At 44.2% G+C, this 130,140-nt stretch overlaps 2 protein-coding genes across 2 annotated transcripts; both read left to right on the top strand.

Annotated features, from left to right (window-relative positions):
* Nucleotides 1-14,621: 14,621 nt before the first annotated feature.
* On the top strand, nucleotides 14,622-51,878 carry LOC146347972 (calcium-activated chloride channel regulator 2-like). The gene is made up of 14 exons (XM_084848218.1): nucleotides 14,622-14,828; nucleotides 21,990-22,127; nucleotides 30,523-30,673; nucleotides 32,501-32,609; nucleotides 32,798-32,966; nucleotides 35,023-35,250; nucleotides 35,587-35,814; nucleotides 38,963-39,140; nucleotides 41,875-41,981; nucleotides 44,660-44,881; nucleotides 45,359-45,632; nucleotides 47,823-47,993; nucleotides 49,856-50,092; nucleotides 51,318-51,878. Exons 1-14 carry the CDS (start codon nucleotides 14,625-14,627, stop codon nucleotides 51,713-51,715), a joined length of 2,814 nt encoding a protein of 937 aa, XP_084704344.1. The 5' UTR covers nucleotides 14,622-14,624; the 3' UTR covers nucleotides 51,716-51,878.
* A 25,229-nt stretch (nucleotides 51,879-77,107) lies between these two features.
* Nucleotides 77,108-125,956, top strand: LOC146347971 (calcium-activated chloride channel regulator 1-like). The gene is made up of 14 exons (XM_084848217.1): nucleotides 77,108-77,309; nucleotides 83,675-83,815; nucleotides 90,608-90,758; nucleotides 91,715-91,823; nucleotides 92,153-92,321; nucleotides 96,823-97,044; nucleotides 103,029-103,253; nucleotides 105,707-105,884; nucleotides 108,370-108,476; nucleotides 109,154-109,384; nucleotides 109,626-109,896; nucleotides 116,042-116,206; nucleotides 121,134-121,370; nucleotides 124,654-125,956. The coding sequence occupies exons 1-14, from the start codon at nucleotides 77,154-77,156 to the stop codon at nucleotides 125,124-125,126; spliced, it is 2,835 nt and encodes a 944-aa protein (XP_084704343.1). The 5' UTR covers nucleotides 77,108-77,153; the 3' UTR covers nucleotides 125,127-125,956.
* Nucleotides 125,957-130,140: the final 4,184 nt, after the last annotated feature.

Below are 130,140 nucleotides of genomic sequence, written 5' to 3'. Positions count from 1 at the left end.
CAACTTGTGTGCCCCTTGGCGGCAGGCCTGCTCCGTGGGTTGTTAAATGCATGTCCCTTGCCCTTCCCATGGTGGTCAAAAGGAAACCACCAAAAGAAGGACCACCCAGGGTCGTGGCCACGGCACCGGAGGACCTACTGCTTCCTCCTCCCTACGGGACAGCCGTCGCAGGGCGCTCGTTGCAACCACCACCCTCTCCTGAGGGGCCCGCCCAGCGGTTAGATGCCCCCGAGAAGGACCCCTCTCATGAAATAGTACCGGAGGACCCCACCCCTCTAGTTGAATGCCAGGACACTCTCCAAGATCGTCTATATTCCCTAGAGGAAAAATTGGAGGTCCTACAGAGAGAGGCAAAAGGGGGACCTAACTACAACCTGCGAAAGGACCCTCAACCACCGGTGAAGTTCACCTTCCCCATCAGAGAAGTCCCCGACCCTACCGCCCAACATCCTCAAGGGACGATGTTTGTTTATGTCCCATTCACAACATCTGATTTGTATAATTGGAAACAATTTAACCCCTCCTTTGAAGAGGATCCCGGGCCACTCCTGTCTCTGATGGAGAATGTGAGGCTTACTCACAACCCCACATGGGACGATACACAAATGCTATTGAACACCTGTTTTCTCAGCCAAAAGCCAACCATCCTTGCGGGGGCACGAGCCAAGTATAGGGAGGAAAATCCCCAAGCAACTGAGGAGGAGACGGTGGAGGTTCTGCCCACAGGGCGACCCAATTGGGGGGTGGCCACAGCGGCACATAGACGCTTACATGCTGACTATTTTCGACTCATTTTAGCAGGCATGAAGCAAGCCGCGAGAAGGGCCCCCAATTTGCAAAAAGTCCTGACTCTAAAGCAAGACAAAAACGAACCTCCTGCTGTGTTCCTCCAAAGGCTGAGGGAAGCCTTCGCTAAATATACTGACATTGACTTGAATGATCCAAATAATTTAAGGATCCTCACGACTCAGTTCGTGGGAAATAGCTGCCAGGACATCAGAAAGAAGTTGCAAAAAGTTGAAGGAGGGTTGGCAGCTGACTTAGGAGTTTTAGTTGAAGTAGCTCAAAAGGTTTATGAGAGGCAAGAAGAAGAAGAAGGAAAAGAAAAAGACAAGAGGCAGGCCAAGCTCCTTGCTGTGGTTCTTAAACCTGACAAGGAGGGAGCTAGGAAGGGGAGGAAAGGGGGAAGGAAAGGATCTCCCCTGGGGAAAGATCAATGTGCCTTTTGTAAGAAAATGGGGCACTGGAAGCGTGACTGTGAGGCTTTGAAGCAGAAAGAGAGAGGGGAAAATACGGGAGAAGCGCAGAGAGTTCTGTATGAACAGGAAAGAGATTAGGACAGACCGGGGCCCGGCCCCCTCTTAGCCGTCTCTGAGGCAAGACGGGACCCCATGGTCAAAATAAAGGTTGGGGGACACTCCTACAAAGCCCTTGTGGACACAGGGGCCGCCCTGTCCGTCCTCCCCCTCAGTGAGCCCCCAACGGGAGGTGGGGGGTTCACCACCATAATGGGGGTCGAGGGAAGGGCAACTCAAGTGCCCCTCTCTCGTCCCCTGTTCACCAAGGTTGGGAAAACACACCTAGAACATGCATTTGTCTGTACCCCCTCCTGTCCGGTGGCATTGCTAGGGAGGGACTTATTGACTAAACTCCAAATTGAGATTGCTTTTACTCCTGACGGAAGGATGGAGATACGGCTCCCTAAACAGCAGAGTAGTAACTACCAAATGGCCCTTTTGAAGGTTGCAGAAGAATCCATCCCAGAGGCCACCGAGGACTGGAGCTTAATAGAAAACAGAGTCAACCCTCTAGCTTGGGCCGGGATTGGAGGGGCCTCTCGTGCCAAGTCGGCAGCACCATACAAAATTCCCCTCAAGGAGGGAGCAAGGCCTGTTCATGTGAAACAGTATCCCCTTTCCCGCCAAGGAAAGGAGGGCCTACAACCAGTAATAACAAAGCTCCGAGAAGAAGGCCGGCTCATTGAGATAATGTCTCCCTATAACACGCCCATCATCGCTGTGCCAAAAATGGGAGGGGGGGCAAGGGCTACCGCTTAGTGCAAGACCTCCGGCTCATTAATCAGCAGATCGAGGCCCCCCATCCTGTGGTCCCCAACCCACACACCCTCCTTGTAGGAATTCCGGAAGAGCACGCCTGGTTCACTGTCATAGACCTAAAAGACGCCTTTTTCAGCATCCCCCTCCACCCTGATTCAAGGCCTTTGTTCGCCTTTGAATGGGAAAGCCCGGGGGGGGGGGTCAAAAGTTCAATTAGCATGGACAGTCATCCCTCAGGGGCTGAATCTCTCACCGGTGGTCTTTGGCCAGCAGCTCCAAAAGGATCTCGAACCCTGGGTCCAGCAGCACTCAGAGGTGCATCTCCTCCAGTACTGTGACGACCTCCTGATTTCAGCCAAGGCCAAGAATGTGTGCCTGAGTGGGACGGTTTCCCTCCTCAACTATCTAGCAGGGGGGGGGGGGTATAAAGTGTCAAAAGAAAAAGTACAGTTGGCCCAACCAACTGTAAAATTCCTAGGCTACCACATAACTAAGGGGACTCGGAGCCTAGGGCAAGAAAGAGTTGAAGTCATCCGTGACACTCCTGTCCCTAAGTCCCCCCGCGAATTGAGGGCCTACCTGGGGTTGACCGGATTCTGCCGACTATGGATAGCAAACTATGGGGAGACAGCGCGGCCGCTGTATGAGGCGCTGCAGAAAGATAGACTGGATAAATGGAAATGGACTAAGGAAATGAATAAGTCTTTTCTCAGTCTTAAAGCTGCTCTTGTGTCACCACCTGCTCTAGCCATACCAAATCCCAGCCGGCCATTTAGACTTTATGTGCATGAAAATAAGGGCATAGCTTCGGGAGTGCTTTGCCAGCGAAAAGGGCCCTCTTGGAGACCAGTGGGATATTACTCCAAGGTCCTAGATGTCGTAGCGCGAGGATGGCCAAGTTGCCTGAGGGCAGTAGCGGCAACGGCTCTGGTTTGCGCTGAAGCGGAGAAATTGACAATGGGAGGACCCATTGAAATTTGGGTGCCGCATGGAGTGCCACAAATTTTGGGATCAGGAGGAGGAAGCAAATTTCTCAACCCAGCCCGGCATTCCCGATATGAAATAGGTTTACTAACAAACGAAAACCTCACTTTTAAGGCTTGCTCCAGCTTTAATATCGCCACACTGCTGCCAACATTACTGGGCACAAACGGATCAGGACTCCCAGATCATGACTGCCTGGAAGTATTAGACCTGGACACCAAAGGCCGACCGGACCTTGAGGATGAACCAATAGAGGGAGCCAGAGATCTGTTTGTAGATGGATCTAGCTATATGCTGGATGGAAGGCGCTACACAGGCGCGGCTGTCGTTACTCTAGAGGAGAGTGTGCATGAGGAAAGGCTGCCTCCTCATTTCTCCGCCCAATCCGCTGAACTGGTAGCCCTGACAAGAGCCCTGCAAGCCAGCAAGGGAAAGCGAGTAAATATTTATACCGATAGCAAAAATGCCTTCGCCGTTGTGCATGCTCATGGGCAACTGTGGAAAGAGAGGGGATTCCTTACAGCAAACGGATCTCCAGTGGCTAATGGCGGCCTAATAGTGGATCTTCTGGATGCCCTCCAGCTACCCTCACAAGTAGCTGTTGTCCACGTCCGAGCCCATGGGAAAGAAAAAGAGGAAAAATGGAGACAGGGAAACCAGAAGGCAGATGAGGCCGCAAAAAGAGCAGCCAGAGAGGGAATCCAAGGAACATTCCTCATTCTACCCAAAAGAAAAGAGCGCCCCACATACTCCCCTGCTGAGTTACGAATGGCACAAGAACACGGAATAAGTCCCTGTGATGACGGATGGATCCAGATGACAGATGGAAGACTGCTTCTTCCACAGACCCTGCAGAGGGTTGTTCTAGAGCAAGTTCACCATTCTCTTGGACACCCTGGAGCATCAGCCATGATCGACTATTGCAAGAGGCTGTTTGTCTCCCCTGGCTTAACTGTATGCGCCCACCGACTAGCCGCAACCTGTGAAGTTTGCCAGAAAACCAACCTTCCCAGGGCACCCCCTCCTCCAAAAGGAGGGCGACCATGGGCCTACTATCCTTTCCAGAGGGCGCAGATTGATTTTGCTGAGATGCCACCATGTAGGGGTTACAGGTATTTGCTTGTAATAGTATGTCAAATGACAGGGTGGGTAGAGGCGTTTCCATGTAGGAACTGCCAAGCTAAAACTGTTGTTGCTAAATTGTTACAGGAGGTGGTGCCCCGGTTCTCCCTGCCCGAAGTTATAGAGTCCGATCAGGGCTCACATTTCACCTCAGTTATTACACGGGGGCTGGCACAAGCTCTGGGAATAGAGTGGCATTTACATTGCCCCTGGAGGCCCCAGGCAAGTGGACAGGTTGAAAGAATCAATCGGAGCCTCAAGGAGACTTTAACCAAACTCCAACGAGGGGTGAAGCTCACTTGGGTTGAGGCTCTGCCAATAGCTTTAACGAAGCTTCGAAGGATGCCAAGAAAGGACATAAAATTGTCCCCCTTTGAACTGATGTTTGGGTTCCCGCCTCGGGTACACTGCGGAAGGAGGGAGGAAGTCAAGTGGGAGGTGGGTGATCAGATGCTAAGGGATCAGTTGACTTCTCTACAGTCTGTTCTTTCACAGCTACGAGCTTATTCCGTTCCGTTTCAGAGACTGCCGTTAGATGCACCTATCCATCTCTTCCAGACGGGAGACGAGGTGTTGCTGAAAAAGTGGAATAAAGAAGCTTTAAAGGAAGGGTGGGAGGGGCCTTATTTGGTGGGACCAACCAGCCACTCGTGTGTAAAGCTTGTGGGTTCTAGTAAATGGACACATTGCAGCCGGATAAAGCCATTTAAGCGACCCTCGCTTCCTTCTGTCACTTGGAAAGAACAGGAGGACACAGGCAACGGTCCTTTGCTCCCTGGCACCCCTCTGGAAGCTGCCAAGGACACAGGCGAAGAAGCCATCCAGGAGCCACAATCGCCTGTAATATACAAGTCACAACATCTGGGAAAAGCTCGGGTTCGAATTACAAAAAAACTTGTAATATGAAGCAAGTATTGTGCGTGGTGTTGGTAATGTTGGTTAAAGAAATATTAACGTGGATGGTGATACCTCAAGGACTTGGGCTTGACAGCTTTAAGATAAAACCCCGAAATGTCACACCAACACCCCTCAGACCACTTCTGGTACAGATCCCTGAGAAAGAGAGGCGTCCCTGGAGAACCAGGTTAGGGATCCCAATAACAGAGGAAACTGATAATGTGTGGTTAGAGTGGATAAAGTATACAGCCAAGTCTTTAAATAAGTCTGACTGTTTTGTTTGTGCCACAGGGAGATCTGTGGCAAAGGTGCTGCCCTTTCCACTGGGATGGGACACTCCTTCCCTCCTCACCTGCGTGATCCGTTTGTTCCAACACCCTGATGCATGGGGAGAGGAGGAATGCCAAACCCTCAATAAATTATACCCCCCACTCAAATCAAAGGATCGTGTCAGACCTTCCACAGTCTTCCTGCAAAGAAGAAACCATACCGGATGCATACACCGAAACCTTGCAGACACAGAGGGGCGTATAGGGAACCTGACGAGTAAAGTAAGATGTGTTAATTCTACCCGCTTTAGGAATAATTCCCTTTCAATCCCACGAGCTGATCTCTGGTGGTATTGTGGTGGCCTAGAGTTGTATGAGGTATTGCCCTCCAATTGGTCCGGAGCTTGTGGGTTAGTTCAGTTGGCAGTCCCCTTTTCAATTGCATACCATCCAGCAGAGAAGACTGGCCAACCCTGGCAGAAACGATCAGTAACCCCTTTTGATGATCAAATATATATTGACTCCATAGGAGTACCAAGGGGAGTGCCAGATGAGTTCAAAGGAAGAAATCAAATTTCTGCAGGATTTGAATCTACCCTGTTTTGGTGGGTGACCATTAACAAAAATGTAGATTGGATCAATTACGTTTATTATAATCAGCAGAGGTTTATAAACTATACTCGAGATGCTGTAAAAGGATTGGCTGAGCAGCTAGATGCCACCAGCCAAATGGCTTGGGAAAATCGGCGTGTTCTTGATATGATGTTAGCAGAAAAAGGAGGGGTTTGTGTCATGCTAGGTGGACGGTGTTGCACCTTCATCCCTAACAACACTGCCCCAGATGGCACGGTAACAAGGGCTTTGCAGGGTCTCACCGCCTTGTCTGAAGAATTAGCCGAGAATTCAGGGATTAACAACCCCGTGACTGACTGGTTGGAGAGATGGTTTGGAAAATGGAAACACCTAGCAGCCTCAATCCTTATTTCGCTTGTAGTGATGATAGGAGTTTTAGTGTTATTTGGTTGTTGCATTATCCCCTGCGCTAGAGGCTTATCCCAGCGGTTAATTGAAACCGCTCTGTCAAAACAGATGCTCTTGCTTTATTGTGCTGATAAAGAAACTCCGTTTTAAATGCTTTAAGACGTGAATAAAGACTTAAAGGAGGGAATTGTTAGAAAAAAGGAGACTCCATAACCGTTGGCGTCTCAAGTTACGTAAGAGCCCGAGTGGCGGGAAAATATAGGCGGAGCAAAAAGGGAATCATACTGACGCACTCATGACTAACGGCTTGGTAAGCTGATAGTGACTGTTTATTGGATATTAACTTAGTGAGCCGATGTACTAACTGTTTCATTGGTTACTGGTGAGAACAATAGAAGCGATATGATATAAAAGGCTTTTGCACACGTGTCTCGGGGTCCAGACTGCTCTGCACCCGTTTTGCAAAACGTTCAATAAAATAGTGTTGGATCCACTGCTGCCTGCCTGGCATTCTTTTCTTCTAAACCGAAAGCAAGGACTTTTTATCTAACAGAGGGAATCGCGACGATAAGATTAACTTGTTGCTGTGACCTCTTTTGCTCTAAAGAGCAGCTGAGCCCTGCTAGGTGTCTAGATCGGACTCCCCCAAGACATACACAAAACTATATATATATATATATATATATATATATACACGTGTGTGTGTGTTTGCTGTGGTGAACATACAGATCAAAAGCTCACAGTATTTTATTCAACCAGATGGTACATTAGAAGAGCCATAGCTCAGCGGTAGAGCTCATGCTTTGCATGGAACAGGTCCCAGGTTCACTTCCTGACATCTCCAGATAGGGCAGGAGATTCTTGTCTGAAATAGAAGTCCTGCGCAGGTTCTTCCTCCCTTATAACAGGGATAGTGATTGCTTTCACATTATGCACACATCAGCACACACTGCCATTCCTCGGGTCTGGGAAAACTATAGCGCAAAAGAATAGTACAGGGTGCTATTCTTCTACATGGGCCCTTCATGGATCTCATTAACCTGCATTCGTTACTCCAATTTTGTTCTTTAAGACTTGGGACACCATTCATGATAATTAATTCAGTTCACAATGCAAGTTTGGGTCCTCAAAAGGTGTGGCTTGGGGACTAAAAATAGTCCCTAGCGAGAACAAGAGATGCAGAAAATGACAACCAAAATGATCAAGGGGTCAGAGCAACTTCCCTATGAGGAAAGGTTATAACCTCTGGGACTGTTTAGCTTAGAAAAAAGAGGAGTGAGGGGAGACATGATAGAGGTTTACAAAATTAAGCGTGGTTTGGAGTTAGGTTATTCAATTTTTAAATGAGTTACTGAAGTTAGTCAATTTTTAAATGAGTTACTATATTCAGTTGTAAACCTCCTACACAGGTTATTTCCCCCTGATGAAATAGGGATATATTGATAAGAAAAGGTAGAAGTGCAAAGCTCTTAGTTTATATGGCATTTCATAGCATTTAATGATCTGCGAGCAATTACAAATTAAAAACACACATTCGTATTTGCTTTTGATATATTTATCAAGGCAGATGTGCTTGAGGAAAAAGAGCATAGCTTTCCAACATAGATTTAATACTGAATAAAAGTAAAAGTATTTGGGCTTTGAATTGCTATCGGGCAGAACAATCCTAAGTGTAGTATGGGTGGGGGAGTGAAGGGTTTATTCATTTTATTAATTTATTTATAGCATTTTTACCCCGCTCTTCAGCCAAAAAACGGCTCCCAAAGCTGCTTACAAAGATGAATAATAAGTCCCTGCCCTGAGGCTTACAATCTCAAAGACACAATACAGTCTAAAAGACTTGTTGTTGTTGTTGTTGTTTTTAATGTTTCTTCCTGTTCCTTCCAAAAGGAGGAAAAATACCTATGGCGGCCTGAGGCTGGCATAGGCACAGAGCCCAAACCTGAAGTTCCACAGGGGAACAGAGGTGTCTTGCATGGAACAGATTCAAGGCTGCCACTGCCCCACCCCTAATTAGACAACTTTCTTACTATACAAATTGCTTGCATGGAATCTTTATTTAAAAAAATTATAATTCCTCCCTTCTGGTCAAATTAAGGCGGTGAGTAAGCCCCACTGCATATAGTAGTTCATACTTCTGAGCAAACATGCATAGGATTGCACACTAAGGTTACAATCCTATACACACTTAGACACATAGAGTTGAAAGTGACCACAAAGGTTACCTAGTCCAGCCCCCTGAGGATAAAGGGAATCTTCTTGTACAGCATCCCTGATAGGTGGCCATCCAGCCTCTGCCTGAAAACTTCTAATGAAGGAGAATTCATCACCTTCCGAGACAATCTATTCCCACTGTTACCTGGAAGTAAGTTTCATTGAACTCAATATGACTTACTTCTGGATAGGCATGCATAGCATTGCAGTACATATTCTCTACACTGCAACACACACACCCCGGCTTAAAGAAAGAGCTTCCTGGAAACATAAGTGGCAGATTGGTTTACCCATAACTGTATTTTATTTACTTACTAATTAAAATATCTAAGGGCGCAATCCTATGCAGATAGGTGGCTGCCTCTGAACTCAGAGGCAACCACCTATCCAATGCAGGGCAGGAGAAGCACGGAGGGGATCGTTCCCTCCGCACTTGTCCTGCCCTGCATTTTTGGCTAGACAGCCAATTGTGGCTGTCTAGCCGTGGGAGGACAGAGTGGGGGAAGAGGCTGCTGTACGACACATTGGATGTACAGGCATTTCCGCCTGCCCCAGAACGCTCCCCGGGAACGCCCCATTTCAGCTGCTCCACACTCTTCTTGTGAGCATGGAGGACAGGGCTGTTCCACGCTGCCTCGGAGGCAACGCGGGCTCCGAGGTCAGTTCCCGGAATACCAGATATCCTTTGGCTGTGTAGCTGCTGATTGGCAGCCAGAGGGTTGCTCCCTCTAACAGTTTACAACAAACTGTTGTAAAATAAACATAAAATCAGCATAAAATCATAATAAAGCACAAAGACAGAATACAAAAGTAACAACAAATGAGGCAAAGCAGCAGATAAAAATTCACATAAGCAGCTTAAAACACAAGATTAAAAAAAAAATCACAGCTTTAAAAATGGTAAAGCTGCCTGAATACTACAATTCCAAAATAAAATGTTAAAGAATCAGAGAAGCTTCCTATATCCCAGGGATGAGGAATCTGTGGCCCACGAGCCAATTTGGCTTGCCAGGATGGCCCATCTGGCCCTCCAAGCCTCAGGTGAAGCCCCTCCCCTGAAGTCCCACCCCTCAAGAAAGAGAGAGGGGCTGGGAGAACAACTGAGCACTCAGTCACTTTGCATCAACCGTTGCTTTGGCATCTCATAGCCAGGGTGCCACTGGCTCCTGGAAATGCTTCACTTGCTCCTCTCCTTCCTGGGCGGAAGGCAAAGGACAAACAAAGCCAACTGCATGGGGAAGGTGAAGCAAAGCCAGATCCCCAGCCAAAGTGCCAGCTAGAAGCGCTCCAGCCCACACTTTGGCCAGGGACCCAATGATGTTAAGGGGAGGAGGCCTGACCCCCACCCCCTGATGTCATCTGGCCCAATCGGGAACAGGCCAATTTGATCCCCAGACACAATATGGTTCTCTACCCTTGCTATTGCCCAAATGCTTAAAAAAAGTTGTATTGTGCTAGAAGCAGTCCACCAAAGTGTTAGAAAGGTGGGTTCAGTCATGGAGCAGGCAGGATTATAGGGCAGAAAGAGGTCCTTCAGATATTATGGCCTAACCCATATAGGGCCATGTAGGAAATATTTCTGAATATTTCCTGTTGTGGTTGTACACTTATTATCAGTGACCAAAAGCACAGCAGCTATAGCAAGTCTGATTCTCGGCTTATGTAAATGCACAAACTTTCACTGACTGAAATAATCACGGGGGCATGATGAGCAACCAGCTCATCAGTATCCATTTGAATATTCAGGACAAGTTCTGGGTGTTTCCTTGCTTTTAATGGGAGATCTTGCAATGATTTTATCCTCTTTGATGATCAGTGACTAGGTACAGAGTACCTGGATCCTGGAACGAAAACAGTACTCAGTGAAATCTCTCTCTCAAATAAAAATGCCTATTTTAAAAACAGATAGGGGGATATAATATAGCATATTATTGCAGTTATAAAAAGTTTTAAGACCATTGGGTTGGATCCAGAATAACCTTCCCATGAATGGAAGGGCTCTGTAGATCTAAGGAAGACTTCCGATCCAGTGGGGGAATCCTGCTAACAGAAGAGGTGAGGTGATCTTTATTGATTTGCCCTTTCCCAGCAGTCCCCTCTGCCCCATGAAAATCTGCTCTGGAGGACTGAGGTTTCTCCAAAACAGTGGGGGAGGTGGCGGTGAGGTTTGTAGAGGGAGGGGGGAAATGGTGAAGATCGCCCTCACCCCTTCCACTCCTCAGGAGCTGCTTCTTCCACAGGCAGAACAGAAGTTGGATTCAACCTATTATTCTAATGATAAATAATAAATGTTTTCCTTCCAGCTGCTGAGATATTATTCATTGTTCTCTCGTCAGCGTCTGGTTCAAGCCTAGGCTTGCTGGATGCCAGGGTTTACCCTGACACTTCAGGTTTTTACTCCATGTTAATGCGTTAACACGATTAGTGTCTGTCAAGGTATAGGGTTGGGAAATGTCCCTAGCTAATCTAGATTTGAAGCTCAAACAGAATACTATTCATATACCTGAGGAGTAACAATAAGCCTGAAGATGCTTGACTAGAGGATTCATCGTGCGATCTCCATTTCCACTGGTCCAACATAGGGATGTTAGAGAATTCTGCCACGGATCCCAGGGAGGCCGAATTCCAGTGAATTCAGCCCCCTGGAATCCGTGGCGGAACGGAGCAACCGCCCCACCACCCCACAAAAGCCCCATGAAACGGAGCCTACCTGGTGGCAGCTCCGGTGGCTCTGGCCGCTGTCAGGCTGTGGCCGCTACAGTGGCCGCCATTTGCATCCCTGGCAAGCCGTGATAGGCTACGTAAGTATCTACGTAGCCTATCATGGCTCAGGGCAGGGACAGAAATGGCGTAGCTGCCGCCATTTGCATCCGTGTCTTTAGCCATGATAGGCTATGTAAATATATACATAGCCTATCACGGCAATAGGAAGGAACGCTAATGGCGTAGCGGCCACCATTTGTGCCCGTCTTTAGCCGCGATAGGCTACGTAAATATATACATAGCCTATCACAGGAATAGGAAGGAATGCAAATGGTGTAGCGGCCACCATTTGCGCCCGTCTTTTGCCGTGATAGGCTACGTGAATATATACGTAGCCTATCAGGGCAATAGGAAGGAACGCAAATGGCGGCTGCTGTAGCCGCCATTTGCATCCGTGTCTTTAGCTGTGATAGGCTACGTATATATTTACGTAGCCTACCATGGCTAAAGACATGGATGCAAATGGCAGTGGCTACGGCGGCCGCCATTTGCGTCCCTGTGCAGCCCAGCGGCCGGATGTCCGGCTGCCGGCGGCCCCGACTGGGAGAATTTCGGGGGAGGAACAGAGCGCCTCCCCCACACTGCGAATGACCCCACGTGGAATGAGGTAGGGGATTTGTACATCCCTAGTCCCACAGAAGCGTTGGGTGGATATTGCAAAATAGAGTAGTCACTTCAAATTAATTTGGAATACACACTAGGTTGGAAGTTAACGTACATTCAATTCTATGGTATTACCTTACAGTCACAGTATGGTGGTGTTCAGTCTTCTTGAAAAACCCAGATGGAGAATTCTATATGTGCACCCTGATCCTATCTGTGTTTACTGTGGTGTAAGTTCTACTAAGTTCAGTAGGGCTTAGTCCCAAATAGGTGTGCACAGGATTGCAGCCATGCAGTGCAATCCTAGACATGTTAACTCAGAGGTAAGTCCCAATGAGTTCACTGAGCTTTACTCCCAGGTAAGCATGCATAGGATTGCAGCGCAACTGTCCAAGGGACTTCTCCAACAGAAAGAAGGCCAGATGGGAATGTCAGAGGCTTTCAACAACTGTGAGGGATGGGACTTGAAGAACACAGCCAACCCTCCAAACACTAGGAAACGCCACTACCATTATCTACTCTTTAACAATCTGCTCCCTTGACTGCTACAACCTTCTCTTGTTTGGCCCTCCCTCTGAGCTCAGCTGCAATCCTCACACTAGCTGGTGATAAAATGGATTCTCCCAGCAAGAACATACTATTGTGAGCCATCACTGTCATAATGCAAAGTAAACTGAGGTGGCATGGTCTTGATGGGCAATTAAAAGCCAATAGATTTATAAAGGACCTGTTCCTGATACAGAGGGAAACAGCTAAAATGGGTTTGTTGATATGGATCAACACAGCTGCCTGCATTTTTAGACTGTCCTTGGGGGTGTGGCAACAAGGACTGTCATGATGAATGCCTGCACTTCAACATGTACCGCTATACCACTGCTCTTTTCCTTCAAATCTCTCCTGGAAAAACCCAGCTGTTTGTTAAAACCTTTGACAGGACCTCTTAAGTCTTCATCCCTTACTGAAATTAAACCTAAATGCATGGAACGGGACTTAGAGAGATCCCCCCTCCCATCTACCCTCACCCTCTTCTTTCTCCCTTCCAGACAGCTGAAGGTTCTCTCCAACCTGCCCTTAGAGGTGCTTCCAGACGAGGCTTTTATTGCGCCATTGTCCTGCCTCATTCATGGAATTCTATGGGGGGGGGGCAGATGGCATCCCCTTCAACGCGCAACCCTCCCATGTTTTTGCACCGCTTCTTCCGCTTTTTTTTTTTTTCCTTACCACAGAAAATCCAGGTGCTTCCAGATGAGGCTTTTCTAGCACCATCGCCTTGCCTCATTCATGGAAGATAGAATATCTGCATAACGCCTCCTGTTAGCACTATGACCCCTTCACCATGAAGCATCTTAGGACTATCATTCTAGAAGTGTCTCCTCTCATCTCTATTGAACCCTAAGATTAGTGGTGGCACTTTAGTTGTGGAATGCCTTTCCCAGGCTCACCTGATGTCTCTTTTGTGCTCTTTTCAGTGCCAGGTGAAGAACTTTTTATTTTCCCCAGCTTTTTAGTCCTTCAGTTTTAAAATTGTGCATTTTTAGAACTTTGCATTGCTGCTGGCATTTACTCTGAGTTGTTGTTTTTTTCCTTTGGTTTTATTGTTTTAAACTTACGGTTTTTATATTGTATTATATTATTGTATGTTATGAAATTAAATTTTGTTCCGCAAACCCCCCAGACAGCTTGGCTATTGGGCAGTAAAGGTAAAGGTGTCCCCAACCAGTCGTGTCCGATTCTAGGGGGTGGTGCTCATCTCCATTCGTAAGCCGAAGAGCCAGCGCTGTCCGAAGATGCTTCCGTGGTCATGTGGCCGGCATGACTGAACACCGAGGTGCACGGAACGCTGTTACCTTTCCCGCCGAGGCGGTACCTATTTATCTACTTGCAATTTCTTGCTTTCGAACTGCTAGGTTGGCAGAAGCTGGGACTGAAGAGGGGAGCTCACTCTGTCGCGCCGCACTCGGGTCTCAAACTCCTGTCCTGCTGACCTTCCGGTCTGCAGTTCAGCGTCTTAACCACTAAGCCACAGCGGCCACATTGGGCAGTATAAAAATGCAATTAAATAAAAACAAACGTGTGCTCTAGACAGCAATCTTGTATACATTTACCTGCGGAAAAGTTGCATTAAATTTTATGGGGCTCACTTCTGAGTATACACCAACAAACATGCTCTCTCGTCGATTACCTGTGCAGAGTTGGTTTCCTCTATTTTATGCCTTTGCAAGAATTTTCCCAAGGAAGTGCAAAGGATGAGCCAGGGGCCGCCTGGCTCCCACTGATATTTTAGGAAAGGATGAGCGCTGGGAGTTAAAAACATAAATAAGGGTGCAATCTTATGCATGTTTAGACAGACAGAAAGTCTTACAACTCCCAGCATTCTCCAGCCAGGCATGAGAGCTGTAGGACTTCTTTTTTCTGCCTAAACATGCATAGGATTGCTCCCTAAGAAAGTGTTTCTCTCCTCCGAAAACATCCTGGCCCGGGAGACAATAGCAAAGAGAGAGAGAGGGAGGATGATAGTTCCAATCTGCCAAGAGAAACAGGCGTTAAGAACGCTTTAAAAACATTTCTTAATACGACCCGCCTCGTTTTGCAATTAAAAACATCAGCAACCGCCGCCTGCTCTTCCTCCCGCGTGTTGCATGTACCCGAACAAAACCTGTTGGACACTGGCGGGCGGCGGCTGCAAGGTGAAAGCGAGCGCTCAGCAGTCCTCCGAGGCGGCGGCATGGGCGACATGAGCAGAAAGAGAAAAGCCGCCGAGGCTGTTGCCTCAGCCGCCCCCGCCCGCAGGCGGTTGCCCTTGAGTCTGGGCCTCGCGTTCCTCCAGCTGCTCGTAGGGGGCGCCGCCGTGACGCTCCAGGGCAATGCTTACCACGGGCTGCTGGTGGCCATTAACCCCTCCGTTCCTGCCAATCAGAAAATCATCTCCAGCATTACGGTAAGAAGAGACACGACAGCCAGCGGGAGAACGGCTTTCCTTTTTCTGCCAGCAAAACGTTCCTTTTCCTAAAAGAGGCTTATAGAATCATAGGGTTGGAAGGGGCTTACAAGGCCATTGGAGTCCAACGCCCTGCTCCATGCAGGAAGCCCGATTCCCAAGCAGTCTCCCATCCAAGTCCTAACCAGAGCTGACCCCACTTACCTTCTGAGATCAGCTGAGATCCGGCACATCCAGCCCTGCTCTGTTGCGAATGCAAGCATCTCTTGTTACATTATATAGAATCCTAGAATAGTAGGGTTGGAAGGGGCCTACAAGACCATCGAGTCCAACCCCCTGCTCAACGCAGGAATCCAAGCCAGAGCATCCCTGACAGATGGCTGTCCAGTGTGGATTGTATTCCTCCGCCCTACGTTTTAGAATAATTTCAACATTTCTTCTCTGTTTTATAGTGACTTGTGATCTTATCACGGTGGTGTATTGATTGCATTTTGTTTTATTGTAATATTTTTGTTTGTTTCAAGCCGCCTGGGGAATTTTAGCTGTAGGGTGGCCTCTAAATTGTATACATGCGTGTATGTTATATGCATATGCATAAATGATACGGTCGTACACAGGGCTTATCCCAGTAATAGTTCATTCCCACTGTTTTCCCAGTGTCAAATTTTAGAGCAGGGACCTGTTCCCTTGTACTCCCTAAAGCAGGGGGGATTCTCAAACTTTCTACCTTCAAGGTCTCCTTGATAGAGCAGAAAATGATGGAGGCCCACAAGTTGCAAAATGGTAGTGCAGGGGTGGAGCCAGTCACAAAATGGCAAGTGATGGGGGTGGAGTTTGGCTTTCTCAGCTGGCAATTACAATTATAATTCCTGGAGGAGAAGGCTTTCAGTGGCTACTAGTCCTGATGGCTCTGTGCTGTCTCCAGTAACAGAGGCAGTATGTCTATGTAGCGCAGTTGCTGGGGAACATGGGTGGGAGGGTGCTGTTGCACTCATGCCCTGCTTGTGGCTTTCCCATGGGCAGCTGGTTGGCGACTGTGTGAACAGAATACTGGACTAGATGGACCCTTGGTCTGATCCAGCAGGGCTCTTTTTACATTCTTATGTTCGTATATTGGAAATTGCTAAGTTCTTTGCCACAGTGATTTCCTTGTGGCAGAGTTCCATAATTCAGCTCAGGTTAAGTAGAGTCATTGGGTCTGGTGGCATCATGACTCTGCCTCCCCATTTCAGGCAGAATATGCTGATGCAGTGTTTTTAAGTAGAGAGTACTTTAAAAAAAAATTATATTGTTTTCCTCCCCATCCCACATGCCTCTCAAAGTATTCTTACTCATTTCCTGTCATTTCTTCTACCTAACATGTAACCTATACCCCACACTGCCAGTTCCTTTCACCCTTCCCTTCTGCTGGAGGTAATGGGTGGGTCGACTGAGCCCTGCCTGAAAAATGCATGGAGACCCACGGTTTGAGAAACAGTGCTCTAAGCGCTATGCATATTGACAGCGCTATATAATAAGTAATAACTACATGCTTGGGTCAAGCCACGTTAGCTTTAGTAAGGCTGCAGAATCTGAGATTTCCCAGACCTCTTACTGGAGAAACCAATGTTAACATTTCTTACTGTTTTTGCTGAAAAGTCCCCCCCCCCATTTCAACAGCAACAATAAAACATTTGTTGTCATGTAGCCTCATCTTTTTCAACACCAAATTAACTAACAGTTTTAAATATTTTAAATATGTTTATATTTCATAAAATATATCTAGATATATTTTAATAAAAGCTGTCAGGGATGCTTTACTGCAAACTCTACTTTTACCTCAGCCCATCTTGCCAAATAATACACAGTAAACAAATGTGGTTTGGCTTAGCCAGGCACCCACATAGGGTGGATTCTGGAATTCAGGCAGGATTGCCAGCTTCTTATCCTGGCAAAGGGCTCCTGTGACTTCTGTCTTCTTGGCTGGCAAATATTCAACAAGAAATGCTGCTTGCTGCGCACTGGTGAACTTCTGCTTGCCAAAATAGCTGCCAAAACTGAGTGGCAACCCTAAATCTGGAAATTAGAAATCTAATTTATTTTTCAATTGTAAATCTGATCCTGATGCCATTCCCTCCCCCATGGTTGTGGATTGAAATCTGAAAGTACGTTTGTATTCTTTGTTGTAGACCTGGATCTTGCCTCTGCTTCTAGTGGTCAGGTAGTAGCAGAACTCGTGTGACCTTTATAGTTTTCAGTTCTACCCCATTTCTCCTAGCCCATTACACACTTCACTGCAGTGGTTCCAAAACATTATGAAATTTCACCTCTTTCTGAATTTACCAGATCTTCTGGATCTAGGCTAGAAATCCCATGTGGTAAATCTACTCAACAGCTCTACATCCCACATGTTGTCTCCTGTCACATATTCAACCAGGTGCCACAATTTTCTGTGCCACTTCCTCCTCCTGGCTCCTACATCCCATCTCTTTGTACTTCTTTTTCTCCTCTGCCCTTAAGTAAGTGGCTGGATCCCAGACAGGCAGGGACTTGTAACCCTGTTCTTCCTTTTCAGTGAAGACATGGGGAAACTTATCCTTGGTTGCTGATATGGCTATTGCCAAGAGAAGTTCAGAGCTACCGTCCACATATCCCATGTTGCAGCCTCCCCCAACTTGGTTCCCTCCAGATGTGCTGGACTGTCATTGCCATTGTTCCCAGCCCCCTTGGCCAGTGAATCGGGTCAGCCCCAGATCTATTCGAGAGAGCCCTGAATGTCCATTGGTGGCAATGGAGGGTATTTTTCTCAGCTTGATTGCCATGCAGGAGACAGGTTTCAAGGGGGATTGCAGCTAGACAGGGAAGGGTTAACCCTCCGCTTCCAACATGCTGCAACACTCCACTCCCCCAAATCTTCCCCCTGTGTGTCAATTAAGCTTAGAAAAAAACTTGTCCATTGGTTTGGAATGATCTGAGTCATGGTGCAAAATAATTGAAGAATTTATTTTATTTGAGATGATTTGGATGAGAAATGAATTGGCTGGCTTTGGCTCTCGTGAAATTTAAATAATAAAATAGTAATTATTTTGAAAATTGCATATATAGATATTAATTAGCATATGCAGATTTGTGTCCCATGGGCCTGAGCCCCAAATCTTTTAAGTGGCTATCAATGCCCCTGCCAATGGCCATGCTAACTGGGAATGATGGGAGTTGCAGCCCAATACATCTGGAGGCTATCAAGGTGAGGAAGGCTGCGGTATGGGAACCCCATCTCCAAGCTGAGAAGCACTGTTTTGATGGGGATCTCCTCTGTCATTGCTGTCTGTCAGGGCATGCTAACTATCCAAGTAAATGTGGCAAGGACTATGTGTGTATGCCTGTGTGTGAGGGGGATTAATGCTACAATCCTCTGCGTACTTACCTGGAAATAGTCCCCCTGAACAGAGTGTGACTTACTTTTGAATAAACATGCATATAACTGTATTGCATAGCTGCAACCCTAAACACACATATTAAGTAATTCAATCATCAAAAAACCTGCCGGTTTGAAAGACCAGATGATAAGGCTATCTCACGTTGGTCCAAACTCCACAAAGCCAGGAAATTGGAAGCTAAGGCTGATGCTTTATCTGATGTGCCCTGTGATCAGTCATGATATTGTGCAATGTCACAAATTGTGCTTGCTTAGAACTTACCCTCACCCACACTTTTCCTAGGTCTTTCAGTCCCAAATCCAGATTGGGAGGATGGAGTGCCTGGGACCAGCAAGGATGCTCCATGTTGTCCTGGTCCTGTATTGCCTTATGAAGCATCTGAGCCTTACTGTATTGCTTTGGAACAAAGATGTATAGGATTGCACTGTACCTCAGTTTCTAGAATTTATTGTCTTTATTGTGGGAACAGAATTTGTGTTTCCTGGCTGCAAGAGTAGACACAATCCTGACAGTAAGCCCGTCCCCCTTGATGAAATAATAATTAGGAATTAATACAAATAATACACAATAAGGACCTGCTTGGTTTGAAAATCCCTGTGGGTTTTATAGCAGAATAGATGCACTATATTGGTACTGTGGTGCTTGAACATTGATATTAAGATGTTTAAGGAGTGGCCTAGAAATTCCTAGGTTTAAATGTATACATGTTGAACCTGCAGGAACAAGAAGCCAATTGTGGCTACTTAAGCCCATGTCTGCTGTTGTGAAACTTATGAAAGCAATTGTAATTGCCCAGGCAAGCTTTGTGCAGTTTATGTATTGAATCAGACTTTGCTAAGACTGCCTGTGCAGTGTGCAAAAGTTCTCCTCTTGAAAGTGGTAATATGAAACTGGTAGGATAGTCCTTATCCTGTTGCACTCAGTGGCAAAATGTGTACACAGTTTGGAGGAGGAAGACAGCACCTTTTGTCTCTCTTTAGTTACCATACATCATGATGAGCAATGGTTTCATAAGCATGAAAGGGTTTCAGGAATGTGTTACACCTGAGCCATTCTGGGCAAAACTTTATTCGCATTTCTCTTGCTTTCACCAGGCCTGCAGCTGTTTATTATCGTTTCTTTTGTTCTCTCCCTCCCTCCCTCTTAGGTTATATCCACCCTACAAATTTATAACAGTTTTATACCACTTTGTCACAACTTGTCCCAAAGAATCCTTATTGGTCTTCCCTTGTCTCACAACTTCTTTGTCTTCCCTTCTCAGAACTATAATTTTCCAGGGTTTAAATGAGTTCTGTAGGATGGAAATGCCCTTAAGGTTCTTACACCACTGGCTCCCACTGCTGGGCTTAGAAAGGTAGAGGCACCTGCAGGCATGTACAATCATGACATGTGACATCCTTTGCTTTGGGCTATAAGATTTTGGCTATCTGAAGCGGCCCTCAGTTCAAATGCTTCCAGCATGACTTTCAGCCCAATCTTATGTATGTTTACTCCAAAGAACATCCCATGGCATTCAACGGGGCTTACTCCCAAATGAGTGTACATAGAATTGCAGCTATGTAATGCAAGCCCAAGCATATTTACTAAGAAGAAAGCCCCTCTGAGTTCAGTGTGACTTAGGATGCGTCCACACAGAGTACCCTCTGTGTGGACGCATCCTAAGTCACACTGAACTCAGAGGGGCTTTCTTCTTAGTAAATATGCTTGGGCTTGCATTACATAGCTGCAATTCTATGTACACTCATAGTGCTATCTTAGTGCCTCTTAGTGCTATCAGTTAAAATGTGCCGTTCTGTACACAATACCTTTTAAGCCCTTCTTAATGGATTTTTTGTGGAAAGAAAAAAGCCGGAAGAAACCATGAGAAAACATGGGAGGGTTACCAATGGAAGATGTTATAAGGTGTTATAATCACTGCACCATCTAGTGGCTGTAAAATGAAACATAAAGAACTTCTGGAGAAAGGAAGTCCTCAGTTCGAAGCACTTGTCTGCCCATGTAAAGGAGCCAGGCTTAATCCGGCAAGGAATCCAGAAGCAGAAAGCCCTGGTAAGGATGTAGGATTTCAGCCTCATATGATGAACCCCTTACTCTCTGGCAAGCATGCTTAGGGTTGTAGCCATAGATTTTGATCCTAAGTACTCTTACTTAGAAGTAAGCCTTATTGGATGGACGCAGATAGTCAGGCCTGGGGGCCAGGGGTCTCAGTCTGGCCCTCTGGCCATTTCTCCTGACCTCACCTTCTTTCCCCAGCCATCCATCATTTGGTGGATTCCCAGCTTTTGTGCAGTTTTCCCCATTCTAAAGGGTCGAAATGCCTCATCTAAGCTGTAGTTGCTGGCAGTAAGAGTTTTAAGATACAGTAAGCTGGGATTTGGGGGGGGTTGACCCCACTCACCACTAGAATGCAGCCCCCAGAGTTTGATCCAAAATGGAATCCAGCCCTCAGTCTGAAAGAAGTTCTGCACTCCTGCCCTATTGCAATCAATTAGATTTACTTCCAAGTAGCCATGGTTTGTATCTAATCACTTCACTGGGTTTCCACTTCAGATTTCAGTGTAGCAAGGGGTCAGTGCTCAGCCGCTTGATGTATAGAACTAATGTATATGACAGAGATAGGCACTCCTGAAGAATGATCACATGTGATCTGAAACACAGGAAGTTGGTGGTGCTGGCACCTTACCTTTGAAATTCCCTCCTCATGATGGTTTACCTGTCACCCTCCTTGATTTCCTTACTGCTCCAAGTGAAAATCTTGCTATTTACCCAAGTCTTTTAGGTGTTTTACGGCAGTATTGTTCCTACGTTGGTATTTTATGCTGTGCTGCTGTGACCTTTTATTGTGTATTATGTTATGCTTGTGTTTTAATTGCTTGATTCTGTAAGGTACTCTGAAAACTTTGACTGAAGAGTGGCTAATAAACATTTTAGCCAAAATAAATAAAGTCTGATTTGCGGCTGGGAACAAAGTGCCTTACAATCTACTTACATCCTACTTTGGGGTTTCTTTCCTGAGAGAAATTTCCTAGAAACAGATACATCTCAATTAACTTCTGAGCAACATTTCCAGAACATAATTTTTCTGTCTATTTATGACCTCTGGTCCAAGCGTGGAGATGTGAAGGGTGGCAAATGGATAGGCCGGGCATGTAAGGATCTCCTCCACCGTTGCTGAAATATTGCGGGTGGTCATCTTCCTGCCTCACAAAACTCTACAAAATGCTGCTGGGGCTTGAATTTAAGGTGGTGGATGCACTCCTTTTCAGCCCAGGAAAACAACCATAAACCAGGGTTTTGAACAAACCCTGGCTTATGATTCCACCTTGTTAGGAGAGCAACAAGCCAGGGATGTTTGGACATAATGCTAAACAAACATTATGGGGATTTGCTGGTTTGTTTGGGCGTTCCCAGTGGCAGGAGAAGTGAAGCAGGAGCGATTGGGCAGCCTGTACCAGCATACTTGTTTGTTTCTGATAAGCCAGAATTCTGAATAAATCTGTCTTATTGCATACGAACCAGCCCTATAGTAGCTTACCCAAGGCTACCCACCTCCTGAGTTCATGGGGATGAAATTTGAAAGAGGGATTTCTAGATTCACTAGATCTGAGATCTTTTTCTTTTTCCTCTGAGACATCATTCCAGTCTGACTGGCTGGTTATGGAATAATTTATAATCTCACACTCATATTTGCATGAGCTAGTGATCCTTGTTAAGACACTTTCCTGTTATTACATTCTCTTATTAGGAAATGATGACTGAGGCTTCCTTTTATTTATTCAATGCTACACAAGGAAGAGTCTATTTTGGGAGTATCAAAATCTTAATACCTGCAACATGGAAAGCAAACACTTATGCGAGGCCAAAGCAAGAGCAGTACACAAAGGTAAAGCCAATTTGTGCAATAATATATATCTCAGTTTTCCAATTGTTTGGTTAAAAAGCTTTACTTTATTTGGTACTTGTAAATGGAGATCTTCTTGAACTCAGTTTCAGGAAACAATGACCCTGGAAGCAGACTCTAGTCAGAGAATTACAGTTGAAGCAAGATACAATATTCATATAGCAAAGAGGTGGGGGAAGACAGTGAAAGCAGTTACACTTTATACTTTGTAGCATAGTTGGCTCTTTCTTTGCTTAACTATGAGGGGTATCTGCCCTGACACATCCAGTTGTTAGAGTGGAGTGGGCATGGATGTTGCGTGTTTGTTGTGTGAAGCCCCAAGGCGAGGTACCGCTGTGTTGTCTGGGGATGATGGGAACTCTGTATACTGTATTTTAAATGTTTTAAATCTTTGTAAACCTCCCAGAGCGCTTTGGCTATGGGGCCATATAGACATGTAATAAATAAATAAAAAAAAATGAATGAATAAACTATAGTCCAACTTGCCTGTAGGGTACCAGGTTGAAGAAAGGTGCCGTAAGGATTCCAGGAAAAGTGTTAGTAATGAGCTCAGGTTCTCATGTGTGTTCTGGAGAAAGGCTGTTTTGTGCGAAGTGCCCTTTCCCTATAGTATTTCCGTTGTGAGCTCTTGAGTATGTGCCCTGAGGCTATAGAGCTGTGCCCCATGCCACACATCCCATCACCACCACCATCATTTAATTTTATGCCGCTTTTCCCGCGCAAAACTATGCTCAAAGTGGCTTACAGCACCATTGAGAAAAATGCATAAAATAGACCAACATGTTCAGATAACTAACAATTACAAATCATAACATTTAAATAATCATACAAATAGGCTAAAGTTCTCACAGTAAGTATACACCAAAATTAAACAATCTACTACTAACAAAAGTGAAATACAAAACAATTCCAATGGGAATAAAAGTAATTAATCTCAGCTAAAGCTTACCCCAGCCACCAAGCCTAAACAAGGCCCTGCCCTGATGTTCTGTAGGCATCTTCGGCAGCAGGAACAGCCTTTGTAACTGGAGTCAGTTGGGGTCCCGTGCCCCCAGGCCAGGTGGAACAGAGCCAGGCAGAGCAACCGGGGCCTGGTCTTGCAGGACTAGAAGTGTAAAATTTCCAGAAATTTTGAGGCCATGGGGAAAAAAATATTTTTTTCTGGGGGGTTTCGGAAAAATTGGAAATTTTGGAAAAACTGAAAAATAAGCAATGCTTTTTCTTCTTTTTTTTAGCACACTTTACAGATCTAAAGTCACTATGTTTCTTTAAGACAGCCTTCCCCAACCTGATACCCTCCAGATATTTTGGATTCTGCTCCCATCAGCCTCAAGCAGCATGGCCCATGGTTAGGAATGCTGGGCACTGTAGTCCAAAACATCCAGAGGGCATCAGGTTGGGGAGGGCTGCTTTAGGAGCATAAAGCTGCCTTTCTGTTCCTAAAGTTATTTTATGTATGTGTCACCCCTGCAGTGGGCGTTGAACTCTTAGGTTAGAGGTGCCGAGATAGTGATAGATCAGGTTCAAAGGTTTACTTACAAGGAGACTTTATTGGGTAACTTACAGCACACAGGCGTACCCAATGGTTGGATCAGACAGCTTCTCTGAATCCCAAGCCATTGGGTCAAATGGGTTTTATAGAACACATGCCAGCAGTGAGGCAGCACGACATTAGCAAGCACCCCTAGTGTTCATTCCCAGCATAGGCTAGAAGTGTTTGGTTCTCAAGCACAGCCACCTGTAAACAAACTTCACTTCCCAGGCAGAGTGCTTGATAAGGCTTTCTACTCATTAGTAAGGAATGCACTGAGAAGGCTGTTAATTGGCCTTTTGACTCATTTGCACATGCTCAGAGGCTTACCAGCATGGGAATTGCACCAATAATGAACTTAAGTAAGCATTATGGATCTCTAGGCCCCTCTAACACTATAAATGACTTGGCTGCACTCCTGGGACCAATACAGTGTATGACTTGCTCATAAAAAAAATCATTTTATTTTAAAACTTTTAAAAGTAAGCTCAGTTATTAAATTTGTAATTATTGTCTGAACTGATTAGAATTACATGAAATGACTGCTACAGCGTCAGAAACAGGATTCTATAGAACAAAACCCTGTCAAGAATGCACATTTACTGTCAAGAGTGCATAATGGTGACTCTACTCAGATGTTGGGAAACTGAGCATAAATGTCTATCAGTAAAATATACTTTAGATAAATAATTTTAATAAGGAATGAAAAAACTAACTATGCTGGGAATCTTACAGAGGGGATTAAAACATATTTTCCCCATGCCTTCATTATTTCCAGACATTATAAATTTCTTTCTATAAAAGTGTTCTTCTTAAATAGTTTTTAGAAATCATTTTGAAGGGAGTAAAGGCTGGGTAATAATATATAAATGCTTTGTCTTAAATTTGAAAAGAAAATATTTCATAAGCCAAAGCTGTTCAATTTTTCAAATGGCAGGGAGGCAGGGGACAAAAACGGTCCTTGGGGGAAAACCCCATTTCCCCCCCTGAATTTTCTGTTTTTTTCCTGGGCCTTCTCATCTCTCTGCAGGACTCACAGTTGGATGGTCTCTATCATCTAAGTTCCCATTCATGGATCACTGCCTTGTTGTGGCGAAGGGGCTTGCGTAACTCAGTGAAGCCATAAGCTATGCCGTGCAGGGCCACCCAAGATGGACAGGTCATGGCAAAGAGTTCTGACAAAATGTGGTCCACTGGAGAAGGAAATGGCAACCCACTCCAGTATTCTTGCCAAGAAAACCCCATGGAACGTATCACAAGGCTAAAAGATATGACGCCGGAAGGTGAGCCCCTCAGGTCGGAAGGTGTCCAATATACTACTGGGGAAGAGCAGAGGGTATTTCCAAGTAGCACCAGAGTGAAGCGGCTGGGCCGAAGCCGAAAGGACACTCAGCTGTGGATGTGTCTGGTGGCGAAAAGAAAATCCGATGCTGTAAAGAACAATATTGTTTAGGAACCTGGAATGTCAGATCAATGAATCAAGGTAAGCTGGAGGTGGTCAAACATGAGATGGCAAGATTGAACATCGACATCTTGGGAATCAGCGAACTAAAATGGACAGGCATGGGCAAATTTAATTCAGGTGACCATCGTGTCTACTCCTGTGGGCAAGAATCCCTTAGAAGAAATGGAGTAGCACTCATAGTCAACAAAAGGGTGGGAAAAGCAGTACTGGGGTTCAATCTTAAAAACGATAGAACGATCTCAGTACGAATCCAAGGCAATCCATTCAACATCACAGTAATTCAAGTCTATGCCCCAACCACTGATGCCGAAGAAGCTGAGGTTGATGGGTTCTATGAAGACCTACAACACCTTCTAGAACTAACACCAAAAAAAGATGTCCTCTTCATCATAGGGGATTGGAATGCTAAAGTAGGAAATCAAGAAATCACCAGGATAACAGGCAAGCATGGCCTTGGTGTACAAAATGAAGCAGGACAAAAGCTAATAGAGTTTTGCCAAGAGAACACGCTGATCATAGCAAACACTCTTTTCCAACAGCACAAGAGGCGACTCTACACATGGACATCACCAGATGGTCAATATCGAAATCAGATTGATTATGTCCTTTGCAGCCAAAGATGGAGAAGCTCTATACAGTCAGTAAAAACAAGACCTGGAGCTGACTGTGGCTCAGATCATGAGCTTCTTGTTGCAAAATTTCAGCTTAAATTGAAGAACGTAGGGAAAACCACTAAACCATTCAGGTATGACCTAAATCATATCCCTGATGAATATACAGTGGAGGTGATGAATAGATTTCAGGGATTAGACCTGATAGACAGAGTGCCTGAGGAACTATGGACGGAGGTCCGTAACATTGTTCAGGAGGCAGCAACTCAATCCATCCTAAAGAAAAAGAAATGCAAGAAAGCAAAGTGGCTGTCTGATGAGGCTTTACAAATAGCTGAGGAAAGAAGGGAAGCGAAAAGCAAGGGAGAAAGGGGAAGATATATCCAACTGAATGCAGAGTTGCAGAGAATAGCAAGGAGAGACAAGAAGGCCTTCTTAAATGAACAATGTAAGGAAATCGAGGAAAACAACAGAATGGGAAAGACTAGAGATCTCTTCAAGAAAATTGGAAATCCAAAGGGAACGTTTTGTGCAAAGACGGGCATGATAAAGGACAAAGAAGGCAGGGACCTAACAGAAGCAGATGAGATTAAGAAGAGGTGGCAAGAATACACAGAAGAACTATACAGGAAAGATCTGAATGTCCCTGATAGCCATGATAGTGCGGTCACTGAACTTGTGCCGGACATCCTCGAGAGTGAAGTCAAGTGGGCCTTAGGAAGCATTAGTAACAACAAAGCTAGCGGAGATGACAGCATTCCAGCTGAGCTATTTAAAATCCTAAAAGATGATGCTGTTAAAGTGCTGCACTCAATATGCCAACAAATCTGGAACACTCAACAGTGGCCACAAGACTGGAAAAGGTCAGTTTACATTCCAATTCCAAAGAAGGGCAACGCCAAAGAGTGTTCAAACTACCGCACAATTGCGCTCATTTCACATGCCAGCAAGGTGATGCTCAAAATCCTACAAGCTAGGCTTCAGCAGTATGCGAACCGAGAACTACCGGAAGTACAAGCGGGGTTTCGAAGAGGCAGAGGAACTAGAGATCAAATCGCCAACGTTCGCTGGATCATGGAGAAAGCAAGAGAATTCCAGAAAAACGTCTATTTCTGCTTCATTGACTACGCTAAATCCTTTGATTGTGTGGATCACAACAAACTGTGGCAAATTCTTAAAGTGATGGGAGTACCAGACCACCTTACCTGTCTCCTGAGAAACCTGTACGAGGGTCAAGAAGCAACAGTAAGAACCAGACATGGAACAACAGATTGGTTCAAAATTGGGAAAGGAGTACGACAAGGCTGCATATTGTCACCCTGCTTATTTAACTTATATGCAGAGTACATCATGAGAAACGCCGGGTTGGATGAATCACAGGTCGGAATTAAGATTGCTGGGAGAATTATCAACAACCTCCGATATGCAGACGATACCACCCTAATGGCAGAAAGCGAAGAGGATCTAAAGAGCCTCTTGTTGAGGGTGAAAGAGGAGAGTGCAAAAGCTGGTTTGAAACTCAACATTAAAAAAACGAAGATCATGGCATCTGGCCCCATCACTTCCTGGCATATAGAAGGGGAAGAAATGGAAGCAGTGACAGATTTTACTTTCTTGGGCTCCAAGATCACCGCAGATGGTGACTGTAGCCATGAAATTAAAAGACGCTTGCTCCTTGGGAGGAAAGCTATGGCAAACCTAGACAGCATAGTCAGAAGCAGAGACATCACCTTGCCGACAAAGGTCCGTCTAATCAAAGTTATGGTTTTCCCAGTAGTAATGTATGGCTGTGAGAGCTGGACTCTAAGGAAGGCTGAGCGCCGAAGAATTGATGCTTTCGAACTGTGGTGCTGGAGAAGACTCTTCCGAGTCCCCTGTACTGCAAGGAGGTCCAATCAGTCCATCCTAAAGGAAATCAACCCAGAGTGCTCATTGGAAGGACAGATACTGAAGCTGAAGCTCCAATATTTTGGCCACCTAATGCGAAGAGAAAACTCCCTGGAAAAGACCCTGATGCTGGGAAAGACTGAAGGCAAAAGGAGAAGGGGACAGCAGAGGATGAGATGGCTAGATAGCATCACCGATGCAATGAAGATGAACTTGAGCACACTCCGGGAGAGAGTGGAGGACAGGAAGGCCTGGCGTGCTATGGTCCATGGGGTCACGAAGAGTCGGACACGACTGAACAACAACAATCTTCTGAGTTGTAGACTTCTTATGAGGCATTTAAATACTCATGGTGGTGTACTATGACGGAGTGCTGAGGTACAGCATGTTGTATGCTCTGTCATTGCTACATGGGGCTGATCTAATGTTGTGCTGTCAGTGGGGGTATGGCTGAGTCCAGAGGAGTATAGGAAAGGTGTAACTGTGCTGCACGTGACTCCACCCTGTTGGGCTATCCCATATAAGAAATACAGGATTGTTCTCTATAAGTAATCTTCAGACTGTCACCCTTAAAACCTTTCTTTTATAAAGCTTATTAAAATAACTGGGCGGGGGGAGGAATACAAAATAAATCTTCTATAATAATTTTAAAAATTAAGTTGGGAGTCCTTGTACCCTTGCAGCAAATGACCAACAGTAATGGGCAAAAGTAACTTTAAAATCATCAATAATTTTCCTCTCCTAAACAAATGAACCTGCATAGAAAAACAACAATCTCAGAATCCTAATTCAGCAAAATTAAGATTAAATTGGGAGTTACCCTAGGCAATGCATACAAAAGCCATGGCTCTTAAAAGTGTGGGAAGTTTATATCATGCAAAAATTGGCATTTCATTGAAGAACTCGTTCTTGGCAATGTAGAGCCTATTAATAACTAATCTGGTGAACACTTTAAGAGCTTATTTAACGCCTCTGAATTATGTGCATATATCTGTGCTGATTTTATAATGAGTAAATGATTACAGTGCGATATGATGTGTAACAATTTAATGTTTGTTTTCCCTTTTAACTTGGGGTTATGTGATGCTGGTGTTGTCTGGGTTATATTGCAGCATTTCATTGTACAATAAAAAGTAAGAATAAAGTAGAGAAGTTGACTGAATGTAGGGATAAGGCAGGATAGGGACACATGTAAATGGGTGGGGGATTCATAGGCTACTATGGCCAGGAGACTTGTTGGCCCAGGGTGGGGATGGGAAAGAAACTTTGCTTTCTGTCCCCCTGCCCCCTCTTCCTTCCATCTACCTCCAATAAAGTAGTTTGCTGACCATGGTATTAAGTGCTGATATCCTTCAGTGCACTGTTAGTAGGATTTGGGCCATGTTCAGATGACCACAGCGGGGTAAGAAGCCATCATGGCTGCTTTCCCCTGCCCTTACGCGCGACCGCCATTTGCGTTATGGCATGTCATCCAAACCCGGCATGCAGTGTGTGTGTGGGGGGGAGTGTTGTACCCACCCTAAACCTCTACTGCACATTGTGGGTTGTAGGATGGGTACGCCACTCTCCTGTACCACACACTGGGTTTGGACAACCAACCCGTGCTGTAGCGTGGGGAGTAATACAAATGGCAGTTGTACGCGTGACACGCATGGGGGCAGGCCTCTATGGCTTCTTCGCTGGCTGTGAACATCTGAACCCAGTCTTGGGCTGAATGCTGTTTAATTTTTTTAAGTAGATGAACCCCAATTTAACAAGATTATTCCAGTCCTCTTGAAACACTGGAGTCACATCTCTGCAATGCAGTGTAATGTCCCAGTTTGTGACAGCCGCAGACATCAATACACCCCAACCTGTGTATTCATTTGCTAGCATAGCAAGCAAGTCTTAGATCCACTTCATCCATTACTTATCACACTACCTAAAGATCTTCCTCGGGCCAATCTACATGTGACATTGTTCACGTGGTTTGCCCTTGAGTGCAGAGCTTTTCTTTCAGAAAGCCAGCGGGGGGGGGGGGGGGGCTCTGAGCCTGATTGGGACTATTGTGTGAGAGGAATGGGGCTGCAGACACTGTCTAGGTCAGGCCTGCTGGGCCTGCTGTTTTCTTGGGGAAAAAGCTCCCAGTGGAATGAATGGGAGCTTTCCCCATGCAAGTAGCAGGGGTGGCACCCCAATCTGGTTCAGAGCTGCAGAGGGGGCAAAGGATTAAATCCCCTATCCCACCTCCACCCCATGGTTCCCCCCTCCCCATGTTCTGGCCATGTAAAAGAAAAATCTTGCACTCATGGGCAAACCATGTTAATAATGTCATGTGTAGTTTGGCCCTTAGTACATATTAGCACACATGTGCGCGCACACACAAGTATGGAGAGTAGTTTACTTTTTTTGTTGTGGGTCCATAAAATCCATAATGCAGCAACTAAAGATACTAGTTGCATTATACCCATACCCATGGTGCACATATGAGCCACTTCATACATTACAGCTTCAGTTGTTCTGTTTTGCTGCTATTCTTACGAATTAATAAGCAAGAAGTATCTGTTAAGGCTACAATCCTATGCGCACTTACCTGGCAGTAAGCCCCATTGAACTCAGTGGGAATTCCTTCTGAGTAGATACGCATTGGATTGCACTGTCTGAGTATTTTCCTTTTCCTTTAGATATAGGGTGAATAAAGAAGGTTCAGATTGGTACTATTGCATTAAAAATGTACTTACTGTAATTACCAACAGCCCCGTTTATCAAGCCTGGTGGAATAAAATATTATTATGAAATCTGTATATTACACAGTAGTCATGGTAGGACTGCAATGTCCTTTTTTCATTATTTAATAAATGTACTGATTTACAACTAGTTCACAAGATTTTTCTTTGCTTTTAGGCAGATGTCATTGTTGCTCCTCCTTACTGGAAACATGGACATGATCCATATACATTACAGTATAGAGGGTGTGGAGAAAAGGGGAAATATATCCATTTCACCCCTGACTTCCTAGTAAATGACAGTTCAGTTGGAATCTATGGATCACGTGGTAATTCTGAATGTTTATCTTCTTTTTGTCATTTGTTTTTTGTAAAAGTACATTTTATTTCATACCTGTTTTCATCAGAATCAACAAAGAGTACAGTTAGTAACAGAAGCGTATAGGTATGTGTATGCCTCTTTTACTGTTTCATTAAAAGTTCACCACAGTATAAAGTTCTATATCTTTTATATTACATCCTATATATGCCAGTAAGCTTAATCTATCTTTAGATAACATTTAGTATCTAAACAAGGGGAACAATTCTTCTAATTTTTTTTTAAAAATAGAAATAAAATACAGGTTGTTGACTTTGTCACCCAATAGCCTCAACTTTGAATTGATATTTAGTCTTCTTGTTCAATTGCATAAGAGATTTTATCATTTTTCTTGCTAATACCCAATATAACTACTTGCGACATTCAGTCCTGTGTGAACTGAAATTTTGTTTGACCTTTCTACACTGTAGGTGGGGAAACACAATTTATAGCACCATACTGCCATTAGTCTCAGATTATCCCTAAATATTCATGAGGCTGCAGCAAAGGGAGAAGAGATACGAAGGAGGGCAATGCCACCAGCTCTGCTGAAAGACCAGCTCTATCAGGCTTCTTTTCTCCCTGAACTGCTTCCAGCTGGGTGTTACAACTACTACTATTCAGTTTTAAGAACTGGTTCCTGGGTTTGCTTTTTCTTCTTCCCTCCCCATCCCTTTTTCTTTTGTGTCATGTATGTTGGACATGAAAACCTGTGGGCAGGGACTGACTTGTTTTTACCGATTGTATGTAAGCCACTCTTTTGACTGAAGAGCAAGATAAACATTCTGTAAATAATAATAATATTACCTTGTCCTCACACAATGAACCAGGAGAGGTGTAGCTAGCCATGTTCCAGAGCCACCAACTGCAGGTCTTTCTGTTGGTTTGTTTTCTTTTTTTGGTTAGTTTTCTTTTAGTGATACTTCTAAGTAAACAAGCTTAGTATTGCAACTGTAACTGTAACTATAACAACTGTTTATTCTCTTTCACACACCACCCCCCAAGATATGCAGTCATTGTTTCTGTTTTACAGGTGAGGAACTATGGGTTGTATCCAATGGTGTTGTTCTACTGACAGAAGCAACTCTGTCAGCAGTACTGGGAAGGGGGTAATTTTCCCGCCCCTTATGCACCCTCAAAATCTGTTCGTGAGGGCTAGAAAACCCTCTGGAACAGATTTTGGGGCAGTGTGGAAGGCTGCAAGGGGAAGAAAGAGGGAAAGTCCTGTCATACTAGCAGATGCCTGTTAGCGTGATATTGGATTTAACCCTAAGGTTGCAATCCTACAGACACTTACTTGCTCGCAGTAAGTCCTGATGAACTCAGTGGGATTTACTTATGAATAATCATGCAAAGGATATAATCAAGGCCATGTATTGTGCTTACAGTGTTGGGTGCCAACATAGAGCCTTGTACTCATGCCTTTTAGGTCCAAATCACACACAGTTAATTATCCTAATACTCTAGGCACCAAAACAGAAGAGAAGATATTCTCAGGTGCCTGAAATAACTTTTTATTATGCCCAATGTATTTTGGAAAGGACTTTCCTTCCTCAGGGGCTGTTTATCTTTCTCTAAGTACATCACAGAAAATCTTTCCAGTGCGTCCTCTGTTTTAAAATGCTCAGGCTCCTGAGAATATCTTCTCTTCTGTTTTGTGATACATAAGTGCCTTCCCCTCTTGCTGTTTCCTTAATACACTAAGCAGACCCTTAGTAACATTAACTGATCTCCTTTGGACTAAGTTAAAGAGCTACACCCAAATGTGAATTTAATGTCATTTTTGTGCTTTATACAGGTAGACTTTTTGTCCATGAGTGGGCCCATCTTCAGTGGGGAGTATTTGATGAGTATGATAGTGAAAAGCCTTTTTACTTATCAGGACAAAATCAGGTTAAAGCCACAAGGTAACATTTGAGTACAATTTTTGTGTGTGTACGACAGATAAGCTTTTCCCCAGAATAAGTATTGTCTGTTTGGAGTATCTATACATGTTTTAAACATTCATTTCCCCCCCACACACACACTAATAATCTTGCAGATTCTTTGCTAGCCTGATCTGTTCAAGTTGTGATTGCCCTATGTACATTTCTAGGTGTTCGTCTGAACTTACTGGAATGTATGTCTGTGAAAAAGAATCCTGCACCCAGGGCAACTGTGTCATCGACCAAGGGACAGGGCTTTTAAAGGAGGGATGTGTTTTTATGCATGACAAGAATCAAAATGCATCATCTTCCATAATGTACATGCAAAGCTTATCTTCTGTAAGTAGAATTAAAGAGATTGTTTACAACTTTCCCATAATTGCGGCTTCTTTTTGAATTATGAAATGCATAAACTTTTGTTTCAGTATATGAAGTTGGGAAGTGGAGCAAATTTGACACCCATGAAGGGAGCAGCCTAGTCCTTCTAACTGCCAACCCAGCTGTTTGATACTATCCAGGGAGCATGATAATATTGATTTAAGGGGCAGAGGTAGCTGTCGTTTTGATCCATCAATCCATACTCCCTCCTTAAAGAGATTCTTTGTCAGCACTAGTTGGTGATCACAGAATACAAATCAATCCCCAAAAGGTGCTGTTTGGTTTTTTAAAAATGCTAATTATTTTCCTGTTTTGTCTACTGAAATTCATTGTATGTTTGTGTTTATAGCCTGCTTTTCAGTCACCTTTCAAAATGGCTCACAGCATGATAAACCATCAGATTGTAATGATCAGATGTCATAAAACAAAATAGAAACAGCCCCAAAGGATAAAATGACAGATAAAAGCAGCCCATTCAGCAACAGATAAAAACAATTTTAAATGGAACAGAACGAAGCAGGAAACCAGCGGCAGATTAAACAGCAGGAGCAAAATAAAACAAATCTAGTATGAATCGGTAGGCTCAGGCAAAATATAAGGTCTTCACTTGGTGCATAATACGTAACCTTGGAGAGGGTATTTGGTAAATGGGATGCTACCTCTGAGAAGTCTCCCTCTCCAGCAAGCACTCATCTCCTCCCTGAAGGCTGGAGGTACCTGGAGAGAGACATCAGAGGAAGACCTTAAACATCCAGGCTGTTTCATATGGCCAGGTTTATTACTAGGCATGCACCTTATCAGCAAGATTACTTTTCTGGGATTACTTTATTCAGAACAAAAGGCTGACTAAACGCCAAACTACATGCGCAATGTTGCATGCATCTTTGCACTTAACGCACAGGCTTGACCCCCCCCACCCCCCCACAAATTGTACCAGCTCAGGGAGCTGATAATTAACAGAATCACAGCAGACAAGAAGATTTCCCTCCTCTGAAGCTGGTATTTGCATTGGGAGAATTTCCCCCCACCAAACAGACATGAGCTTCAGAAAATACAGTTTGTATTTATTATTGTGTCCCAGTCATAATCTTTTTTCATTCTCATGCATTTGGGCAATAAGAAGTGATGAGTGTTGCCAAAAGGGATGCCTTTAATTAACGTCAGTGACTTACTGAACAAAGGGCATATGTAGGAAAGAGGGCTTATGTCTCCCTGGTGGTATCTTGAACATAATCTATTCACAGTGTTTAATTTCTAGAAAAAAATGACCCGGGTTCAAGTCTCTCTGCAAACACCACCATCTGATCTGGAGATCTTTCCTTCTAATCCCCAATGTATGTGGGATCTCCATAGGGCTGAAACATGCTACATTCATGTGTAGCATGCAGATGATTTTAACTTCCTATTTTACCTTCAAGTAAGTTCACAGGGCCCCGATCTGGATCAAGACCAGCACACATGGATGTTGGAGGTTTAAACTTCCCACCCAGCCACTTTCTCCTCTTAAATTCATCCTGCCTGTGCAGAGGCTAAAAGCGGGGTGGGGTGGGGAGCTCCATTGACACCAATGGAGAGCTTTCCCCTTCTTTTTTAGCCCCCACACAGGGGAGCAGGCAGCAAATTTCCAAGAAAAATCATCTGTTCCTATTCCTCATCTTCCATGGCTGAGCCCCAGTACAAATGAAACCCTGATTCCAAGTCATGACTAACTTAAGTCTCATTGATTTCAGTGGGACTGCTCTTAGCATGACTAAGCCTGGATCCATCCCAGTGTGTGTATTGCTAAAGGGAAGGGCTGTTTATCAGCTCAGGGTACTCCAGATTCACAGCCACTATAGCTTACAGTGGTATAGCCTACAATGATGTCTGGAGGAGTGGACGATATGTGTGTGCATGATTGTTCGGCCCTGAGCTATGGAACCTCTTGATAAGAAGTGATCAAGCGCACATTCTGGGAATAATCATTACAGTGCTGCAGTGTGTTGCAACATCCCTTTTCATTGTCTCCTGCTTTTAGGTCTTTGAATTCTGTGATGCAAGCAACCATAATACTGAAGCTCCCAGTCCCCAGAACAGAATATGTAGCTATAAGAGCACATGGGATGTAATCAGGAGCTCTGATGACTTTAAATTCAGTACCCCTCTGAACAGCAGCAACTCCCCTTTGCCTCCCACCTTTTCGCTGTTACAAACGACAGACAGAGTGATCTGTTTAGTCTTGGATTTTTCCAGTAGCATGAATGAGGTAAAGTCTTACTTTTTGGTGCGAAAATGGATATCTGTTGTAAAAGTTTAATGGCGTTCACTTTCCGATTAAACCATGCTTTAAAAAACAACAGATTATATAGTTTATTATAGATAATTGACGCCATATAAATGTCAGAGAATAATAAACATAACAATAGGTGTGGTATCGTTTCCCCCTCAGTCTTCCCTTTTGGATTATCATATGCAGACTTCCATGTTCTACAGAACTCTTGACCAAGTAGGGTATTCTGCCTAACATTACTCTACAGAAGCATGTGAAATTATCATATTACTCTTAATTGCGAAATGAACAAATGATATTTATCTTATATAGAACAATCGGCTCAACCGGATGCGTCAGGCAGCAGAAGCATATCTACTGCAAATTGTGGAAGAGAATTCCTATGTTGGGATTGTCACTTTCAGTAATGTAGGGGAAGTCAGATCTCGGATCCGTCAAATAATCAATGCCGATGTACGGAAGCAGCTTGTTTCAGACTTGCCAGTTGCTTCATCTGGTAAAGATGCAGATGTGTGCACTGGATTACAGCTGGCCTTGGAGGTGAGGGCTGTTTATTCTTGCTTCTTTTGCCATATCTCAGCTTGTTGTAGGAACATATTGGGTGTGCCATATGACTTAACTGGTCAAGAAATTGCTCAGTTGTGTGTTTGTGCTTACGTGAGTGAAAGCAGAGGGCAGAATGTGGCATTCGGAAGAGAGATATGGACAAAGACCCCCCAGTTGTATCATCCAGTGCAGATGTTCGTGAGAGATGCTGCATTCTAAAAATGAGAAAAATGATGCATGACTCCTGGTAAGACAGATAGCAGTAGGGGAGTGCCACAGGCAATAGGGAGGAAGAGAGTACTATACCTACAACAATCAGATGACTCTTATGCAATCCCTTCTGTGTGATCTCTGACACTGCATATGTGGGAATCTAGTACCTAATGAATCGCGCGTGTGTGTGTGTATGAGAAGGGAGGAAGGGGGTTGCCTTAACTCCAGCAGTGTAGGCAGGGACAAAAGGTTGCTCGGATGGTTGAACACCATCCCAGCAAGGTAGGCTGCCACCACCCCTTACATCCACCTCAGTCTGAGCCAGGGGATCCCAGACCTTACAGGACACCCCGAAGGCTTAGGAAATAGGGGTGCCAAACTGGCACCTCTATTTCTAAGGCTTAGGCCTGAAATCCTAAACAGTAGCATTAACCAAGAGGAAGACTCTGGGTTTAGCACTGAGGCAATTTAGAATGAAGTACACAGACAACCAACTGTGAGAGATAGTAAGTTTGTTGGGAAAGGGAAATAAAAGGCACACAAAAATCAGAGTGTGTTTGGAAACAAATCTTCAAGGAAAAAATAACAAAGCTACCTAAAGCTGTCTATACATACTTAGGCATGGGTCTTCAAATAGGACAGGGCCCAGACAGAAATACTTGGGAATCCAAAGCAAAGCCAAATAGAAGACAAAAATAATGGGCAACCAATACCCCCTTGGTTAAAGCCTTAAACGGTTTGGGACCAAGTTACTTGAAGGACTGCCTACACCCATATCAGCCTGTCTGCACTTTAAGATCAGAAAGAGAGGCCCTCCTCATTTGCCCACCTGTGAGAGCAGTCAGGTGGGTGAACACACATGAGAGGGCTTTCTCTGCAGTGGCCCCACACCTTTGGAACAAGCTTCCATCAGAGGTCCGCCATGCTCCGTCATTGCAGACTTTTAAGAAGGCCTTGAAAACGTATTATTTTACCTTGGCCTTCTATTGATATGACTGCTATTGTTGCTGCTGTTAACATAATTGTTGGTTTTATTGTTGGTTGTAATTGTTGTTTTTATCGTTGGCTTTTATTGTTTTTATGTTTTTAGCATTTTTAATATTTTAACTGTTTTTATGTATTTTATTGTTGTAAGCTGCCTTGGGAGGGCTTCTGCCCTGAAAGGCGGCCAAGAAATATTTTAAATAAATAAATAAGCGCAAGTTCCTGGCAGCTCTAAGGTGATCCCATCGTTTTCTCAGGCACATAAAGGGAGGTGAGGGTTGTCACAGGGGCATAGCTAAGATCATTCAGTCCAATTAACCGGGCCTTGCTCTGACCTTGGGGCTAGAGACATCACAAGATAACACACACGTAGGTAGCTTACCACTACGTGCAGCTTCAGCTTTGCGAAATGGAAACTTACAGACAGCTAAGACGCAAAAAGAAAATGGAGTTCTTGACTAGAGAGAGGGAGAATATTTCACTGTAGTGACGCACATGGGCAACAGCACATAATTAAGGCAATCCTGCAGACACCACTTATTTGTTCACTTGTTTGAGTATTTTATTGTACTGTCACATGCACCTTTGATCCCCAAGCAAATGGATACTTTGAGGATGGTGTGTGTGTGTGTGTGTGTGTGTGTGTGTGAGAGAGAGAGAGAGAGAGTCAGGGCCTCTTTTGAATACGCAATAATGTGACAATGACTGTACCCTTTGGTATGCTTCCATGTATTCACTATGCAAAACTTTCGGGAAGAACTGACCTGAAGGTGTCCTTGTTGACGGTTGTACAACATCTCTGGCTTTGTGAGGAGAGCTTGCACATCACCATATTGGGATAAAATATACTTGATTCGTATGTTTTGGTGGTGGGGCAATGGGGACCACAAAAAAGGCCACTGGGGCCATATGTGGCTCATGGGCTGTGTGTTGCCCACCTCTGTGTTAGCGGATTGAAGTAGCCAAAGAAATGTATTTGTATTTATGTATTTATTTTTAGATTTGCTTCCCTAAAAATAAACAAACATGCCCAAAGCAGCTCACAACATTTGTGAGATACAGTAATTCCATAAAACCCTTACAATTTAAAAAATAAGTCCAGAAAAGAGGTAATGCTTTTCATTTACGATATTTATTTATTTAAATATTTATGAATCGCTTTTCTGCCCCAAAGGGCCCCCAAGGGAATATACAACTTCAAAGACAATCAAATTAGAAACAAATTAAAGGGCAATGCATCTTTAATAAATCCAGAGAGTAGGATAAAACAATTTTAAACCCATCAAAAACAAACCTAAACAAAACAGTCTTTATGGCCCAGCTAAAGCTAGGCAAAGCTGGGGGCTTCCTTAGGGAGGGAATTCCATAATGAGGATGCTGCCACAGAAAAGGCCCTGTCCTGTGCCCCCACTAACCTAACCTCACTGGGTGGTGGGACACGTAATAGGGTCTTTAAAGAAGATTATGAATTACAGGCAGGTTCGTATGAGAGGAGGTGGTCTTTCAGATATCCTGGCCCCCAACTTTTTTAGGGCTTTATAGATAAGAACCAGCAGCTTGAATTGGGCCCAGAAACAAATTGGGAGCAAGTGTAGTTAGTTATATGAAGCACAGACCAGAAAGCAATCTGGTTGCCACATTTTGCACTAGCTGCAGTTTCCAAACAGTCTTCAGGGGCAGTCCCAAATAGAAGGCATTGCAGTAATCTAAACTGGAGGTGATTAAGGCATGGATCATTGTGGCCAGATCCACCTTCTCCAGGAAGGGATGCAGCCAAAGCTGGGCAGAGGCAGTCTTGGACACTACAACCACCTGATCCTCCAAGAGCAATGCCAGGTCCAGAAGCACCCCCAAGCTACTTAACTTGACCTTCTTAACTTGTGACATTTTTTTTGCCAAGATAATTTACTGAGTATGCTTTTAATACTGAATTATTTGCTTGCAGGTAATTAAAAACCATGATGGAAATGCTTCTGGCTCTGAAATCATATTACTGACCAGTGGAGGAGATGGCACATTAAGCAAGTGTTTCTCTGATGTCATCAGCATTGGCCTAATGATTCATACCATTGCTCTGGGACAATCCGCCTCCAAAGAACTGGAAAAACTGGGAAGATTGACAGGTAGAGTGTTGGTTTTATTGAACTCTCTTTCTAGTAGTTGTGCACAAAGTGGTCTAGGCAATCAAATCGTTAGCCAAAATTGTTTGATAACATGAACAGGGAAGGTTCATCGTTTGCTGGCTGAGTGTCTGGTTTGCCTGCTGTCCAGATATTGTCTTTGGCATCTCCAGTTAAGAGGATCTTTGATACTAGAGCTGGTAAAGATTGTATCTGAGACCTTGGACAACCATCGCCAGTGGAACATAATGGATTGCATCAGGGGTGAGCAACTTTGGGGGTCTGGGAGCCACTTTCAACCCCCCAGATACCCCTCGTGGGCTGCTCTCTTGCCGCCACTGCATTCTGTGCTGGTGGTGGCCCCCCAAAATAACATAAACTTGGAACTTTTTACCACTTCATAACATGCCACCGAAATTTGGTGGCAAACAACCAAGATTTTTTGCCACTGCAAATTTCAGCAGCCCATGGGCCGCATGTTGTTGACCCATGGACTAGCTGGACCCGTAATCTGACTGTAAGGCTACACATACTTACCTGGAAGTAAGTCCCATTGAACTCAGTGGGGCTTCTGAGTAGACATGCATAGGATTATATTGTGCTGTAAGCAAGCTTCACATGTTCATATAACTAGTTTGTTTATATGACTGAGCTGATGCTTATTTGTATCACAAGGATTCCTTGCAGGAGGAGGGGGCAGGATCTATTTCTATGGTGATGTTTACATTTGACATTTAGAAGAAAAAGCACAGAACCAGAATGTGAAAGTTGTGCATTTCTGAAATGTAAAATAGCAAAACTGGGGACAAAATTGCAACTTCCATTTTGAGGGGGGAAATTATATTTTAATATTTTAAATTTAAAATGATATATTAAGCCAGCTCATCTATTTTTCTTATCAGCTTGTAATTTCCTTGGTTAGTAAATTAAAATGAAAAGGCAAAAGCAGTTTGTGTGAAATTGAAACGCCTCAAAATACAGCATCTAATTGACAAAGAGTAAACAAACAGAATTGGTAAAGACCATCAAAAGAAGAAATTTACAATACCTTGGTCATATTATCCAACACAAAAAATATGCTATATTCCAAATCGTTATACAAGGGAAAATGGAAGGAAAAAGATCAATAGGAAGAAGACGAACATCATGGTTAAAGGATCTGAGGGAATGGTTCAGCTGTACTTCTATACAACTATTCAGAGCAGTGGCATCAAAAACAAAAATAGCTGTAACGATAGCTAACGTCTGATAGGAGATGGCACCTTAAGAAGAAGAATTCACAGGAGGCATGATTCCTCAAAATAATTTAGGGCGCAATCCTATGGGGATAGGTGGCCGCCTTCAAACTTGGAGGCAACTGCCTATCCAATGCAAGGCAGGAGAAGCACGGAGGGGATCATCCCCTCTGTGCTTCAGCTGCCTTGCATTTGTGGCTAGACAGCCAATTTCGGCTGTCTAGCTGCGGGAAGGCAGAGCAGGGGAGGAGGCTGTGTCGTCCCAGCTGTGTTGTACCGGCAATGGATGTGTTGTACCGGCATTTCCACCTTCCTTGCCCCAGAATGCCCCATTTTGGCTGCTCTGTGCTCCTCTTCCTAGCATGGAGCGCGGGGCCATTCCAAGCTTCCTGCGAGGCAGGGGGTGGGGGAAGGTTGGTTCTCAGGGAACTGACCTCGGAGCGTGGGCTCTGAGGTCGGTTCCTGGAAACCAACATATCCTATGGCTATTTAGCCACTGACTAGCAGCCATAGGATTGCTCCCTTACAGAATGATCCTAAGGGAGGCAGAAGTGAAGCTGTGGATCATCCACAACTTCCAAAGATCTGCCAGCTCATGCCAGCCTCGGGGGGGGCGGGCATGGGGGGTGGCATGCTTACGTATTTTTCTCCTCTGGTATTTTTTGCTTCCTCTCATTGGTTTCAGTGGGAGGAAAAATGTTTATGCTAGCCAGAGGCTGGTGTAGGCCAGCGGCCTAATCCTGGTTCCTCACTGTGGGAAGGGATGGGTCATGGATCCAGTGGATCCAAAGCTGCCCCTACCCAGTACACTTTGTTTCAGGGCCTACCACCAGTGGGAACACCACTAACAGTAGATTTACACCCACTGAGCTTTCTGTTGGTGTAATTGGAGCCTCTGGGATGGATGTGCCCTTCTCTGCTGATGGAGGTCCTCTCCCCTGGCAGAGGAGCACTTTGAGCTTTTCTACATGATGCATTTATTGTGCTCTCATGATTCCTTACTTGTGGTTCCTTACTGGTTCTATAGATGATGTCGTGATCCTACAGTTTTGCTTCTGTTTTTAAAGAACATGTTCCTGGGGGTTTTTAAAGTGGGGAAAATGGGGTATTATTTTTGATAGCAAAAGAAAAGGTATATTCCTACTTGTGTTAGTGCACTATTCCGCTATAGCACAGCGCCACCTAGAGGTTATGTAGAGGAAAAGCAGGAAAGGAAAAGCTCTTTGTATAGATCTCAATTCTGCAACATTGATCTCAATAGTATAGATCTCTATTCTGCAACAAAACTGAAAGTAGATACAGTGATTAACAGCCTTGTGTAGAAAACCTCTTCCTCCTGTCCTAACTCCCACCATCCAGTAGATCTAGAGGTTAGGATTGCTCTGTTAATGAAGGTCGAAGTCTGGACATTTTCATTAAGCATCATGAAAATTCTACAGCACTCAAATGAAGTTAACTTTTTGTTAAATTGTAAAAACCCCTCTAACTGTGCTCTCTTTCAGGGGGCCTGACTTTTTTTGCTAGTGATAGACCAGACTCGAATAGTCTAATAGATGTCTTCACGGCCATTGTTGCAGGTCATGGCGATACTAGCCACCAGCCCATCCAGGTCAGTTCATGTTTGTTTGTTTGTTTATTCATTCATTTCATTTCTATACTGCCCAATAGCTGAAGCTCTCTGGGCGGTTCACAAAAATAAAAACCAAACAGCACACAATAAAACAATATAAAACATATAGAACATTAAAACCACAGTATAACAATTGTTGTTCAGTCGTTAAGTCGTGTCCGACTCTTCATGACCCCATGGACCATAGCATGCCAGGCCTTCCTGTCCTCCACTCTCTCCCGGACTGTGCTCAAGTTCATACAGTATAACAATACAACCAGAATAAAACCTAGCAGCAGTGCAGAGATTTAAAATACAGATTTAAAACAGCAAAGCTAAAAGTCTAGAAAGCTTTTAGAAATGCTAAAATGCCTGGGAAAATAAGAAGGTCTTCACCTAGTGCCAGAAAGAATACAATGTAGGTGCCAGGCGAACCTCACTAGGGAGCTCATTCCACAGCCGGGGTGCCACAGGAGAAAAAGCCCTCCTTCCAGTAGCCACCCGCCTCACTTCCTTTGGCAGTGGTTCATGGAGAAGGGCTGCTGAGGATAATCTTAAGGTCTGGGCAGGCACATATGGGAGGAGGCAATCCTTCAGATAACCTGGCCCCAAGCCGTTAAGGGCTTTAAATGTTAATACCAGCACTTTGAATTGGGCCCGGAAATGGACTGGCAGCCAGTGCAGCTGAAAAAGTATTGGAGTAATATGACCTCGCAGGCCAGTCCCTGTTAACAATCTTGCTGCCCTATTTTGGATCAGCTGAAGTTTCCGGACCATTTTCAAAGGCAGCCCCACGTATAACGCATTGCAGTAACCCAGATGAGAAGTTATCAGAGCATGGAGAACTGTAGCTAGGCTATCTCTGTCCAGATAAGGGCGTAGTTGATATACCAGCCTAAGCTGATAAAAAGTGCTCCGTGCCACTGAGTTCACCTGTGCCTCAAGTGACGGTTCTGGATCCAAGAGCACCCCCAAACTATGAACCTGATCCTTTAGGGGGAGTGCAACCCCCTCCAGAGCAGGTTGAATATCACCTTGCTGGGCAGACGAACCACCCACTAACAGTACCTCCGTCTTGTCTGGATTGAGCTTCAGTTTATTGGCCCTCATCCAGTCCATTACTGTGCCCAGGCACTGATTCAGAACAGCCACTGCCTCACCTGGGTTTGATGAGAAAGAGAGGTAGAGCTGGGTGTCATCCGCATACTGATGGCACCTCAGCCCACACCTCCAGATAGCCTCCCCCAGTGGTTTCATGTATCTTGACATAATCCCAACCTGGTACCCTCCAGATGCGTTGGTTGACAAACCCCATGATCTGGAGGGCACCAGGTTAGGAAAAGGTGGTAGAGATAATAAGCAGAATATATTTATAAGAAGGCATGGAGGAGGCTGTCTTAGGAATTATGTATTCATTATCCATTATTTTAGAATACCACAGATCTATAAAATAGAATGGGTGGCTCTTACTTCTGATACCATAGCTCTCATATTTTGGTATGTTTTTAATTTGATAGGTCTACTTGGCAAGACAACTAATTGTGGGCATTTTCAGGTTGAAGACAGATGTAATATACAAAGACAACTTGCAGTGAGCCTGTTGGCTGCAGTGTGAGCTTTAACCTACTCGAGCTTTACAATTTGAATTAAAGAGATAAATACCAGCCAATTAAACACAGCTTCAGCAGTCCGTCTTGTCTTTCCGTACTTCAGATCGGCTGTCTGCCTTTTAAATACTAAAGCAGTGCATATACATGTATCAGGTTAGCCATTTATTCATCGCCTTATTTAAAAACAACAAGAACCAGAAACTTGGTTTCAGGGGAAGTTTCCTGGTGACACTGGTGCCAGGTCCTCCGAGCAGTGCTGTCCACAGCTAACTTCTGCTACTCACATGCAGAACGGTGTTTTTGTTTTTGCTTTCCTAGAGTGGAAAGAGACAACTGGATTAAACGCTGTAAGAACATTTCAAAATCAGTCCCCTTGCTCTCAAACTGTTGTATCTGTCTTCACTCTCAGTGAAAGTTCACTCATTTGGGGGCGTAAGGGTAAAGTTTAGATAAGTTTGTTCATGGGAGACTTTTTTTTATGTCACATTTGAAACTTTGGAAAGTTTGGTTTTACAATTTCAAAACAACAAATAGCGTCCTCTTTATAATTTGAATCTAAATCAGATCTTTGAGATACTTGCATGGATTTCGCTTGGCCTCTGAATAATGTGCTATATCAAAGCCTGAGTGTACCTATTGTTTATTCTGAGGAATGTAACACAGGTCACACTCTTCCACCATGTGGTGAGATGTACTGTATTTCTATTTAAACTACAGTAATTGTTTCTAAATTGGCAATTATACACATGAATTAGTCTCCAAAATGAAATCCAGCCCTTGGCCGAAAGAGGTTCTGCATCTCTGGGCTAATTTTTTTCTGGGGAGCTGGCAACCCTAAGGAGGGGAAACCTGATTCATGCCCTGTATATCTGTTACATGGCCTGAAGTTTTAGGTACCAGTGGCAACTAGGCAGGTGGATTTTGCGCTGATGGTGATGATGATGATAATGAATATAATGGGTTGAATGAGATCTTTTCATTGGATGTTTCTTTTATTTTAAATTACTGCATGGGGAAGGATGGAACTAAAAATAAAATTAAAAGTACCATCGTTCTGATTTCGGACAGATTGAAAGTGCTGCTGAAAGGGTGAACGGAAACAGCCAAATTAATGGGACCACGACAATTGACAGCACAGTGGGAAAGGACACATTCTTCCTAGTAACATGGCAGACAAAGGAACCTGTTGTCATTCTTCGTGACCCAAGAGGAAAAAGCTATACCACTGAAAATTTTAACCTCGATCCCGTTTTGCATCTTGCTCGTCTTTTGATTCCAGAGATAGCAGAGGTAATCAGGAATTATTCCCTTCAGTAGAAGGAGCCATCTTTGCAGGGAAAGGCTACATAGTGGGCTGTTCACACAACATACTAACTCACACTCAGTGGTTGAGTGTGGGTTGTTTTGAACTGTGTTTAACTGTTTGTTAAACCGTGGGTTATTGTGCTGTCTGAACGCAGTCGGGGTGGCTTGTTAACTATGCCGTGTGGCTTATTTTCTCGAACTAGCAACCCTGAGAACCCATGGTTTGTTGACGGGTTGTTCAGGGTGGTTAACAAGCCACACTGCATGGTTAGCAAGCCACCCTGGCTGCGTTCAGAGAACACGGTAACCCACCCTGCAGAAAATGTGCTGTGCTAACCCATGGTTCAACAAACAACCTGCAGTTCAAAACAACCCATGCTCAACCACTGAGTGTGGGTCAGTGCATTGTGTGAACAACCCCAGTGTATATTATTGAGACTGAAATTTAAATTTGTTTTTCAGGTTGGGGATTGGACATACACGCTCGTGAACACTCACCCATTCCCTGATGTCTTCACGATGACCGTGACCTCTCGAGCCATAAAGCTTGATGTGTCTGCCATCTCCGTGATAGTCCACACAAATAAAGATACAAACACGTATCCTAGCCCAGTGATTGTCTACGCACAGGTTCATCAAGGCTTTTCCCCCATTCTTGGTGCTAATGTAACTGCTGTTATTGAGCCAGAAAATGGGGGGGACCCAGTTATCTTGGACCTTTTTGACAATGGTGCAGGTAACGAGCAACTTGTACTAACACATAGGTAGAAAGTAAGTGGTGGTGGTGGGGTTGTTCGATGTGTGAGAAGGACAATAACTTTGATGTTTTTGTGCAGTGTAATCCTATATATGTCTACTCAGAAGCATGACCCTTTGAATTCAATGGGGCTTACTTTCAAGTAAGTGTGTATAGTAGGCGTGATGAACCTCTTTCAGCCCAAGGCAATTCAGTTTTGGAGATGTTCTCAGGGGCTACATTCCAGTGGTGCGCAGGGCTGAAGACAAAAGGGGACAGGGCCAAAAACACCATCATGTTTCAGCTTAAAGCTCGTACTGCCAGTAAGTAAACCTTAAGGGAGGCATTTCAGCCTGTTAGAAAGGGGTAAAAACTGTGCAGAATCTGGAAACCACCAAATGATCGGTGGTTGGGGCAAATGGGGTGGGGCCAGGGGAAGGCAGCAGGGTCATCTGGAACCCCGGAAGGCCCTATTAGGACTTGAGGCAGGCTGTATTTGGCCCACGGGCCTGAGATTCATCACTCCTGGTGTTTAGGATTGCAGCTGAAAGCAGCTAAAAGACATCTGAGCTCCATCCAGTTTTTAAGAGTAGACACTTATATGCCAGTCCTAAACATGATGGGTTGTTTCCATATATCTTCCCATGGAAGAAGGTCCTGTCCCCACCAGCTCCCAGAAGGAGAAGAGAGAGATCATGGAAAATCAGATGGAGACGTCTTCTGTCAGTGCCTTCTGTCAAAAGGCCTCTCTACTGAATTTTCTGCAAAAATTTATCCCTTCTCCCTATGCTCCCCACACCAGGGACCACAGCTACCAGAGTCCTGCTACCCTCAAGGAAGCATGTGCGGGGGACTCTGCAGCCTAGTGGGGAAAGTCAGCTTGTGACCGCCTCCTTTTGCAGCGAGACCCATCAGTGGGTCTCCAGTCTTACCCACTGTATCATTTCTAAGAAAGGTGCCTGCTGCATCTCAGGCACTTCTAAAAGCCATACTATTTACCCTGAAAGTACTCTCTCTTAGTCTCCAAAAGTTGTGCTAATTCAGTAATGAGGAAAGTGTACTCCATACATGCTCAGAGGAAAAATTATTTTTATTTTATGCTTTATTTTTCCTTCACATGCCCCAGGGCTATCTCAAAAACAGGCTCCAAGGGTGAGGCCTGGTAAGCCCTGGCACAAATTAAATCATGCCTTCATTCACAAAAAAAGAAAAGAAAATTCCAGTGCCTCTCCTCAATAATAGCACTGTATTGTGAGAGTGTCAGAGTGTCAAGTACAGTTTCTTCCTTCTCAATAAAGGAGCCTTATTTTTCCTCTCACATGCCCCAGTGAAAATGCCAGTGCCTCTCCCCAGTAATAAGTCTATGTTGTGAGTGTGTCACAGTACAGTTTCTCCCTTCTCAATAAAGAAGCTTTATTTTTTCCTCACATGCCCCAGGATCATCTTATAAACAGGGTCTAAAGGTGGGGCCTGGTAAGCCCCGGAGAAATTAAATTATGCCCTTATTCACAAAAAACAAATCCACGAAAATGCCAGTGCCTCTACCCAATAATAGGTCTATGTTGTGAGAGTGTCACAATACAGTTTCTCCATTCTCAGAAAAGAAGCTCCTTCTCACGCTTTCCACCAGTTATTTCCACAGTTATTGTGGGAACAAAGTTTCAAAGCTGGACATTGAAGGGAAAGGCTGTAGGTCAGTGGTAGAGCTCCAGAGGGTTGGGGACCCCTTAGAACAGCACAGGAGAAGGAGTTCAAAGTAAGATATCCTGAATTCTCATTGCAAACATTTTACTTATAATTTATTAAAATATATATCTTGCCTTACCTGACAAGTGTTGCTCAAAGCAATAACAAAAACAAAAAACACAAGTTTCCTCACAATGCACAACTCCAGCTACCAACATGTGTCACACTTAACAGAACTTGCCTCCTTGTCCCTTAGAGTCTAATGATAGGTCGAACCCTGAAGTTTGATGGTGCTCTTTTCCTCAGAATGACCTGACTTTGGCTAAGGATAGGTAGATCTGGGTTGCAGTAATCCCAGAATAGGTAGCAGTCATAGTTCAGAGCTATAAAATAGGGTTCTCATTGACTACCAAGGATCTAGCACACTGTTTGAAATGTAGGTCAGACCAGAGTGACTTCCTGTGTGGAGTAACTTTTGTGTTTTACATTCTCTTGCTACTGCAGGTGCAGATACTATAAAAAATGATGGCGTATATTCTAAATACTTGTTTTCTTTCACGAGAAATGGAAGATACAGCTTGAAAGTTCATGTTCGGAGAGACAACAAGGCTACCGATCCGTACCCTGCAACACTGTGGAGTCATGCCATGTATATTCCTGGCTACATAACAAATGGTAAGATACAGAGACGTCAGTCAAGCTATGCTTAGGAGTGCACGAAAGCCACTTACCTCGTCTCTCAGCTTGTTCGCGGTGGGGGGGAGGCGCTTCGCTGCTCTCCCCCCGAAGTTCAGGCCGGGGAGGAGGCGCCTTGCCTCGCCCGGCCGCAAAATAAAAAGTAAAAAAAAAAAAAAAACGCCCCCGTGATAGGCTACGTGACGATAAACGTAGCCTATCATGGCTAGATCTGCAAAGTCAGCCGTGATAGGCTACGTTAATCGTCACATAGCCTATCACGGGTGACTTTAAAAAAAAAAAAGCGCGTACGCAAATGGCCCCCATAGGGAGCCGCCATTCGCGTTCCTTATTTGGTCGCTGTAGTCTACGTAATCTTTACGTAGACTACAGCGACCAAATAAGGAACGCGAATGGCGGCTCCCTATGGGGGCCGCCATTAGCCGTACGCGCTTTTTTTTTTTTTTTAAGTCACCCGTGATAGGCTACGTGACGATTTACGTAGCCTATCACGGCTGACTTTGCAAATCTAGCCGTGATAGGCTACGTTAATCATCATGTAGCCTATCACGGGGGCGTTTTTTTTTTTTTAACTTTTATTGGAATGGCGGCAGCGGCAGCCGGTCAAAAGACCGGCTGCCGCCTCTGCGCCCTGTCGAAGACCTGCCGAACCGCCGCCGGGACCCGCCGCCGGGAGGGACATTCGGGAAAGGTAAGTCCCGTCCCAGGAGGGGTGCGGGGTGCGGGGGGGGGTGCGGAGAATTTCTCCCCGAAACTTCTTCGGGGGGCCGAACACGTTGGCGCTAGGTCCCCCGAAGTTTCGGGGAGAAATTCTCCGCCATCCCTAGCTATGCTCTTGTGCATTTCTTGTTTGATACCATGCATTGATAGAATCATAGGGTTGGAAGGGGCCTACAAGACCATTGAGTCCGACCCCCTGCTCAGAGCAGGAAGCCTGATTCCCAGGAGGTCTCCCATCCAAGTACTAACCAGGGCTGACCCTGCTTAGCTTCCAAGATCAGACAAGATCGGGAGAAGTTCCGAGTGGATTATCTCTTCAGTGGGAAGAAGTACTGCTTTTAAGTTCTCTTGCACAAGCACCATTAAAAGAGTACTGAGGTAGAGAACTAGTTTGTTCCAAAAGGCTGGCTCTTTGAATTATTCTCATGGTTATAATCCTGTGCAAACATTTCATCAGAACGTATCAGCTATACTTTGCTGAAAGCTGAAATTAGATTTTTTTTTTTTTAAACCAAACTGATCCAGTTCATAACATCATCTCTGAGTAAATTATATGGTGGTCCATTACGATGAAATATTTTTATACACCAGCATCCAAAGAAATTATTCAAAGAGTCCTTATACAAAAAAATAGTACTCTGGGGCCTCCCCCCCACCGTGATTTATATTAAAAGATTTTTTGTGTTAAATGTAACTGTGTGAGATCATAAGAATTAAGCAAATATAACATATACACATATTTTAGGTTGATAATTAATGCTCCCTTTTACTTAATCTAGGAGATCAGGGATGGGGAACTCTTCAGATGTTGTTGGACTGCAGCTTCCATCATCCCTCACCATAGGCTATGCTAGCTAGGGCTGATGGGAGTTGCAGTCCAATAACATCCTACCCCTGTTACTGGGGTTGAACTTGAGGACTTCTGCATAGAAAGCATGGGCTCTACCAATGAGATATGGGTTTATCACTTTCAGTCTTTTGCTGGTTTTCTAGCCCACTTGCCCAAGAGTTTATCAGTCACTACTAGAAAGTCCTGTAGCTAGAATACTCACTAACTCTCTCCTCTCCCACCACTCTCTCTTTTTCATATATTTATATCTACATATATTAATGTGGTATAGGTACAATCCAGATGAATGCACCAAGGCCACTGATGAATAGTGAAGATATGCAGATCAGATCAGTAAGCTTCAGCAGAATAGCTTCAGGACGCACTTTCACAGTATCTGCAGTTCCCACTGCCCCCTATATTGATGTGTTCCCACCATGCAAAATTATTGATCTTGATGCTGGAACAGAAGATGATAAAGTTGTTTTAACTTGGACAGCACCCGGGGATGACTTTGACCAGGGACAAGGTAGGTTCAGTGTTTGCTCATTTTCTGTGTTAGTGACCTTGAAAATAAGTTTAAAATAGGTCCTTTTAACCTATCTTCGTAAAGCTTGGAAGCAGAAGTCTTGGGGATGTGAATATACATAATTAAAATGATGGTTGATGATTGTCACTATAAGCTTTGAGTATATCAATAAATATGCTTCTGCGTGCCATACAAATAGCTAAAACAGAATTCTAATTTAAAATGATTGTCTGTACATCTCAGTCATACCATTCCAAACGTGGACTTCAGTGATTATTATTTACCTGACCTGACTAATTGCATATTGATGGAGGGAAGCCTAATCATTATTGCCTTATTCATTCCTTCTGAAACGTTAAGCAAAACCAGTGAGGTCTGTGGCTTGTGAAATACATATTGAGTTCAAGGGTAGTTAATCCTGGCTCTTTATTTCAATGGTTTTGCCCTGGTTCAGTGGTCCTCTTCCTTGTGGAGTGACTACCCTGAGTCTGTGGATCAGTTTTCTGCATGCCTTTTCTGTGCAAAAAACAAGAGCCAGAGATCTTTTTTAAAAAAGCAAAGATCCCCCCTTGATTCTGCTGCCCATAGATAACAGATGAATCTTGTGTGCATTTGCAAGAGCAGATCTGTCAATGCTCAAGGAATTGTGTATATGAAAATAGAAATAACAGTGATGCAGTGCTAATAGCCAGTTTCATCCCAGACTGAGTATTTGCATCGTAACACAGTGGCAAATACATGAACCTTCTGCTTTATTTCTTCCTGAGTCAAGGTGAAAATAAGGTTTTTAAGAGTAGAAAAATCAACACTATAGGAACACAAATGCATATTTACATCCAAATAAGTAGAAATCGCACTCAGCGTCCTATTGTGTCTGGCTCTCTTTGAACTGAACCCATTACTTTTGCTAAAGATTTCTTGTTTGCTAGTACTGTCAATTTAGTTGACTAAGCCTGCAGTCTTATGAGCACTGCGTGTAAGCCCATTGAAACATGTACAGCCCAAACCTATGCCTGTTTGTTCAGAAATGGTTTAGGCTGGAAGTGTTTCATTTTTGAGCAACTGGCTTTCAGTTTTAAAATGGCTCAGTCCAATAGCTGACATAGGAAAACGACAACAGTTTCTCACATTTAAGCAGCAGGACAATAGCTTCACTTACAGGAATTCAACATATCCTGGAAAAACCTGTCACAATGAGTGTATTGTTGTTTGTTTTGTTTTTCAGCTGCAAATTATGAAATCAGAACAAGTGAAAGTCCCCTGGAACTGAGAGACAATTTTGAAAAGGCTGTATCTGTAAATACCTCCAAATTGACACCTCAGCAGGCTGGCTCCAAGGAAATATTTGTGTTTAAACCAGAAGCTCTGGGAAATGTCACTCTCATTTATGTAGCTGTTCGCACAGCTGATAAAGCCTTCCTGTACTCTGCCATATCCAACATAGCACAGGCAGTTATTCTCCCCCTGAAGGATAGTCGTATCACTCCTGCCAAGTATAGCGCTTTAGCAATAGTTCTGACAACATGTGGGCTGTTGTCGCTGGTTGCTTCGTGCCTTATTTTAAGCACAGGTCTATGGACTTTAAAGAAAAGGAAGAAAATGACAATTGAAGATGGACTATGACACTCAAATTTATTATTTACTATTTAGGGCTTGTTATGTTTTTAAGTGGGAATAAATATACAGGTATGCATTTCTTAATTATGGAGGCGGAATGGGATCTTACCCTGTTTCACACGAGGTAGGAGATGCAACTTGACAGATTTGTTATTTGTCCATGGGTAGCAAATAATAAAAATCCAAAACTAGAATTTCTTGTTGTGAGGTTGATAAATGTATCCTCCGCCAGTTCACAGTATGGTTATCCTTTGGTGGATTTTGAGCAAAGTGTACAATTCGTGTTTGTGGGAGTTTTAGTGAAGATGAAAACAGTTTCTAAACTCTCTGAAACTGGAAGTGAGGCATCCTGCCCACCATTGGGGGGAAATGATTGCGCGGGGGCGGGGTTATAATGGATTTCCCATCAATGTTCACAAAGTCCCAATATTGTTTCCCTAACCCTAGAAGATTCTCAGGAACCCATCAACATGCAAAATGCAAATATTCATTCCTTCAAATGTTATTGTTTATAGCCAATGGCCATTACAATATAAATGCAAGAAAACATTTTTAAAACATTGAACAATCAATCCAATAAAACACAAACAGGGCCTTTGAAATACAAATAAAAAGTTTTAAGCATATGTTTGAAAAATGAACTCCCCTTAGCTTTTGTCACTGATGTGATTCAGAAAGGCCACTCTTAACTTAGTTGCAGCTAGCACGAACAGAGCTACTTTGTAACTAACAAATTTGTCTATGTCTGCCAGCAGCCATTGGATCTTAATCAGATAGGCCTTCTAGAGAGGTCTGAAAAGGGAGAATGAACTTAACCCTAGGTGAATTATATAGAGGGCAGTATAAAATATAATGCAGTACATCTTCAATTTGGCCTAATCCACATACAAAGAAACAGCTTTTAGAATATCTGCTGGCTTTTTAGAATATCTGCCAGCCAGGTATTCAGTGGACATCAGTTGAAATCTGAGCTGAGTAAAAGCTCACCTTACAGGGAAGAAGGTTAATTCCTGCAGATAGGTGGCCCTTTTATGGTCTAGCTTGATTTTGGGATACCAAATAGCAGACTTACCATTCTTTATATATGCCTTAAAATGCAAATAAGCATTTGGCTCTGTTGTGTTATTTACATGAGTGTCCCTACACCATGAAGTCACATTATGGTGAAAAACACAGGTGGGAACCTATTCCAGCCCAAGGGCTCAATTCCATTTCAGAGACACTCTTGGGGGCACATTCCAGTGATGGGTGGGGCACAGGTAAAAGTGGGCAGGGCTGAACAATCCAACACCCTCCCCTTAATGCCATTGTTACCAGTGTATAATAAGAAGCATGTCTACTCAGAAATAAGTATGAGCAGCAGTTCTACTCTCAAACAAGCAGGACAGGCTGCTGTGTGTCTACTCAGAAGTAAGCAAGACTGAATACCCAGCAGCACTTCTAAATAGCGTTTCTACTCAGACACAAGCATGAGCATCATGTCTAGTCAGAAGTAAGCAGGGAAAGCCTCAGAAGGAAGCAGGACTGAATCACCCAGCAGCTCTTCCAAATAGCCTTTCTACGGAGATGCAAGCACGAGCATCATGTTCACTCACAAGTAAGAAGGAAAAGCCTCTGCAGGACAAGGCTCAGAAGGAAACAATACTGAATCACTCAGCAGCAGCTTCCTCCCTGGTCCTGCCTCCTCGGCAAGGGAGAGCTTTTATCTCCAAGCAGCAGCTGTTTGGAGGTAAGTGCTTTCCCCTTCTAAACACTGCGAAGGGGAACCTTTTTCAGTACTAAGAGGGAGAAAGCACTTATCTCCAATCAGCGTTGCCCTCTGTGGTAGAGAGCATGGGGCCAGGGGAAGAAGTTGCCTGGCTGGCTGGGGAACCCCATGGGCTTCGTCAGGCCTTTGGGCTGGAGGTTCTCCGTCCTTGCAAAAAGGCTGTCATGATGCAGGACTTGAATGTGAGGAATGAGGGCTCGGAGTCTCCTTGTTCATCTTGAAGAGCAGCCTCATTCAGTTAAATCCTGTCAGTTTTGGTGAGAACATGGCCTTCCACAGTGAAAGGCCATTCCATCATGCCCCCTCTTTAATGAGCTTCCGTCGTGCATTAAAAACGTTGTTGTTCAGGCAGGCATTTGGGGTGGGTTAGGGTATTTTAGAAAATGTTTTTATTGTAGAATGTTATTGTTTTAAACTGTTTTTATTGTATGTTGTACATCGCCCAGAGTGGCTGGGTGACCAGCCAGATGGGCGATTAATAAATTTAATAATAATAATAATAATAATAATAATAATAATAATAATATGCATGCCAGAAATGTAAAACAGAAATTAAATCACATTTACTGTTACAATAAGGAAGAAAGTAAGATTACTAGAACATACGGTACCAATTCTGAAAATAATGTGTAGTAACATCTGCAAACACAAATGTGTATATGTGCATGCACACTCACGCTCGCACAGAGTGAGCAGCAGTTTTGCCAGGTTTGATCAGTTCTATGAAACTTTGATAAATGTCCTTGTCCTCATATGATCTTTTCTGTAAGAGGAAGTAAAACTGTATCAAAGTTAATTTAAATGGCTAAGCTTGGCACAACTGCGGCTCCTTAATATATAGTACCAGCAGCATCTGTTCAGGAATTAAGAGAGCCCACCTTGAGACCAGCTTAATCAGCTGTGGTCCATGTTGCAGGATGTGGGAGGACCTTTTTGTCCACCTACACCAGTGGTGCAGAACCTCAGGCTCAGGGGCCAAATCTGGCACTCCAGGGCCCCACCCATTTCCCCATACCACTTATTGTTTTGTGGTTTCCCAGCTTTTGTGCAGGTTTTCCCCATTCCAAAAAGCCTCTCCTTAATGGCCTACATCTACTCTCACTGAACTCCAAGTAAAATTTGTGAATAACACAAAACCTAATGACTATCCAAGCTCTGCTCCTGTGCTGGCCTGGGAACTAGCAAGAGATATGTGTACACCAAACTTCACTCCCACACACACACACACTCCCACATTGGTTGGCCTTTGTTGGGAAATTTTCCGTTCTTTAGTTCATCAACTCGTACATATATTTTCCTTCCAGGATAACCTGGGCTGTAGAAAAGTGTTGCATGGAGAATTGCCAGCCTTAAAAGTACACTGAATTAACCTGAGTCCCCCCCCCCCATTTAAGTTGTGGGTGGGTGTAGTATGGTTAATGGAAGATTGTGTTCAAATTTAGGGATGTATGAAAGTCACTTACCTTTTCGCAGCTTGGATTCATGGTGGGGGGGAGGTGCTCCGTCCCTCCCCCCGGAATCCTCCCTGGGCCGGCTCTGCCCCGTGGTGGCTCTGCGGAGCCACCAGCCAGGGTCATCCGCAGCTGGAGTTCCGGCCACAGCCGGCTGCTGCGGACGCAATTGGCGGCCGCCGTAGCACCTGCCGTTTGCATCCTGCCAGGCTGCCATGATAAGCTACGTAAGTATTTACGTAGCCTATCACGGCAAAGAGCAGGGGCGCAAATGGTGGCTGCTACAACCATTTGTGCCGCTGCTCTTTCCGTGATAGGCTACGTAAGTATTTACGTAGCCTAACACGGTAAAGGCAGCTACGCAAATGGTGTAGTGGCTGCCATTTGCATGGCTGCCTTTACCGTGATAGGCTACAGAAATACTTATGTAGCCTATCATGGCAGCCTGGCAGGACGCAAATGGCGGCCGCAGCAGCCGGCCGAAAGATCAGCCGCCACCGGTGGAGCTGCCGCCGCCAGAGCCCCAGGTAAGTTTAGTTCCGGGGGGATTCCGTGTGGTGGCGGGGGGTGCGAGGCTGTTCCGCCACAGATTTTGGGGGGGCTGAATGCCAGTGCATTGGCCTCACTGAAATCCGTGGTGGAATTCTCTGCCATCCCTATTCAAATTAAGTGTTTTACTATGGAATGTGTAGCATCACGATATAATTTAGGCAGCCTAGAAAGTCATTAAAGTAAAACAAGTACCTTGAAGGAGCAGTCCACCACGCACTTTGGAGACTGGTATTCCAGTTTAGCTCTTAGGTATTTCTCCAGGTATTATAGGGAAATGTAGGGTTAATGTGGTAAAGAAGAGGGCTGAGGTTCCCAAGTGGTTTGAGCTGATGGCATTGGGGAAAGAGTTAATGGCTGGATTCACACAACACAACAAGCCAGAGTACAGGTTGAGCATGGGTTGATTGTGAATTGTTGAACTGTGGGTTGTTGAATCATGGATTGTTGTGTTGTGTGAACACAACAATCCATGGTTAACAAACATGGTTAACAAGCATGGTTTGTTAACTATGAACAACTCACAAAGAGAACCCATGGCTTGTTGTTGGGTTATGAACTGTGGGTTGTTTGTGGTTAATGAACCATGATTTGTTAGCATAGCTGGGTTTACACAACACAATAGCCCATGATTCAACAACAACCCATGGTTCAGCGACAACCCACACTCAACACGTACTCCGGCTTGTTGTGTTGTGTGAACCAAGTCAATCGCTGGGCCTTCTTCTGTAGAGAGACCTGACAATTGTGTTCTCTTCTTCAGAATGCACATCAGGCAAGATTGGGGAATGTGGAACCCCTGAAGCAAATCTCTCCCGGTACCTATCCATATCAATGCCTTCACTGTTATGAAGGCTGAGTCAAGTCAGCAGCACTGGTCTGAACTGTAAACTGTGTATATTGTTTGGTTAGATCAAGGTGCATGTGAACATATCATAAAAGAATCTAATTAAACCCTTGTCCCAGATTTTTGAAGCATGATAAAATGCTGTTAACTCAATAAAATTATTTGCATTGGTGGTGTAGCAATTTTGACCAAAGGAGAGTGAGGGGAAAGTGTTGATTGGTGGAGAAGGGTTTTTGAGGGTCACAAATGTGGAACACTTGCAAGTTTTCTCCATCCATAGATGTTGGTCTAATTAGTGGAGGGTGTGTGTGTTTCTCATTAACTTCATTCTTGCACAAGAATTACTTATTTCTTTAAAAAAAGAAGAAAGAAATCTAGCTGGATTGACCCACATAGTGTTGCATGTGGTGGCAGTGGCAGGATAACCTAGAGTATTTATCTCACATGTGGGTTTTACAGCTACATTTATTGGCTGCTACAGCATCTAACCTGAACAAGCTGAGAAAGACAGGATTGTATAGAACAAAACCCATACTGTCAAGAATTCACATTTTCTTCACATATTATGATATAGTGACTCCAGTCACATATTGAGAAACTTAGGGTTGAGTTCTTTGACAAGTTTGGCCTGGATGTTTGTTCTTAGTTACTGGTGTTGTCTTCTCATAATTCTGTTTGACCTTATCCTTGAGTTTATCTAGGATTAATTTCCTCGTGGAAGAAGGCTGTTTTATCAAAGATCCATTCTTTGGGGTTTTCCCCAGCGCAATTACTCATCTTTGCACAGATACAAAATATACAATTAAACAAAAGATCCAGGATACTGATGAACAGAATGTGCTAGCTCATTCTGTGACAATGTCACCAATTATGTAGGGAGGTGGTGGGCTCTCCCACACTGGAGGCATTCAAGATGAGGCTGGACATTCATCTGTCAGGGATGCTCTGACTTGGATTCCTGCATTGAGCAGGGGGTTGGACTCGATGGTCTTATAGGCCCCTTCCAATCCTACTATGATTCTTATCACATCCGCACTCCTTTGCCTCATTCTGAATTTGAATGACTGTGTTCCTTATTTGAGATCATTATCTGTGCCTAAACATAGAAGAGCCTTCTTTTTGGCTAGGCCTAATGCCATGCCATCTATGGTAATGGAAGTTTGCTTTCAAAGAATTCTGCTCATGCAAAATTGTCTTTGTAATCCAGGTGAAATTAAATGTCTTGCACGTCGGCTTTTTTACTGCAATTTTTTATAAGGGTGCAAGGGAATCCCTAATAAGAACACTTCCAGGGAGATCAGATGAATTGCTGCTTGCTTTTTTATCCTGATGGGTTCAATGTCAATATTACTTTGTGAGTAGCCAAATTATTAAAAGTTATTGCTACTAGGCCTTTAATGCCTGAAAATTAAAAGTGGTCTTGCTTTAGTATACTACAGACTTTTCCAACCTGGTGCCCTCCAGATGTGTGGGGGAAGGCTGGTATGCTATATAGTTTCCTTTGACCAATCCATCCCAAAGAAAAAGAAATGCAAGAAAGCAAAGTGGCTGTCTGATGAGGCTTTACAAGTCGCTGAGGAAAGAAGGGAAGCGAAAAGCAAGGGAGAAAGGGGAAGATATATCCAACTGAATGCAGAGTTCCAGAGAATAGCAAGGAGAGACAAGAAGGCCTTCTTAAAGGAACAATGCAAAGAAATCGAGGAAAACAACAGAATGGGAAAGACTAGAGATCTCTTCAAGAAAATTGGAGATCTCAAGGGAACGTTTTGTGCAGAGACGGGCATGATAAAGGACAAAGAAGGCAGGGACCTAACAGAAGCAGATGAGATTAAGAAGAGGTGGCAAGAATACACAGAAGAACTATACAGGAAAGATCTGAATGTCCCTGATAGCCATGATAGTGCGGTCACTGAACTTGAGCCGGACATCCTCGAGAGTGAAGTCAAGTGGGCCTTAGGAAGCATTAGTAACAACAAAGCTAGCGGAGATGACAGTATTCCAGCTGAGCTATTTAAAATCCTAAAAGATGATGCTGTTAAAGTGCTGCGCTCAATATGCCAACAAATTTAGAACACTCAACAGTGGCCACAAGACTGGAAAAGGCCAGTTTACATTCCAATTCTAAAGAAGGCAACACCAAAGAGTGTTCAGACTACCCTACAATTGCGCTCATTTCACATGCCAGCAAGGTGATGCTCAAAATCCTACAAGCTAGGCTTCAGCAGCGTGTGAACCGAGAACTACCGGAAGTACAAGCGGGGTTTCGAAGAGGCAGAGGAACTAGAGATCAAATCGCCAACTCTCGCTGGATCATGGAGAAAGCAAGAGAATTCCAGAAAAACGTCTATTTCTGCTTCATTGACTACGCTAAAGCCTTTGATTGTGTGGATCACAACAAACTCTGGCAAATTCTGAAAGAGATGGGGGTACCAGACCACCTTACCTGTCTCCTGAGAAACCTGTACGAGGGTCAAGAAGCAACAGTAAGAACCAGACATGGAACAACCGATTGGTTCAAAATTGGGAAAGGAGTATGACAAGGCTGCGTATTGTCACCCTGCTTATTTAACTTATATGCAGAGTACATCATGAGAAACGCTGGGTTGGATGAATCACAGGTCGGAATTAAGATTGCCGGGAGAATTATCAACAACCTCAGATACGCAGATGATACCACCCTAATGGCAGAAAGTGAAGAGGATCTAAAGAGCCTGTTGTTGAGGGTGAAAGAGGAGAGTGCAAAAGCTGGTTTGAAACTCAACATTAAAAAAACGAAGATCATGGCATCTGGCCCCATCACTTCTTGGCATATGGAAGGGGAAGAAATGGAAGCAGTGACAGATTTTATTTTCTTGGGCTCCAAGATCACCGCAGACGGTGATTGTAGCCATGAAATTAAAAGACGCTTGCTCCTGAGGAGGAAAGCTATGGCAAACCTAGACAGCATAGTCAGAAGCAGAGACATCACCTTGCCAACAAAGGTCTGTCTAATCAAAGCTATGGTTTTCCCAGTAGTAACGTATGGCTGTGCGAGCTGGACTATAAGGAAGGCTGAACGCTGAAGAATTGATGCTTTTGAACTGTGGTGCTGAAGAAGATTCTTACGAGTCCCCTGGACTGCAAGGAGGTCAAATCAGTCCATCCTAAAGGAAATCAACCCAGAGTGCTCATTGGAAGGATAGATACTGAAGCTGAAGCTCAAATATTTTGGCCACCTAATGCGAAGAGAAAACTCTCTGGAAAAGACCCTGATGCTGGGAAAGATTGTAGGCAAAAGGAGAAGGGGGACAGCAAAGGATGAGATGGCTAGATAGCATCACTGATGCAATGAATATGGACTTGAGCACGCTCCGGGAGAGAGTGCAGGATAGGAAGGCCTGGCGTGCTATGGTTCATGGGGTCACGAAGAGTCGGACACGACTGAACAACAAATTATGGTCAGCATTATATATTTTGGTACTATGTTGGTTGACTAATAAATCCCGATTGACTGGGAGCAGGACATTAACACTCTGTGCGTGCGTGCGTGTGTGTGTGTGTGTGTGTGTTTGTGCTTACGTTCTCAGAGAGTTTTATTGGTTCCTGTCACCTGCCGCAGTTGTTGCATTCTCTGCAGTTTTCTCCTGAACTGACTAGGTTACAAGGATGGTCTGGTATTCTCTCCATGGCCTCTACTCTTCTCCTTGGCCAAAAGAGAGGAGTCTAAGACAATGGCCTGGAAATTACAACAACCCTGATGCTTCACTGAGTGTCAGGTGCGTTGATGCTCTTGATCATAGCTATCTATGACTCCAGGCCCATAGGCAGAGGTGGCATGGACTGCCAGAGGATCAAGCAGGGAGAGATGCAAGTTACAGGGCAGGCAGATGGTTTGCCTTTTCACAGGTCTCATCTATTATAAAGGTGACAATGTCACCTTCATCCTGTCTACCCCACAGATATGATTTTAATCATATCTGTTCTGTACAGCTAAACATGAGACTGTTCTCCAGTGATTAATTCTTTTATAAACCCATGTAAGTTTAAGTGTATACATTACCTATTAAGGGATGCACACATCCCTACCAACCAATTTGGATTATACTTGCACCCTTTTTGGTTCCAGTCTACCCCAAACCATGTTCTGATAGTGTCCTAAACACTAGTTCCCAGGCTCCAAGTGGTGGATATCCTTCCAGAGCAAGTATTCCCTAAACTTAGGCCATGGGTATGAGATGGGGCACTTAGGCAGTTCCTGTGAAGAAAGGGAGACACCACAATTAATGTTCTTCATGGGCTGAGATCATTCTTTCACACGTGGAGCCAGCTTCCGTTGTGTTTTTTGCTGCCATGCCTCCCACAGAACTGACTGGAACTGGTTCTATGCAAAGGTTATTTCATACCTTTGTATAAATTATGATTCAGCATTAAAGGGATTGTACACATGATCCAGGGCCAGCCCCATCGTCAGTCGAAATGAGCCAGACCACTGAGGTGGCAGATTTGGGTTCCTTTTCCATGTCTTGGGCCCAGCCATGTCCCCTCAAAATATTGGAATCAGCGAAAGCTGCTCTGTTTTACCGTAATGCGTGTATTTAATTAACTGGGGGGGGGGGCAATGGAAGCTGTTAATACATGTGGCAAGCAGTGGGGTGGGGCAGCAATAGCCTTGGCTTCCTGTCTTGGTTTCTGGTGCCTTTTTGAAAGACCTTGCTTTGGTGTGCCTGCTGTCCTGAAGGGAGACTAGCATCAGATAAGCACGTGCCCAGGGTCCTGTTGAACCACACATCCGTTAGATAAGGGTGTCTGCCCACTCATCCCATTGCAAGAAGGTGGGATCATCCCTCAAAACCAACTGGCTCCAACTCCTCTCCGGAGGACACGCTGCTAGCAAGTCCCAGGCAAGTCTTTCCTGAGCTCTTGCCTGTGAGTTTGATTCTCTTCTGCATATTCTTTTCTCTAGCTACCTCTATCTCTTTCCTGCACAGGAGCCTTTATAGCTCATTCATCATCCTGTGACCAGAATAAGTACTTTGAGAAGCAAAGCTTAGGCAAGAGATGTGAGGCAGAATTTCTTTCCCTCTATCTCCTCCATTCTTTCACTACACTCCACCTTTCCTGTTTGCCCTTTCGCTGCCTACTTTAACTGCCCCCCTCATTTTTATGTGTCTGTCTCTCACTGTCTTCTCCCCTTCTACTCCTTTATCCCAGTCTCCCTCTTTCTATTTCTTTCTATTTCTTCCTTTTCTTATCTCTCCCCACCCCTTATCATCCTGTCTACTGTTCTGTCAAAGGAGCACAAGGGTGGAAATCCACTTTTTACCATGCATCTTTTATAGGTAGAGTGGAATTTCTAATCTGTTTTTAGTGCTTATGAGCAAGGAATGATTGGTATTGGATAATGGATGAATGGGGTACATGTTTATTTGTGTGAGAGAGGGGGGAAAGAAAGAGAAATTCTTTTGGTCAAGGCGTACCAAATGGATTTGGGGGTGGTTCACAAAATAGAGAATGCACAAGGATGAATCACACGATAAAATATATAGCCTAATTGAAACTGTAGTTTGTTTTCATAATCGTGTTCTTTGCACTCTGGCTGCCATTCTTTAGTTAGCATGAACTTGTTACAGTAATTTCTTACTTTTAAGGATAGAGTAATGATGCAGAACACTAATTCATAGCCATTCTAATTGAATTCTGAAAAATGTAATACAGTGCTGCCTTTTTGCATTTTTAAAAAGTAAATAATTAGCTATGATCAGTGGTTATCCTTTTTAATATGGTTAAGATAAGAAGGTGGGTTTATTTCAAGGTTTTGATAAAATTTCTAATCTGGAGATAACTGGATAAGGTCTGAGGAGGGCTGTTGTTTGGGACTGTGGGTAGTATCCAATGCTGACACAGCACTGGCATTAATGACATTGCACTAGTATAAGCCAGCCTAGCGCAAGACCATTCATGCTTGCTAGGCAAGGGGAAAAGCAATAATTTACACTGAATTTTGGTGGCAGATCACCAGTTTTCCCCTTTGCCTAGCAAGTGCTGAAGACATTGTCCTAAGTGTTGTACTGAGCAGTTTACCAGTTTCCTTTTATCCCAAATGTACTGTAGCTTGCTATGGTACAGATGCTTTATGAGAACAGTTGCACAAATGGTAAACATTTAATTAAAATATTAAAGAATCAAATATAGAATGTGGGGGTGGGTGGCAATTGAATTTATTTGACTAACATAGATTCACTTCATCTGGGCTTGGCTTGTCCTGCAGTCCAGAGTGATCTGCTTTGTGAGGATTCTGAGTCAATGCTGTCAGATATAACCCAGTCCCTGTTAGGCTTGAGGCCTACAGCCTGTGTCACGTTATGTTAAGCAGCATAGTTAGTCCACTTTTAGAGAATGAATGAGACCGATGAGTGTGAAACAGCTGAAAACAAACCATGAAGGGTGGAAAGCGGGAAAGAAGCTAGTGAACAAGAAAGAACTGTTGCAATATCTACAGGCACAAGATAACGTGACTGGCTCTGAAGCTTATTTGCACAATGCAATCCCCAGCTATACTGAACATTCAGAAACAGCAAAGTACCCCCAAGGGCACGAAGAAGAAGCAGGAACAAAGATCTAAAACTACGTGATCACGGCATGAAAACTGGATGAGCAATGTCTGGATGACAGTAAGGCAAGCTGATAATGGACCAAGGCAGAGGAGACCACAAAGATACCAATCTATGTAAGACCACAGGAAGGTGTTGACATTTCTGGCAGCCATCAAGACGGGCAGAAGCAAGGGAGTAGAAAAGTGGGCCTCAGATGAGAAAACTTTGAGAAGCCTCCATCTGCAGCCAATGGGACGAGCTCGTGCCCATGCAGCCTGCTTCTCCATGTCCCAGCCTTCGAGACATGTGCTTATGGGTTGGCCACCCTAAGTGGCATGGAAAGAAGCATGACTGCAATGCTTAGGGATTAGTTAGGGATTTAGGACAGTTTTTGTTTGCTTTTAGTACATGTGCATCATTCCTTCAATTAAAGTTACATGCAAGGTGATTTAACTATAAATGCTCATGTTGGTATCTCATTCTCCCTAATAAGGTCTGCACAAATCGAATAACCTTTACGTTAGCTAAAAGCAGTGTGTAACAATGCTTTCACTAATTATTCTGTGTCTGGGCTCACCTCTTGGCATTATATATTTGTTGTTCTTAATTTGTTCTTGTGACACAACTGGAATCTGGAGTATGTTATAACCCTTTGTACACCAATTGGAGAGCAAGTTACACTGAAATCAGTGGTACTTACTCCTGAATAAACATGGATAGGCACAGGCTGCATAAATAATTCCTCATGAGTAAAAGCAGCAAAGTGGGTGAGCAAAACATTAGAAAGAAACCCATAGCATTCACTGTAGCTTATGGCAAATATTTATCTCTCACCCGGCATCAGTTCTTTTTATTTCAGGTAGCCGTATCAGCCACAAGACTGGAAAAGGTCAGTTTACATTCCAATTCCAAAGAAGGGCAACACCAAAGAGTGTTCAAACTACCGTACAATTGCGCTCATTTCACATGCCAGCAAGGTTATGCTTAAAATCCTACAAGCTCGGCTTCAGCAGCATGTGAACCGAGAACTACCGGAAGCACAAGCGGGGTTTCGAAGAGGCAGAGGAACTAGAGATCAAATCGCCAACATTCGCTGGATCATGGAGAAAGCAAGAGAATTCCAGAAAAACGTCTATTTCTGCTTCATTGACTATGCTAAAGCCTTTGATTGTGTGGATCACAACAAACTCTGGCAAATTCTGAAAGAGATGGGGGTAGCAGACCACCTTACCTGTCTCCTGAGAAACCTGTACGAAGGCCAAGAAACAACACTAAGAACCAGACATGGAACAACCGATTGGTTCAAAATTGAGAAAGGAGTAAGACAAGGCTGCATATTGTCGCCCTGCTTATTTAACTTATATGCAGAGTACATCATGTGAAACGCCGGTTTGGATGAATCACAGGTCGGAATTAAGATTGCTGGGAGAATTATCAACAACCTCAGATACGCAGACGATACCAACCTAATGGCAGAAAGCAAAGAAACTCTAAAGAGCCTCTTGTTGAGGGTGAAAGTGGAAAGTGCAAAAGCTGGTTTGAAACTCAACATTAAAAAAACGAAGATCATGGCATCTGGCCCCATCACTTCCTGGCATATGGAAGGGGAAGAAATGGAAGCAGTGACAGAGTTTATTTTCTTGGGCTCCAAGATCACTGCAGATGGTGACTGTAGCCATGAAATTAAAAGACGCTTGCTCCTGAGGAGGAAAGCTATGGCAAACCTAGACAGCATAGTCAGAAGCAGAGACATCACCTTGCCAACAAAGGTCCGTCTAATCAAAGCTATGGTTTTCTTAGTAGTAATGTATGGCTGTGAGAGCTGGACTATAAGGAAAGTTGAGTGCCAAAGAATTGATGCTTTCGAACTGTGGTGCTGGAGAAGACTCTTACGAGTCCCCTGAACTGCAAGGAGGTCAAATCAGTCAATCCTAAAGGAAATCAACCCTGAGTGCTCACTGGAAAGACAGATACTGAAGCTGAAGCTCAAATATTTTGGCCACCTAATGCGAAGAGAAAACTCACTGGAGAAGACGCTGATGCTAAGAAAGATTGAAGGCAAAAGGAGAAGGGGATGGCAGAGGATGAGATGGCTAGATAGCATCACCGAAGCAATGAATATGAACTTGAGCACACTCCAGAAGAGAGCGGAGGACAGGAGGGCCTGGCATGCTGTGGTCCATGTGGTCACGAAGAGTCGGACATGACTTAACAACTGAACAACAACAAGCCTTATCTTTGGTCCTAAAGGGAGGGGACCCAGCCATAGTTGTGTGTCTTATGTTGTACTTCTACCTACTGATCTAAACTGAAATATTCCTTTAAAAAAGAACTATGTGCATGTTCAGGGGCACCTGGGGGGAGGAGGCACCACTTCCTTTTCTGCCTCAGGCAACACAGTGGCTTGGGCTGGCCTTGCCCCACACATCCCTAACAGTCTTGGATTAGTTCTGTGCTTGTATATTTTGGATTCTTACCATTCTTACGCTCAGTAGAGGAATATTACTAAAAACCAATGACAGGGAATGGCCATTGCAATCCATTGGCTCCTTCTTAATGGCCACGGGGCTGCATAGAATTTCCAGTGGCCCTTGGAACACATTGAACCAAAAGCAATTGGGTGCTTACATGAGATTTTAGGAGTCATCCCCAAATGGCCAAACAAAAAGTATTGCCACAGAAACGCTCTGGGATTGTTTAGGATCTTGACATGAAGTTGCAAGCCTCAGAATAAAGCTATGCAAAGGCTTGTCATTCAGAATAGCATTGGCCATGTAAATACATAGGAATGAGCTGTGATTCTGTACACTAACCTGCAGGCCTAAGAATAAGGCCATACTAACATGAATAGCTACTGGAATGCATTGGGATAAATAAACTGTACCCTGATGAGTTGTTAGTGGGCATCAAATATACCCTTCATAACCTTATTCTTAAGTTGCAGGGCAGGCTGGGCAACGTGTAAAATCCTAACCGATCACACTGCATTTCAGTGGTCATTCTCAAGGACAGCAATTTTCTGTTCCGCCATGCAAAAATTCTGCAGCTTGACCTTATCCTGCCTCCAGAATGACTTGCAGTCAACAATATGAGGTGTTTAGACTTAAATCTCAGCAAGGGACTAGCATGATCAGTATTTTCTGATCATAGTCTTTGAAATGGCATGGTTGATCACAAGGAGAAAGACAGCTGATTCACCCATTGCACAATTTCATCCAATTTTGTTTAGATTTTGAAAATATTTAAAGAGGACTCGGGCAGAGTTTTGCTCATTTGTGTTCATCTGTTGGGTCCTGGACTTATGTGCTCAGAGAGCAACAGAAAAGAAGCTCTGTCCTGTCGGCACTGGAATGTGGGGGCCATTCAGCCCAAGCTCGAAATGGCAACAGACCTATTAGTGGTTCAAACAGTAGTATAGTGGAGCCAGGGCTTGCAGTGTCTTAAGCCCTGGGACTTTTTGATGAGCAGGGACATCTGTGTCCTTTGCCACCCCCTTCAGGCTTTCCTCTGAGCTTAGCTGCGATCCTCACAGTAGCTGGGGGAGAAATGGATTTCCCCAGTAACAATATATTGTGAGCCTTCTCTGTTGAGATGTGAAGTATTTTGGAGTGAATGGAGAGTTAAAACCCATCAGTTTTACAAAAGACCTGCTCTTGCTGGAGATAAAAAACTGTTTTGTTGACACTGAGATAGAAAAAGTATTTTTCTCTGGTGATAGGAAAAGCAGCTCTGGGAAAATCTTGAGCTGGTGGTCTTATGCTGTTTGTATCTATTTCTGATGCAATCTGAAGTCTCTCCAGCCAAAGTCCAACATGCTAACCATTATGTGCCCTTTGCCAGCTCACTATTTTGTCCCTGTCAGTTGTCTTAATGACTCAGGTTTTATGGTATATACTGCTGCTCTTGGAGTGTGTACACACACACACACACACACACACGCATGGATCAACATAGCTGCTGGCAAGTTTTGGGCTCTCCTTGGCGGCATGGCTATGGGGACTTCATGATGAGCATTTGCATTTCAGCAGTTACAACTATACCACTGGGTTTAAACCCAGGTCTGTCTCAATCATGTTTCAAACTTTTACAGCAAAAGGAGTTCATGGCTAGGAAGTATTAAATCCTCCCCAATCCATGCCGTTTTGAGTGAGACAGAGAGTGAGGCAAGGAGAAAGTCAATTTTAAGCCTCAGGAAGCACCTTTTCCAAAGGGCCTCCCATGTTATGAGTTGGAATGAGCCAAATTGCTCAGGTGGCAGATGTCTGCCCCTCTTTGATGGGTAGCACAGCCACCCATTTCCCGTCACTGATGCTCAAAATGTTTCATACACTGTTGGAACAAGCAAATGCATTAGCAGCATTTTTAAAACAATAACTCCTGCATTTAAAGCCTTAGGCATTTAAAGCCTTAAGGCATGGCGTGCAGGGGGAGAGATAGCAACGGTCTCCTCCGGGGGACGGCCCCAGGGGATGTTCCTGCAATGAGGGTGAGTGGACAAGCAGCTTATTGCTTTCATTTTTGGTACCTTTTAGAATGACCTCTCTGTGGCATATGCAGTCCTGAAGGGAGACTAGAATCGGGTAAACACTTGTCTAGGGTTCCTGTCGAGCCGCCAATCCAGCAGATTAAGCTGCTTGTCCACTCACCCTCATTGCAGGAACATCCCCTGGGGCCGTCCCCCGGAGGAGACGTTGCTAGCGAGTGCCAGGCAAGTCCATCATGAGCTCTGCCTGTGGGTTTCCTTCCTCTCCTCGCTTTTCCTTTTCTCTGGCTGCCCCATCTGTCTCCTGCCATAGGTGCCTTTTAAACTCATTCCTCCTCCTGTGGCCAGAATAAGCACATTAAGAAATGAGGCTTAGCCAGGATGTGCGAGGCATAGTCCGTCACTTGTTTCTCTTCTCTCTCCCCACATATGCCCCTTTCCTGCTTATAGCTTTGCCACCTTCTCTGCCCCATTTTTGTGTCCCTGCCTCTCTGTGTCTTCTCCCCTTTTACGCCTTTATCCCAGTCTCCCTCTTTCTATTTCTTCCTTTCCTTATCTGCCCCCCCCCCTTATCATCCAGTCAGAGAGAGAGAGAGAAAGTGTATGCAGGAGAAGGTAAGTTCATGGGCTGGGATTATGAGAAAGGGAGAGAGGCTGTTGGAACAGTGGAAAGAAGGAAGGAAGGGAGGAAGAAAGTAGGAAGTCTGGTTCTTTTGGTCAAGGCATAATTATACTGGCTGTCCAGAGTGGCTGCCCAGTGCCTCACTCTGAAGATTCTCAGAGCAAAGCATTGGGCGTGTCAGGTGCTCTGTGGTGGGTAGGCAGCGGCGGCAGCTGCAACCAACTCAGCAGCCACAGCCAGCTGTGGAAATCTGGTTGTGGTGGCTTTGGGTGGCCCCGTGGGATGTGGATGGGGAGGGGCACGATTTGCTGCCCCTCGTAATCTGCTTTCTGAGGGAAGGGTCTCCCTAGACCCATTGAGGAAGTGTGGTGCCTGTAACAATACACATCATGAGACAACTTAGGATGAAGGACCCCATGCCAATCCTATAGACATTCAAAAGTCAATCTATGATAGAGAAGACAGCTACATTTTTGGATACTTAAAGAGCAGCAAAGCCACCTCAATGTATTTTTATGGCCATTCAGAAAGGCCAGTCTCTGCGTGTGTCTGTCCTTCTCCTTCCTTTATAGCTCATTACATTGATATATGACTATGTGGTCATAGCTTGCCATGGCACTTCATAGAATAAGAAAAGAAACAAATAATTGCATGAACAAATAAGGAACTATGTTCTGGCAATTGTATATATAATTTAATGTCATGTATATAATGGAATTTATGTTTGCCAATAGGGAATAAACTTGGAGGTCTGGGTGCAGAATTGATCAATCTACTGCATTTCTATAGTTCATTTGTAGAAAGCTACATATACATGGAAACTGTTTACTTCAAATCTCTTCTGAGTCACAACTCATTTAATATTACGCCACAGTGGGGTCAGAATATATGTGTGTGTGTGTGTGTGTGTGTGTATAATGTAAATGTAAAGCAGCACAACAGCAAAGCAACAAGGAGGCTATGGATCCACTATGGTTAAAATATATAAGAAAGATAAGTCTTCAGTTAAAATATATAAGAAAGATAGACCAACAACAGAATAATTTAAAAGTATATTTAGTACTAAAAATTTCAGCTTCTGCCTTCATCAGTAGCTGTGATGTTCAGTGGATACCAAGAGTGGCAGTTTGGAAAGCTGGAAGATGAAAATTTCTAAGAAGAAAAAAACAGAGGTGTGAGTGGTATAAAACTTAATTGTCCTCCGGGTGAAGTCCTTACATAAATATGTATTTAAATTAATCTGTTTATCTATTTTTCATGCACACACACAGACATAAAGGAGGAAAAAGCTCTCCCTTGCAGTCATTCAGAATAGCTAACCTATCTATCTGTCTCTCTGTCCGTCCGTCCGTCTGTCCGTCCATCCATCTATCTATTTATGCAGGAGCTAATTCAGCCTTCCCAACATGATGACTTCCAGATATTTTGGATGAGAACTGCCATCATCTCTACAGACATGATGGGAGTCCTTGTCTAGAGAGATTCTATTTCCCTTGTTAGGTTTCCTGTCCATTCGAGTGCTGATCTTGAGTGTCTGCATCTTACACTGGGTACCCAAGACAGATTAGGGATTCTGCTGGTGTACCACCCACCCTGCTACCCATCAGACTCCCTGCCTGAGCTGATGGAGGTGGTCTCGGTGTTGAGGACCCCTAGGATCATGGTTCTGGAGGATTTCAACTTCCATGCTGAGGCCATCGGATCCAGGGTGGCTCAGGACTTTATGGCCACCATGACAACCATGGGGCTGTCCCAACATGTAATTGGCCCAACACACACACGCTTGATCTGGTTTTCTTGACTGGGCAGGTGGATGGTGACCTGAAAGTCAAGGAATTAGTATTTATCCCCTTGTCATGGTCGGATCACTTCCTATTAAGGTTTAGATTCTCGGCAGCCTTTCCCCTCTGCAAGAGTGGGCAACCTATTAAGATGGCCCACCCTTGGAGGTTAATGGATTCTGATGGACTCCAGAGGGCTCTGGTGGGTTTTCCTGCTGGTATGGTTGGTGGTCCTGTCAAAGCCGTGGTTATTCTGTGGAATGCAGAGATGACTAAGGCTCTTGACACAATTGCTCCCAAGCCCCCTCTCCCTCTGAGCAGAGCCCAGGCAGCTCCTTGGTGTACACCTGGGCTGAGGGTAATGAAGCAAGAGGGAAGACTGTTAGAACACAGGTGGAGGAAGACTCATGCTGAATCTGACTGAGCACAGGTTAGAACTCATAGACCTTATTCTGTGGTGGTGAGGGTGGCAAAAATAGAGTTCTTTTCCATCTGCATTTCATCTTCTCAGTGTCATCCAGTGGAGCATTTTCAAGTGGTTCATGGCCTTTTGCAATCTGGGCCAAGGGGAGAGATAGTGGAACCCTCAGGAGCTCGTTGTGACAAGTCTGCACTCACATTTGTCATGACTTGGACATCACAGTTAGTGCAGCCCCACTAGTAGAGGTGCCCAGAGCACTGTCTAGTCCAGTTTTATTGGATGAGTTTCAGTTGTTGAGGCCTGAGGATGTGGACAAGGTGCTTGGCCAAGTCCAGTCGACCAGCTATGTGCTTGACCCTTGCTTGTCATGGCTTATTACATCTAATAGGGAGGGGATGACCGGCTGGGCTCAGGAAGGTATCAACTCCTCCTTGAGAGAGGGAGTGGTACCAGCCTCTTTAAGGGAGGTGGTAATTAGGCCACTCCTGAAAAAGCCTGATCTGGACACAGAAGATGTTAACAATAGGCGGTTGCTAATATCCACTTCCTGGGCAAGGTGCATGAGCAAGTGGTTGCTGGTAAACTCCAGGCACTCTTGAATGAAACAGATTATCTAGATCCATTTCAGTCAGGCTTCAGACCTGGTTTTGGAACAGAAACTGCCTTGGTGACCCTGTGGGATGACCTTTGCCAGAAGAGAGACAGGGGGAGTGCGACCTGTTGATTCTCTTGGACCTCTCAGTGGCTTTCAGTACCATTGACCATGGTATCCTTCTGGATAGGCTATCTGAGCTGGAGGTACTGCACTGTAGTGGTTCCACTCCTACTTGGATGGCTGATTCCAGAAAGTGATGCTGGGGGATTATTGCTCTGTCCCTTGGCAGGTATGCCATGGGCTGCCACAGGGCTCTGTTTTATCCCCCATGCTGTTTAACATTTCTGTGAAACCGCTGGGGGAGGTTATCCAGAGATATGGACTGAGGTGTCATCAATATGTGGATGACACACAGCTCTATCTCTCCTTTTCATCTAATCCAGGTGAGGCAGTGGGCATTCTGAACCAGTGCCTGGGTGTGGCAATGGGCTAGATGAGGACCGATAAACTGAGATTCAGTCCAGACAAGATGGAGGAACTCTTAGTGGGTGGTTTGTCTGCCTAGCTGTGATGTTTAACCTGTTCTGGAGGGGGTTGCATGCCTCCTAAAGCAGCCGTCTCCAAAGTGGGGTGCATGCACCCCAGGGGCTGTGCGACATGATCCACGGGGGTGTGCGAGCTGCCTGTTCATTGAGCAGCCTCCTGCTGCTCCTATGAGGTGGGTGGCGGCGGTGGCAGCAGGATGGGAATGGAGCCAAGAGGGAAGCTCTCTCTTGGCTCTTGTCCCATTAAGAACAACTGCTCGGGTCATGATGACTTCCTGCTGAAGGAAAGCGGGAAGGAGATTAACCCTTCTCACTCTCCTTTCAAAGCCAAGAAGGAAGCAGGCACTTTTCTCACAGCTTCCATCCTGCCAAAAGAGAGTGGGAAGGGTTAACAGCCCAGGCCAGGACACCAGTTGGCCAAGGAGTGGGACTCTGTGCAGGGTGGGTGTGGGGCTGGTGACCAGGACTCCCAGCTCTGGGGCAGGCAGGAGCCTGGCCACGCACGCCTCCCAAAGAGCTTTGGCTATTGGCCAGTATAAAAATGTAATAAATAAATCTCTCACCATTGTCCATGCTGGCTGAGGCTGATGGGAATTATAGTAAAAAAAACCCACAAGCATCTGGAGTGCACCAGGTTGGGGAAGGCTGATCTAATTCATCCCAATGCTTTCCAGTGGCCATTTATTTTTGTGGACAGCCCCTAAAATCCACTGTGTAAGTAACCAATCATTCTGGGTTTAAGCACTCCAAATGTCATTTTGAAACATATTCCTATGGCCATTTGGAAGGAACCAATGTATTTCAGTGGTGGCCACTGAATCCTCTGTCATTCACCTTAGTTTGTCCGGCTGATACCGTCATATAGAGATTGACTCCTAGTGTTACATTGCAGCAAGGATTTCAAAGTCCCACATGGGAGTGGCTCCTGCTTTGGTGCCTGGTCACTTAAGGGCAAATTTTAAAGATGGGAGGATTGCTTCAAGAACATAAAGATAAAGAGAGAATTTCTGGTGCCCTTTGAACCATTTTGTTTATTCAGTATGCAGAAGTTTTAAAAGTGAATAAATGACACTAATCCTATCTCTTGTTTCGTTTCTTATATTTATTCACTCAGTTTACTGGAACTGCAGCCTGAATCATACTCTGTGAATTAGTTGGGAATGTGGCCAAAGATGGCATTCCTATGCTGCCCTCTGCATCTCCCTCCATAATGTGTAAAAACAGGTACCCCATGTGCCAGCAGGAGCCAATGTTGTGGAATGGAAGTAGGGAAGTAACAATGTCATGATGTCACAACATGGAACAAGTGTTACTATCTGTCATGAATGGAGGGAGAAGTCAACAGGGGGATGCCAATTTCAGCAGCAGCTCCATGTCACTGGTAACATGGCTTTAGCATCCCTGTGCAGTGGTGTAATAGAGCCTGGGCTTGCAGGGACGCAGCACTGGCACTTTCTGATTAGCAGGGATGCTGAGGTCATTTGCCTCCTCCCTCAAGCTTCCCCGTTTCCTCGGAGCTTAGCTGCAATCCTCACAGTAGCTGGGGAGAAATGAATTTTCCCAGCAACAACCTATAGTTCCCTATTATAATGCAAAGTAGTTTGGGGGTGGCCTGGTCTTGACTGGGCAATTAAGACCCATTTACTTTACAAAACATCTGGTCCTGGCAGAGATGAGAACTGCTAGAACTGATTTGTTGATATGGATCAACACCACTGCCTTAATGTTTGGATTCTCCCTGGGGGTATGGGGGTTATGGGGTCTGCCTTGATGAACACCTGCACTTCAAAACTGACCACTGCATCACTGTCCCTGTGTCATTCCTAACAGCCACCTTCAGTGAGCTGTTTCACCAGGACAGAAAAGTTTCAGATGCACCAAAACATCAAAAACTCTAAAGGTCATGTTGGTAGTGATATGTGACTGAGGATGTCATGCCAAGGTAGGAATTTAGGTTGGTTGGTGCTGATGCCTTGTTCCTACCTGGAATTGTACATATTAGCCTTTGGGTCTGGTACAGAATGATGTAGTGACAAGGGGGAGATGGCCTTCAAGGAAATGTCTTAAGGAAATAAATGCCCAAAAGAAAATGGCTCAGTATCTGCTGAAAGTGTTCCTGATATGCTACTAACATGAGTAAGCCTGCTTAATGTCAGCGTAAATGAAAAGAAAATAAAAGGTTAAAAAAACAAAGACATTTGGCAGGGAGGTGTCTCCACGACAACGGAAGGAGATGGAAGGAGAAGCCAATCGTGGCTTATCTGGATTTTTCAAGGAGCTGGCTTTGCTCCACGCAGGGCTCCACAAGCCAGTACATCACACCAGTAAAAGTCACTTCACAGAAAGTACTTCCGGGTGGGTGGTGGTGGTGGTGGAGTGAATGTCATCTGAATGGCAGAGGCTGCTCAACTAATAAGAGAGGCTCCCCCTTTCTCCTTTGAGAATAAGAGGGGCTCCCCCACATTCAGGGGACAAGCCTCATTCACCACAACGGGAGTTACTTCTGAGTAGACACTAATAGGTTTGTGTTTGGAAACACAGGGGGGACAGGAACAATCTCCTTCACCCCCCCCCAACCTTGCTTCCTTACATAAGCATTCCTTTCCAGAACACAGTGTTCTAGCTGCCCTGCTGCGATCAATCGAAGCTTCAAAGCTTCGACACTAAGGCACTCTAAATGAGTTATTTTGATTCATGGGAATCTTGGTGTGCATTTTGGGAACAACCCCTCACTTCTGAGTAGACACACATATGTTTGTGCTGGGAAAGAGGGAGGGGAAACAAAGGGAGGGGAAACCAGCCCCCTTTCTAACCCAATGTTGCACAGGAACAAAGGTCTGAATTAGTTACTTCCGAAGGCAATAAACCAAACAAGGGAGAATTGCAGCTTGAGGAAAGAGCTTTACAGCCTTTAGGGAATTAGTGCTTTAAAATGTGTTATTTCAATTGAGGGGGATCTCTGGTGTGTGCATTCAGGGGACAAGCCCCATTGACCACAATGGGAGGTACTTCTGAGTAGACACTAATTGGTTTGTGCTGGGAAACACAGGGACAGGAAACGGCCCTTGACCGGTGTCATGGTAAAAGGCACACCCCTGGTCAGGGCTAACAAACCCGAGGTTAATGCAGGGGTTGGGGCACACAACAACTATACCACAGAGAACCCGACTTAAGGAAAAGAATTGGACTTTAAGCAGTTTCAGGAAATCCAGTTTTTCCCTGGTAAGCTCTGAGGTGGCTGTTGGATGGCCATGATGTCCTATATCCCTAATGACCTCCAAAGGCAGCCAGCTCAGAGTAAATCGCTCATGCAGCCCCCCCTCCCCAGCCAAGAGAAATATATTGAGAAACTGAATACACATGGAATTGGGAGGTAGAAGAAAGGAACAAAATGGAAAACTGTCATAAGCAGCTTCAGGAATTCTTGCCTAGGCCAGGGACAACCTGGAGCTTTTCTACATGAGGCATTTATTGTACACTCATGATGCCTTACTCACAGTTGTTTACAGGTTCTTTAGACAATGCCATGACCCTCCAGGTTTGCTTCATTTTTTTAAAGAGCACGTTCCCAGTTTTTTTCAGAGTGGGGAAAGTGGGGTATTATTTCTGAAAGCGAAAGTAAAGGTATTTTCCTACTTGTCTAATTGTGATATTGTGCTACAGCACAGCGCCACCTGGAGGCTATGTAGCAGAAAAACAGGAAAGGAAAGATCTTTGTATAGTGTTCAGATCTCAATTCTGCGGCCAAACCAAAAGTAGATATAGCGATTAACAGCCTTGTGTAGAAAAGCTTTTGTCCTTCCTTATGCAACTGAGCCATAAGACTCTTCTAGAATGGCAGCCTCATCCTATCTTTACATAGCACACAGAACTACATCCATTAGTGGAAAGCTATGTAAAGGCTTCCACAAAATAGTGTGCATGCATGTAGACAACAGCCCACCACAGACTCCTATGGGAAATACTTTTTCATTCATCCCCTTTTAACATTGTATTTCTTCCATGGATGTGATGTCTTTATAGGAAATTCATCATGTGCAAAGTGTCTCACTTGAAGAATTCTGACCTCAAGCTCCTTAAGTTATATAATCCCTAGTCATGCTCTCCATAGCATCCATGCAAGCATAAACTCTGCACTCCTACCCAAGGCTTACAATGACATCTAACATACAAGCTGTTGATTAATTCTATTATATAGAAGTTCTTATTAATTCTATTATAGTAAAGTTGGTTTCTTTAAAAAGAAAACACACACACACACACACACATATATATATATGTATATATATATATATATATATATATATATATATATTAACCAAATGCTGAAAAGGTATGAGCCGGTATGACATTAAGAGGAGTTGTCTTCAGGATTCAGAGCTTTTAAAGTTATTAACATACACATAAATGGGAAAGCAAATCCCAATATTTACCAATGTGGATCACCTGGCAGGAATTATACCTGAGGGCAGAATCCAATGAAGGGCTTACGCCCGTGCTGATTCTTTTCTGCCCCCCTGATTCCCTTCTACAAGTGGTAGGTCCCGCCAATTCAGTTATGCCAACGGAACCCACCACTTACACAAGGGAGATTTAGCACTTCCTAGGGGAAGCCCTGAAATGAGCAGAAACGCTCATTTCTGGAACAAGGCAGGTCAGTGGAGCTCCCTTATGTGAGTTTGTTTCTGCTCATTTTGGGGGTTGCTCCAGCAGCGTTAAATTGCCATTGCGCAGGTGGTGGTGTTTACTTGTGCAATGGAATTGGTAGGGCAGAAGCACCCTGTTGGATTCTGCCCACAGTTTCCTACAAATGGGGGATTTACCAAGTTTGGCTTCTATTTGAAGACTGTCAGAATCCAGAAATTGCCCATCGCCGAACAGCTGCTATTAGCAATGTTGGGTGGGGGTGGGCAAGAGAGATATAGATACAATACCTGTCTCTTTTTCCCCTCACAGAACTGATAGCAGATTAGGGGAAAGGCCTGGAGGCAAAGGGTTAAACAGCCTCTCTTTCCCAGAGTGCCACAGAGAAGCTCCATGGGTCTGGTTATTAGCAAAAGAAAAACTCCCAATCTTTCTCAGTTCTGTAAACTTCAGTAGCATTACACAACATGACACTTTTTCTCATCTCGCTACAGATTTGATATGCCACCAGATATAATACAGTTAGTAGGTCCCATTACGTAGGATTAATGTGGATTTTTTTTTTTCTGTTCAGTGTGCTTAGTTTTAAAGCAAATCAGATGTCCAAGACTGGTAAATTTATTACTTTTGTGGTAGCTTACATGCATTAGCAGCAAGCAAGTTAAGAGCAATTTTCCTGACCCACAATAGCATTAATTGCCAAGGGGATTCCTTAATTTAAATGCTTTTGATTTGGGTGATTTGTATCTCTGGGATTTTATGTGGATTTTTCTGGATACATTGTTTTGCGATTTCTGTTGTAATGGCCATTGGCTACAGGCAGTAAATTTGACTGACTGACTGACATTCCAAACTGCTGCTATGATTAACTTTAGTTTCAACTTTTAAAGAAATGCTTGCAATGTATTTATGATAAAAGCAGAACAAGGAAATGAAGGTTTGATTTATTCATTATACTCTTAGGAATTCCTCAGGTTGTTAACATATAACAAAAGAAAGTATTAACACTGACAAATAGCTGGATTTTCATGACAGAACAAAGTCCTGTCATAAAACATGCAAGGGTTTTCTGTGTGTGTGTGTGCGCGTATATAAGCCCTGGCATAAATAACCCTTCTGTGCCATTATTCCTGTCAGTGAGATTGGCGTAAGTAGCAAAAGCAAAGATGGTGCTTAATCGATGGCTAATTTTAATGGTGTTCGTGCTACTACACGGAGTGACAGGCACCCTGGTAAAGCTCAACAATGGTGGATTTGAAGACATTGTTATTGCAATTAACCCTGGGTTACCTGAAGACAACAAAATAATTGACAGCATAAAGGTAAGGTTGTTAAATAATATAATAGTGTGGCAGCATAGCCATTAGCGACTTTGCCAAATTATGATAAGCTAGAAAAATTCAGCTTCAATTTTGTAACCATAAATGTTCTACGCTGCTACAGGAAATCTCACACCACCCCCACAAGTTCATTTAAGTGGGACCTGCAACAAAATGTTCCACTATGTAGTGCTCCTGTTCACTGTTGCAATCAGTCAGCCACACCCTTTTCCAGGATATTCCATTCCATTCCCCCTTGCCCACTTTTCAGTCAGCTCTCCATAGCCACTGAACATGGCCAGGCCTCATTAGGTTATTTTGGGGGTCCCACACCTTTAGGGGGGCGGGATTGTCAGAAAGAACTCTGGCCTGTACCCTGAGGTAAATTTTGTGCAGTTTTGACTATTAGATGTAAAGATGTCCCATTTACAGACTTCCCTACTAATTAGAGCGTACTGGGCTATGAGTGTACCAAATTTCAGGAATGCAGGTGATATGGAAGCAGGTTAACTGTTTGGGGGTTAACTTGACGGGGTAACTTACAAACACACACACTCCTTTCAAATTTCTAAAGTAATCATGGTACCTTAGAACACATGTGTATTTTTATGTATTTGTTTATTTGCTTTTAAAAATGTAGATGCTGCTCTTCAATAAAAACTATTTTCAGGCTGGCCTATGAATAAAAATAAAATAAATAATATAGAGAGTTGGATCCAGACTACATTAGGTGCACTTAGTTCCTATTGAAATCAATGGGACTTGAGTTAAGTTCAACTAATTTAGTTAAGTTCAACTAAGTTCAGCTATCATCATCTGGATTCAATCATTATAAAACAACAATAAACTTTTAAAATGCAGATTAAATCAGCATAATATAGCACAGATAAAACTGAGAGTTAAAAGACCTTGGAAATTAAAAAGGGTGACACTGAAAAGACATCAAAGTAGGCACCAAACAAGCCTTCCTAGAGACAGTCTTCCACAAGGTGCCACTATCAAGAGGGCCCTTTCCCCACACCAACCACATCATCTCAGATGATAGTGGCACCCAGGGAGGGTCTCCGAACATGATTTCTGTGTGCTAGATTTCAGCTTGCTGTCTAGTGCTGGAGTAGCTCAACTATTTGGGTGTATTCTTTCCCCCCTCTCCCCCAACTTTGAAAGGCAAATTTACAAATGTCCCACTCCAGAGATTTTTATTAATCTAGGCTATGCATATTCTTCAGAGAATGGACAGATGCCTCTCATGCCAAGGATCTGCCTCCAGGGGTCAGGGGGAACTTGTGCTACTGGGAGATACAATCATTAGACAGCTGGATTTGTGATGGGCATCTAGACCACATGGAGAATGGCCTGCTTGGTACAAAGGTCGCAAATATCATGTGCCATCTAGACAGCCTGGTAGACAGTGTTGGGTGGAGTTTGGGTCAAGGCACCAAAAAAAGGAAGAAGAAGAAGAAGAAGAAGAAGAAGAAGAAGAAGAAGAAGAAGAAGAAGAAGAAGAAGAAGAAGAAGAAAGGGGGGAAAGGATATTGTAGATTTAGAAAAGGTGTAGAAAAGGACAACCAAAATGATCAAGGCACTGGAAGAACTTCCCTCTGAGGAAAAGTTAGAACGTCTGGAAATGTTTAACTTAGAAAAAAGGGAAGACATGATAGAGGTGTATAAAATTATGTATGGTATGGAGAAAGTGGATAGGGAACCATTTTTCTTCACACAGCTCATAGTTAAACTATGGAATTCACTACTGCAAGGTGTAGTGATGGCCATCAATTGGGATGGCTTTTATATAAGCAGATTACACAACTTCATGGAGATAAGGTATCGATGGCTACTAGTCATGATGGCTAGTCCTGATACCTCCAGTATCAGAGGCTGTATGCCTATTACACCAATTGCTGGGGAATATGAGTGGAATGGTGTTATTGCACTCATGTCCTACTTCTGGGCTTTCCACTGGCAGCAGGTTGGGAGTGTGTGAGCAGAACTTTGGTCCGATCCAGCATGACTCTTCTTATGTGCTTATTTCAGTGGTCCTAGTACCAGTGATGTGGGGAAATGTAGTCATGAGGTCCTGGAAGCTAAATTTAGCTTACTAGGTAGAAGGTTGAAAGGCAGGACATCCTCACTAGCTTTCTTTGAAATGTTACCTGTTCCACACAGAAGGCCAGCTAGACAGGTGAAAATGAAGAGTTCCAATTTATTTATTTATTTATTTATTTATTTTATTTCATTTCTATACCGCCCAATAGCTGAAGCTCTCTGGGCGGTTCACAAAAACTAAAACCAAACAACACACAATAAAACAATTTAAAATATATAAAACATTAAAACCACAATATAACAATACAACCACAATAAAACCTAGCAGCAGTACAGGAGTTTAAAATACAGATTTAAAACAGCAAAGATAAAAATTTAGAAAGCTAAAATGCCTGGGAAAATAAAAAGGTCTTCACCTGGTGCCGAAAGGAGTACAAGGTAGGCGCCAGGCGAACCTCACTAGGGAGCTCATTCCAGAGCCGGGGTGCCACAACAGAGAAAGCCCTCCTCCTAGTAGCCACCCGCCTTACTTCCTTCGGCAGGGGCTCACGGAGAAGGGCCGCTGATGATGATCTTAAGGTCCGGGCAGGCACATATGGGAGGAGGCGATCCTTCAGGTAACCTGGCCCCAAGCCGTTAAGGGCTTTGAATGTTAACACCAGCACTTTGAATCGGGCCCGGAAATGGACTGGCAGCCAGTGCAGCTGGAAAAGTACTGGCATAATATGAGCTCGCAGGCCAGTCCCTGTTAACAATCTTGCTGCCCTATTTTGGACCAGCTGAAGTTTCCGGACCGTTTTCAAAGGCAGCCCCACATATAACGCATTGCAGTAAAATCCAGACGAGAAGTTATCAGAGCATGGATCACTGTAGCTAGGCTATCTCTGTCCAGATAAGGGCGTAGTTGGTATACCAGCCTAAGCTGATAAAAAGTGCTCCGTGCCACTGAGTTCACCTGTGCCTCAAGTGACAGTTCTGGATCCAAGAGCACCCCCAAACTACGAACCTGATCCTTTAGGGGGAGTGCAACCCCCTCCAGAACAGGTTGAATATCACCTAGCCGGGCAGACGAACCACCCACTAACAGTACCTCCGTCTTGTCTGGATTGAGTTTCAGTTTATTAGCCCTCATCCAGTCCATTACTGTGCCCAGGCACTGATTCAGAACAGCCACTGCCTCACCTGGTTTTGATGAGAAAGAGAGGTAGAGCTGGGTGTCATCCGCATATTGATGGCACCTCAGCCCACACCTCCGGATAACCTCCCCCAGCGGTTTCATGTAGATGTTAAACAGCATGGGGGGTAGAATAGAGCCCTGTGGAACCCCATGGCACAATTGCCATGGCACAGAGCAATAATCCCCCAGCACCACCTTCTGGAATCAGCCATCCAAGTAGGAGCGGAACCACTGTAGTGCAGTGCCTCCAACTCCCAACCCAGACAACCTATCCAGAAGGATACCATGGTCGATGGTATCGAAAGCCGCTGAGAAGTCCAGGAGAATCAACAGGGTCGCACTCCCCCTGTCCCTCTCCCGGCAGAGGTCATCCCACAGGGCGACCAAGGCAGTTTCCATTCCAAAACCAGGCCTGAAGCCCGATTGAAATGGATCTAGATAATCCGTTTCATTCAAGAGTGCCTGGAGCTGTCCTACAACCACCCGCTCAAGCACCTTGCCCAGGAAGGGGATGTTGGCCACTGGCCTATAATTGTTAACATCCTCTGGGTCCAGGTTAGGCTTTTTCAGGAGTGGTCTAATTACTGCCTCTTTTAAAGCAGCAGGCACCACTCCCTCTCTCAAGGAGGAATTTACAACCTCCTGGACCCAGCCGGACAACCCCTCCTTGTTTGATTTAATAAGCCATGAAGGGCAAGGGTCAAGCACACAAGTGGTCGTGCTCCAATGACACAGTTTGCATGTAATGGCAGCAAATCGTGGGTTAATGATTTGCTGGTAGACATGCCCCACATGAGCCACTTCTGCTCTCTGTAAACAACCTCCAATTGGTGTGATCAGAGGTTGTTGGTGCGACATGCAAACCCAGATGGCTGGTTGTTTAGGGGCTAAACAACCCAGCGGTTAACCCAGCAACAAACCATGGGTTAACCACTGGGTTGTTTAGTCCCTAAACAACCCAGTGGCCCAGGTTCGCATGTTATGCTGACAACCTCCAAGTGGAAGCAGCTTGTGCATGGCATCCATCTCTGCAAATAACCCATGATTTGCTGCCTTAACATGCAAACCAGGTCAATGTGTGGATGAGACAGTCGTGTAAGGAGGAGGGCTTTGTTAGGCAATGGGGAACATTTTGGGACAAGAAGAGCTTGTACAAACAGGACAGGTTCCATGTAAACCAGGAAACCAAGCCACTGGTGCTTAATATAGAAAAGGTGGTAAAGCAGCTTTAACCCATACCCTGGGGAAAAGCTGCGAGGGGCTGGAGAATAACTGGTTTGGGTTGAATCATCCCTAGGGGACTAAGGTGAACATGTTTCCAGTTGCCCAAATGGGGATGGGATGGAAATAGGCTATAAGCATACAGTAAAACACAATAACCAGTCAAAGAAGCCAAAAGGGGGGAAACGCACAGACCAGAGACATCTGTAGAGGGACATCATGTATAGGTGTTTCTATGCTAACGCTAGAAGTATCCAAGCCAAGATGGGAGAGTTGGAGTGCTTGGATTTAAAGGAGAACATGGGCATAATGGAAACCTGGTGGAATGGAGAAAACCAATCGGATAGAGTCATCTCTGGTTATAACCTCTATAGAAAGGACATGGAAGGGCATACTGGAGATGGCGTCACTCTGTATGTCAAAAATGTCATAGTGTCAAACTAAAACCTTAAATGGTGCAAACTCTTTCAAAGAATTGTCAGTGACAATACCACTCTCCAAAGCACTATCAAATTTAATTTATTGTCAAGGAAGTCCATCGCAGTCATGTCTGACTTCAAAAGAGGAAACGTTTCTAAAATGAGGCACCTGGTAGAAAGAAAAATGAAAGGGAAACTCAAGAGGGTCAAATCTCTCCCAAATACTTGGGGATTATTCAAAACCACCATAACAGAAACTCAGCTAGAATGTATACTGCAGGCCAGGAAAGGTAGCACAAAGGCCCAAAGGTTAACAACCATCATGGTTAACAAGCAGTGTCAAGGAAGCTATTAAGGAACTATGGAATTCACCACCAAAAATGTAGAGATGTCTGCCAACTTTGACAACCTTATTAGGCAAATTCCTGGAGGATAACGCTATCAATAGCTACTAGTCATGAGGGCTATATATTATCCAGAGGTAGCTCCTGGTGTCTGAGGGCCCTCTCCCTCAATGAGACTTCTCACCACCATTGCCATCTGCTGATATTGCTCCTCATCCTATTCCTCATTATTGCTACCACTTGCTTGCTTGACAGGCAGAGAACCAGTGAGCAAGGTGGCAGTGGTATCTTTGCTCTTTGTTCTCACCACCACCATTGTCTGGTCCACACAGGTGAACAAGCAGGTTGCATTGGTGAATAAGAGAAAGAAGTCCAGTGGGCCTCTGTTGGGGCATGGGCCCTTGGCAGTGCCCTATCATGCCTGCCTTTGATATTGGCCCTGATATTACTTCCAGTATCAGAGGCAGTATGTATGTGCTGCTTGTGTGCTTCCCATGGGCATCTAGTTGCTACTGTACAAATAGAATGCTGGACTAGGTAGAGCTTTTGCTGTGATCCAGCACAACTCTTCTTATGTTGTTGTGTCTGTATGTGCATTCCTCCCAAATTTTAATTTGGTAAGTAATGTGGAAAAAAAAAATCAGGAAAACGGGGCTGGTTTCTAGCTCTAGAGCTAGCGCGCTAGCAGTGGAGTCACACACCGAAGACTTGCATAGTTAATAACAAGGCAACCACCTTTAAAAAAACAAACAAAAACTGGCCTTTAACAGCAGATGATATTATAGAAATTTAGCAGGCACAGCTTTCCCCCCACCAGTTTTCTCTATACTAGTAATGGCTTCTCGTGCTAAATAAATTTCTATATGTCAAGCTTGCAGTTAAAAGCACAGGAGGATCCATAAAAATATGTGCAAAACACAGATATGTGAACTGAGCCTACCAGATTCTAGGAGATGGGGTTCAAGGAAATGTGTCTGCCACACCCCTGCCTTAGCCATCTTGAAGGCAACATGCAAGACCTCCAGCTGAACCCCAGCTTCAGGAAGGGGGGACAGGGAAAGGCACAAAAGCAAATTCTAAAAATCCAAATGCAAATACTAGCCAATGGCTGAACACAGCTCAAAAACACGTAATACACTTTTTCTTTTCTTTCCATGTTAGGATATGGTTAAAGAGGCTTCTACTTACCTCTTCGTTGCTACGAAGCAGCTGTTTTATTTCAAGACAGTAAAAGTTATAATACCTTTGACATGGACACCCAAATCTGAATATAAAAGAGTAACCATAGAATCTTATGAAAAGGTAAGCGCTGAGTATTCTTTAAAATGTAAATGTATTTGTGCTACTTTAAAAAAAAAACATTGAGGCAAAAATTACAAAATAAGTCTGTAATCTGATACATACCAACTAGAAGAACTAAAGTCCTTTGAATACAATGGGACTTACTTCTGAGCAAATGTCCATAGAACTGGGCTGTACACAATTTAACCTTCTAATAGACATGATGATGGCTTTAAAGTAAAAAGGTAAAGGTGTCCCCAACCAGTCGTGTCCGACTCTAGGGTGCGGTGCTCATCCCTGTTTCTAGGCCGAAGAGCCAGCACTGTCCGAAGACGCTTCTGTGGTCATGTGGCCGGCATGACTGAACACCGAGGTGCACGGAACGCTGTTACCTTTCCCGCCGAGGCGGTACCTATTTATCTACTTGCAATTTCTTGCTTTCGAACTGCTAGGTTGGCAGGAGCTGGGACTGAAGACGGGAGCTCACTCCGTCACACGGCACTCAGGTCTCGAACTGCTGACCTGCCGACCTTCCAGTCTGCAGTTCAGCATCTTAACCACTAAGCCACCGCAGTCCCTAGCTTTAAAGTAGGATTAGGCAAATTCTAGCAATTAAAGTAGGACTAGGCAAATTCTAGCAATTACTATTAGCATCACAACTGAATGAAGCCTCCAAGGGGCTGTGGGGGGGGGATCTTCATAACAATCGAATGAGAAGCACGTTGGAGTATTATCCAGATTTTCATGGAATCAGCTTTGGTCCCTCAGGGAAACATGAAGCAAGAAAAGCCGAGTGTACCATCCTTTACCATCTTGGTAAGTGTACCATCTTCAGCAAAGGAGATCGTTACCTTGTCGTGGTGCTGGAGCTTGAGCACCTCAATGACGTCATGAGCTAAACCGTGAAGGGACACTCAAGATGGGAAGGTCATGGCAGAGAGGTCTGACTAAATACGATCCCTGGGGAAGGAAACGGCAACCCACCTCAGTATTCTTGCCATGAAAACTAAATGGATCAGTACAACCAGAGATATGTTGGTATACCATCAGAAGATGGGACTCCCAGGTCGGAAGATGGTCAAAATGCTACTGGGGAGGAACAGAGGATAAGTTCAACTACCCCAGATGTGATGACGCAGCTAGCTCAAAGCCGAAAGGATGGCTAGCGGCCGATGGTGCTGGTGATGAACGACAAATCTGATGTTCTAAAGATAAACACACCAGAGGAACCTGGAATGTAAGATCTATGAGCCAGGGCAAATTGGATGTGGTTACTGGGGAGATGTCAAGATTAAATATAGACATTTTGGGTGTCAGTGAACTGAAATGGACTGGAATGGGCCACTTCACATCAAATGACCACCAGATCTACTACTGTGGACAAGAGGACCACAGAAGAAATGGAGTAGCCTTCATGATTAATAATCAAGTGGTTAAAGCAGTGCTTGGATACAATCCAAAAAATGACAGAATGATCTCAATTCGAATTCAGGGTAAGCCATTTAACATCACAGTGATCCAAATATACGCCCCAACCATAGATGCTGAAGAAGCAGAAGTAGATCAGTTCTATGAGGATCTGCAGCACCTACTGGATAGTATGCCAAAAAAAAGATGTTATTTTCATTACAGGAGACTGGAATGCTAAGGTGGGTAGTCAAACGACACCTGGAATTACAGGCAAGCATGGTCTGGGAGAACAAAATGAAGCGGGACATAGGCTGATAGAATTTTGCCAAGACAACTCACTGTGCATAACAAACACTCTCTTCCAACAACCTAAGAGACAACTTTATACATGGACTTCACCAGATGGTCGACACCGAAATCAGATTGACTACATCCTTTGTTGCCAAAGGTGGCGGACATCTATGCAGTTGGTAAAAACAAGACCTGGAGCTGATTGTAGTTCAGATCACGAACTTCTTATTGCACAAGAATCAGACTAAAGAGAATAGGGAAGACCCACCGATCAGTTAGATATGAGCTCATTAATATTCCTAATGAATATGCAGTGGAGGTGAAGAATAGATTTAAGGGACTAGATTTAGTAGATAGGGTCCCAGAAGAACAATGGACAGAAGTTCGCAACATTGTTCAGGAGGCGACAACAAAAAACGTCCCAAAGAAAAAGAAAACCAAGAAGGCAAGATGGCTTTCTGCTGAGACACTGGAAGCAGCCCAAGAAAGAAGGAAAGCAAAAGGCAACAGTGATGGGGGAGATATGCCCAATTAAATGCAAAATTCCAGAGGTTAGCCAGAAGACATAAGGAATTGTTTTTAAACAAGCAATGCACAGAAGTGGAAGAAGATAATAGAATAGGAAGGACAAGAGGCCTCTTCCAGAAAATTAGAAACATCGGAGGTAAATTCCAGGCAAAAATGGGTATGATCAAAAACAAAGATGGCAAGGACCTAACAGAAGCAGAAGAGATCAAGAAAAGGTGGCAAGAATATACGGAAGATCTGTATAGGAAGGATAATAATATCGGGGATAGATTTGATGGTGTGGTCAGTGAGCTAGAGCCAGACATCCTGAAGAGTGAGGGTGAATGGGCCTTAAGAAGCATTGCTAATAATAAGGCAGCAGGAGATGACGGTATCCCAGCTGAACTGTTTAAGATCTTGCAAGATGATGCTGTCAAGGTGATGCATGCCATATGCCAGCAAATTTGGAAAACACAAGAATGGCCAACAGATTGGAAAAAATCAACCTATATCCCCATACCAAAAAAGGGAAGCACCAAAGAATGTTCAAACTATCGAACAGTGGCACTTATTTCACATGCCAGTAAGGTAATGCTCAAGATCTTGCAAGGTAGACTCCAGCAATTCATGGAACGAGAATTGCCAGATGTACAAGCTGGGCTTAGAAAAGGCAGAGGAACTAGAGACCAAATTGCCAATATCTGCAGGATAATGGAGAAAGCCAGGGAGTTTCAGAAACACATCTATTTCTGTTTCATTGACTATTCTAAAGCCTTTGATTGTGTGGATCATAACAAATTGTGGCAAGTTCTTGGTGGTATGGGGATACCAAGTCGTCTTGCCTGCCTCCTAAGGAATCTGTATAATGACCAAGTAGCAATGGTAAGAACAGACCAAGGAACAATGGACTGGTTTAAGATTGGGAAAGTAGTATGGCAGGGTTGTATACTCTCACCCTACCTATTCAACCTGTATGCAGAACACATCATGCAACGTGTTGGGCTTGATGAAGCCAAGGCTGGAGTTAAAATCGCTGGAAGAAACATTAACAATCTCTGATATGCAGATGATACCACTTTGATGGCTGAAAGCGAGGAGGAGCTGAGGAACCTCATGACAAAGGTGAAAGAAGAAAGTGCAAAAGCTGGGTTGCAGTTAAACCTCGAAAAACCAAGATTATGGCAACCAGCTTGATTGATAACTGGCAAATAGAGGGAGAAAACATGGAGGCAGTGACAGACTTTGTCTGTCTAGGCGCAAAGATTCCTGCAGATGCTGACTGCAGCCAGGAAATCAGAAGATGTTTACTTCTTGGGAGGAAAGCAATGACAAATCTTGATAAAATAGTGAAGAGCAGAGACATCACACTGACAACAAAGGTCCACATAGTTAAAGCAATGGTATTCCCCTTAGTAACCTATGGCTGCGAGAGCTGGACCATAAGGAAGGCTGAGCGAAGGAAGATAGATGCTTTTGAACTGTGGTGCTAGAGGAAAATTCTGAGAGTGCCTTGGACTGCAAGAAGATCAAACCAGTCCATACTCCAGGAAATAAAGCCAGACTGCTCACTTGAGGGAATGATATTAAAGGCAAAACTGAAGTACTTTGGCCACATAATGAGAAGACAGGATACCCTGGAGAAGATGCTGATGCTAGGGAAAGTGGAAGGCAAAAGGAAGAGGGGCTGACCAAGGGCAAGGTGGATGGATGATATTCTGGAGGTGACGGACTCGACCTTGGGGGAGCTGGGGGTGGCGACGGCCAACAGGAAGCTCTGGTGTGGGCTGGTCCATGAAGTCATGAAAAGTCGGAAGCGACTGACCGATAAACAACAACAACCATCCCTTAAAAATCCACTTTTCACAGGTCACACAGCGCTTGAAAGCAACATACTTCTGGGTTAGGTGGGGGAGTAGAACTGAACATCATCAACTGGGCAGGGGCTTCTCAACCAACGAGAGAGGCTTGTTTCCCACCCCTGTCCAAGCTCCCCCCATCCCAGCTACCACATTATTATCCCTGACAGCATCTGAAGCCTCCCCATGAGAGTACCCCACCAGCGCAATTTCACTCCATTCCAGCCAACGGTCAGGGAGGTAGAGCTCCCACCCCCTTTCTCCCTTTCCTGCCACTTCTCCCTGCTCACAATGACAGGCTTCTCTGCTGTCAATGACAGCCTCCCTTGATCCTGATACTGCGGTGGATCGCTACTGCAATGAAGTGCTTATGCGCATTTGTTTGATCCCAAAGGAAAGAGTAAAAGCTCCCTGTTTGTAATTCTGAAAATGTTCACATCCAAAAATATGCAAAGCAAAAATAAAATCTTAAAGGAACAGAGGTATCTGCGGAATGGGGGAAAATGGGTGGATAGGGGGAATGAAATGCTCACTTTTCCATGGAAAAACTGTCCTCCGCTACAGCATTTGGAGGATCCCCATGAGGGATCCCCACCTGTGCAATTTCACTCCACTCCAGCAAACACTCGGGGAGTTATTGCTTGCACCTCCTTTTCCCCTTTATGCTCCCACCCCCTTTCTTCTGCTCTGGCCAGTTCTCCCTGAAAAAGCAAAGTCTGCAGTACATGACAGCATACCATCAAGAAGGATTGCACTGACAGGTTTTCCTGATGGGGATGGCAATCTCCCCTCAAGCATCAGAGAAGCAAGGAAGTAACACAAGCAACAGAGAAGCGACAAGCATCAGTCTGCAGCCTCTGCTGCCCACTCATAAAACCCCAGTTGTGCACTTCCAGGGAGTAAATACAAGGATCTAGCTGCTTCTCCCATTGTCTACAGCCTCTGTTGCCTGCTTTCCCCCCATTGAAAATCTGTAGCATCTTTTTCCCATTGAGAAAATCTGAGCCACGCTGTTTCAAGTACCACCTATCTAGTGAGAGGAGGTGGCTGGAGGAGCAGGAGCCTGTAGCCCTGGTATTTAGCTGTATCAATATGGCAATATGGTGAAAACTAAAGAACACAGGAGAGGGAGAAGAGGCAGCCAGCAGAGAGAGCAGCAGTGTTAGCAGAGGGAGGCAACTCCAGCCAGCCCTTTCCCTCCATGCAGAGAAGCAGCGAAAGTTACACAGGTATCAGAGAAGCGGCAAAGTTACACAAGCATCAGAGAAGCGCACAATCACGGCTCTCAACGGAGGCAGGCTGGGAAATGGAGGCTAGTTACTCCCACTGGCCAAAAGGAAGCCTAGCGCAATTCTGAAGGCACAGAAGAGCACTCTAGCACTTTGATGAGTTGGAAAGGTAGGCTAGTTCATCAAGTTACCTAGGTTACAGTGGTCATGGCCAGGTGAAAGACATACCCCTAGGAATGCCTGATCATACTGAATTTAAAGCGGAGGGATGGGCACACAACAACTGAACCACAGGGGTGCTGAATTAAAGAAAAACAAGGGAGTAAAAGTACTTTACTCTGTACTTTACTCTGCAGAAATGCAGCTTCCCCACACATAAACTCTGGGATGGCTGCAGACTGACCATAACGTCTTGTGCCACAAAGGACCTCAACATGACCCAATCTGCAGCAAATCATCCATGAAGACAGGCCCTAGGTTCAAGCAAAAGCAGTATACCAACTGCTGGGGGAGTTGGGGGAAGGACAGTCAGTGGGTGACTGTTGTAGCCTTCAAGTCCTGCTTGTGGACTTCCAGAAAGCATCTTTATAGCCACTGTTGTAAACAGGATGCTGTATTAGTTTACACCCTTGGTCTGATCCTGCAGGCCCCCTTTTAAGTTCTAGCATTGTATATACAGTACATTTACTTACAGTACGGTTCCAATACTATGTACGCTTATTTGGATGACAGCCCACCTGAACACACTGAGCAGGGTGGCCATGTGTCCTCTTTCACAGAAGACAGTCCTCTGTTTGAAGGGCTGCCAGAGGCCTGTCCTCTGTTTTGAAGGCATCCTCTATTTGAAAGGCTGTCCAGTTTAAGTGTGGTTTAAAGATAAAGAACCCTCAGAAGGAATATCTGGGTCTGGAAATTGCCCATCAAAAGTACCTGGACAGCAGACTGAGCAAGGCCTAGAGGTCGCCTGGTCACAGTTTTCTACACTATGCTGAGATGTACTGTATTTCTAACTAAATGATAATAATTATTTCTAAATTTGCATCTAGACATATAAATTAGCATATGCACATTTTCTGCAAATTGGTGTCCCCTTTTGCCCTCTTTCTTGGCGATTCACAAGTGGCCACCCTAACACTGAGACTTCTGTCTAAGTTAAAATTCATAGTATTCAGCTGCATGTCCCATGGATTACATAACTATTTACTCAAAGGAAGGATGGGATCCCAGCTGCTTTAGAAGATTTCTCTGTCAGACAAAAACTCCTGTTCAAGTATGTTTATATGTGTGTGTGTGTGTGTGTGTGTATGTGTGTGTATGTTTGTGTGTGTGTGTGTGTGTGTGTGAAAAGTGTGTATGTATGTGTGCTTGCAACCGCACGCATGCATATCCAGCCACCAGCCCCACAACAGACATCACGCATGGTGATCTAGGAGATTTTTTGCCACAACAAAAATTGCCATTTAAAGTACTTGTAATTTATTTTCTTGGAGATCTTTAAACCAGGTCCTATTTTATTTTAGGCTGATGTCATAGTGGCAGAGCCTTTCCTGAAATATGGAGATGATCCCTACACCTTGCAGTATGGAGGGTGTGGGGAAAAGGGACGATACATTCATTTTACATCTAACTTCCTGACAAATGACAATTTACTTGATGTTTATGGATTACGAGGTAGGTAGTACCAGGTAGTACCAGTTAATACAAACAGAAATTTGAATTATTAAAATGCTAAATTGTCAAGGTTTTGAAAGATAATAAAATAGAATAAGAAACATCTCGAGAAACCACAAATCTCTTTGTTTTATGCAGTAATCTCTCTAAACTAATAGGTTTAGTTTAAAATCTAAAGGGTCTTAAGTTTACATAGGAAGTAGCAATATTTCCAGGTTAAGTTCATCAGTTCATTTTCAAGGCATAAAAGCAATCTTCTTGAAGCTAGCTGGTCAAGACCTGCGCTTGTTTAGTTTCAGCAAGGTTACTGTATCACGTATCTTCAGACTACATGCTACCAGGTCAGCCCTAACATTAGGCAGATTGAGATGGCTGCCTCAGGCTGCAGGTGCCTGTGAGCAGGGAACTGTGGCGAGGTGCTGGAGCACAGAGCTGTGTCTGCACATATCCTGCTTTGTGCGCCCTAAGCTAGCCTGCTCCACTCAGTTGCAGTGGAAGATGGGTCCTGTTTCCAGTGTTGAAATAAGATTCAGCTGCTAGTCCATTGAGCTTCTGTACATGGGATGTGATCAAGGGCACCATTATGTTCTTTGCCTCAAGCAACCAAATGTCTCTGGCTGTTCATGACTGGGATTAAAGTGTAAAGCTTCCACATAGTGCACTGCTGTTCACACTTTAATTTGAAGCTATTAACAATTGATGTAAAATGTACACAGCCAAGGAAAAATGCATCTTTCTCTTGAACAATAGAAGTATAGCTGCACTTTCCAAAATTACCTCAGTAGCACAATTATTAAAGGCATAGGAGCCATCATACTGAAGAGTTGGCTGTCTCTGCTATAGCATAGCAGTCTTGTGACTGGGCTGCAGCGGGGAGGGTCGGGTATTATGATCACTGTTTATATTGTAAATTAAATAATTGTATTACAGTTAGGGCTGTTATTGGTTTACCACAGGCAGAGTCTTTGTCCATGAGTGGGCTCATCTCAGATGGGGGGTCTTTGATGAATATAACAGTGATGCACCTTTCTATACTGCTGGAGAAAAAAAGGCTGAAGCAACAAGGTACCCTTCTAAAAGTAGTTCTATAACAAATATTTTACAGGTGATGTTTGTTATTTTGTTATTTTGGGTGTGGTGTCAATGCCTGTCAAGGGGATTAAGCAGTAGTATAGAGAGCATTTTGCTCCAACAGTAATGGTATGGGGAACTTCACAACTTTGCATAACTGTAGCTTAAATGTATTAACATGATCAGCCACTTGTTAGTAATGACTCTTCTCTTCTTTGGATGGAGATGTTTTATCCAAAGCAATATAGTGTTTTTTATAGCCGTGTGTTATCATTTCTTGACCTTTTGACTGGCTAATTATATTTGTTTCTAATACTGTTTAGATGCTCAGCTGGTGTCACTGGTCAATATAAATTCCAAATTAGCAAAGGAACATTCAGAAATTGCAAATTTGAACACCGAACTCAGCTGTATGAGGCTGGATGCCAATTTATTCCAGACAAAAAACAAACTACTCCAGCATCTATAATGTATATGCAAAGTCTCTCTTCAGTAAGTATGACTAATGTCAGTCAAGAAGCTATAAGATTTATTCAGATCTAATCTCTATCTTCAAAAATACAAGATATTGCCCATGCCCAGTTTTTGTCAAATTAAATATGGTTTTAAGATATTGTAGTTTGAACACTTGCAGCTAATCCAAAATCCCTCAAGGTTTTGCTGATTATTTCTCTAATAAGATCACAGATATTCATTCTTCTCTCATTCTTCATACTGTTCCTTCTCCTACTATTTTTTCCTCTTCTATAACCTTCCAAATTTTTCTTTTTCTCTCAGCTTTTCTTGATTGTCAGTTCCATTACTCGGCATTCTAAAGCTACTAGTCATCCTGTTGTTCTCTTCCTTTCCATTTTCTGCTATAGCTTTAATTCTTCCCCCCGTTTTAATTATTATTAATCTTTCTATGAGATCCAGCTCATGCCCATTTCTATTTAAACATGCTGTTAGCTCACTATTTTAGCCCCTCTCTTGTTGCAAGCAAGAGGCATATGGTTAGTGATGCCAGCACGATCTCTGACTGGTGGGCACTGGCAAAGTTTCCAGGGACTCTGAGGGCATGTCTGCCACTTTTACATCATTTCTGTATTTTCTACTTGTGTGCTTCCCCTGTCCCCTCTTGTGCTGGGCACACATTGGATATTGCAGTGTCCAGTGTAATGATGGTAAATCTTCAGTTCTGGCTTAATGTGAGCTTGTCACTTCGGGCTTCTTCACACGGAGCTTTAATCCTGCTATTGAGATTGATTACTCACGAAGTTTGCAGGTCCTTTAGATGACGTCCTCAACCTCCAGGGCATCTCCTGCACTAAATGAGCTTTATTCCATTTTTTTAAAGATCTGAGATAATGAGCTATCAAATTACAGCACTTGAGTTCCGCTTGAGTTCCCTTGTGAAAAGAGGAAAACTCGCCATAAGAGGAGCTAGACCACAGCACCATCTAGCTGCTGCATAATGAAACATGTGGAAGACTCAGATAAGGGGGAAAACGAAGGGGAAAGGAAGCACGTGTAAAGGGAGTCCATTGTAATCCTGCATTTAAAATGGAAGCAGAAAACCTCATTTTAAATGCGGGATTTTAGGCTGGTGTAGAGATGCTCCTAGTCAGACTTCTGTTTCTCTGAGGCAATCTCCCATTTCCTGATGGAAGACACACTTGGCAGCAATGGTATACAGTTCTCTCATCCTCCTTTCAGCCCTGTCAACACTGGTGAGGCTCCACTTCCAGGTACCCCTTTCTTTGGGAAATGGGGGATTGCCCCAGTGGTTCCTGTGACAGCCCAGTGGGAAAGGTGCTTAGAGGAAGTGGAGCACAGGTCTCTCATGTTCCAAATAGCTGGCAGGGCTGAAAGAAACATGAGAAAGTTGCTCCTAAGCTCCCTTCAGAGTTCCTTCTACCAGGAAATGAGAGAACAACTCAGAAAGCAAGGTGTGGGTGAGGATGAACATTGCATATTTATATGAACTAATGGGTCTTGTTCTAATTTTTATGACAAATTCTGTACAGTAGACCAATCCTATTATTTCAATATTGCTGGTGGGGTGGGGAGACGTTAGGCAGTATCCAATGGCAGACCTACTTAGATTAGGCCCATTCACTTCAATGGGTCTACTCTATGTTGGAGTACCATTGGATACTGCCCATTGGCTGAGGCTGACTCTTTAAGACCTGGATGCTGAACCTCTTTCAGCCCAACGGCTGAATTCTGTTTTGGAGAAGCTCTTGGGGGCTGCATTTCAGTAGTGGGAGGGGCCGAAGGTTTGTAATTTACAACAGCCCCCTTCACCTGTTACTCTTGTGAAGGGGCTCCATGTGAACAAATGGTAGCATGGCTTCAGAGGACTGCACAGAGATCCCTTCACATGAATAATGCATAAAGGGGGCTGATATCTGTGTAATAATATAAGCCAAACAATGCAATTCACATAAGCAAACAAGACATTTAAAAGTAAGAATTGGACAAAATATTGGTAATATCAGGCACCAGAACTTAGAATCCCTCCTTAGTACAGCATTGGCTGAAGAAATCACGTAGGAAATTTAGCTTTGTGGTGTAGAGAAATGCTGAAATTGCTCATGCACAGGGAGTGTACAAGGGTTTTAGCTGGAGTACCATTTCCCAAGTTGAGCTTGGTGACTGCCTGGGGATGCCTCCAGATGCGCAGCTCCTAGTCCTACCAAATCATTTCTCTTCCATTGTAAATCCATTCCGTCCGTGTTTCGCGGATTGTAGGGATGTCAGAGAATTCCGCGATGGATCTCGGTGAGGCTGAATGCCAGTGCATTCGGCCCCCCGAAATCCATCACGGAACGGCCTGCCACCCCTCCCCGCCCCCATGGATCTCCCCCGGGACGAGACTTACCTGGGGCGGATGTTCCGGATGGCGGTGGCTCTGGTGGCGGCTTTGGTGGCGGCGGCTGGTCTTCCGACCAGCTGCCGCCGCTGCCATTTGCAGTCTCGTCTTTTTCTTTCCCCCCCCCCATAGACGTGATAGGCTACGTAAAGACTTACGTAGCCTATCACGTCTGGGTTTAAAAAAAAAAATGCGTACGCAAATGGCCACTGCCATTTGCGTTCCTTATTTTTCTTCGTCTTAGTCTATGTCAATATTTACATAGACTAAGATGAAGAAAAGAAAGGGGAACGCAAATAGCGTAGTGGGCACTATTTGCGTTCCCCTTTCTTTTCTTCGTCTTAGTCTACGTAAATATTGACGTAGACTAAGACAAAGAAAAATAAGGAACGCAAATGGCGGCGGCTGTAGCTGCCGCCATTTGCGTGCGCGTTTGTTTGTTTGTTTGTTACCCAGAGCCCTCCGCGGCCGGAAATCCGGCTGCGGACGGTCCTGGCCTGGGCCTGGCCGGCTGCTCCACGGAGCCACTGCGGAGTACAGCCGGCCGTCGAGGATTCCGGGGTGGAGGACCGGATCACCTTCCCCCCATCAAGGATTCCGGGGGGAGGGATGGAACACCTCCCCCCCCCCATGAACAGAATCCGCGGAAAGGTAAATGACTTTCATACATCCCTAGCGGATTGTCAGGCACCTTTCGTTCCATTGTCTGCCATCCACGGAATTGAAATGTGTTTCCAAATTTGCACATATGAAAATGTGTAAATTCCCCCCCCCCATGTGCATTTTCACACTTTAGCCTATGGGGGAAATGCACATTGTTGGCTGGGTTTTTAAAATTTTGCCTATTTTTCTATGACGTTTGCACAACATTCGGGAAAATTCAGAAACCAGTCCACAAGGTTGCAGAATCCTCCCATCATGGGAAAAGCTGGTCTGCTGCAGAATCCGTGGGTCAGATTAATGAAAACCTGAACTTATTTGCTTCTGTTGCAGAGTCTTCTGACATCCCTAAGTGTGGAAGCAGCCTGACCCTCCCTGCCTTGTGGTGAAATTATAGCAGCTTTAGGTTATTACTGCAGATATAACCCCCCTCTTTTTTAAAGGTGTAATTTCTTTATAGAGCACAGCATTCTGCTAAACTTCTTTGAGATGGAATCTCCATTATATAAAAGGCCTTTTATATTAGAACTAATAATAGTTATTATTAGTCATTATGATGTGTGTGGGGCATCTTCAGGGGTGGGGACTTTTATATTACAAGGTCCACTGGAGGCTGGGTGCATCCCTCTGCAGGATCCCTCTGTCTCAGTGAAGGTCAGGCCACACACCATCTGGGATGGAAGGCATAGTTTGCTCTCACAATACCGTTTCCTAATTCTTTTCCCCATTGAAACAAATGACAGCTATCCAGTTGTAAGGAGAAAGGAAAGTGATTCAGTTGGCATTGAGAAGTTATACGTTTTGTCTTGGTGTCCTCCAGTAACTCCAACCATTGAAAATCAATTCTGCTGCTATCTGCCTAGCCCCATTCTGGGTCCTACTGCTTGGTCCCACTAGAGTGTGATGGAATGTCAGGAACTGGTTTCTATATATTACAAGTGGGACCTGCAACAAAGTGTTGCAGTGTGGAGTGCTCCTGTTCAGGGTTCTAGACACTCCATTCCATCCCCCCCTCCCAACAGTCGATCAGCATTCTGAGCTCACTCAGTAGGCTCAGTATTCATTGTGTTATTTTGCCCCCCCCCCTTTAGGGTTTTCATTTTAAATGTTTTTTGTACTTCTGTAAAACTTGGGGTTCCCCACAAACCTGCTGATACCCCCTCATGTGCCATCTTGCCTACATAAGGACCAGCACGTAGAGAACTGAGCTTGCTATTAATATGTATTTCCATAATACGTATTTGGGCTCGGTGGGTAAACTGGGACAGACTCTTTAGAGACACTTGTCATTACGTTGTTGTGAGGCTGAGTATAAAGTATGCCTAGAATTAAAAATACTCAGAGCCTCTGAAGCCCTTTTTGTACAGCAAAGGATGTCCACATTTGCACCATCATTTTATAATGTGGGCATGGCCATCATAAAGTAGGAATTCCTGTTAAGGTTGTAGTCCTGAAATATTCTTCTTACCTTTTATTTAGGTTACTCAGTTCTGTGACAAAAGTAACCACAATATTAAAGCAACAAATATGCAGAACAAACTATGCAACCACAGAAGCACCTGGGAAGTAATTATGGACTCTGCTGACTATGCTAGCTCATCTCCACTAAGTGCTCCTCCACCTGACCCCATTATCTCCTTGCTGCAGACACAGGACCGAGTTGTATGTCTAGTTCTTGATGTTTCTGGAAGTATGCGTGAGGTAAGTCTATTTTTTTCCCATTTCCAGAAGAAATATTTCCATACAATGAGATAGCTCCAAAACAATGGAAAGGGGGAACAATCCTGTGGCTGTTAAACATGTCCAAACCCACTTCTCTGCCTCCTCGCAGCCGGTGTGGAAAGAACCTCACTGACTGCTCTCCAAGGTCAGGAACCCAACCTTGGAGGATGAGGAAAGGGGATGTTTCAATGGGCAGGGAGGGGCAGGGAAAGGAGAGGCTGGAATGTGAGTAATCCTGAGGCCTTTCTAACCTCCTTCCCTCCCCTGTCCAACATGCCCCAGCTAGATGGGCAAAAAAGCCCACCCAGCGAAACTGCAGAGTGGGAGAAGTGGGGAGGCGAAGCTCACCTCCACCACTCCTCCCGCTCTGCATTGGATGACCATAAGCCACTAAGTTCAGAAACTTATGGTCTTTGCGATAGGATTTCATCCTTAATGTTAATAATCAACACAAATGTCAACACTGAGGCAGCAGGCTGAGCTACATTGCGCCCGCCATCGCAATGAATTCGGTGTCCCATCAGGTTAAACGCTCTTGCATTAAAACATGATTATTCACACTCACCCATTTTCCCCGTTGCCGTTCTTCATCGAATGTGCGAGCTCAGTTCACACTCGAGCGCTGTGCTGTTTTCCTGCTGTTTTCCTGCGCGCGCTTGTCTGATCTCAGATGCTAAGCAGTGTTGGCCCCGGTCAATAACTGGATGGGCGACTGCCTGGGAATCAGGCCACCTGCATTGAGCAGGGGGTTGTTCTATCCCTTCAAATGAGACTAAGTTTTATCCCTTCCTATGCCCTGCTCCGGATGGTTTTTTTTTAAATTAAGGCATTATCCTTGCAGAATCGGGGCTTCTCCGCGATGTTTTTTTTTCTAATTCAGGCATGATCTTTGAAGATTCGAACTTGTGAAGCTTCACAACTTCGAATGTTGGATGATCATGCCTGAATTAGAAAAAAAACATTGTGGAGAAGCCCTGATTAGGGACGTACGAAAGGCTTACCTGGCTCCACGCCAGGGCATCCGTGGTGGGGGGGAGGCGCTCCATCCCTCCCCCTGGAATCCTCCCCGGCCAGCTCCGCTCGGCAGTGGCTCCATGGAGCCACCGGCTGGGGCCAGCCACAGCCGAAGTTCCGGCCACGGCCGGGCTGCTACGGCCACAAATGGCAGCCGTCATAGCAGCTGCCATTTGCATCCTTGCAGGCAGCCATGATAGGCTACGTAAGTATTTATGTAGCCTATCACGGCAAAGAGCAGGGGCGCAAATGGCAGCCGCTACGCCATTTGCTCCCTTGCTCTTTGCCATGATAGGCTACGTAAATACTTACATAGCCTATCACGGTAAAGGCAGCCACACAAATGGCATAGTGGCCATTTGCGGCTGCAGCAGGCCAGCAGCGGCCGGCCAGGAGACCAGCCGGAGCCGCCGCTGCCACAGCCACTGCCACATCCGCCCTAGTTAAGCTCCATCCGCGGGGTGGCGGGGGCGGGAGGCCGTTCTGCCATGGATTCAGGGGGGCAGATTCTAAAGAATCCGGCCTCACTGGAGTCCATGGCAGAATTCTCTGACATCCCTAGCCCCGATTCTGTGAGGATAATGCCTTAATTTAAAAAAAAAAAACATCTGGAGCGGGGAATAGGAGGGGGTAAAAGTTAATCTCATTTGAAGGGATAGAATAACCCGCTGCTCAGTGCAGGAAGCATCCAACTACTGACCGGGGCCAACCCCGCTTAGCTTCTGAGATCAGACAAGTGCGCGCACATCCAGCCCTTTGCTTGTTGCTGAGGAAACAGGGGCTGCTGAGGAAGCTATGCGATCAGTAGCCGGAAGAAGGCATGGGGCCATTGAGGACAGGAGGCAAATACAAACACTGCTGTATATGGACAGGTGGGGGAGGGGACTATGACCAGGTATGGTAGCGAAGGCGAAAATCAGAGCACATTAAGGGGAAATACCGGGATATTAGGGTATTGAAAGCTGGAGCACGGAAGTGGGAAATTCCAGTTCCAATTTGAGGCGGCTACTGTGTAGTGTGAAAGGCGGGCGGTGAAACCTCATTGGAAGCGAAAAAAGGCAGTAAGTGTAGATCCAGCCAGCATCTCTATAATAAGTTGTATATTATGTTAGAAATTCTGAGGCTTATTTTGCTCTACCTGATCAGATATGTTAATATGGAGATTTATCAACTTACAGTGACAGATTAATACAGGAGAGAAGTTATCACAGTGTAGGTTCCGTCTCCAAAAAAGAATTACAATATGCTGCCAGTCAGCACTGATTGGGCACTGCTACTCCGTGATAATTGAGGCAGGGGGCTTTTGTCACGGGGCTTGCTTGCTTTATTATATAGTAAAAATTATCTCGCCTTTCCATATTCAGTGCCCAAGGCTTAACAATAAATCAGAACAATTGCGATAAAATCACATAAAATCATTTATCTCAAATTACAGAAAGGGAAGTTAAAAACTGCAGCCAGCTAAAACACTAAACCAAATTTTGTGCAGTAAATTGTGCTGCAAATTTCAGAGCCTGGGTGCAAACCCTAAGAAGGCCCTTTTCTGAATTTGTATCATCCACACCTCAGACATTAGTGGGATGCAGAGAAGAGCTCATCTGGCAGGTCATAATACATGAGTAGTTTCATATCAAAGAAGGCAGCCCTTTAGTTATCCTGGCCCTAAGCCATTTAGCATTTAAGGACATAACCCTATGGCCAGTAGTTAACGGCTAGGCAGCCGTAGGATATGTCGGTTTCCAGGAACCAACCTCAGAGCCTGAGCTCCGAGGTCGGTCCCTGGAGAACTGATTCCCCCCCCTTCCCGCACTGCCTCATAGGCAGCGCAGAATGGCCCTGTGCTCCACGCTCAGAAGAAGAGTGTGGAGCGGCAAAAACAGGGCATTCTTGGGGGTGTTCTGGGGCAGGGAAGGCAGAAATGCCAGTATGACACATCCAACGTGTCGCCCGGCAGCTGCTTCCCCCGCTCCGCCTTCCCGCAGCTAGACAGCCGAAATCAGCTGTCTAGCTGCAAATGCAGGGTGGCTGAAGCGCGGAGGGGACGATCCCCTCCACGCTTCTCCTGCCCTGCCTTGGACAGGCGGTTGCCTCTGGGTTCGGAGGTGGCCGCCTATCCCGGTAGGATTGCTTCCTCCAAGGTCATAACCAGCATTTTGAATTGGGCTCAGAAACAAATTTGAAGCTCATGCAGTTGTTGTAACAGTGGAGTAATGTGCCTCCAGTATCCAGCCTCAGCCAACAGCTTAGCCACAACATTTTAAACCAGCTGAAGTTTTCAAACCCTTTTCATAGGCTGCTCTGCTAAAGTATGTTACACTAGTCCAATCAAGATGTAGCGAAGACATGGGTCATCATGGGCTTTTGTTGCTGTTGTAATTTCCCCTTTTTATCGTTCACTCAGATATTTTATTGGAGCTTGTAAAATAAATAAGCAAATAAATAACAATTCTTGAAAAATAAATACATAATTAAATAAGGGATGGGTCATAATAATCAGATCTGATGTTTCAAGGAATGGGCATAGTTGATGCAGCAGCTGATTCCATAATGCAGCACTGTCCTGCTTGAGACTGAGCCTTGGCTGTTCACAAGCAGATACAGAGAGCGATGCAACAGAATAGTGAAGCTGGCAAGCAAATGGTCAAGCACACAGGTTTCAGTCCAAGGAGGTTTAGGCTAAGGCAGGATTGGTCAAAAGCCAGCCAGAGGTCAGAACACAGGCATGAGATCAAGCAGCAGCAGCAGTAGTCAAGGTAACAAGCAAGAGATCAAACACAGTAAATCAGTGAGATACATTACACAGTCCAGACTTAGTAAACAGAGTATCATTCACAGGGCACAATTCAGGAGGAAAGGTACACAGCAGAGCCTGGATGGACCAAGCTGTTCCAACACTGGCTGGGTTTCTAGTGAAGGTTTTTTAGCCCAAAACCAGCTGAACACCACCCAGAGCTCATCTGTAGTAATCAGAGCTCCCTTTCCAGAGCCTACACCTGAGGAGTTGCTGTCTCCCGAGGAGACCTTTTCTGGAGCTGAGCACTCCTTTGCACAGGAGCCCTGCTAGTCTGTTGCTTGAGGCAATGATGCCCCCGGGGGTCAGGGGGTGTCTCAGCATCTGCCTCAGCAGCAGAATCCCTCTCTCCTAGCAGGGATGGTCCTACAACCCCCCCTCCCAGGACACAGTCTTCTGTGGCAGTCCCTGGTCTGGGGTACCCTGGGCTTCTGAGGCCTCTAGCTCCTCCTCTGAGGAGGATTTCTCCAGTCGGGGCATGATGGGTACCTGGAAAGTGTCCAGCAGCACTCAATATGGGCAAATCATATCATTAGCACCTGCTGTCTGCATTTGTATACTTCAGCCCTGACTCAGCCTCTCGTTTCCCCACAACTCAATAGTAGCCTTCTTCAGTAACTATGTGGCCCCTCTCTTCTTTTGTGATGTACTCCATCAGAGTCACATCCAATAGCACTGACAAAGGACTTGTACGGAAAATTCTACAGAAGCTAGAAAGAGCTACATAAGGCACAGAGCAAAACTGAAACTGGTTAAGAATTGAGAATAATGAGTCAGCAGTTTAAATGACACACACTTTTTGCATGTTGCCCTAAGAGAAAGAGGAATAATTTGATTGAAAGGTAGAGTATAAATCTTCAAAATTAACTAAACAACTCCTATGCAAATAAAAACAAAATAGCTAATTCAAAATTCTGAAATTTAGTTGATATTTGTTTAGCAGATAACATACAGACATTTGTAAAGCAAAAAATAATAATGAAAAGAATGTTATAGGATGAGGTCTCTCCAAGAATTTTCTCCAGAACAAATCCCATTGAAATGAACTGTGTTCTTGCCCAGTCATTTCAATAGGGCATGTGCAGGAAAGCTTCCACATGGATTGTGCCCCAAATAGCAACATAGATGACTTCAAGTATAACCTGGTGGGATCTAAGCTAGTGGTGACTAACGAAGAAAGAGATTTTGGGGTTGTGGTGGACAACTCTATAAAACGTCAACCCAGTGTGTGGCTGCTGTAAAAAAAGGCAAACTCCATGGTAGGCATAATTAGGAACAGAATTGAGAATAAAACTGTCAGTATTCTACTGCCCTTATACAAATCTAAGGTGCAACCACACTTAAAATACTGTGTACACTTCTGGTCATTGCACCTAAAAACAAATATTGTAGAGCTGAAGAATGTGAAGAGGAGGGCACCTAAAATGATCAAGGAGCTGGAGCAACTCCCCTATGAGGGAAGGTTACAACAGCTGGGATGGTTTAGCTTGGAAAAAAGATGAGTGAGGGGAGACATGATAGAGGTGTACAAAATTATGCATGGTGTGGAGAATGTGGATGGGGAAACATTTTTCTCCCTCTCTCATAAGACTAGAACCTAGGGTCATCCCATAAAGCTGACTGGTGGAGGTTCAGGACAGATGAAAGGATGTACTTCTTTGCATGGCACATACTTACACTGTGGAATTCACTACTACAAGATGTAGTGATGGCCACCAATTTGGATGGCTTTAAAAGGGGGTTATACAAATTCCTGGAGGAGAAGGCTATCAATGGCTGCTAGTTCTGATGGCTATATGCTACTTCCAGTATCAGAGGCAGTAAGCCTATGTACACCGGTTCCTGGGGTGTACTCATGTCCTGCTTGTGGGTTCCCTGTGAGCAGCTGGTTGGCCACTGTGTGAACAGAATGCTGGACTAGATTGACCCTTGGACTGATCCAGCATGGCTCTTCTTATGTTCTTATGAGGTTATTCAGGATACTCATAAATTGAATGGATTTGTTTATATTTTATTAACATAAGTTTATCAATGTGAATTTTCCCAAGTACAACAATCTATCATTAAGAACATAACCTTTTCAGTCATTTTTCTTTGCTGTCTTTCCTGGAACACACGTACAACACTATGCTTCCCCATTCCCTTTCTTCACATGCAGCATAATCGCATTGGTCGGCTGAAACAAGCTGCAGAACTATACATCTTACAGATCATTGAACTGGGTTCCTGGATTGGAGTTGTCACATTCAATAGTGCAGCAACAACTAAGACTGGTTTACAACAGGTTGTCAGTGACACAGTGCGCCGAACTCTTACAGGCTATCTGCCTACTACAGCTGATGGAGGAACTAACATATGTGCTGGAGTACGCAAAGGATTTCAGGTGAAAGAGAACATTTTCCAGACACTTCTATTCTTATGTTTCTCATTTTCAGTCTTATTTTTCCAATTATGAACATTGCTGTTGGGTTCTATTATTAGAAAGCTTAGGAAACTGGTTACCTTTTTTTGTTTGGGGGGAATTTTTACAAAAAGGAAACAGACATCCAGCTATTAACAAGGGAGCTGTATTTGTATTAAAGTCAATAGCTAAACATCCAAGAAAGTGGATGGAAAAAATGCAGGCTGTTCCTACCAGAGGTTGCCACTTGGTGGCAGAAGAGTGTTCCTAGCTGAGAAGTGGTCAGGGTTGTGTAGTGGGCCAATAGGAATTTTATAATGACACTGTTGTATAATGGGACACTAGGAGCTTTAAAAACAAAGAAAAATCAGTGATGTCATCTGACCATGCTTGTCTGGTTTAGGTTTGCTATACAATGTGATCTTCCTCCCGCATCTTGATTGTTTCTCAGTGGCAACAGCTGAAGAGTGCAGATCTACCTCTTACCTCCACTAGATCCAAGGCCACTTGTGTTCATGTTGAAAAGCTGCTGAAAATTACAGTAAAAAGCTTTTAAAGGTCACAAAAGGGCATTAGTGGAGTTTTACTCCTCACCAATGATATCACAGGCATTTCCAATAGGTACCCAATCCTATACAAGTCCACCTATAAGTCAGCCCCCTGGGGTTCAATGGGACTTACTCCCAGGAAGTAAGGACAATGCAATCATATTTCATAATGAACTTAATATCATAACTGATTATTGCTAGGCGGGAAGAAAATCACTTTTTTTCCTTCAGCAAAATATTGCTGTTGAAAGTACTGGGAATATGTGACAACAAAAGTAACAAAAGCAGTATCTTGGGGTAAAATGTTTGGTTCACCCAACATCTGAATAATAATTGCTTAGAGTCAAATAATCTGCTCCCTGTGTAGGGCAGGCCACTGAACACAAGATACATTTTATTAGTAATCAAATGGAGGGAAGTTAATATAGGCCTTTAAAGATGGGGCATGGTGCAGACTTACTAATTCATTCCCTCAACCTGAGTTTGCAGACATGGTCCAGCCCTTCCAGGTAGCACCACTGCTGCAACCCAGTCTCCCCTGGGAGCCCTGCACTGAGCTAGAACAGGAAAGGAAACACCAAGGAGCAGAAACACCCACACCCAACTCACCCTTTCAGAAGAATACCATGGTTGATGGTATTGAAAGCCACTGAGAAGTCAAAGATAATCAATAGAGTTGTGTTTGCCCTGTTGTCCCACAGTGTGATTAAGGTGATTTCAGTGCCAAACCCAGGTCTAAACCCCAACTGAAATAGATCTAAAAAATACATTTCATTCAAGAGAGTCTGGATTGGCAACCACATGCTTGAGCACCTTGCCCAGTAAGTAGCCATTTGCCACCTGCCAATAACTATTAAAATCTTCTGGATATAAAGAAGGCTTCTTTAAGGAGGCTGTGACTATCCCCTTGCTTAAAGAGGAATTTACCAGCTCCCCTGCCCCCCGCCCCCGGAATAAGCCATGAGGGGCAAGGGGCAGTATAAAAGTGTTTGCTTGAACTCAGCCAACCACTTTTTCCACATTCTTGAGCTGAACCAACTTAAAGTTACCCATCAACACAGGATCACACAGTGCTCTTGATGTTTTCACAGACTGATGGGCCTTAATTATGGAATCTAAGTCATGGCGGATCCAAGCAATTGTCTCCTCAAAATGCCTTGCAAAGCTGTGTGACAGCGTGCCACCCAGGGTTCCATTACACCACCCAGTGGAACAGTATCTAATATTACTGAAACCACTCAGAAAAACTCCACTGGATAACATTGCAATAATGCAACAGTGTAGCAGTGTTGCTTCTTTGCCACCATTACTGCCACAGAGTAGGTTTGATAATGAGTTCTTACCTGTGTTAAGATGGACCCATCATGCCTTTTCAGCTCAAGGGAGGTTTAAAAGCTTTTAAGAGGTCTCAAAAAATAAAAAGGTCTACTTGGGGCTGAAATGACACTAAAGTAGATACCAGACAAGCCTCCCCTAGGAGAATATTCTATGAACACTGGTAATGCTGTGGAATCTGTTTGCCTTCTCTCCCTTTTAACTCTGAGACTAGAAGAAAGTGTCAGTTGTACAGCAGCTGGGAGAGGAATAGAATAACCACTCTGTGTAGGCTTATTTAAAAGACTGCTTCAGGCCATCTTGTAACCTTTTATTCTTTATCTTTAAAATAGAAAAGCAGGATATGTTGTCACTTCCTTAACAACAGTAAGATATGCAGCCATTTCACCAAATTTGCTTCTGTTCCAAGTGGGAAATTAGCTCACCCATATTTGATGCTTGTAGAGCTTTGTAGAGGTTTCTCCTACACTCTAATTCCAAACAGCTTCCTCTGGCTTCTATGTTATGTGTTCTAATATTGCTACTCAAATATAAATGTTCTTTTCTATACAGGTGTTTACACAAAAGTATCAAAGTACTGAGGGCTGTGAAATTGTGCTCTTGACAGATGGAGAGGATGGAGGTATAAACTCTTGCTTTGGTGAAGTCAAAAGTAGTGGGTCTATCATTCACACCATTGCTTTGGGGCCAAAAGCTGCAAAAGAACTAGAAACATTGTCAAATATGACAGGTAAGTGAGTAACCACAATATTAAAGTATTAATGGCAGCTGGTGCCTCCCCCAAAGTGAGAATGTTACAACTCCAGGCCTTCTGCCACATTATGCCCATCCACACAGTTGGTCCTCCTCCTTGATGCACCCATGGAACCTCTCCTATCAGCCATGATAATGAAATGGAACCTCTCAGTTGAGGAGCAATATACCTTTGAGTAACAGGGATCACTTTTGGCATCATGCTCTGCTTGTAAGCGTCCAAGAAACATTTGGTGGACCACTGTTGGAAACAATGCTGGATTATTGATTTGTCCAAGGCCACAAATTAAGGGCCATACTAGAAATGTGGGAGATCCCCGATCAGACCTCCTGACATGGGGGTTTTACACTTATAAGCAGCCCAGCCACCCCCGAAATTGGTTTGGTGAACTATGGTGATGTGGGAAAGTTTTTAAATCCTGCCCTTCCACAGTGTTTGTGGCAGCAGTTCTCTTTTGTAGCATAGAACCCTCTTCCCATCTTATCTGTGTACGGTGCTTTGTCCTTACATTCCCAGGTGTAGGGTAGAGTGGGTGCTGCTGCTGGATGTTCATATCTGGAATCCTGAGGGAGAATTCCTGTAGGAATACTGGGAAGACAAGTGTTAGCAACATTTGTTCTGAGGCCAGGCTGTTTGTGCAAAGTGGTCCCTTTTTGAGCAAAGTGCCTGTTTTTCATAGTTCTCATCACAAGAGTTTGCTCTTCTGTGCTTAAATGTGCACAGCCAGAAGCCAGAGCAACATAGCCCCATGCCATGTGTCCCATCATCTGAGTTATGATCTCCCTGTTGGGAGTTTATATACTGCTTATAGTCTTCTGGGATGCCGAGTTACTCCAAATCCTATATTCTGTCATTGCGAAATGGGTGGAACAGGAGGGAACAGTTTTTAGTCTCCCCACTTCTACTGAGTTTAATGGGTGAACATTTCTGTCTGCTCTGTAGTCAGTACAAAATAGTGCCATTGATGGGTAGTACTGGAGAGATATTATTGATGTATTTACTTTATTTATTGATATATTGCCATCTGTGTGCATGATACTTTATAAAGAACAAGGTATGACAGGTCCCCTCCCACTACAAGGGGCTTACAGTTATGAAGGATCCAATGGTGTCCTTCTTAACTCAGGGGAAGCTGTTTTTTCTTGACTATAGAATGGGGCACTAAATTGTGTTCCCAAGACAGCTTACAATCAAGGATTAAATACATACAATAATAAATAAAAACACAACCATTTTCTGAAAAGCAGAAAACACAGCACTCATCTTTAACCCATGGAACCCAATTATATTAGTTTAATGCATGTGTCTGCGTTCCAGCAATGCCTCCAATCTGAAGAGAAAACAAAAGCTTAAAACATAAATAACGTCTGCGACAACTGCAGTCCAGTGAGTAGCCACCCATGAGGAATCGGCATGCCTCATTCCCTCCTGCACAGCAAAGAACCACCCGCTCGTTGGCGTGGTGCTCCACCATCATCCACAGGGGGGCTGGCTGAGAGGACCCCTTTGTGAACCTGCACTAGAGCAGCGGAGCGGGGCTCGGAGACTTAAAAACATATTGGTATTAAATTCCTGCACATCTGCAGTAATATTTATCAGGAAAACAACGCTCTTAAGATAGGGGCCAGGATTTTAACTGATTTTTTCCCCTTGTTAATATGGCGTAATTCAGAGCACTCTGTGCTTCACATATAGATTCACTTGCAACAAATGATGAGATCTCTCTTTTGCTTTCCTGCCCTATACATTCCCACTCCCTTTCTCTTTCCCAGCGTATAACTGCCCAAGTCTACCAGCATTGATGGAATCAGAGACCAACACAGTATAACTGGATCCAAATTATTGCAAGCAGAGTTCTGTTGGTGAACGGCGCTAACTGAACCCCCCAAAATTCAGTTAATTATGTGGGATGTGGTGCGGGAGGGAGAATTGGTAGGAACTGCAGCATCCCTCATGCAATGGGAAGAAGCAGGCCTGGAGCCACCAGGCGGCATCCTTGGGCCACTGCCGGGGCTGCAGTGCCATTGCAGGGCCTGCTGGGTTGTCTGTCCTCAGCCTCCCCTTTAAATGTGTGGGTTTTCCCCAATACTTCTCAGAATCCTTACATAAAATTTCAAATTTCATAGAAGTTCTTCTAAATATCTGAAGTCTAGCAAATTGTAAATGACTTGATTTACAGGAACTGAGTAAATGAAAGATTCTGATTCATTTTACTGCATTCCTCTCTACAGGAAAACAATTCTAGTCTCACAAAAGCCATAGATTCTGATCCACCTATAGATATGTGCAGCAGTGGGCAGTTGGGTGCACAGTTCTCAACATAAAAAAACTTCACCCAGCTATCCAAGCCATGCTTGTGCAACCCCACTTGGATACACTATAACTAGGAACAATACAACTATGCATTATATTTTATTCCAGCTGGCAGACTATTCTAACTATCCTTCCAATCACTTTGCAGGAGGTTTGCGGTTTTCCGCCACCGATAGTTTGGATTCCAACGGCCTCTTAGATGCTTTCACTGGAATTTCATCAGGAAGTGGAGATATCACTCAACAATCTATTCAGGTCTGGAATTCAAAAATTTGGAGGGAGCAGGGGTCTGTGGTTGTTGCTGTTAGTGGTGGTGGTAGTAGTAGTAGTATGCCTAAAATTACTAGGCACTGAACAAAAATTAAAAACAACATAGAGTGAAATTAATTGCACAGTCCATGATTTCCTACTGTTGTAGAAGGAGGGATCCATGAGGAATTCACAGAGGAGGGGAAGGGGGGCAGGCTGAGGAGGCAGATTGGTTGGTAGAGCTGAAACAACATTTCAAAATTTAGCCGCCAGTTCAGTTGTTTATGGCAGCTTACTTGCACTGTTGTTGTGCTGGGCTTGCAATTGCTTCTACCTATTAGATGTAGCTGCTCATCAGCCTCCCTGCATGTGTTTAGCTATGGGAGGTACCAGGTTTATCACCACTGCATAACCAAGATCTGCATAACACAAGAGCAATTTCCTCAAAGTGGTACCAGCATTTATGTCTGTGTCTGAACATTAAGTATTTTGTGTAGCAGAGTTATCTACTACACACTTGTGTGGGCACATCGTAGTCAATGTACTGACCCGTTTACACTCTAAGAAATGAAAGAAAAGAAAGAAAGAAAGATATAGATATAGGTGTGTGTGTGTGTGTGTGTGTGATATAAGTTTATTTTTCTGTTATATCAAAGTACTCTTTTAAAAAAAATTCCTAACAGCTTGAAAGTAAAGGAGAAACCATCAGACCTAGCCAGTGGCTGGATGGTACTGTAACCATTGACAAAACTGTGGGAAATGACACTTTCTTCGTAGTGGCATGGAGTTTGAGCACATATCCACCAGGAATTATTCTGAGGGATCCCAAAGGGAAAAAGTACGCTCAAACAGACTTTATAATCGATCCTACGAATCGGCAAACAGCTCGACTCCAGATTCATGGAACTGCAGAGGTAAAAATTGAGCTTTCTTTAAAACTATATACTTAACCCTACAAATGTTAAGAATTGGCCTGATCCTTTTAGAAAATAGGCAAATGGCTGTCCCTGGGAGCTGTTGGAACTGCAGCTGTGCTGAAAAAGGTTTGAGTCCCTACAGCCAAAGTAGCATGATAGAGTGTGGAAATGGGGAAGAACCATGTAGTCCCAGAAGTCCTATACATAGCATTTTATATTTCAACGCTTTGATTTGCAGGTGGGAGATTGGATTTATTCAGTTATCAATACACATTCGGCAGCTCAAGTCCTGTCAATAACTGTCACCAGCCGAGCATCATCTGCAGCTGTGCCTCCAGTGACTGTGAAGCCCTATATGAATGCAGATACCAATACCTTTCCTAGTCCAATTGTCATTTATGCAGAAGTCAGCCAAGGATTTTTGCCTGTTCTTGGTGCAAATGTCACAGCCACAGTGGAATCGGTGTCTGGACAAATGGCAGAGCTACAGCTTCTTGACAATGGTGCAGGTAAGTTCATTTTGAAGTATTTATGGTATTATCTAGCTTAGAATTTTCCCATGTGCATACTTTTCTGAAGTCATTAACATATAAAATATTATTTTAACTGGAGAGGATGGAAACGGATCCTCCTGCATGCAAAGCATGTGGCCTACCACTGAGCTGTGAGTTCTCCCGACTCACTCCCACTGAACTAATTGCATGCCACGGTGCCATTGCTGGTATGGGGAATAATGTATTCTTGGTGTGTATGATACATTTCTTAGTGCTAGTGCAACCAATCCGGTGCCATCCAGATGTTTTAGACTACAACTCCCAGCATTCCAGACCACTAGCCATGCTGAAGAGCCATTTTGGCTGCTTTGGCAGGTGCGGCTCTTCAGAGTGTGGTGTGGTGTGGTGTGGTGGAAATGCGGAAGACAATTGTTATTTTGAGGAGTTAGTGGTGAACAACAGTTCTCCTTCCCATGCCTAGACTTCCCATTGGGCCTGTTGCTTTTTGTGATTAGCTATATTTATCTTTGGATAGCCTCTGGCAAGAGCTCAGGCTTAATCACTTTTTGTTAGAGTAGCTGGGATAGTCATATCTATACTGGCTGGCTGCACTTGCTAGAGCTAATCTTTTCACTTTGCAAGAGTGCGTAAACATTATTGAAATCATTGGAGTATAGCCAGAATAGAGGTGGAATTAATGTGAGCAGAATAACTGTATGTGTCATACAGTTCATTGCTGATTCTGAGGAGGGTTCCCAGTGGCAGTAGGGCTGTACCATTATAACCTTGCTCTGTAGTTTCTTGCTGCAAGCATTGCCTTGCTTTCTTACTCTTTTAATTTCCTCCTGCTTAATAAAATATTTCCTTCACCATTAGTGTGTTTATTTTTTCTGAATCCTAAAAAGATCTGCTGCCTCTTGGCAACACACATGGCCAGGCCCAAATGCCTAACTCTGAGGGGCCCTTGCTCAGAGCCGGGCATTGTGTGAGAGGTTTTCCAGGAGATCACCTCTACCATGGGCGATCACCTGGGACATCCCCCCCCCCCATAATGCCTGGTTCTGAAGAAGGACCCCTCAGAGAAAGGTTCGTATAATCAAAGCTATGGTTTGCCCAGTAGTAACATATGGCTGTGAGAGCTGGACTATAAGGAAGGCTGAGCGCCGAAGAACTGATGCTTTCGAACTGTGGTGCTGGAGAAGACTCTTACGAGTCCCCTGGACTGCAAGGAGGTCAAATCAGTCCATCCTAAAGGAAATCAACCCTGAGTGCTCATTGGAAGGATAGATACTGAAGCTGAAGCTCAAAAATTTTGGCCACCTAATGCGAAGAGAAGACTCTTTGGAAAAGACCCTGATGCTGGGAAAGACTGAAGGCAAAAGGAGAAGGGGATGGCAGAGGATGAGATGGCTAGATAGAATCACCGATGCAATGAACATGAACTTGAGCACACTCCGGAAGAGAGTGGAGGACAGGAAGGCCTGGCGTCCATTGGTCCATGGGGTCATGAAGAGTCAGCCACGACTTAACGACTGAACAACAAATCTCTCTGAATTGCCGCACCATCTGCTTTCTCTGGCCAACTTTAGAGAGACCACCCATGTCTGTCTTGCTCTGAGATTTTCAGCCTTCTGGCATTTGCCACAGCAGGAGAGTAGCTGGTGGGCTTCTCTAGAGCTCCCACTGTAGTAATAACAGCGTTCCGTGCACCTCGGTGTTCAGTCATGCCAGCCACATGACCACGGAAGCATCTTCGGACAGCGCTGGCTCTTCGGCTTAGAAACGGGGATGAGCACCACACCCTAGAGTCGGACACGACTGCTTGGGGACACCTTTACCTTTACCTTTTTATAGCAAGGCAGCAGTAGGGGATGTTTCTGGTGGTGGTTGGGAGCGTGCAGTTTGCCACTCCTCCACATTGCTACCTAAAGCAGGGGATTCACCCCGACTCGTGAGAAGGCTGGCCCTGGTTTGGCCATAAGAGATGTCAGCTCTCCCTGTTCCCCAGGATTCAAGTAGTCAATACCTACAACAAATACAGCATGTGAAACAACTGACTTGCTTCTTTGTTTAGATATTGTATTGTATATTGATAAATCTGCATAAGCCTTTTCAATTATCTATAATCAAGCTTTAGGCAGACCAAAGTATATAAGCATTAACTCTAGTACAGACCTTAATAATGTATGACTCTTACCCTGCAGGTTGGAAGGCTGGGATGAGTGAATGAGAATAGTTTATACAAGCTTGCAATGTATTGTAGGTCTGAAGTGGGGTTGAAGCTGGTTTGGATTCCAAATTAAAAATCTCCCATGCCTCTCAAGTTGCAGGTGGCAAATGTCAATCCATTGAAATTGCTTTCTCAGACCTTCTCCCAGAACAAATCAAGGACTCAGTTGCATGCAGACGCTTCATGCTGCATTGACTTGTATGTAGACTGGTTGCATTATTAAACATTCAAAACAGGGGTGGGGTGGGGGTGGAAACGGGCACAAAGTAAGACTGAAGTTAGAGCAGGGGCTCTCTGATTGTAACTTTTCTTTTTTCATCCTGCTCAGCCACAGACTCTGGTAACATATGCACACCAGGGTAGTATCCAACTGTGTCATTCCATTGGCATGAATGTCATTGTGCTAGATTCTGAACTATGCACAAGAGGAGAGTCCAACTAAAGTTACATTTGCACAAGTGCAGTTGTGCAACTGGCTGTGCATTACACTTGTACAATCCGTTGTGCAACCGGTTCCACATTACCACAGCACAACCTGTTGTGCAACTGCTTCCACAATGGAAAGATTTGGTGGAGGCACCACTAGCACTATTTGAGTTTGCGGAATGACACTGTTGGATACTGCCCTTTGTTGTGGGGGCCTGCTTGTTCTCCCTATTTCTCCATGGCTTCTGAGAGATAAACAGAGACAAGGACATGGCTGGAGACAAAGAATGAGGGAGACTGATTGGGTGACCGTTAGAGGAAAGGAAGCTCTGGGATTTTAACGAAACTGTGCAACGCTGAGGGGTTGGAGGACAGGAAGAGATCACTTTGAAATCTGAGCAGGGTTTTGCAATGGCAATTTACCCTATGCTTCCTATTTATGTAAACTGACTGTTGAGGGAAGCTACTCTTCTCTCCTGTCTGCTGACTTTGGCAAGCTCCTTGCGTGTAGTGGCTGCCAATAATGTGTAGTCAAGTTAGTAAGTAAGCAGGACCGGATCTACATGACAACAGAATGTGGAGTGCTTTCATGTTTAATGCAGATTTTCATTACATCAGCTTTGGTTCATCAAGGACACCTGTAGCCAGAAAAATGAAGTATACAGTACCTTAAAGCGTGCTTTCAGAGGCAACACTGCACATCAATCCTCCTTACTTTGGGGTTGTGTGGGCAGAGTCCCGCCACTTGCACTGAACGGCATCAGGCATCAAACACACTACCGCTGCTCAGCAAATGAGAGGCTTGTTCCCTGCCTCTGTCCATGCTCCCTTGCTCAGGGAAGGTTAGAAGCACTGAATTAAGCCCCAGTAGTTTAACCCCACACCTTTCCCTTCTCATCCACCATTGGGATATTGTGAAAGATTAAAGATTGAAACTGCATGTTTATGAATGACGACAACAGGCTGCATTCTATGAATGAGTCAAGCCACTCTCCTGATACATTGGGATTGCAAGACTGTGGGCATCTCTACACCAGCCTAAAATCCGGCATTTAAAATGGGGCTTTCTGCTTCCGTTTTAAATGCAGGATCACCACTAATTCTGGCGTGCTATGGTCCATGGGGTCACGAAGAGTCGGACACAACTAAACGACTGAACAACAGCAACAACAACACTAATTCCCTTTACATGCACTCCCTCCCCACCCTTCTCCCCATATCTGAGTCTTCCATGATCTTTCATTGATCTTGCTTCTCTTCTTGCCACTTTAAGTCTTTTCACAGAGGAAACTGAAGCGGAACACAACGGGGTAATTTGATGGCTCATTATCTGCGATCTAAAAAACTGAACAAAGGGCATTTAGTGCAGGAGGGTCACGGCAGGGTCACAGCATCATGTAAAGAGCCCACAAACTTCCATGAAAGAGCAATCTCAATCGCAGGATAAAATCTCCATGTGAAGGAGCCCTGTGCCTTTAAGAAGGGAGAAAAAACAGGCTGCATTCTATGAATGAGTCAAGCCTCTAGTGGGGAGGGCAGGCAGCAACAGAAGGGCAGCTCCTTACAGCGCTCCTTCGCCACCCCTTTGGCTCACTTTCTCACTTGTGTTCCTTATACCTGATTAGACCTAATGGGCTATTCTCTCAACCCCTCCTGGCTGCATTCTATGAATGAGTCAAGCATCTAATGGGAAAGCAGTGAGTCAGTGGGTGAGTGGGTGGGGGGCTCAAATTTTCTCAATGGGAAAAGGATGCTACTGAGGCAGTGGGGAGGGCAGGCTGTTGCAGAATGGCCGTTCTTTACGGTACCTCTTCTCCACCCCTTTGCCTCACTTTCTTACCTCTGTTCCTTACATCTGAGTAGACCTAGCAGGCTATTACCCCAACTCCTCTCTCCTGACCAGTCACAGACACACACCTAGGCAGACCGAGGATGCAGGATTTAATTCTGGTGAATGGGGCACGCTGCAGCTGAAGTGCACAGGAGCTACTTTTAAGGTAAAATATGCACTAAAACAACTTCAGAAAATGCATACTTTAGATGGGGAAATGGTGGGGCGGCCACAATGTCATGTGTCCCAAGCGACCCTGAAGTGCTTTCCGTCTGCAGTAAATTACACATGTAGATTGGCTCCAGATTATTATTTCTTAAAATGCAGTTCATTTGTGATACTTGCTGTTCCTCCCCTCTCAATTTGGAAGCATAATAATTTGTGAGCAAGCTCAGCAGGAAAGCAGTTGCCAGCGTTCAAGTCCAGTGCTAACCATATTTACTCAGAAGTAAATACCATTGATTTCAACAGGATTACTTCCACTTATTATGCCTCTATGCAGCCTAGCCTGATAGCAGAAAAAAAGAACCTTTTGCAGATTTAGGTACACTCAAGCCCACTGAAATTGATTGGGATTTTAAAACAAACAAATCCAGGAGAGGGTCCTTTCTCCAATCTCCAGTTACAGAGGGTGTTGCGGAGATCACTCCCCTTTTACTTTCCAGGTGATTAAGAGAGAGTTCCACACTTTAACCATTGTTATCTTCTGAATACATTGGTGTGGTAGCAAAGTGTATCTTTAGAGGCTTGCAACAGTATTTGGGAGACGAGAACTCCCTTGATCCCAGATCATGTGGCTCACTCTAGCATATGTGGGTTGTTTGCAGGTGGAAGTTACTTCTGCTTAAAAATTCTCTGCTATGGATTCAACAACTGGTTAGGGCTAGTACGGGGGTAGGCAGAAGGTAGAACTCCAGATGTTTTGAACTTCAACTCCCAGAAGCCCTTGCAACATGGCCAGTGGTCAGGAATGCTGGGAACTGAAGCCAAAATCTCTGGAAATCTTCTTTCTGCCCACCTCTAGGCTAGTCACCTGTTGCTGTGGCTTAGTGCTTCTTGGGTGTAAAAAAAAGGTCTGTTGTCCACTACAAGGCATAAATGCGTAACTCCTTAATATAGTACATTCTGTGTATTATATCCATTTGACTTTCCTTGTGGATTACCTCTCATGTTTTCATAAACTAGAGCCATTGGCCTGCATGCATTTCTTGTTCCCACCTTGTTCCACATTTTGAATTCTGTTGTCACCATCATTGTATATAAGACCACACTTCTGGGTCCCCATTCTCTGCCCCAACCTCCATCCAGACATGCGCAACAGTATCTGTGAAATGTTGAGACAGTAAAGTGACCCACAAATCCACTAGTTCTAGATAAACCATATGTTTTGGCTGCAGAAAATTGGCCTTGTCAAGCATGTGGCAGGTCACAACATATGCTAGTACAATGTGTTTGCTCTTGTGGGTCACACGTTCTGCAGGCTGGTGTTATACACACATAAATATGTATGTATATTATAATTCCATGTTGCAACATTCAAAATCTGCATTCATCAGTTTCCATGAAAACAGGATCACATATTGTGACAGGAATATCTCCTACATATGTTATGTATAATGACTTCCAATAAGATGGCTGCTTTAGATGTTATTTTTTTAATATTTATATTGTAGGTGCTGATATTCTGAGGAATGATGGAATCTATTCAAGATATTTCATATCTTTCAAAGAAAATGGCAGATACAACATAAAAGTGCATGTCCAAGGAAAAGACAAAACTGTCAGATGGATCCGCAGACAGAATCAAGCTTTCTACGCACCAGGTTATGTAGAAGATGGTAAGGATTCACTATAAAATAGCATTATTTCCTAGGAAAGAGGTGGAAGAATGGGGCTAAAGTAAACTTGAGGTCAAGAGTGGACATAAGAATTCTCAATGTATAAATAGGCACTGTCAGGGAAACACAGGTTTCTCCCTACCATTCTCCTCCCCATCATTGCCTTTGTGTAGGTCTTGATTTAACAAGGAGGCTGATCTCTCATTCACACTCACACACATGTGTACAAGATCCTTACCTGCTCTCTTAACATTTTCTGAACAGATGTGTGCTTGTCAACTTAGTGTGTAAAGTGAATGTGTTGGGAACCAATGAAGCATCCCCCAATCCTTACAAAAGTTTAAATTATTATTCTGGCATCCCTCTTTTGGCTACCGTAAGTCATCTTATATTCACACCTGGATTGATTCCACCACTGCCTGTCAGCAAGCAGAATAGAAGCCACTGGTGGAACAGTTTTCCCTCCCCCTACAGCCCCCTGCATACCACCCAAATCTGCTCTGGAGGGTTGGGGGGGGCCCCTCTGAAGGTATGGGGCTGCAGTGTGGAGGGGAACAAGGGGAAGCTCCATTGCACAAGCAGAAGTCCATTTGCACAGTGTTAGATGTAAATGTCTGTTTCCATTTGCCACCCCAGTGTCTAGATCAAGTTGCCTTTGTTTTGGCATAGTTATGCTAGGCAATGATGTGTGATACAGAATATTTACAAAGTTTTATGTAATGTGTGGTGCTGATCAGGTGAGAAGGAGTCACATGATTGGCCTGCCCACACAGTTGTAGTATGCATACATATACATACATGTAGGGGGCCTAGTGTGGCTTTGTGACTGAATGAAGGGGGCTCAGATTGTCCGTGGTGAGAAGTTTATGTGGTATAGAGTGGTGATTTTAATGATCAGAAGAAGAAAACAAACATGAAGTATCTAAGTGTCATCATCATTATTTATCTTGAGCCTATTGCTATACTTGGCAACATTTTTTATTCAATTTTTTATTGTGAGTTTCAACAAAACAAACAAAAGCATAACAAAACCAAAATGTTGAAAATATAACAACATACTCTAAAGTCCTCAGTTTCAAATATTACAATGTTATAGGGAGAGAGAGAAAAGGAAAAAAGAATAGATTACACATACACTTCAGTAAAGTAGACCAGGTATCCAAATATAAGTCCATTCTCAAGTGACGCCTATATATCACTCTTTCAAATGTGAATATGAATAATTCACATATGAATAAATATGAATAATTCACATATGAATTTATGAATAAAAGAGATCTTTGGCTATTAGGCAGTACAGAAAGGAAAGGAAAGGAAAGGAATGAATGCATGCATGCATGCATGCATAAATAAATAAATAAATAAATAAATAAATAAAAGGAGCATTAACTGCATTACACCTCCAACAACTAGCCGAGTTTGACAAACCTTTGTTAAAGAGACGTTGTGGCATCCAATAAACCCGAAACAAAAGTTTTTGCTGAATAAGACGTAACCGGAGATCTTTAGAGATATCAGATGTAGGTCAAAATGTCAGTCCATTGATTAGACAAAATAGGATATTCCAATTCCCTCTTCCATTCCAATTTCCATGGTGGAAAGGAACCCCAAAATAATGTACAAAACAAAGCATTAAGTTTTTTGGAAATATTTGCCAGGTACAAGTGAGGGGATCCCACGTATATTGTAAACAATTGGAGGTATAGTATTCATCTTAAGTGTATTAACCTTCCCCCATAAACTCAACTTTAAAGATGCCTATCTATCTATATCTTGTGAAATATCGTTGATCAACTTATTTAAATTTAACTTAATCATTTGAGATATATCTCTAGGGATAATTATTCCCAAATAAGTAATAAACTCTGTTGAAATTGCCAGTTGGCTAATACACTAGAGTAAACCCTATCTCCAGTCAGCATTATTTCTGACTTCGACCAATTAATTGAATAACCAGACAAATCACCGAAAATATTAATCGATTTCCTCAAAGCTAAAAACGAAGACTGGAGTTTTGAAATAAACAGTGAAAGATCATCAGCATAAAGACTAATTTTAAATTCTAAGCCAGAATGCACAAATCCATGAATACTACTATTTTGTCTAATAGCACATGCCAGGGGTTCCAAGCGTAAGTCAAATATCAATGGGGAAAGTGGACTACCTTGTCTGGTGCCGTGCCGAAGTAAAAAAAAAAAAGCCAAAAAAAGGCGCCAAAAATACTTTACTATCGCTTTTGGAGCCAAGTATAAAATTTTAACCCATTTCAAAAATTCTATAGGAAAACTGAAATTAGTCAATGTGTGAAAAATAAATTTCCAATACATTTTGGCAAAGGCCTTTTCTGCATCCAAGGAAATGATGGCCGCCTGGTCGATTCTTTCAGAGTTTAAAGTGACAAGATCGACAACTAATCTAAGATTATCTGCCCCCTGTCTATTTTTAATAATTCCCACCTGGTCTGGTCTAATCAATGTGGCAATAACTTGCTGCAGTCTATTGGCCATAATTACTGTTAATATTTTGATATCTACGTTAATATTTATTTTTACCATTTTTAGTATTTATTTTCATTTTCATTTCATTTACTTACCAACCAATAGACAAAGCTTTCTGGGCAGTTCACAGAAATTATAACCCCCAAAGTATAAGATAAAAAACATACTACAAAACCTTTAAGATTGCAGCTTAATATTATGGCTTGGATATCACTTATCATCTAGTGCTGGGTGGCAATATATTTAACTACAACATCTTTTGGTGTCTTCATACGGGCCATCAGTGATGACTGCTTGAGCACATCCTATATTGCTGGAGGAATTAATAGGTTCTTTACAGAAAGCTAAGCCTACTATAGTTTTATAACTATTTTATAGTGTTTATAAATGGCTTTTGGAATGTAATAAAGTGGATGTTCAGTATGTTGGAGAGGAATGGAGTAGGGAATTAGAATGCTATATACAGCCTACTCAGTGGAAAGTTGCCCTAGCTTCCATATGTACTATCTCTGTAGATTTAAAATGGAGGCTGATTCAAGAAAAAATGATGTTTCGCATATATTGGATACCACAGAGGCTTGTTAAGAAGAAGCTGGCTGGCTCTGGTAGATACATGTGATATAATGCAGACAATTTCTCATTGAGGCATATGGTGGAGCAGGGCTGGAGCAAGAACTCCTGCCCATGCCATGAGGCAGGAAGTTGCCCTACTGCCCTCTCTTCTCTCCTCACAGGCCATAACAATGCCCCTCAGTAGCAGCTTCCTGCCCACCTTCTTCCTCCTTTTCTCAGATGCTGCTCCTCTCTTCTTCCTTCTCTCCCTGCCCCCTGGCCGCAATGACAGCCCACCTTGCCTCTCCTCCTCATTTCCCCCTGCTGCTGCCCTCTCTTCTCTCTCTCCCAGCTACAGCGGTGATGGCCCCTCCCGCTTCCCCCCCACTGCCCTCTCTTCTCCCTCTGCATAGTTGTGGTAGCAACAGCCCACACTGGCCTGCCTCTTCTCCTCCAGCCCTCCTTACCTGGGCAGTGGTCATTGGTCGCTGCTGTCCTCCTCCTGATGGTGCTAGCGGCAGGCCTCTCTCCTCTCTTGATGCCTCACTTAAGGGGTACATTCTTAGAGTGAGGCATTGGTGGGGAGGTGGCCCTGGAGACTGCCTGTGATGTGGCAGCACAGACGACCTCCAGGACCACCTCCCCACCAATGCCTTGTTCTAAGGAAGGACCCCTCACAGTGAGGCATTTGGGCCAAGCTCTCTGGCAAGCCACTCTGGCCACTCTCTCTTCTGAGCAGCCAGCAGGGCTTCCCAGCCTGATGCTGTTCTCTGAGGGGTCCTTAAAGCAAGGCATCGGGCAGGTGGCACTTCAAAAAGCTGTTCCAGCTGCTCTTGCCACAGCAAGGTAGCACATTGCACAGCTTTCTGGACTGCTGGGTGGGGTGTGCAGTTCTCCTGGTGGGCGGAATCTGCTGTCCTTCAGAATTTGCTGCCTGAGGTGGGGAATCCACCCCACCTCATGGAGGGGCTGGTCCTGTCAAGTGGGCACATCCTGTTGTGGCTTCTTTCTGGTTGGAAGTTATTGCCCACATAAATTTTGTTCTTGAAAAATCTGTGATAATTGTGGATGTTCGTGTGTTTTTAAACGATATTCCTGTGATGTGGGGATTAACAGATGAACAGCAAAAATAGAGTTTGAGAAACTTCAGAGTTGCAAAGAGACTTGTACTACAAGTCTGGAAAGATAAATACACCACCTATCATTTAATGATCTGAGCTTACATTCATCATTTTTTCCCTGGATGCTTATTTAGATATATAGATTGCTTATATTAACGTACATATTTGAAAAAGAAATATTGAATACATTTTTTGCTTTTAAAAAATTAACAATGTTATGAATAGTTATTGGGAACAGATATGCTTTTTTGTTGCTGTTTGTTGTTGTTTTCCCTTTTGCAAATAATAATTAAAAAAAGAGCTGCTGCTGCTTGAGGAGTCTACCTCCAAAGATTCTGGGTCTGGGGCCATGTCACACTGAGGATGCTGAACATGTTTAAGAGGAAAAACAAGTTTTTTGCATATTGTTTTTTAATTAATCTCTTGACATCCATGAAGAAATAGCTGCCAAGCAATTGGCTGGTGAAGAATAGAAGTAGGTGATGGAATAAACAAAGATGTATCTTGATATCAGTTGTGTAAAAACCATACCATAAACCAAATGAGGAAGTTGCAGTTGAATATATAGGGGGGAAAGAGAGACTCCTACTCCAGATTAAAAAGGAAAACAATTATGATTTTATATATGTCTTATTACCTTCTTTGATGTTTACACAAAAAAGAAATAGATCAAATAGACCATCAGGACAATGAGAAAGTTTGGAGGTTTGTAGTCACATGCTGTGACATGTCTTTTTTAAAAACCTTTTTTCATAGGTGAAATAAAAATGAATCCACCAAGACCTGAGCCTAGTGAGGATGAAATCGAAGCAAATCTAGGAAAATTCAGCAGAACTGCATCAGGGGGTTCTTTTGTAATGGCAGGAGTACCTGCCGGAAATCCCGTAGATGCCTTTCCACCCTGTAAAATCACTGACCTTGATGCAGAACTCAACGATGATGAATTCCTTTTGTCGTGGACAGCTCCTGGGAATGACTACGATATAGGAAAAGGTAGGTGTGAAATTCTGTGCTAAGCAGGGGATCCTAATTAATTGCATGCAGTTATCCAAAATTATGCCTCATGTAGCCTTATTGGCCAATCAGAGAATATGTTATATAAAGTGAAAAGGCTAGATACTTAATTTATTTTCACCAATACTCTATCCCTGAAACGTTTTAGAGTATCATTACACTGGGCTGATCTACATTGCGCCTCCCATTGCAATGAATTCGGTGTCCTGTCGGGTTAAACGCTCTAGCATTAAAACGCGATTATTCACACTCTAAGGGCCACGGTGGCTTAGTGGTTAAGACGCTGAACTGCAGACTGGAAGGTCGGCAGGTCAGCAGTTCGAGACCCGAGTGCTGCGTGACGGAGTGAGCTCCCGTCTTCAGTCCCAGCTTCTGCCAACCTAGCAGTTCGAAAGCAAGAAATTGCAAGTAGATAAATAGGTACCGCCTTGGCGGGAAAGGTAACAGCGTTCAGTGCACCTCGGTGTTCAGTCATGCCGGCCACATGACCACGGAAGCGTCTTCGGACAGCGCTGGCTCTTCGGCTTGGAAACGGGGATGAGCACCGCACCCTAGAGTCGGACACGACTGGTTGGGGACACCTTTACCTTTTTATTCACACTCACCCATTTTCCCCATTGCAGTGCTTCATCGAATGTGTGAACTCGGTTCACACTCAAGTGCTGTGCTGTTTTCCTGCTGTTTTCCTGCATGCGCTTGTCTGATCTTGGATGCTAAGCGGGGTCGGCCCCAGTCAGTAGTTGGATGGGCGACCGCATTATCCTCGCAGAATCGGGGCTTCTCCGAGATGTTTTTTTTTCTAATTCAGGCATGATCTTTGAAGATCTGAAGCTGTGAAGCCTCACAGAATTAGAAAAAAAAACATCATGGAGAAGCCCCGATTCTGCAAGGATAACACCTTAATTTAAAAAAACAACAACATCTGGAGTGGGTGATAGGAGGGGGTAAAACTTAGTCTCATTTGAAGGGATAGAACAACCCCCTGCTCAGTGCAAGAAGCCTGATTCCCAGGTGGTCGCCCATCCAACTAATGACTGGGGCCGACTCAGCTTAGCTTCCGAGATCAGACAAGCGTGTGCACATCTAGGCCTTTGCTTGTTGCTGAGGAAATGGGGGCTGCTGAAGAAGCTATGCAATCAGTAACCAGAAGAAGACATGGGGCCGTCGAGAGCTGTGATTGGACAGGAGGGAAATACAAACACCACCGTATATGGACAGGTGGGGGAGGGGACTACGACCGGATACGGTAGCGAAGGCGGAAAATCAGAGCACATTAAGGGGAAATACCGGGATATTAGGGTATTGAAAGCGGGAGCACGGAAGTGGGAAATTCCGGTTCCAATTTGAGGCGGGTACTGCATAGTGTGAAAGGTGGGCAGTGAAACCTCATTGGAAGTGAAAAAAGGCGGTAAGTGTAGATCCAGCCATTGTTGCTATGGAGAGAGCCCCCCCACCCCCAAATCTGGTCTACCATTACCTATCTTTCCTTAGATCAGGGGTGGGCAACACGTGGCCTGTGACCCACAGATGGCCTCTGCCAGCCCCAGCCACCACTGCTGGCTCTCTCAATGTCCCCCCTTCAGTCTACTTTGTCACTGCCATTGTCACTAGCTGCTATTGCTCCTCATCCTGTTTTTCAACGCTGTACCATTTGCTTGCTTGACGTGTAGAGAGCAAGTGAGCAAGTAGGCCGTGGCATCTACTGCTCCTCCTTTTTACCACCACCATTGTCTGGGCCAGAGCTAGAGGCAGGCAGGTTAACAACCAAATGAACAGGTTGCAATGGTGAAGAGGAGCAGCAGCTGCAAGGGGATCTTGTCATTGGGCCTCTGCTGCAGGTTTGGGCCCTCAGGAGGTGCTCAATCATGACAATGCCAGCCTTGGGTGCTGCACTGCTGAAATTTGCTGTGGCGATGAAAAAAACCCTGGCACTTTGTTGCTGAAATTTGGTGGCAAATCACTACAGAGTGCTAAAATGGCCAAATTTATCATTCTTTAGCTGTTTGCCACCAGAAATTGGCAGCAAATCACCTATTTTTTTTGCCACTGCCAAATTCAGTAGTGCGGTGGTGGTAGTAGTGTGGCCCATGGGGCAAAAATGGCCTCCAGACTTCCTGAGATTGCCCATCTCTGCCCTAGATTGTACAACTACAGGGAGAGTTGGGCATGTTTCAGGGTGTAGTAAAAAGTTGTTTCACCTCACAGATAAATTGTGGAAAATGTTCTTATTGCTAATTAATTTTGGGTCTCCGCTCTATTTACACACATATAACATACATATACATATATATGTGTGTATGTAAATGTCTTGGTCATTCCAAACTGTGTACCTGACTGGGGACATGTAATCCATGGTGGACTCCAATATTAAACGTTCTGGAAGGGAGTTTTCTAGAAACCTCCAAGGTAGAATAGGTGGGGTCAAGATAAGAGAGATATAGGAAGGGTTCAAAGAGAGAAGGAGTTTGTGACACAGGAGGATACCAGGAATTAAGACACTTGTTGGGTGGTGGCTAATGATCTCCAAAACCACAATCTAAGGACATGGCTTAAATATGAAAGTTATTTGTAACACAAGGTGAACAGAGAGGGACCATAGCTCATAACTCAGTGACGTGCACTGCATTTTAACACCCAGGAAGAATGTATGGCTGCAGGTAGAGAGGAGTGTTTAGCCATCTTTTATTTCCTCATTTGCTCATGAATTGTGAAATGGAAATCTTTTGCTGAATTATTTATTTACTATAATTGTTTTAGTACAGAGGAACTCCTAGGATCTATGCTCACAGTAAAATTGGAATCAGTAGAGTCCCCCACAAGCAATGGGGAGACTCCATAGTCTCACAGTAAGGATGTACAGGAACATTTAACTGAAATTCCCTCTGTTGTTTCCTCCTGTTGGTGACTGGAAGAGTGCCAGTCTTATATTAGAAATGAAGACGTAGGACATGTTGAGCTCTAGTAATTTGAGGTTTTGGTCCATCTGTAATTTTCCTCACCGGATTAAATTGGATACATACAACCCATTCTAGCACACAGGGCATGCTGTCAGTTTACGTGAGATGGGCTGGCACCCCATATGAACTGAGAACATGCCCCAGAATCCTCTGTGAGACACCAGTATTCCATGGCAGATAAATGGGCATTCCAAACCTATGTGGAGAGAGATCACAAGGGTAAAAGTTTTTTGTCACTCTTAGACTTGATCCCACTGAACAGCTATATTTCTAATGCACATTTGCTGTTTGTTCTTTATTTGCAGCTGGAAGATATGAAATAAAAATGAGTGAAAATCCCTTGGAATTAATCAACGCTGTCTTTGATAATGCCTTGTCAGTGGACACTTCTGGTCTGACTACTGAAGATGCCGGGGTGAAACAATCCTTTCAGTTTAAGGCAGAAAACTTCAGAAAAGAAAATGGCACTGCAATGTACTTTGCAATTCGAGCCATTGATAACAGCAGCAATGTTGGTGAAGCATCTAATATAGCAAGAGCCGTTCTGCTTCTTTCCCCATTGCCCTGTACTCCCCCAACCCATAGTAACACTATGGTCCCTACTGTGACTAGCAGTACTACTGCTCCTAATGATGAAAACAACCCGCATGTGTTAAATACTGTTACCATAATCGTGATTGTAGTATGTATCGCTGTAATTATCATTTGTGCTATTATAAGTATAACAATTTGTGTTTTAAAGAAGCAAAAAATTGTAAAACCTGAAACTGGACTGTAATAATAATAATAATTAGGTAGGACTCATAAATTAGCTAGGACTCATACAATTCTCATAAAAGAGAAATGCATATGTCTGTGCTATTTAGGAACTTGAACTTTTAAACACCTCTCTCTCTCTCTCTCTCTCTCTCTCTCTCTCTCTGTGTGTGTGTGTGTGTGTGTGTGTGGTCAGGTATCCATCTCCAAACAGTAAAACACATGTATACACACCAAATAATAAAACAGGGCATTTTTGTGCACTGAAGTCCCATTAATATTCTCCGTAGTAGACAAACTGACATCTGGAATGTTACTACATATTGCTAGATTTCTGCTTTGTTTCAAAAGGAAAGGAAGTTGAACCCCTCTCTCCCATCTTTAGTGGAAGAGGAGTGAGTACCATTTGCTGGTAGAAAGGCGGGGTACAAAAAAAATAAAATAAATACATTTTTAAGAAGTATGTTAAATGAACTTCTTGCAGCTATGCATTTTCAGCTGTAACTACTGAATAGGAAAGCACTGGTTCTAGTCCTACAAATACTTGAGTGTATACATAGCTTTTCCCTATTACATGCTTTAAAATAAATAAATAAGTAAATAAGCAAGCAGTCAAAAATTGTTGTTCACAGCAGCTTTTCATTAGGCTCATCTTGGTAATTTCTATGATATTATTCATTTCTTGGATATTAGGGTCTGATCTGGTGTTCTGTGTAAGTTTGATGTTATGACCAAACTGCCATCACTGAATATTGCCTGTTTTATGCTTCAGCCTTTATGTCTGAGATAGGAAAGGCTACATAATTGAACAACAAAGTTTACCTACAATTCAATACAGCTGTTGAAGAACTATGTATTATAGTGTGTCATCATTACACACTGGCCTGGTTCACATGTGACAACAACCAGAGTTTTTTTAAAACTCTGGGTTGTTGTGAACAGGAGCCTTTCTAAACGAGGCTTTTATTGTGCACTCGTGATTCTTTACTCATGGTAGTTTGCAGGACTCTTACATGATGTCATCTTCCAAGGCCTCTCCTGTCCTTTGCACCCATTGTTGTGGGAGGGTTTTCTAAATGAGGAAAGTCCAGTATTTTTTCTTAATCATATTATAGAGCTCTCCTGCATTTGTGCAATCCTGCTATGCCACCACGCTGTCTAGTGGTTGTATAATGAAACATATAGAAAGACAGAGAAAGAAAACCCCTGGAAAAAAAAGCATGCATAAAGGAGACAATATTAATCCTGCAAAGAATTCAGAAGCAGGTCTAGGTCCTAGACCATCTCCCACTGTGTTTAAACTGACAGTTTGGCCCGGTCCACACGTCACAACAATCCAGGTTGTTGTTTTAATCCTAGGTTGTTGTGAATACTGTAATGTTCTGGTTCACACTGTCCAACTGTTCCCATAGCTAGCAGGAGCAGCGGGTTGTTTGCTGTGGTAAGTCTCAGTTAAAGGTGTGGGATAAAAGCCTCAAGTGAGCATACTGCTTCATGCTGCCTGATCACGCCTGCTGTGAACGGGAGCACCTAAACAACCCAGGGATGCTCTGTCCCTGGGTTGTTTGCCATGGCATGTGAAACAGGAACTCTGGCTTCTTTCTACCTTGCAGGCTTCCAACTCTGGCTTATCAGGGGAGTGACAAGCCAGAGTTCTTGGTTCACACACCATGGCAAACAACCCACTGCTCCTGCTAGCTATGGGAACAGTCGAACAGTGTATACCAGCACATTAAAGCATTCACAACAACCTAGGATTAAAACAAGCTGGGTTGTTGTGATGTGTGACTGGGGCATACTGTCAGTTTAAACACAGTGGGAGATGGTCTAGGTTCTCAAATCAGTATGGACAAAATTACTTCCCAAAGATACTGGTGAAACCCCAAATAGTGTTCTCCTTTGGTGGTTCTGTACCTGCCTTTGGGCCAAGCTAATTCTGACAGCATCAGACCCATATATTTAAACCTGGGTATGCTTTAATCATATATATTGATTATGGGTCAACTCGCAGGAGGATTCCTCTAAAAACTATTGGAATCCACTCTTCACTTTTATTTATTTCATTTCTATACCACCCAATAGCTGAAGCTCTCTGGGATATTATATATATATAAATATATATATATATATATAATATCCCAGAGAGCTTCAGCTATTGGGTGGTATAGAAATGAAATAAATAAAAGTGAAGAGTGGATTCCAATAGTTTTTAGAGGAATCCTCCTGCGAGTTGACCCATGTTGTTGCTTATATCAGTAGCTGGCAGGATGAGTTAAACAGTGAAAGGGAGCCCTTTTCTAGCAGTAAGGCTAGATGTGTCATAAGGCAATTAGGGTTGTTGTGGAAGTTCGAGAGGGGTGTGGAGTCCATCAGATTCCCCCTTGCTCAGCCTCCCAGACCCCCATTTGCAGACCAGTCTGCGAGTGCCTGGCAGCCTCCCATCCCCTCACAAAGCCGCCATTTTGTGAAAAAATGATGGCTTGCGGTTTTCCATAAAACCAATGTTGTATAAATGGCAGCCGTAAAGTCCGTCCAGCCCTAAAGGCAATACAGGACCAGGACAACATGGGGCATCTTTCCAGACAAAGGAGAAGTGTGAGTGCATGGAGGGTAAGTCGTAAGCAAGCACAATTTGTGACATTGCACAACATCATCACTTACCACAGTGCACACCTGTTAAGCCTTAGCTTCCAAATTACTGGCTTTGTGGAGCTTGAGCAAACATACAATACCCTTAGCTCTGGTCTTAAACCAGCAGGGTTTTTTTGATAATTGATTTCCCTAGTTTTGGAAAGGAAATGTATAATTACAGTGCTGGCAATCCTACCTTCTGCTCAATGTATTTGAATCTGCTTTCTTGATGTCTCTTGATGATAATGGTTAAAAATAGTAAATATGCTCATGCAAGAATGTATTCAGTTCACAAATATCACTTGTGAACAAATGATGATAATAGTGAGGAACAGTAAGTTATCTGATGACAACTCTGGAATTTAATGCCATTTCTGTGCTTCATCAGAAGAATGAAACTATCGTTTATGTGTAATCAATATGTAGCCAGGCTGTATTCTTCTCATACACCACACCCAGTTCTGAAGAGACAAGATAGGGAGGCAAAGATAACTCACACAAGAGTCCAAAGCAAATATTATTAATAATAAATTTACTTACGCCTTACATTGTTACCTGAAAACTTGGAGAGGAATTTTGAGACAAATAGTCATTGAACCACTCCAATCAATTATCAGAAGCTATGTAAGCTCCAAGGAAATATTTCTGTTGTCCTAAGATAGCAAAATAACAAGGCAATGTTTAGAATACATGACTGATTACAGTCACTTGAGGCTTGCTAAATGTTAGCATCCAGAAGTTTAACTCTTACCAGGTATACAGCTATTCCCAGCATTGAGAGGACCATGGGCCCATCTACACCTGGCTTTTACTCTGGGGAGGGTGCGAGTCGAGGTCCCTCAGGACAGATGACGCAGTCACCACTTCACAGCCATCTGTGGTGTTCTCCCAGAAAATGTGGATTCCTCGGAGGCGTTTTGCTGTGATGTTTTTCGTTTGCTATGGGTTTCCCCACAGTTGTGAGCTGTCTGTCCTTTCCCAGAACTGACTTTGCATCTTACAATAGGTGTGTTGTAGGCGTGCGTAGTGCCTGCGTCACTCTGCGACGCTCCTTTATTCCCCCCGTCCCTTCGCAGCTGCGCAGTTACAGAGGCACAGAGAGGCATTTTCATCTATTTTACCAAACTTTCGCACATTTTTGTAGCTTTGTATCTTCACAACGGTTGCTTTTGGACTTAGTACCCGATGGCCAGGGGGGGCCTTGGGGGAGGACCAACATCACTCCAGCCACCATTTTGGAGCGATGGGTAGGCACATACTGCTCACGCTTGTGAATGCGAACCATTGTGAGAGTCTCAGGATGGAGAACTGACAAACAGATGGAGTGGAAATGAAGGAGCACAAAACACCCACTTTTTACCTAAAGAGGGACAAAAAGACACAGCAGAGCCCCTCAAATACAAAACAGCCACTGACGTGTCGCACCCACTCTGGGCGATGTACAGAAAATAATAGAACAGTTTAAAACAATAAAATTCTACAATAAAAACGTTTTCTAAAATACCCTAACCCACCCCAAATGCCTGCCTGAACAACCACGTTTTTAATGCACGGCAGAAGCTCATTAAAGAGGGGGCATGGCGGAGTTCCCTAGAGTAACACTCGTTATCTGATCAATTTTATCTGCAAAGTGCCTTGCCAAGGCCTCACAGGAGGTCTTGGAATGCTCCAGTGGTTCCGGAGCCACAGGACCGACCAGGCTCCGGACCACTTGGAACAGCCTCCTGGGACAGCACTCTGCAGATGCGATAGAGGCAGCATAATATTCCTTTTTTGCTGCCTTCACCGCCACGTGATAGGCTGAAGACACAGCTCTAACCCATGTCTGATCGTCTTCGGAGCGAGACTTCCGCCACCGGCGCTCTAGCTGTCTCACCTCCTGTTTCAGAGCTCGTAACTGCGGATTGAACCATGGTGCAGTCCGAGCCCTGTTCAGGGGGAGAGGGCGTTTTGGAGCCACCCGATCTAATGCCCAGTGATTGCGGCATTCCAGCCACCCACCAGGGTCTCGACCGAGTGGCCGCTGGCGTGCCCCAGAGAATCCCCAAGCGCGTTCAGGAATCCATTTGGATCCATAAGACGCCTGGGGCGGACCATTTTAATGGGTCCTCCACCCCTGCGGAGGGGTTGTGGAATCAAGAAGTCTAACATCACCAGATAGTGATCTGACCATGACAAGGGGGTGGTGGATATACCCCCGACTTCCAGATCACTCCCCGCTTCTCCAGAAACAAACACAAGGTCTAGTGCATGACCGGCTACATGGGTGGGCCCATTTAGAATATGGTGCAGCTCCCAGGAAGCCATGGTCTCCATGAAGTCCCGAGGTGCTCCTGTGAGGATGGCCTCCGAATGTATGTTGAAGTCCCCCAACACCAATAAGTTAGAGGACTGTACATGCACAT

The sequence above is a fragment of the Heloderma suspectum genome, chromosome 4 (genome assembly GCF_057233095.1).
Source record: "Heloderma suspectum isolate Gila_16-S chromosome 4, 16-S_ref, whole genome shotgun sequence".
NCBI lineage: Eukaryota > Metazoa > Chordata > Lepidosauria > Squamata > Helodermatidae > Heloderma > Heloderma suspectum.
Note: the sequence above shows the minus strand (reverse complement) of the source record. Positions and strands in the feature narration are given on the sequence as shown.

Coding starts and splice junctions, on each gene's coding strand:
- LOC146347971 (XM_084848217.1), top strand. CDS start 77,154: ATGGTGCTTAATCGATGGCTAATTTTAATGGTGTTCGTGCTACTACAC. Junction 91,824..92,152: donor AAAAAGGCTGAAGCAACAAG/GTACCCTTCTAA, acceptor AATACTGTTTAG/ATGCTCAGCTGGTGTCACTG. Junction 108,477..109,153: donor TCACTCAACAATCTATTCAG/GTCTGGAATTCA, acceptor AATTCCTAACAG/CTTGAAAGTAAAGGAGAAAC.
- LOC146347972 (XM_084848218.1), top strand. CDS start 14,625: ATGAGCAGAAAGAGAAAAGCCGCCGAGGCTGTTGCCTCAGCCGCCCCC. Junction 30,674..32,500: donor TGGAATCTATGGATCACGTG/GTAATTCTGAAT, acceptor TGCTTTATACAG/GTAGACTTTTTGTCCATGAG. Junction 35,251..35,586: donor TTTCCAGTAGCATGAATGAG/GTAAAGTCTTAC, acceptor TATCTTATATAG/AACAATCGGCTCAACCGGAT.